The sequence below is a fragment of the Magallana gigas genome, chromosome 1 (genome assembly GCF_963853765.1).
Source record: "Magallana gigas chromosome 1, xbMagGiga1.1, whole genome shotgun sequence".
NCBI classification, from domain to species: Eukaryota; Metazoa; Mollusca; class Bivalvia; order Ostreida; family Ostreidae; genus Magallana; species Magallana gigas.
In genome coordinates this window covers 51,140,348-51,284,526 of record NC_088853.1, presented here as the reverse complement: position 1 = coordinate 51,284,526, position 144,179 = coordinate 51,140,348, and the positions used below count along the sequence as shown (strand labels likewise).

Here is a 144,179-nt window from a genome sequence, read left to right as displayed (position 1 = left end):
TTCTTTGTCAAGATTAAAATTTATATATCTGCTGATATATAACTTAAAATGACACTTTGAATTAGAGTTACAGTACCCGCAACATTATTTTTTACAAGATAAACGATAGGATAGAAATCAGGCACGATAGGATAGCATTAACGCACGAAAGAACAATATACACGCACGATAGAACAGTATACACGCACGATAGGATAGGATTGATACACGATAGGAAAGGATAAACGATGTTCATGATAAACGTATAATCGCTTTAAACGATTTACACGAATAATCTGTTAATGGCAGAATTTGAGAAAGAACACGCACGAATAAAGATTTACGTGGAAATTCTATTTAGTAACAATTGTCGAGTTGTTAATCATCGCTGCATTATTTATAGAATGTATAAAAATGACCAGTTAAATTTTTCACTAAAATTTTGAGCTTAAATAATCAATAAATCTTCTGAATTGTTATCATTGTTTTCAATACCGAACACCCTAGCCGATCGCCGCGAATATTTCAGGCCGAGATCAAATTACACGGAAAATTGCGGGTTCAATTATAAAAATCAAACTCTTGTTTAAGTAAATATAAAATCTGTCATAAATACATTTCTTTCTGTGTAAGAAAATGATGCATTAAAAACGAATTATATTACATACAAGTTAAATGAATATTTCCGGGGTTCACATTCTGCGTACGATTTGCTAACATTGTTTTCATTACCATACACCCCAGCCGATTGCCGAGAACATTTCAGCCCAAAATCAACTATCACACAGAAAATAACGGGTTCAACTCTGGTTTTAATTAAATATAAATTATATCATAAATACCGGTACTTTTGTTTCTGTAAAACATGTTGCATAAAACACACATTATATTGCATAAAAGTTAATGTTTACGCAAGTATACACTCGCGTACGATTTAATATATTCGATATACAAGTAAATATGTTACCCTGTTCCTAAGTTAAATAAGTTTTCATTTTTAATGCTTACAGATATGATTTACATGTACTATTGGTTAATTTTGATCTAACAAATTAAGAAATTAGTATCAAAATAAAATGCTGGTAAGGATTTTACAATTCTTGTTCAATAAATTTTCGTATACGGCGCACTGAGCGAATTGCAGCTTTAAATAAATATTTTTATTTACTTGCTTATGAAAAGGCACGAAACGATAAACACGATAGGATAAACGGAAAAACTGTTAAAATTGAACGATAAACCTGATGGGATTAACGCAAGATAGAATAGCATTAACGCACGATAGAACAGTATACACGCACGATAGGATAGGATTAACGCACGTTAGAACAGTATACACGCACGATACGATAGTATTGATACACGATACGATAGGATAGGATTGTAAAAAATAACGTTGCGGGTACTGTAATATAGCATTATAGAGCTTATAGAAAATGTAAAGTTGATAAAAATAAAATTGTAAAAGATTTATATTATGTTAACAGAATATTTTATTATTTACTTTTAAAATTTAACATTTTCATAAAACCGCCGATACCTTGGAAAAACGATCGGGCGCGGTAGTCGCTTTATTGTCAATCCTAGTAATAGCTGCTTATTTTTTCCGCTTATGATCAAAAATCATTAATTTGTGTGGGAAATACTGCGTAAAAAGTATTCAAATCAATGCAAGTTACGAATAATAATGTGTTCTTCCTAAATTTGAAAAATAATCTAAGTAAATGCCCACACTCATTAGATAAGACTTTCACACGGAGAGCATTTGGATGTGAGACATTTACACTTTACATATCACCAAATACACTGAACTGTAGGATTGATACGAAGGTTGGTCCAAAAGCGCTGTCACTGTTGCAATAATATCATGAAAACTCGTCGTAATGACAAAATTTTGAACTATAAAATATTTACATATATTTATTTAGATCTGAAAACTTGCACGCAAAACGATATTTACTTCTGAAGACAACATATATAGAGCGTCGAGAGCGCTAGTAATTATCTTCAAATTGATGTCTGAGCGCATTTAAGGCACCATTTTAATCTGCTTTACTACTTAAAACCTCACAAAATAGCATGCATTTCTTTACATAATAAATTAAAGAATGATTTGGTTTAAAGGGAAAAGTCGAGAACAATTTTAAAATTCTTAAATCGGAGCTAGTGATCAATGAAAAAAACATATTCCTATCTGTCAAATAATCTCTACATAATTCAAACTTGACGTTAAATAAGACTTTCACACGGATAGCATTTGAATGTGAGGCATTTACACTTTACAGATCACCAAACACACTAAACTGTAAGATTGATAGGAGAGTTGTTCCAAAAGCAATGTCACTGTTGCAAAAAAATCATGAAAACTCGGCGTAAAAACAAAATTTCGAACTATAAAATATTTACATAAATTTATTTAGATCTAAAAATTTGAATGCAAAACGATATTTACTTCTGACGACAATATATATAGAGAGAGCGTGAGTAAAGACAGTCGCCGCACACCTGCGATGTTATTTATGTATTTGTGGCGTTTTATTTTTCAATTCATACTTCTTTGCTTAATGCCCCAGTCACACATTCACGGATCAACTCCACGGTTCTACTACGGAATATTTTCCACGGTTGACACCGGAAAATCAAATAATCGTTAATGCCCCAGTCACACATTCACAGATCAACTCCTAGGTTCTACTACGGAATATTTTCCACGGTTGACACCGGAAAATCTAATATACGGAGTTAGTACGGATGCACTACGGAATGGAAACAAATTGATACATACGAATACCTACGGATTTATACGGAGATAAAACGGACTTCTACGTTCTAAAACGGTTTAGTAAGTTTTTCTAAGGAAATACTACGGTGGTTTCATCCGTAGTGGAATTTTGAACATGTTCAAAAATTGTCGCAGCTATACAAGTATTGCTACGTTTGGATACGATAACAGACGGAAAAGCCACGGGTCAATACATATCGCTACGAATGATTCCGGATTGCTTCCGCAGCTAATCCGGCATTTAATCCGTGAATGTGTGACTGGGGCATTACAAAGAAATAGTTGGGCTGCTATATTCACACTTTATTGTAATTGTTCCTATTAAATATCAATATTTTATCTGTTTTATTCCGGACGTCACCGGTAACAAACAAATTTCTGTGCTCTATTTTTTTGTATTTTTCAATAGAATTATCCAGGTTGTTTTTAAAATATTACACAGCATTGAAATGGTAAGTACTTAAAAAGTGCATTTCTTCTGTAGAGATATTTCAGATCTTATTGAGATGTTAATTTTCTACGTTTGTCTGCGCGAGATCTCAATAAAGTTAAGTGACTGAACAACCAATCATTGTTATAAAATATACCTTAACATGTAGATGTGCAGAATAGATACAGTGTATCAGTTATTACCCCATCACTTCAGTAGTTCCGGAAGTGAAACCAAAAATCGGCTTTTAAAAGTTTTTACTCTTTGATGAAAAATTCTATCTAAGGCACTTTTGCGATGGTTTCGAATGAAATACTTTTTCTTTCTTTGAGATATTTCAGATATCTCATTAATATGTTTCTTTTCTGATTTTGTTGTACTTTTTACTTTTATAATTTTTGACGTAAAGCAATCTTGTAAATTAGAGAGTTTTAAACTGTGATATTTTATATCTTTTATATTATGTATGTACTTGACGTGTATGTTTGCATGCATTTCGAGTTCAAATCTGTCTAATAGTTGATCCTTAACAAAAATATATTTGCGCTCGCTATGCATCAATATGATTTTTAATCGATTTTTTTTAATGTTTTATTTTCAAAAATGCCTTATAAATAAATGAAAGAGACCTGTAAATTTGAGATGGTTTAATATTCTGGCTAAGCGTTACTGGCCGCAGTGACTTGAGGTTACCAATGCAATGGGCTGCCTCATAACAAATCAAACGAATTGACAATACCATTGGCTTCATGTGCAATGGGTTAGCATGAATGCACAAGCATCATAAACATAAAATTCTGTACGGTGGGTAAGAATGAACGCAAAGGCATCACAAACATAACATTTTCCACAGTTGTTAAGTGCGAATGCACAGTCATGCAAAACAACATATCAAATATATGAATACTCTTGTGCAAAGAGTATGCACGTATGCAGCAGATGACAAATGAACATTAAATTTTGAGCAATGGGTAAGCGCGAATGCACATGAAAACAACATGTCAAATTCCTATACATTCTTGTGCATTGGGTATCCGCGAATGCACATGCATGGTGTTATTTGAGTGAGATATCAAGTATATAAACAGTTCAAAAGTGGATGGTATACTGATTTGAGTTGTTGCACCCTTCCATTGGAGTTGGGGTGCAACCATAGCGCCACTTGCAAGGGTCATAAACGCTCTTTATGACACTGCAACCGCTACATGTATCAGTGGAGTGCCCAAGAAACATTGGGAATGGCGGCAGGACTCCAACTTCAATGGTCACTGCGAATAGTAGTATTGTAGCAAACACCAGCCCAATCCAATAAATGTTCTAAGGCATCATGAATGTTGTCTAAAAGTGTATCATTACCATCCTCAGATTAATGATCTCCAATGGAATCAAACAAGTTGGGTGGTTTTCCGGAGAACTAGGGATGTTTTATGTAATAAACACCCTTATATGATAGGAATTTATTGCATCTCTATTCATTCTACCCCTAATGGTTTCCATTGTCTTAACATTGTTGGAAAAGCGCTATGTGAATCTATGCAAGGATGAAGACCAAATAACTTTGGTGGTAGGGAACAGGGCATAGATTTGAGACAATGTTGAAAAAAAGACCTTTAGCAACTTCTTAGCAGTAGTTTGGCCAACACTGTTCCCTCTACAATGAATGATTAATATAACTGAGGACGATGTTGTATTCTTAACAATATGGAATGTTTTTGGATTAAATCTTGCAGCTTCGTGCCACTGTATCCTTGCCATAAGATTGAAGTGTTATGGGGATTAAGGTTAAGTCCCCATGCCTAAGTACTGCACACGTGATTGCTTTTTTGATGATGAAAAATCCCACAATCCAAACTTTGGTTGTACCTAGAAGTGGTCTTGTTTATGGTTAGTTGCCTAAAATAAAAGCGACGTTAACGGATATATGTATGAAATGCATTAGAACGCCACCGTCCTGACCCTTGTATAGTGTCGCTATCAACGCCTTGCAGAGCAAACGTTGTGGCTGTCCCCATTCTAAATGAGTAAGAATTATAATTGGAGCTATCAACCGCCATAATATTAAGACTGAGCTTTAAAATTGTAAAAAAATTGATAACGAGTCAAGGGATGGCCTTCAACAGAATGAACAATGGACTAGCTTTAGCTGTGCGGATCTGTACATAATTGTGCAAAGCAGCAAAATTACACGTCACACAATTTGAAGCCTGTGTGTGTATTAATGCATGTTCCGACGCCCAATTTGTTCAGATTAAGAATGTCGGATTGATAGCTTAATTTCAGCTTGTTGCAGTGAAATGTCATAAAACTGTACTTGTTGCTATGTTGCCTTTAAACAGTGTGATTTCACCTATGCGCAACATGGCATGAAATGCTAAGATGAAGGCAGCAGTAAACAACTCTGCTTCAAATATAGTGTTGCATACTCTTTGCAATGTCGGGATAAATGTGTTTAGTAGCTCTGATGTAATAGGCAACCGTGAATTTTTATTAGCTAATGTTCTTTCCATATCCTGAAGGAGCTTCCTTGTGATAAATGATTAACATGATCAACGTTGTAGAATGCCTTGGTGTAAAAACTGATGGCTGCAATGTATGACTGAGCTGTGGAGTATTTGTAACCAGAGAGGGACAAATAAGTTATAAAGCTGGTAATAGCAGAAAACCTTGTTTACCAATGTTTTATTTTAAACAGAAATTCCGGTCAAAATAACAGAGTAATTGCATCCCCTTTGAACATTTTGTTTCCAAATATGTTTAATTTTAGCTATGCAGGACACAGTCGAAGGGCTTATTGTAAAAATCTAACAAGAAAAAGGAACCAATTTGACACCTTCATATAGTAAGAGTGAGTTTTATCCATATGCATAGACAATGTAAGTCTATCAGAACTGGAATCATTATGAATCCATTTTTACGATGAATGGGGGGGGGGGGGGGGCGAGTACTAAGTGAAAAAATAATGATTATATCAAGTAAATGGTGAAATGTTGTTCGTGAGAGAAAAGCAATTGTAACCATGTTTTTAATATTATCTTTGGTTGTAACGCTATTTCTCTTGTAGATATGCTGAGTGATTTTAAACTGAATATTATTTTTATCAAAGTAATGTCACTCTTAATATATACCGTTTTGTTTTTTATCAAAGGATCACCAAAAAGATTTAAGGATAAAATCGCACGTCTAAGAACATTGACAGAGGCATTGAAATGGCAATGTTTGAGCTAAAGATGAACCAAGACTATTCTCATCTCAATTCAGATAATTTTGATATGTTCTTATCTCCACATATGGGAAGGTTGAAAGATATTTTCAGTAAGTATAACTAATTTGAAATTTCTCGTCTGATGCGCGTTTTCTGCTTATGAGAAGTTTCTGTTTCTTTTTTAGACAAATATCTTGATGGACTGGATTTTAAAACAAAAGTCAGTCTTGTAGATTTCGGAGCAAATGACGGAAAAAATATATTTCCGTATCTAAAGATAATGATCGGTACGATACAAACTGTTACTGAGTAAATTATATGCATTTGAATTCTATCAAAATCAACACAATCCAATTCTTTTACTATAAGCATAACTTTTATTTATAGAACTCATTCGACAAAGATCAGCATCATGTGAAATATGTGTAACATTGAATGATCAACCCACAAATGATTTTACCGCTTTGGTTAAGAATGCAGAAGGTTAGTTATTAAGATTGAATTTAACTTTTACATAATATGATGTCATGATAAATGAAATTATTCATTTTATTTTACATTTTAATAAAGAGAAAGTTTATGCAAATGTTCAATAAGAGATTAGTTTGAATTTTAAGTTACTCTTTATAATATCTAAATAAAACACGTGCAATTGATTGGACAATATTAAACAAAAAACAATGAAAATTTCTTTGGTGGAGTTTTAGGAGGTTAGTTCTTTAATTATTCAGAAATTAACTGTTACCTTGCATTGCAATAAATGACACTTCTTTTATATCACAACCCTCAAACTTACGAATGTTTACCCCAGACTCAGACTAACCTATAACTGTATCTCAGCTATCATTTCTGGTTTGAATTGAATACAACAAATGATTTTCTATTAATTGACATTGGGCAATAGTGATTGCTTGGATTGGGTAAGTGATGACCGTGTTTGCGCTTTTTTAATTGTCGTTTAACTTTCTGACATCATGTTATATATATTCATTATACAAGGTTTAAGATAGAAAAAAACAGAAAAGCTAAGATTTTCTAATATATATATATATATATATATATATATATATATATATATATATATATATATATATATATATATATATTGAATTTAACTTGCATGATATTAGGTCATATCTGTATTTGAGAAAATGTGTTTGTTTTTCAATGTTGAATCTAAAATTATATCCATTTCTCATTAACTTAAGGTTTTCAATGTGTCTTTATTGAAAAAAAATGTGAATCATTTTAAATTAGTTAGACATGTTGTGGTAGATAACAATGAAAGTGAAATTAACCAAAGTCTCATAACTGATGACCTATAGAAGGCCGGTCATTTGCCATCTTATATATTTTTTAAGATTAATCTTCCTTTGATGAAAAAGAGAAAAATTTAATTTTGTCAAAATATCTGCGGTAAATGATCCATTTTATTTCATATTTTAATAAAGAGAAAGTTTATGCATATGTTCAGTAAGAGATTTGTTTGAATTTAAAGTTGCTTTTTACGATATCTTAATAAAACATGCGTTGCCCACAGACTTCAATGCGAAATTCCAGCTGCAATTGATTGGAAAATTATAAAATTATTTGAAAATTCCTTTGGTGGAGTATTTTTATTCAATTGTCAGTTTGCAATTGGACATTATCCGTAAGAGGTGTTGTTTGGAGTCACGTGGTGAGCAGTAGGTTGCGATTATAAGAACGTAGTTTAAAGTGCATTGTGCATTTGTGCATTCTACCTAAGTTGAGCACTGTTAACACGAACATGGCCAGTCATCGTGCTACCCCTAGACCTGATTTGTCGACCACACCATCCGCTACGGGCACAAAAGACAACAAAAAACCTTGTACAATTGAACATTAAATCTGCATCAACCGCACTTCAAAATGTATCTGACAAAAAATGATAAAAGCCACAAATAAATTCCCTGTCGGGTCTTAGACACCACAGGTGAGATAACAAGTGAAAATTATCTACATTCAATTCACAAAAGCCTTCAGGAAATAAAACAAAGAATGATAACAAAGAATGGAACAGCCCCTGAAACGTTCTACTTTCCCACTTGAACGGTGAGCGCACTCTGAGCGTACAGTGAGCGCACTCTGAGCGTACGGTGAGCGTACTCTGAGCAAACGGTGAGCGCACGCTAAAGGGAATTTGATGAACGCTAATGAACGCTAATGAAAGGTGAACGATGAGAGAACGCACAGCGCAAACGGAGCGCAAAGTGAACGGTGAACGCAAGGTAAACGATATGTGAACGCTATATGAACGCAAGATGAATGATTTATTCGGAGTGTCTTGGGAGTTATCCTTACATTATATTTCATCGGTAATCAGGATAAAAAATAACAAATAAACTACATGTACAGTGCTGCTATCGTGAAAGTTGACAAACTTATCCAGACCAATATTATGTATACTGCATCCTATCCTGCAAATAATCTCTATCCTATCCTATACCATACCATTTATATTTACATTGTATAGGAATAACAGTTAATTAAAACAAAATTTAAAGCATCAATAATTTTATCAACGAATATCGAAGAATGTAATAATGAAAATGTTTGACTAATTTATGCATAAAACCGATAATCTTTAGAAGGAGGTAACTTAATTACCTGTGCATCGGAAATATTAAATCGTACGCGGAGTGTACACAATTACATAAACAAATACATGTAGGTAAGCGATTACATTTTTGTTCTCATATTTATAAGTATTATAACAAATACATCAGGTTAGAACTTTTATTTATTGTTTAAACAAATATTAACATCTTTTTTTTTTCCTTATATAATAATCAAGTGAGTTTATCGGTAATCGGGTGATTCGTTCGACTAGAAATGTAAACATGTTTCGGCAAATTAAAATTACATAGTAAAAACATCGCATTTATTGATATATCATTTGGATTTGGATTTATTGATAATCTATAAACTCCCGCGCATTTATAGTTAGCTTTCGTTTCTTGATTTGATCTGTTCAGGGTTTTTTTTCAGGCATGGATACATTTGTGATCGGACATCGAAGGAATTATGTGAATCGTGAAACGCCCGTTTCTTATTTATAATTTTGTCTAATTATTTATGTGTTGAATTGTTCGTCGATTGCTCAAGAATGTGAACTTGTAATTCTACGGATTAAATTCTAATTTAAAAACTGATGTTTCTAATGTGAAATAGAAGCTTCTTTATACCTATTCGCACGCGATTTATCCGTTTATTTTCTTGTGACTAGCAAATGCCGATTCTTTCAGATTGGAGTTCCGAATGAAAATGAAGTAAAAGAGACTGAACGATAAGTGAACGCTGAACGAACGGTGAGAGCAAGGTGAACGCTTTTTGAACGCACGGTGAGCGCTTTGTGAACGGTGAGCGCGAACGGAGCGGAGAGCGCGAGTGAATACACGGTGAGCGCACTATGAGCGCACGGTGATCGCACTGTGAGCGTACGGTGAACGCACGAAAAAATGGAAAAGTAGAACGTTTCACGGACTGTATACGTAGTGTGGTGAAAAATATATTGTCGGAGTTAAAAGGCGACCTCGTTAAAGAAATCAAAAACGTAATCAAGGGTGAAATGAAAAACAATAATTAAAGATTGAAATAAAACTGACCTAAAATGTGAGATAGAAAAAAAAATACACACAGAAATATCGACGAAGAACTAAAGCAAACAAATATTCATAACAAAGCAGAATGTGATGCCCTTAATATGGACCTTACTGACATAAGGGAGAAAATCACAATAGAAAAGAAGAGTAATAGAAAATGAGTGATGAACTCAGAATAACAACAGAAAATGCCCGACAAGCCATTTCTATATGTATGGCAAACTTCATCCAACAATACTCACAAAAGTGCGACATCAAGTTACAGGGTTGGATAGAACAGTCGAAGGTAGACTTAAAACAGGAGGTCTGTGCTGTTATAAAACAAAAAGTCAAAGTCGATGTAAACCCTCAGGATATTCTCGAAATCCACAGAATCCCAGGAAATAGGAACAAAAAGTGCCCCGCAAATACTTTTGATCTTCTTTTTCAATTTTAAAAATTTTCTCGACTAAAATCCAACATTTCTAGAACAAAAGGAATCTTGATTGGCTTCAAAATTAAATCGAATACAATTTGCAGTGGTACAATGTACTAGTTTACCATGGACGACAGAACCTTTTAGAATTCTTGGAGGAACATATATCACTAACCTAAAAAAAAATACTGAACAGTAAAATTTTGACAATATGCTTAAACTAGTTCAGAAAAAACTAAATCACTGGTCAAAAAGAAATATTTCAGCACTGGGAAAATTACAGTATACTTTTTTCAAATTCACACATTAATTTTTCTTTTGGAACCTTGTTCTCAATGGATACAGCAGTTTGAAAAAACATGTATTTTTTATGACTGGAATGAAAGTGATAAAATATCTCAAAAAACATTGCGATAAAATTATGAAAAAGTTGGATGTAGAGTGAAAAATGTTGAAATATTTATAAAACGTGAAGAACTGCGAACGCTAACGCCCGTTTCCCGCCTACATTTTACATCCAAACATTTCGGAATTTCTGTCAGATATTCAAAAACTAAGTTTTCCACTAAAAGGTTTAATCAAATCCTAATTAATTTATATCAAAATAAAATTTGTAGTCAAATTAATAATCTTTAAACAAAAGTTTTGCTAACGCGGGGTCTTTAAAAAATTCATTGAAATCGGTCTTTATGAGTGAGGAAAATATTTTTTAGCGGCCAATATGTGCATAAAACTTTATTATAACATATTTACGATATATATTAAAGTAAAATTTCATTTTAATTCATATCTGTTTATTATTTTTCGAAAATTTACAAAGCAAATTTCTTTTTTTGGAATGTATTTCGGTCTGTAGACATATGCCCCCCCCCCCCCCCGTGAAACAACAAACCCTTTGGTACAAATATGCTAAATAACAATAATTAAATCCCCTTAAAAGGAATTTATGTTTCACGGGGGGGGGGGGGGAATGATGTTTCTGTTTTCCGTTATTTACTAATATGAAATGAGCTATTTTAACCCAAAATACAAAGTTATAACTCTTTATTTGACCAAATCATTTATATATAATGAAAATATACATAAATGTTTACATTATAATAAAAAAATAACTTTGATTAGACAACTTTCAAAAAATGACTTTTAGTTAGGCGGCTAGACAATGCTATCGTTCGCAGTCCTTAGGACACTTTTCACAACTAACTGAAGCTGAATAGGTATTTTTCTGAAATTACTCTGTGCCATACTAATAAACTAGCTTAATGTTATTTTGAACCTGATATAATATTCCAGACAAAGTACAGAAGCCACTTATAATAAAATTTGGAAAGAAACTGCATTATATTTATGTGATTTTTTGGAAACAATAATTTGTGCTTGGCCAAATGTTATCCCATGAGCTAAAAAATCAAGCCATGACAACCTAAATATATTAAAATACCTCGCATATGTAAAAAGGGAGCACGGAACATTTATGATCACTTAATGGCAAAATCAAAACATAGACCTATTTTCAAAACCAAATGGGCTTACGTTTTTTATTTATTTTTAGATTTAAACTGGAAACAGGTTCATTCAAACCCTAGATCTGCTACAAAAGATTCAGGATTGATATACATTAACTATAAAATTATTCACTGAATATTAGGTACTGAAAAAATACTACACATGTGTAAAATCAAAAGTCCCCCAATATCTTCATTATGTTCCTTAGAATGAGAAACAATCACTGATACATTTTTCTATTTTCAGTTTGTTTCTCAAAAATGGTTGTTAATGTCTGATTGGATTTTTAGAAAGTCTAGTGAAAGAATTGCATTCGATGCCAAAACTTTTATTTTTGGTTTTCTAGGAAAGAAACATGGCTATAAATTTGATAATCATGTTAGTTGAGACATATTTTAGCCAATCCAGAAAATGTGTTTATATTGTATTTGATGATTTTGTGAATTATTTACAAAATTATTATTCTTTAGAAAAATTGATGTTGGAAAAATAGATTTTACAAATAAAATTGGTCAAAATGGGCATCTCTCTTTGATGTGACTTAATTTCTAATAAGACTTCATTATGTATAATTAAGTACATGTATTTATTATTTCAACTTGTTTGTGAGTGGTGTTGTGTGAGTGAATGGTATACATGTATTTGTATTAAATATACATAAAAAAAAAAGATAAAAAGAAAAAAATGTTATGTTACAATCATAAGATTTACACGACAACTATTATCAAATTTTGACCGGTATGTATACATATTTTTAAGTTTGTCCCTACTTATATAAATTTGATGGCTATTATTTTCTTCCATTTTCAACATAAACATATGTTGATGGTTTTGAAATTCAAGTGCTAATATATACCACAATTCTAGATTTTAAGAATGAGATAAAGGACAACTTCCTAGCAGTACACCTTATTCCTGGAAGCGCATACCAACGCTGTTTACCTGACGAGACCATCGATATTGGAACCTGTTCATTGGTGTTGCAATGGCTTTCTGAGTAAGTCAACAAATTAGTAAAATTTAATGAAAATTCTCAACATCTTACCTCAGTATCAAAAATATTTTTATTTCTAAGCTCTTCAAACAAAAAATAACAGAGGAGATAATCTGATTTGTTTTCAGTAAAACAGTGAAAACCGAGTGTATGAGAGATTTTTAATCACGGTTTTTCGTGTAAACAATGCCACGACGATTTATAAATGCTTATTTGTAGGTATGTTGTACTTGAAAAAGCATTGTTTTACGTTCCTGGCATGATGGTTAGTGATGAAGAAAGAACAAAGATTAGAGGTTTAGCTGCAGAGGATTTGAAAAATTTCATACGGTCAAGATCTACTGAAATGAAAAGAGGTAATTTACTTGTATCTCAACATTAGATACCCCAAAACAATAAGTTTGTACACTAAGGCAGCTGATTTTAAAAACCCCTTTAATAAAAATGTCCTCCTTTTTTTATACACAAAACGTGATACACTATTATTGATGTTACCAAGAGAAGCAAGAGTAAATATTTTCGTTTTCCAATATATGAGATAATTCTCTGACTTGGGAAATATCATTAGTATATATATATTAACCCAGTCATGCGTGAAGTTGACAGAGCAATTGGCCGCCAGGCTACACCATCCCAAACACTGGAAAACAAAACTGTACAAAATGTAGTTGCTATTTCTTTTAAAATTAAAATGATTGGTAGGATTAGTTGTAGTGCTAGATATTGTTTTCCTTGTTTTTATTCTATGTAATTTATTTTAGTGTCCTGAGGAAGGGACTGTGTGTCCTTAAAAGTTTGACAATTTCAATTGTTCGTGCCGTTAGCCATCTTTAGTGCTGTATATATATATATAGATATATTTGTACCGTAGCTTGGCGTGTTTTCTATTGTTAAAAGTGTGGGTTATCTGTACACACCCAACACTTTTTTTTAACTCCGCCTACTATCTCAGGTAAAAACAACATCAACAAAGTTGTTTTCTAACACGTCCATAGTACTGTTCACAGTAAAAGATTCCTCCAGATCCAAATTGCTAAAATTGAACACGGATAACTGACGCAAACTAAGTTCTTCGAATAAATCTCATTTGTAGCTCAAGACAAAACAATATCGGCATTGGTTTTGTCAGAAAGACTCTATTTTAATATTCTACGCTCCTGAGTGTCATTATGGCCACGCCCATCGAGTATCTGCACGTAATCAACAATATTATATGGGGTAACTACTACTTAGTTTACTGGCTAAGCATTTATATATTAGATCCGACATTTTTAAGATGCATAGTGTTGTTAATTTTATTAAGTGATATATATATATATATATATATATATATATATATATATATATATATATATATATATATATATATATATATATATATATATATATATATTGAGGACTTTAATAGAAAAACTGAGATTTTTTACTTTGGCGTTTTTTAACTTAAATTTGAAAGAATAGTTCTTCTCAGGAGCTTTCTATAACCAAATAAAATTGGCTGACACGTTTTCTAATAAAAGTAAATTTTTTTAAAGTTAGCATTTAATTATTATGTTTTGCCCTCTCTGGTTCTATAGTTACTTTGATGAAAGAGAAGACGTCATATCTCTGATCAAGATCATTTTCATCTTTTTTGGCAATATTTCGTTAAAGCTTTTTTAGCATGCTATTAGTGGACATTTGACGCAATATATTTCCTGTTGTACATGTGCGGACATTAAGAATGAATATCATCACTTCTTGCTTAATTTAAAAAAATAGTCTGGTGGATAAGTAAGACATTTAAAAGTTCATAATAATGATTCCTCATAAGGCATCTTTAGAAAAGACAATCAAAGGGGAAGTTACTTTAGAATTTTTTATAGTGTAGATAATTGTGTCATTGTGAATTTGACTTGGACAAAGATTTTTAAGTGTAAATTGATATCAAAATTACAGGTGCAATTTTTTTCGTGAACTTTGTCACTGAACCTCTGGAATTAAATGAAATGTGTTCATCTACTTTTTATCAACTTTACCAAAGAAATGTCATATCAAAGGTACTGCTATACCGATATTTTTTTTAAGTTAATTGGTATTTTAATCAAATATATAAATTCATAAAGGCTTCTTTACATCTTTTAGAGATTGTAGTCATGGATTTTACAATGAGTGTTTAAAATGGTTGATGTATTCGTTTTAAAATTGAATTCAAATCATTGCATTTAGTTTAAAAATAATGGTGATAAAATAATGTTCATGTTTTGCTTTGAGTGCCATTAAATAAAATAATAAATTTTGTATTCAAATGTACTTAAAGTGTTGATATCATTATTACATATGTATTATTAATATTATCATTATTATTATCATTATTATAAATGAAGGAAGAATTGAGGAATACTTTTGTCCCTTTCTATAACGGGAGAACAGAGACTGACGTGAAAGCACCATTTGTGGAATTCGGGAAGGATAATGGTGTGGAACTTCTGCATTTTTCACATAGAATAGTCCAAACGTATAAGAATAGTGAGTAACTTTGGCTGTATACTAGATGTATTCACGAACTTCCAACTTTCAAAGTGAAAACTCTTTTGAGCAATTTCATTGACAGTTAATTCATTTGAAAAAAGTATAGAAAATTCACCTGCTCAAGAAGAGAAACTAAATCAACTGCGTAGCAAGTTAAAACTGGGAATTTAATGTAAAAAGTCATAATTCGAAATCAGATCAATTGTTATACAATGGACATAAGCTGCAGTATTTATGATATATTTTAAAATATCAACTCATACTTTCTAGAGGACCTTGTACCATGCCTGAGATCATGGATGATTCCTAGTTTGATGGCCGGACTATGTCAAACAAGAAGCAACAACGATGCTGCAGATGTTTGTGAATTGTTTTTTCATGATCTGAGAAATCGTCTCTCTAACATGAAATGGGCAAACTTTAAGTTTTATGAAGTGATTTTTCAGAAACTGTAACCACCTACAAAAAGAGCACAGACCAACTTTATTACTTAAGCAATTTAAGCATCAAATGATAAGGAGTAAATCTTTGAATATCAAGAATACATAAAGAATGATTCCTTATTTCTTAAATATTAGCTCAATTTAAATCTTCATTATATAGACATTACCCAAACTACGATGAACAATAACATCGATTTGTCGCTTGAATTGTGTGGTGATTTGGATTTGGTACCTAATTAGTCAGTGTCTTTGAAGATTTGTTATGAATTAAAAGGCACACGATCTAGATTGAAATTACGTACATGTATCATCAAACTTCACATGTATAAATCATTATTTTTGTTAGTTAAAAAGGAGTTTTTTATCATATAGGTAGAGGTTTTTTTCATATAGGTGGAGGTTTTTTTTTCATATAAGTATTTTAATTCATTTTAATAACAGTAATAGAACTTCAGTTCAGCACTAATAAATAAATACAATGTGTGTGGAAAGCTGTTGTCAATTCTTTTTTCATAATGTCATTTATAAATATTATAAATATTTTTTTTACAGAATTGGAATTTTTTAATGCTAACTTTACAGTCCTTGTAAAAATTTATTAAATAATCTTCGTGTGTCTAAATATGCAATGCGTACATATACGTTGGTAATATACAAACGTCTTCCTGCTGCGCCTGAAACTCTACAATTCTATCCACAAGGGTTGGTCAAGCCAACGTTTAGTAAATATTATACACCTATTTGGTTGACTGAATGACAGTATCATCGTTTTTAGTTCACCTGAGCTGAAAGCTCAAGTGAGCTTTTCTGATCACCCGTAGTCCGTCGTCCGTCTGTCTGTCCGTCCGTCTGTAAACTTTTTACATTTTGAACTTCTTCTCTAAAACCACCTGGCCAAATTCAACCAAATTTGGCACAAAGCATCCTTATAAGAAGGTAAATATAAATTGCAAAAATTTATAACTCGAAACTGTAAAAAAGGGGGGTGCATTTTTAAAATATCTTCTTCTCAAGAACTACTGATTTAATCTTAACGTAATTTAGCATAAATCATCCTTATGGAGAGAAAAATATAAATTGCAAAAATTAAGGGCTAATTATGTTCCAAATTTGAGCTAATTACGAAAGTACTAATAAAGCGGGTTCGTTATTCCATATTTCGTAGACTGGCTATTTCGTACGACATAGCTCTGACAGGCATTGTCAGTATATCGTACGATAGTATCGTATCGAAAACGAGGTTCTTTGTTTGAAGCAGGCTAGCCTTTGTGGATGCATGTTGTCAATTCTATAAAGATCAATATGTTTGTTGTGCAACAGTTCACGTGCAAATATAATCTATGAAACATGGAAGATATATTAACCAGTGCCGATAATTGTGAAGTAAATTGATGTTAAATATTTCAACGCGTTGTCATTTTCACTCGTGACGGTGGTTTTAGCTTGTTTCGATTTTCGTTTCATTTTGCCTTTAACCTTGGGGAACGATTGCTTGTATTTGGTATTCTGGTATTTGGAATTTTTACGTAACCAATCAAACATAGACTTCGGTAAAAAGGCAGTTGATTGTTTACCTGCGAAAGTGATAAAAGCCGATGCATTAACAACATACTAAAAGACATATCATTCAATTGGTATTTCGGTATGATCTCTGAGCAATCGTTGGGTTCGCAATGGTAATTAATTCAATGTGTTTTGTTAAAATGCCTAGCATTTTCTCGAGTCTATTTATTTTAAACAGATATTATTTTCGTTGATTCAGATTATGTAGGTATATATGATTTTCAAAAATAAAGTATGCTCATTTTGATTTAGTGCATTTTCTCTCTGTTTTTATTGAGTATCAACAAGAACAAGGGGCGACTTTCGTTGAAATAATTGATTTTTGATCGGTAACATCGCCGGAATTTCCTCCGAAAGAGAATTTGAAGTAGCCATGTATTCCGAGTTCATAATCGTGTAAATGAATTCCAAAGACAATAAAACGATGTTTATGCATGAAAAGACGTTTTCACAGCTTCAGGTACACCCTGTTGTGATTAATCACCCGCGACTGTCTTTAGAGATTTAGAGGTTATGGATACGGGTGATGCAAACACATACCGTGCATTGAAAATTACAACCGATATTTATTACATTTCGTGTTGATATTACAATTAACTGGTAACTTGTAATTAGTTAACAAACGCTGCAAAATTAATGCAAAATTGGTTGTTTACAGTTATCTTTAAAATTAAAAAGATCCTGTGATTTACCTAACTGTTGTAGTTGGGTCATAGGGTAGGTCTAATGCCTCCAAATTACACAGAAGTGCATAAACTGATTTTGTGTCACTTTGATTTACAAATTACAAAACATTTTATCTATAAAATGTATGAATACATTAAAAAAAATGAAATTAAACAAATTGGATAAGTTTTTAAAGTTGCTTATAATTCTACGACTGACGCTGAAACGTTTGTTGATCATTAGAATTGTCTTACTAAACATTAAACACTTGTGTACAGAAAAATCAAAAGGATGATATGCTATAACTACTTTGTGGGGTCCCTTCTCATTTGATGAATTATATGAAATCTGCAACAATTTGGTAGTTTTCAAACAAGTAATAAAAACGTCTTTTAAACAGTTCTGACACATTATAATTATGAGGATAAATGCATCATTTTTAAGAAAATATTGCAGCAGAAAATCATTTTGGTTTGTAGCCATTTGTTGTTTTTGAGGAAAGAAGAAAATAATTGATGGGCCTTAGTACAAAAATGATACCTGTATGTCTGACAATACATTGAATTATATAGCTTTTTAACATACCATGTCACAACATTTTCCAGTCGAATGTTTTCATCGATCAAGTGAGTAAGGTTATAAAACGTCACACAAATTACACCAGGTAAACAATTATCAAAGGGAAGACAAATTAAGCATTCGCGACTTTTGCCACAGAGTTCAAACACTGGGTATCGGTTTTCATACTATCTGACGATCCTCTGTCCGTCAATCTTTGTTAACTTTCACATATGAGATACGAGCTGTAAAAATAAATGTATCTCATCGGCATGGTATATTCATAAGGCTTAGCATCTTAAATAAACACAAAAAATTATTCACTTAGCTGTGGAAAATGAAAATTACACTAATATATTTACATTATCCAGTGTCTTTGTCTGTGATACACTACGTATCGATTTTGTACCATATAATTCATAATACAGTAAAACTCTGTTATAGCGAGGTCATAGGGACCGATGGATTTACTTCGTTATACCCGTAATTCGCTATATCCGTATAGCGAATTCGTAATAGTAACTATAGCAAATTCACTATATACCTGTATTCTTATACCAGACTATAAATTTTGCTATTTGAGGCTTAGAATAAAAATACATTACTTTGATACCTTTCATAATTTGATTGTAAGTCGAAAAAATTGTATGAAAATAGATCTTTCAAACTATTATGTTAAAGGGTAGTGCAAACTTTTTTAAACTGTAAAGAAATTCGTTATAAAAGTGTTAAATTTCGTTATAATTCAACTCTACAGGACTCAAAATTAGTTCGCTATATCCGTAAATTCGTTATATTCGAATTCGTTATATCCGTAAAAATTTGCAAAGATTTGTGAAGAATTTTACCGGGGAATCAAAAAGACTTCGCTATATCCGAGAATTCGCTATATTCGAGTTCGTACTAAACGAGTTTTACTGTACAAATGACGCCAAATTGAGGCGCCGGCGGGGTTTGCTTATTTATATTTCAAGATCTAATCGCACGGTGACCTAAAATTGTATAAATATAAGTAATAAGGAATCATACTTTGAATATAATGAGGTGATAATTTCGGTCGGGCGTGATCAAATCTATCATAAAGCCCTTCGGGCTTTATTGGATTTGATCACGCCCCGACCAAAATTATCACCTCATAATACTCAAAGAAGGATTCCTTATTCCTTATTTAAGTTCGATTTTTTTTTTTCATAAATACCAATAGACCAAACAAAAAATATTGAAGGTGAATGGTAACCACCTTTTCCAGTATTTTCATCATATAAAATAGATATGTATTGCATGACCTCTGAGACAAAATATTAATGAAATAAAATGTTGGAATCCTTTAATTGTGTAGATTCAACATGTCTAAATTATGATTACACACGATAAGATAGGCCCACAATGGGTGCTGATTTTTAATATACGTCTTAGGAAATGTATGAAATTTTTTATCTTTGAAGAGCTAATACTGTTCACATATGGGCAAAAACTGCAAGAAATAATATACCGGTGTTATATATAATTTCTATCGGAATATATTTTCACCCCCACCCCTTTATAAAATATTGAGTCTCACATCAGAAAATTATGGTACTTAACTTTGCTTAATATTAAATTTTATTGTTCTTAATTATTTAAAGTGTTTTAAGTCAAAGCAGTTCGCCATTGTTGCTCAGGTGAGCGATGTGGCCCATGGGCCTCTTGTTTGATAAGCGTGATCGGGGCGTTTTGTTTAAACATTAAGAAATATGTTTAAGAATTCCTTCATAATTTTGAAATATTTCTGCTGAATTAAAAGGTGTCTTTAAAAAACTACTGATCCGGTTACTGTTCATGTCAATATTTAATTAAGCTAATTACACATTTAAAACAGTATAAATCCCGTTCCTGTTAGTATATTAAATAGAGTACTAGATGAATCAAAACAAAACAGATCTGTGATCCAGCAAAGAAAACATGTCCTGATCAGGAGAGAACCAATACACTTGGATCGCCAATATTTAAACACTTTTATCAAAACGTACTTTACCACGAAACATTGAGATCGTAATAGATTATGTAATGTGTCCTGTATAAATGTTACTCGAACAGTGGTTGCACTAAAGAGTGGAAAGCCAGCGGTGTCTGCACTACATCATTGGATGACCTCTTAGTGGTTCTGGCCAATGATGACAGAAATCAAACAAGAGTTGTGCGTTACTTTGTCTCAAAAAAGAGACAGAGCATTCCATTCCACGACAGTGGAAAGCCTTTATATTCACCCAAATCTGCTTTCTAATTTAATGGCATTTAAATGGCAGAATAAAAGTTCAGTGCGAATTCATTCAAAAAGTTGTCTCACTAAACGGTTGTGTCTAAGAAAATTGGAAAGTTTCGTAAATGAACTTGAAATATGTATAAAGAGGAATTTTAAGAGAAGGGTGAACTCCCATAGCAGCACCATATACTGTAAACCAACTTTTATTTGCGTGGGAGAAATTTTCGCGAGAGTCTGTCATATGGTTGTCATAACAATATACGAGTCTGGGTCGCGAACATTAGTCTTTGAAAACCAGTTTATCGGAATAAAATCGCGAAATAAAGTCGCCGCGAATAAAACTTGGTTTACAGTACTGGTTTGAAGTATTGACCTTTACACCAAAAGTAAGTGTTTAAAGTATGCATTTGAGAGAACAAACATATAAGTTCAATGCTCACAGGTCGGGCTATGTTCGATAATGAATTATCTACAATGTATACTTTGTCATTAGAGACAAGGTTCTTCTACAACTGAACAAACCTGGAACATTATTTCTGATAAAAATTATATTTACCCGTAAAAAGAAAAAAATCAAAGTATTGTGTTAGAACAAGGAATTGTTGTATTGTTGTATTGACAGTTAGAGGGTGCATCAAAACCTTGAAAAAGTCAATTTTGTATGTGAGGTTTTGACATCATTGAGATTTTATAAAATCTAAATTTTTCTATTTTAGATATTCTGTTCTCAAACATGTTCGTTAATTTACTATGTGGTTTATGACACAAAGTTTTGAATATCAATATAATGATTGGAATCTAATTCTCTTATCATCATCGCAACTATCTTTAAAACCCTATATAACAGATTAATTTCATTAAAAGAGATTAATTTTAAATACTGTAACATGCAATTTGTTTAGATATTATTTAAAATTAACGAAAAACAAAAACCGGTCATTTTGTCAAAAGAAAATGAAAGATCTCACTAAAGTTTTATCAACAGTAACTTCTTTTTTACAACCATAAAAAATTAGATTTGATTATTCTTCTTATTATCTGCTTATTTATTTAATGTATATTTTTTCTGTTTGTTCTTGTTCCAAGTTTTATTTTAGCTGATTAACACAATTCAGCACATTGCAAGTAGAAATTATAGAAATGCTATGTATCCCACCCCCGTGCGTGAATCCACTCGATACTACAGTGTTACATTGTATATTTAGAACAATCCATACTAAAAACTGAAGATTTTAACCACTTTATATAATTAATAGATACATCTATTTAATCATTCTCAATTTTGAGCGATCAATTCTTTTATCGAACCGTGTTAAATACCGTAATTATAAACTTTAGACGTTTTTATCCCGGCCATAATCACTAATTTGGTTAAAAAAAAACCAAACACTTTTGTTTTTACGGTGTATTTCCCGTCCATTTAAATCTGTTTATTCTGAGGCTACAAGACATATACATAGGTGCTCAGTTTTCACACCTTGCCGCAGTCACCCTGTCGTGTATACTATATAGTCTGAGCGCTGTCTGTAAGTTCTGAGGGTTTTCTTGGTCCCAGACATACAAACGAAACTTTTCTGCGGCTGCAAGACATATACACAGGTGGCCAGTTTGCACACCTTGCCACGGCCACCGCATCGTTGGTATAGTCTGAGCGCTGTCTGTCAGTTCTGAGTATTTTCTTGATCCAAGACATACAAAAGAATTTTTTCTGCATTCTTTAATGTTTACAATCTGTTGCAATTGCGGTTGTGATGCTGTAATTGGACTTTATCGTGATTGTGCCTTGACGCCTCAAAATACCTTCTTGTAGATTATCTATGAGATATAGCTGCAGGTCTGTATCTCCCGGTCTGAAAAAAAATTCAGAAAGTTTTCAGAAACAATGTTCATAAGTTAAAAATAGCGCATTTTTTATGCCCCGAAAATTGCAGTTTTTTTACTGGGGGGGGGGGGGACTGTAGCTCCCAGGACGTCCATTCAAATTGTTTTCAGACCGGGAGCTACAGACCTGCAGCTACTATGAGAGAGAGAGAGAGAGAGAGAGAGAGAGAGAGAGAGAGAGAGAGAGAGAGAGAGAGAGAGAGAGAGAGAGAATTAAAGCATGATAAGCCGTAACACTTTTGCACTACATTGAGCTGGTATTATTTGTAGTCTAAGAAAAGTTTACACTCAAAATCTGTGTTTTAATGGCGGTTGTGATGATGATGAAACTTTATCGTACTAATGCCATTATGCCATTTTGACTCGAAAACTCAAATTTTATGACTAGATAATATATGTGAAAGAGAGAGAGAGAGAGCGGACTACATGTAGATCATGACGACATCACTTTGCCTTGCAACAGACGATATATTACACATGTATGAAAAGAGAAAGAAGGAAAGTTTTTTTTATGCCCCGAAAATTGCAGTTTTTTTACTAGGGGGGGGGGGGGGCACTGTAGTTCCCAGGTCGTCCATCCAAATTGTTTACAGACCGGGAGCTACAAACCTGCAGCTACTATGAGAGAGAGAGAGAGATTTTTAAAATAATGTAACTACATTTAGATCATGACGACATCACTTAGCCTTGCAACAGACGATATATTACACATGTATGAAAAGAGAAAGAAGGAAATGTCGTTTAATTTTTCTTTCTTACCTATTTTGATTTCAGCTAATGGTAAGAGAGAGAGAGAGAGAGATGAGAGAGAGAGAGAGAGAGAGGGAGAGAGAGAATGAATGAGAGAATAATAAATATTGTATCCCAACTAATTTGAATCATACGCAACTAAAATGATGAATATGAAAATCATTCTAATACGTTATTTATATTGTTGTCAATAAAATAATTTTCACTTTTATCAAATAATCATGGATACCTCTATACGGATATGTACAATAACAGTAAATATAAAAAGTAATCAGCAAAATATGGCACTGTCAGTACTCTTTAGAGCCAGTACTGATATGTATCAAGTTTGAACTCTAGCTCTAATTTCAAGGCTTGTACTAATAACAGTTATAAATTTGACGTCCATTTTTTAGAACATTTAGTTATTTGTCGGTAAATATTAGTCAGTATGCAATTTAGAAAATGTTAAATAGTCTTGGAAAAACATGAAAATTACCACAGATGCCGTAGAAACTGTAGCACAGAGCAACTTTATCATCATAAGCAACTTAAGCATCAAATGATAAGGAATAGTGATCTTAATATCAATAATGCCTAGGGGTGATTTCTTATTTCGCAAATATTAGCTCAATTTGAATCATAATAACAGGAAAGTACCAAAACTACGATGAACAATAACATTGATTTCTTGTTTGAATCGTGTGGTGATTTCGATTTGGTACTTTATTAATGACTGTCTGTGAAGTTTAGCTATAAATAAAAAAGGCAATTTCTGTTATTTTCCATTATATCATTTCTAAATATCATATAATAATTTTTTTTCACAAAATTGTAAATTTTCATTAAATAATTTTTGTGTGCTTAAATATGCACGACAAACATTTACGTTGGTAGTTAACAAACATCTACCTGCTGCGCGTGCAGCTCTATGTTTTCTATGTCTGTATTATAAGTCTTACCTCAAGGTTGTCTTATATAACTACTGATCCGGTAACTGTTATATTTCATGGAGCCAATTACACACGCAAAACAGTTTAAATCCCGCTCAGACCAGTCTATTGAATAGAGGTCTGCTTAGACACGATTATCAAAAGGAGCAATTTTATCATCCTAAGCAACCTAAGGATCAAATAATTAGAAGTAAATCTTTGAATATCCAGAATACATAAAGAAAGATTCCTTATTTTTTTTCAACATTAACTCAGTTTAAATCTTCATGAGACAGTACCCAAGCTACCATGAACAATAACATTGATTTACCGCTTGAATTGTGTGTTGATTTGGAACCTAATGTCTTTGAAGATTTGTTATGAAGTAAAAGGATGCGATCTAGATTAAATTTTACAATGTATAAATCATGATTTTCTTAATAAAAAGAGGTTTTCCATATAGGTAGAGTTTTTAGGGTTTTCCGTTTTTCAACGGAAAACCCTTCTGTTATTCTACTGTTTCTTATTATTATTTTTTTTTTTTTCCCGCAAATTTTGTGCACGAGATTTCTCGAACATTTTTTGTCTGATTGCTATGAAACTTTCAGGGTATGTAGATGATATTAATATCTCTAGACGTTTTTTTCAAATTTTTAAAATTCACTTCCGGTTATGAGTTATTGCCCTTTAATTGAAAATTGGGGGGTCTTTTGTCCAGAGTTGATCTCGGGAACTACAGATGATAGATGCATGAAATTTGGCGAAATTGTCGGTAACATTTTATAGTTTTGCTGGCATGAAAATTTTGGTAATTTCTTTGTTAGTTTTTGAGCTATTTGTCGCCAAAGTTTAAGATTTTTTCGGGGCTGAAATTTTGTTGCTTTTTGTATTATAACCTTTAAACTAAAAATATTTTGTTAATACATATAGAACAAAAGTTGTTTAGAATAACGAGAGCTTTCATTTAAAATTAAGAAAAAAAGGCTGGCCCCTATAATTAGGGGTCAGCAGCTCATACACGTATTTTTCTGATAGCAAAAATCGTTATCATTTTATGAAAAAAAATTAATTTAGTTATTGTTAATATATTAAATAATGTCATTTGGTATCAAATTAAACAAGTTCTGTCCTATATTTGTTTTCAAATTTCATAAAACAAATATGTGAGAATCGTACATGAACGAGTTAATATGTCTACATAGACACACAAGCTAACAAATGCCACTTTAAGGGCATTACGTTGTGTTGCGTCTTAGATAAATTGTTGTGATTCAATTTCATTTTTTTCATCTATATCATTTATGAATTCAATGAACACACATTATTTAAACGTTCTATGTGCAACTATTTGTCGGGGCGCCCCTGTATGTAACCCCCGCGCGCGCGCCGAATGTAAACAGTAACGAACGGCATTGTAGAAAAGAGAGAGCCGTAATGCAGAAGATAAGTTGTGTATTCTTTCGGTGTATACATGCATTTTCAATTTACTGTGAAACATATGAACATGCACAGGGAACAATACTACATATTTGTTTAAGGAGGATATTTTTCTCGTGTGAATCGTTTACGAGGAAATTCTGACAGCCACACTTCTGTCGACGATCAGCCGTTGATAAGCTACGAGTAATAAAGGAGAAAAGATGGACATTAAAGTGTGTGATTTATGTGGATGTTACTGAAGAAGGTGAGGCTTTTACTCCTTTTAAAGTTTCTTGTTAACTGGTTAAAATTTAGTATATAGTATAGATGTACATGTAAGTACGTGCATGCACACTGTTAGATGTTTTTGTTATGATGTGGGTGTTTGTTTACTAACGTGTAATTTTTACATGTTTCATGGATGGTTAGACTCGCTCGAGGTTCATGGGGGACTGGAAAGGGTAACTGAATTTATCTATTTAAAAAAATAACAGATTGTGAATTTTCAACTCAAAATTCAAAGCAGGGTCTAATTAGAAACATATCATATATTCTTGTGCAGAAGACTCCAAATGTAGTCATGAATACCCTGTAGACATAACTTCAAGTAAATAAAATTGTATACTTCAGACTTCAGAGTTAAAACATGACTTTAATATCTTTATGATGCCGATCATTGTATCATTAGAGAGGTTTAGCAGACTAACGGGTACCCGGTACATGTACTTCTACATGTAGGTTACAAGTTAGAACTATGCCTACCATTCTACCAGTTCACATAATTTTTCTTGTTTAGCAGTTATGATGTGTACTTAAATTGTCTTTGTTAATGTTTTAAATGTTATAGTAATTTTTTATTCTCTTTTTTTAATCTGACTACTGGCAGTACTGGCGTGCGAGCAGTTCTCGCCGAGGACCATTTCTTGCTGGTGCACTGTTACATCATATTTTCGTATGTAATTTTATGTGTTGATAAAATGACGTAACAATGCACTGGTGAGAAATGGTACTCGGCGAGAACTGATCGCACGCCAATATTGATTAATTACAGACAAAAACTGAAGGTTGCGAGTGTTATTTTTAATTGAACAACATTGTTTAAAATAATTCTTTATATATGTGACGATCAGACCGGTTTGAATACCAGTGCCAGATAGCTCAGTTGGTAGAGCACCTGACTAGAGATTCAGGGGGCCCAGGTTCAAATCCCGGTTTGTTCCTTCATTATTTCTACCATCCTGTTACAATATTGGTGTTGTGACCAACCCCTGGAACTAACAGGTTAACTCGATCCTGCCAGGGGTGATCTTCGAGGGTGAAGATCATTTAAGGGGGGAGGAATGTGACGGTCAGACTGGTTTGAATACCGGTGCCAGATACATGTAGCTCAGTTGGTAGAGCACTTGACTAGAGATTCAGAGGGCCAGGTTCGAATCCCAGTTTGTTCTATCGTTATTTCTCCCATCTTTTACATATACATGTATATCAGATATATGACAGATGATTAAGGGTCATCACATGTTTTGCAAGATGCAATAAGTGTTAAAAACCTTTACTTTACAACACAATACATTTAAGTGAATATTTATGTTTCTTGTTATTATTTGGTGTGGTTTTCTTGACAGTGTCGCATAAACAATTTACCCGCTCCTAAAACACAAACTTTCTTTTTGTGGATTCAGCTTACCGCTGATTGGCTGCTGTTGCAGCAGACAAATAAGATATGCACGCACAAAACACAATGAACTTCTCAGAGAATGAGTTGAGTTTATTTCAACTGTTGGAATTTGGGTATTTTTTTTTAAATGTATACTTGTGACAAAACATATATGTGGTACATACAGCTGTAGCTTTATGAAGAAAATTTTGGTTAGACCATATATACCTATCATGCAAGTAAATGATATTTACAAAAAACTTGCAATTTATGGCGAACGAAATATACGCTAGTTTTATAAAGATTGACATACATGTAATGTAACACATTCTGTGAAAAATAATCTATTAAAAATTCTTCATTAAGTTTACTCATACATGTTTTATGCTTATTACACATAGTATTGTTTTTAAAACATGTAATTTATAAGAAAATAAACAAAAACCCTCGCTAAATTTATTTGCCAAAAAAAACAAAACACAGTAGAATTGATAAAAAATGGTATACCAGAAGCTAATACCAGTACATGTACTTTGACGCTGTTCGGTGGGTAATATTCATTTGTAATTTACGAATTGAAATATTGACTGTTGCACTACAAGTACGGTACCGTAATAAACTCTCTCTCTCTCTCAAACTCTCTTTCTCTCTCAATTTGATAAGTGTTTATACCTATGAAAATTTTTTAATATTATATTATGACTTGATATGCAATTTTTTGATCTTGTACTGCCTAAATGTTATATCATGTATTGGGATATGTCATACTTATTACACTGCATGGTCAGTGTATTTTTTACAGAAATACTATGCATATGTTAATGTAAACACAGCTATTACTAGTACATGTATGTAAACACAGCTAATTATTTTTTTTTTTTTTATTTCAGCTCAAAACAGCCTCTTGTTACCACATGGCTTTTACAGGTACCTGTTGATTCTTGTGGGTCAGCTCCTGAGATTAACCTGTCACCTCTATCCACATGCATATTCCTTGTGTTCTACAGACTATTTACCGGTAATTCAAATTAAATCCAATAATGCATGAACAATAATGGAACTTGAAGAAAGCATCATACCATGTTGTGGTTTGTGTTTGATAAGAAATTATGAAAACAAAATTAAGGCTGTTTAAAGAAATTCATAATTGCTGTGAAAATTTGTTTTTCAATAAAAGTATGCAATTATGTTTCCTTTATTTTTTATTTCATAAAGATATTTAGATGTGTTTACATAATTGAAAAATCCCCCCCCCCCCCTCTATTTAATTGTCTGCATTAAGATTACATGTAGGATATGTAAATGTACATTTGACTTTGAAATAACATCTGCTATGATAATTACTTTTGAAATGAACAAGAAACAACCTATTTCTACCTTTCTAAGGTATATATGCAGAAAAAAAGTAGAAAAACATGTCAAATTTGAACATTTTTCATTGAAATCAACTCTGTCTTCAGCTACCTGGGTGTGTTTGAATTTAATTCTAATTTAAGGCAGATGTCTAACTTGTAGGTTGTAACTTACTGTTTTAGCATGGTTAGAAGGAGACTAGAAATCAGAATAGATTAGATATTCACTAAATATGATTGTTAGCTTACTTTTTTCATGAAAACAAGAAATCACAAGCAGGACAGCTGTCTATTTGTTAATTAAAATGGTACAAATCATACAATAAACAAATAAAGATCAAATTTTAGAATCATTGATGATTGTTTTCAAATATGTGTGAGAAATTACTCAAGGAAATTGCCACACGTTTCATAAAATTAGGTAAAACATTTCAAACCATGACTTTTTATGAAAATCAAAAGATTGGGGGGGGGGGTATACATGTAAGGGTATTTCTAAGTGATGTGAAGCTTTTATCATGATTATATCATGTAGGCATATGTTGTATTGTATAAGGTTTCTTTTTAAAGGTGGTTGAACAACAGTTGACCTCTAAAAGGTCAGGTAAAGATGTTTTACTATGGAGAACCCTGTAAATCTGTGTTTACTAAAGGAAATTGGAAATGGTGGGTTCACTTAAATGGCCATATTTTTATTAAACCTCAATGGAATTGGCAATATGTAGTATTCTTTTTCTCAGAATTGCTTTAGCTTTCTTATTCTAAGACAAACCGTCTTTTCATAAAAATGTTAGTGTACTAAGTTAAAGGTACAAGGAACAGTTTCGGATAAAGTATCGTCAATATTTTTGTAAAATTGAGAGTGACTGTACTTGAAGGTTTATCATTGTTGCGTAGATTCATGAAATGAATTTTAATGATTATCAATAGTTAGAGGGATGTCTCTTGTTGGAATTGGTAAGCAATATTAAGGCCCCTAAATTTAAGTACATGAGAAGCAGAAATAAATTGTGAAACTTGCGGCTATGACAGATGTGTTGACTTTACAGTGAAATTGAAGGTTACAAACGGGAGGTTATATAACATGAAATGTAGGTGGATGGGATATTATATGCCTATTTAGTATTTACTGGGTATGAGGACAATAGCAAGTTTATTGTCCCCCAAGACAGCAACTATTTAATGAGGCAAAGCCAAGGGAAATAGTTGCTGTGGAGTGGGACAATAAACTTGCTATTGTCCGAATAGTCAGTTAATTGGTATTTCATTATACAGAAGAAAACTTTATTTGTCAGCGATGCAGAATTTCTTGATGATAAACAAATTAGAGTTAAATCAAACTTTGTATTTAATGCTGCGATCTTAATAGGTCAGAGGTGTTCCGAGTTTAAGGTGATATGGGACACTTCCATGTTGTGACGTATTGTTTATCGAAATAAACAATAAAATAAAGTGTAATTATATAAGTACATGTAGTTTCTTTTCAAAAATGGTCACCTTACTCCTTAACGCAGTGGGTTAGAGGGTTTACTAGGAACCTGTAAGTCATGAGTTCGAATCCAGCTGGGGTTTTTACAATTTTTACCATTTCAAATATTTTTAAAAGCTATTTTTTGGTTAAATATTGTAAAATTTGAAAATTCTAAACCGGTGAAAATTTTTCAATTATATAGTACTTTAATCCACATTAATATCGACAGATGTCCCATACCACCTTAAAAAGGAGGGAAATCAAATTCTGCTGATGAATGGTTTTGATGACTATTCACCAAGGGCAGATAGCATGGATACTATTTTAAATTAGATAAAAAGGCATGTTTATGCGGGCGCCTTCTAGTGATCAATTTGTCCGTCTGTCCATCCGAGATTGCTTGACTGGAGCATAGCTTCTCTCCCCTTGGCCCAATCTGGCTCATACCTCATCCACAGGGTTCCTTTGGTTGAAGGATGCGCAGTGACCTTGAACCATGTTTTTAGGTATAAGGTTAAGGTCATAGCAGAATTATATATATATAAAATCCTTGTCTGGGGCATATCTTTTTTCCCTTTGGTCCAATCTGGCTAATACTCGCAGAGTGTCTCGATGGTTAAACGATGTGCAGTGACCTTGCATGAAATTTCTAGGTAACGGGTGAAGATCATATCGGATCATGCAAAAATCCTTTTTTGAGAGCATATATACTTTCTACTAACCCCTATTTGGCTCAGACTTCACATAAGCAGAGCTTTTGAGTAAAGGGTGTGTAGTGACCTTGAACCTATTTTCAGTGAAAAGAAACTGTGTTGGTCATAGCAGAATTATATTTTTAAAAATCCTTGTCCGGAGTATATCTTCTCTCCCTTTGCTCCATTCAGCCTCATACTTCACCCACATGATGCCTTTGATCAAAATATATGCAATGACCTCAAATGATATTTGTAGATGAAGAGTCAAGGTCATATCAGAACACACAAAAATCCATATTTTAAGAGCATAGATATACTCTCCTTTTAGCCCCTATTTGGCTAATATTTTACCTTTACAGAGTTTATTGGTTAATGGCGTGCAGTGACCTTGAACCAAGTCTGTCAATGTGAAGGTCATAGCAGATCTTTTTAAAATTAGTTTTAGACAGTAGATTATTTTCCAAATATGCTTAATCTTGGTCAGATTGAACAAAAATGCATGTATGTTAGGGGGAATGAAATTGAAATAAAAGTTCTATGCCAGCTGGAAAAATTTCAAGTTAAAGGTCAAGGTCAAAGCAAAATTCTCTGAAATAACATAAGCGGGGCCCTTTGAAATGTTCACCATTTCAATGTTGTCTGGTTCATAGTAATTTTACATAGAAAATATTCACAGAGGTACAGTAAAGTAAACTTTACATCGATAAGTTTCTGACAATTAATGACGCAACGAGCACACAGTACGAAAGGTCAACCCTTTGAAAAGCAGTGAAGAGGAAAAGTTGCTCAGAATTATGTTTTAAACAAAATTGATTTTTTACGTAAATTTTAATTTTTTTGCATTCTGGGTTAAGAAAAAAGATGTTAGTTCAAGGTAAAGTTAACTTGTACCTAAAATGAAGTCAAATTTGTTAAGTCGTACTTAAACACATTGTTTTTTTTGTTAAGTCGTTCTTGAAATGGTTAAGGGTTTTTGGTTAAGTCGTGCTTAAAACCATTCGGATTATGTTAAGTTGTACCAAAAATCATTCGTTTTTTTTTTTATCTTTTTGTACCTAGGTTTCTTTGTTACTAGATTAAGAACTCTGCTTCTTAGACGTACTTCTAGCGTTGCTTTCGACATTAGCGGAAAACCCACTCGTTGCTTTGCAACGAGCTTTGCTCTAGTTTATTTTTATTTTTTTTTTTCTTCATTTCAATAACAGTAATAGAATTTCAGTTTACACTAATCAGGAAATACATTGATGACAGCTGCTGTTAATTTTTTTTCATAATATTATTTATTAAAATCAAATTTTTTTTTTACAGAATTGAAAGTTTTTATTGCTAACTTTACAGTCCTTCTAGTTTTCATTAAATAATTTTTGTGTGTTTAAATATAAACAGCATACATATACGTTCGTAGTGTACAAAAATCTACCTGCTGCGCGTGAAGCTCTGCAATTCTATTCACAGGGGGTTGGTTATACTATTAAGTCAACATTTACTAAATATTATACACCTTTTTGATCGATAAAAAGACAAAGTTTAATCGGTTGTTGAACAAGAGGCCCAAGGGGCCACATCGCTCACCTGAGCAACAATGGGCGTTCAAAAGATATTGTGCCATATGGCCCTCGGTAGAATAACAAAAAATAAATAAATATTGTAAAGTATTCGAATTTTACACTTATTTTTGCATACACGTAATCTTTGACATTGTACCTTCATGAAATACTGTTTTTACACAGAATAAGAAAATCCTACGCAAGATATAGAACTAAATATTTGGTAGGAATACACTGTTATATAACTTCTAATTCCCTGTATTTTCGTTCTGTCCCCCTCCCCCGCTTAATAAAGCGATCAAAATATATGAGAGCATATAGGTACATTTTCTTCCTCAACTACTTACTAGTTATTGTATTTTTTTTAAATATAAAAGTTACTGTATTTTATAAAAAAAAATCCTACATGTATATATGTGAAGAAGAAAATTGCACCTCAATGCGCTCAATTTCTCAAAATAAATATATTCAACACTTAATTTGTCTTCTCCATTAAAATTAAATGACTCTTGTTTACTTCGCGTAAACTTGTGACTTTTATAACTTTACTCACACTTGATTGGTGAATACACTGGAATGAAAAATGTTGTCACGTGACATGTTAAAGAGCTATAAAAATCAGTGTTACCATATTGACAGGCACATCACTCTAATTTACTATGGCCCACCCATTATTTTCATTTTTATTCAAAAATAACAATTGGCTACAAACCAGGATAATTTTCCGCTGTAATATTTTCTTAGGAATAGCGATAATTCTTTTATCCCCGCAACAAAAATGTGTCAGAATTATGGAAACTGTTTTAACGATGTCTTTTTTTTTTACTCACATTTCACATTATTCATTGTTTAAAGAGGGGGCCCCAGAGAGTAGTTATATACAGCATATCATTCTTTATTTTTTTGTGTACAAGTATTTAACATACTCTTATTCATATAGAATTTCTAATGATCAACCAAAATTTCAGCGTCAATTGTAGAATTATAAGCAAGATGAGCTCAAAATTTTGCTAGGTTTGAATCATATTTTGTTCACATGAATTTATTACATTCATGCAGCTTAAGATTTTTAACTTGGTATTTCTTATTCGGCATTTATAATGGAAAAAAAATAAATGGCCTCAGATCTGTGTACAAACATAGAATTGAGAGTAAATCTCTGTTTCTTGCTTATAATTCGAAGCTCAACACTCAAATATGTTAAGTAAATAGAAATTGTAAATGATTAAACACAAGAAACATGCACTATAACAATTTATTTTTCAAAATGAATCATATACATGTATATACCAACATATTTCCGTCAGTGATATTAAACTCTATCTAAACTGAATAAACTCGAGAAAATGCCGTGCATCTCAACAAAACATATTGCATTATTCTACCATTACGCAAATGATGATACCGAATTACCGATAGCCTGAATGAATTGCATTTTAGTTCTTTCTTAATACATCAGATGTTGCTTAATTTGCTCAGGTTAATAGTAAACTGTTTGATTTACCGAAGTCTCTGTTTGATTTGATACGTAAAAATCAGGAAATACAAGCGACAGTTCCCAGGTTAACGCAAAGCATAAATGAAAACGAAACGAAAATCACAAGCTTAAACCACCGTCATATGTGAAAACTGTCAACGCATTGAAATATTTAGCCTCAATTTACTTCACAAAATCGGCACCAATGAATTTTGCATGTTTCAAGGATTCCCTTCGTACACGAACTGTTGCACAACAAACAAATTCATCATTGTCAGATCAACCCGTTTATCATATAGTGTCATGGCTGCTTTAAACAAAGAACCTCGTTTTAGAATTATGGAATACGAGTCTTGGTAAAATGGGTATGCAAACCCGGGCCGTGGCAAAATAAAAGCCGGGGCAGATCGGCAATCGGCAATTCCAAATACGCATTATTTTGCAGCAATATTTACAGCGAATACAATTATACTGGTCCATCAAATGTCCTGAAATTTTAATGAGATTAGCAGATTAATAACTGCCAATCTTTTGGTTTGCCCAGGCCAAGTCTTGCCTACCCATTTTCCGGATGCCGAGCCCGAAGCTATTAAACTGATTGAAACACGCCTTTCCTTTATTATTATTTTCGTAATAACTCAGACTTGAAACAGAATTAATACTTAATTTTTGCAATTTATATTTTCCTTCCCATAAGAATTATTCATGCTAAATTAAGTTAAATTTGCCTCAGTAGTTCTTGAGAAGAAGATTTTTTAAAATGCACCCCCTTTTTTTTTTACAGTTTTGAGGTTTCTCCGCTTTCAATGAAAATTTTTCTTTCATTTCTGCAATTTATTTTCATCTTTCCATATGAATGCTTTGAGCCAAATTTGGTTGAATTTGGTTAAGTGGTTTTAGAGAAGAAGTTCAAAATGTGCAAAATTAACAGACGGACAGACAGACAGACAGACAGACAGACGGACAGACGGACGACGGACAAAATGTGATAAGAATAGCTCACTTGAGCTTTCATCTCAGGTGAGCTAAAAACTAGATCGGAGCATTGGAGTTCAACGTCGAGATATATGTTTTAAACTTGTCTGCATTAATTGTTTTGAAATACCATGTGTCTTATATCAAGGTTGTCTTATGTAACAATTTAAATCCCGCTCAGGCCAGTCTATTGCGTAGAGATCTGCATAGACCCGACCATCAGAGCATCAAAACAGAATTTACGTACAAAACAAACCCGTAACGACACACAGCAAACCTCTCCTGATCATGAGAGAACCGATACCTGGATCGCCATAGATTTAGAGGTTTGTGATTTCTTGTCTTTCTGTATGGATACATTTATACTAAAACATTATTATCTCGAGCTTCGGACTAAATACCAATGATTAATTATAAGATAACTATGTATAAAATAATTTTATTGTGGTATATATTCTTCTTATTTATCAAACATAATGTTTGGTAATCGTTTTTATTTGGGTGAAAAATTTAAACAATGTATATGGATTTCTTCATTGATTTTTAAACAATATATGAATAGAGTGGATTACAATGGATCCAGCTTGCTGTGGACAGGACATCCTACGATGTTACCTATGTGATAAACCTGTTCCCTCTATGTACTGTGACATCTGTCACAAACAGATGTGTAAAGCATGTGTTGGGGAACATATATCAGATGATTTCACAAACCACACAATTGTGTCATTTAAAAAGCGAGGATCTACTCCAAAATGCCCAAAACATTCAAGAAAAATATGTGACCTTTACTGTAAACAATGTAAGAGTCCAATATGTGCGCTGTGTATTTCCTCTGGTGAACATGAACAGCACAAAAAAGTTGATTTATTAAGCCGAGTTGAGAGCAAACAGGCAGATCTTCGAAGTAATTTACTTGAACTAGAAGAATGCATTTTGCCAAAATACGTAGAGATAGCATCTAATATCTCAATGCAGAAAAATTGCCTCAAGCAAAACTTTCAAAAAGTGGAAAATGAAATCGACAAAAGAGGAAAAGAATGGCATAGAGAAATAGATACTGTTATAAAAAAGCTGAAATCTAACAACGCCGAAAAGAACAAAGAACAAATGTCTGCTATACATAAAAATGAATCTGATATTGAACGCAGAATTTCCAAAATAGAACAAATGATTCAAGTTCAAAAAAAGATATTGGACTCAAGCGATGTTTGCCTTATTTCTGCATACAAATCCCGAAATGCTGAATTCAAAAGGTTTCCTCCGTGTTTCACACTTTCCTTACCAACTTTTATTTCCCATCAAATCGACAAAGAACAGATTTCCCAACAATTTGGTTTCCTTACAGCTACATCTACTGCAAAGGACGATAAAACAACTTTTAAAAAAGCATTCATGGATACGCCACGTATCACATTAGATATTGCCACCGAATATGGAGATCCTAATAGATTATGGAATGTGTCCTGTCTAAATGATGACACAATATGGACAAGTGGCTATGATAGAATCATGAGACTCTATAATCTAAAGGGAGAACTTCTTAAGGCAGTTCAAACCAGATCAGGTAGTTATCCTCTTGGCATAGCTGTGGCAAGGTGTGGTGATCTGATATATGCTGATTATTTAGAGGGATCTCTGAATATAGTGAACAATGCAGATACTCAGAGAGTGATTCCAATACAGGGCTGGAAAGCCTGCGGTGTCTGTACTTCGTCATTGGATGACATTTTAGTAGTTGTGGCCAATGATGACGGTAAGCTAGTAAAAGTTGTGCGTTACTCTGGCTCTATGGAGAAACAGAGCATTCAATTCCACGACAGTGGAAAGCCTTTATATTCACCTATCTGTGCTTTTAACTTTAAAGGCATCTCTGAAAATAAAAACTTAGATATTTGTGTGGCAGATAGTGACGCAGGTGCACTGGTCGTAGTTGATCATGCCGGGAAACTCATATTTCGGTATACAGGGTTTCATTTATTCAGACCGTACGGAATAACAACCGACAGTCAATGTCGAATACTTACATCTGATTTCAACAACCTGAATATTCAGATTCTTGAAGAAGACGGGAGTTTCCTTCGCAACATTGACTATAGTACCAATGGCAATTTATGGGGTCTATGTGTGGACAACAGGGACAATCTCGTTGTGGCTGAGATAGGTACTGGAAAAATTAAGAAAATTCAATATTACGTGTAGATCAATTGTCAATAATCAGACCTTAAGCAACGAAAACGCACATGTTAAAATTTTAATGAATCATCAATGACATTTTAAATATTTCTTTATTTAAATCATTCATTTGAATGAAATGTCGTATTGATATTTTTTAATCAAAAATTGTTTTTTGTGATTAAAACATTTTTTTCATATTACGTCCTTCTGTTTTTCTTGAGGACTAAATCTCTGTCGTTGGACGAAATTGGACATATCATGGATATATAAATTTATCTCAGACACACTTTTTACTCAAAATGGCTTTCAAAGCAGATCTAAGACTAATAGAATGATTAATTATTACGAGTGTGAGATAGTGTAATTCCACCGAGGGGGAAAGATTCACGGTCTAAGACAAGGGTATCCCACATTAGTATATAATGAATGATATTTTTGGTCGCATTATTTTACTTTAAAAATGATGTCTGACAACTTTCTGTTATAAAGTTCAAGAGATTGCCTTCGGTTTATCCCTCCGCCTGTTTCAAATAGTGCAAGTCATAATGAGAGCATATGACACCTTTTTTTAAATACGATAGATTATAAATAATTAAGCAAAACAATTACTTTATTAATAATCTCAATCTATTATTTTGCTTTTCCCTACAGTAGATAACGTATGTTTACGTTTAAAGCGGCTTAGTAATACAAAGCATGAGACAAAAATCTCACACTGCTGTCTCTCATTGAACAAACCGATCTCACATCAGTGATAATGCGATAATAAGATATCTGATATATTCCCCTTTAATTATCCGTTTAAAACTGGTCGGTTATGTACACTTTGTATATGTGTATATAGTAATTAGAAAGTGTTGGAATGTATGACGTAGGAATGAAAATTTAGTACAAATGTCTTCAAAAGTCTCTCTCAATAAACGGAATTGATTAAGAAAATAGGAAATAGGAAAATGTCGTATATGAACTTGAAATATGTATAAAAAGGAATTTCAAGAGAAGAGTAAACTCTCATCGCAGCACCAAATACTGGTTTGACGTTTTAACCTTTACACCAAAAGTATGCATTTGAGAGAATTAAAAATGACAATAACTATCAACCATCTCAAAAATCCATAAAACGAAATACAAATTCATAGCAGAGCAACACGCACCTCAAAAAAAATAGAAGTAGGATCAAGTGCCTAGGAGGAGTAAGCAGGACTGCTGACCGGTCACACGCGCCGTTTGCTCTTTGTCGTAATCGGGGGGAAAGAACGGAAAAGTCCGTAGACAAGTAGGCGATTAAATATGGCTTACAATTAGTATGAAAAACGTCAGTCAGCATGCGACCCAGTGGAAGATTGTATTTGCTGACAAGGTCGTTGTATCGACCATAGAACTTACGAAAAGATGACTTCAAATGAGACTGTTCATAAGTCTTGTTTTATCAACTTGTTTGTCAGTAGCTTGCCTCGCCTTAGAAACTGCTCATACGAAGAGCATGCCATTGCGTATCGAATTAACTAAGGGACAAAAGCACCATATGCAGGTGATGAAGGTATATTGCTACAAAATGTACATAAGTAAGAAAAGTTGACAAGAAAATTTGAAGTAATCGCGTTTATCATAAAGTTTTGTTGTTAGGTTACCATCAATGTCCATTTCCAGTAAAATATCCAAATATGAAACAGATGAGGCAGACGCTGTGGTATCTTTTATTTCAAGTTCACTAGGATGTATAGATCTGCTAACAATGGGGCACAATTGGTACCCATGGGAGTTATAACAGATTGTTGGAAGACTTGATTTCCAAAAAAATACATAGATGTTGTCTATCAGAAACTTAAGCATCTTTTTAATGTCAACTTCAGAGTACTTGTGTGTGCAATTCGAATGGTTTTTAACGAAACAATTTTTTGATTTCCAATGACGACTTCCATTTTTATTGAAGAAACAACTGTAGAAAAGCGTAACATTATTTCTGATAAGAATTATTTTTACCCGTGAACTGAGACAAGGTGCTTCTCAAAGTTTGCAAAATTGTACCATAATAAGAATTGTATTTACTGGTAAAAGGAATGTCCATTTTTGAAGACAATTTAAAGCATCATTAGCAGTGCAAGGAAGTGAACACAACAGTGCATAGAATTTTCAGTTGATATAACACGTGGAGAAATGATTGGTAGATTGCGAAGGCTGTATTGACATTTAGAAGAAGCATCAAAAACCTGAAATTGTCAATTTTGCATATTTAAGGAGCAAACGCAAATAACACAATATGAAGATTTGACATTACTGAGATATTATAAAATTTAAATATTTCTTTTTAAGTTTATATTTCTGAAACATGTCCGTTTATTTAAATTTGTGACAAAATGTTTTGAATATCTTCTTCACATTAGCGTCAACAGATTAATGCTTATAAGAAACAAAAAATACTAGTACAACTTTGATAAATTAAATACCTTAATTTCTGATTCAGATTGGCATAAATTAATTATGGAAGCTACTGATGTTAATCATACAGTTAAAAGTTTTACTTCAACTTTTTTAGGACACGTCAGTGAGTGCATACCTGAGGAAAGTATTGTTATTAGGCCAAGTGATAAGCCATGGTTTGATTCGATTTTACGTAGAGAAATTCGAATTCGAAATCGTTTATGGAGAAAGCACATAAATCAAATAAATTAAGCGATTTCCTGAAATTTCGAAAAGCAAGAAATACAGTTAACAACATGAAAAAGTAAGCGATAAACAATTACTATAACAACATTGAATTAAATCTTGCTGATGCTAGTAAAAATAATACCAAACTTTTTTGAAAACTTTTAAAGGATGTATTCAGTGTAAAAAAAAAACCACAGTTATTCCCCCATTAGTATATTCTTCTAATAATGGATATCAGTCGATTGCCTTCTCTAATGATGATAAAGTATATGTCCTCAATTATTATTTCTCTCCGATTTCATGTGTTGATAATTATGGAGTTAAATTACCAGATATGTTTTCTTTATGTGATAGTGATGTAGATGACATTGTCATTAGAGAGCAAGATATTATAGATATAATTACAATTTTACCTTCAAACAAAGCCATTGGACCAGATACCATTAGTCACAAGGTGTTGAAAAGCACAATATATACAATTGTTAAACCCTTATGCTTACTTTTCAAAAGATCATTGAACGACTGTATATTTTCTCGCTCATCGAAAATAATATAACAAATGCACTTCCTTTATTTAAGAAAGATTACCCGTCTGAACAGTCAAATTATAGACCTGTTTCGCTTTTGAGTTGTGTTGGTAAAATAATGGAACGCATTGTATTTGAGCATTTTACAATTTTTTCATGAAAAAATCTATTTTACAAATACCAGGCGGGTTTCTTACCGGGTCATTCAACAGTATATCAACTTATTGCGTGGACCCTGAGGTCCACGCAGAAAATATATAAGCGAGGTTAAACCGGATGCAATAGGGAAAATTCAGCCTGCGCATGAGCTAGCCTGGTTCCTGTGCGTAATGGGTAGCTCAGGGAACCAGGCTAGCACACGGATCGGGATTCCGTGCCATATGCACACATAAGTTCAAAGGCGCTGTAATTGTAAAGTTGTCGGTAAACAGTACAGAAACAAAGTATTCCTTTTAAAAAATGATTGGCATGTGATATGAACTATCAGTATCATGAAATTAGTTAATGTTATGCCGAAACTACAACATGCAACAAATAGCATAATTTGCAATTTTTTGTTGTTTTCCGAATACACAAGTAACTTAACTTTACTTTTATAGTATGCGAGGCTAAAGAACTTCCCGATTAAATTTTTTAAGCATTTAAGTACGATTGAATAATTATATCACTGTATAAAAGTTTAAATCTCAAGAAAAATGCATCATATGAAATTTTTAATTTACACAACACTGTCAGTGCATAGTTAACAAAGTAGTGCGAATCGTAATGTGTGCGCAAATAGTAGAATTCACCGAATGCCTGATACTGTACATGCAAACTTCATTCATAGATAGATCATCATTATTTTAGAAGTATGAATCCTTTAAATTCTGAGATAAAAAGTCAGGGCTATACATACATGTATACGTAATACACGTACACATTTAGTGGTTAAAAGCAGAGGGCTAGAGTCGGTGAAATCTCTGATAATCTTTAAGGCTTTCACTTTTTCGTTGGAAACACATACAAATGGTCCACGTATTGTAGTCCTTTTTTAAAGGACAGCAACTTGTTGAAACTTATGATTGTATTTTAAAAGCCATTGATGAAGGCAAAACAACTTGTGTAGTTTTTTGTGACGTGTCCAAAGCCTTCGATCGAGTATGACACAAGGGTTTGTTATTTAAGCTTCAAACGTATGGAATCGAGGGTAATTTGTTGAGAAGGTTTCAGAGCTAGTTAATAGGACACAGAGAGTTGTGTACCGTAATTCATATTTGTCTGTAAATACATTATATGCAGGGGTTCCTCAGGGATCTGTATTAGGACCTCTTTTGTTTTTTAATATGTGAATAATTTAGCTAATTATATGCTGACTTTTTGAAGACTATTTGCTAATGATAATAGTTTACAAGATTATTCGGATAAATTCAAAATTATAGAAAATAACATTCATGTAAATCAGGATCTTTTAACATTAGATAATTGGTCTAAAAAGTGGCTTCTTAAATTTAATCAATCAAAAACAAAAGTTATGTATTTTAACACAAAAAAATCTTTTTAAATATCCATCTCCATATGGACAGCATATATGGATAACATAAAAGCAAAGGCACACAAAAAATTAAATCTAATGAGAAAACTAAAATAAATCGTAAATCTTTATCGCTTATGTACACATCCTTCATTAGGCCACATTTGGAATATGCTTCAGGAGTTTAGGGAGTATGTTCTCTTGCAGACACAGAAAAGCTTAAACAAGTACAACTAACTGCAGCTAGAATTGTTTCTGGTTTATCAATTTTTGCTTCCAGAGACTCGCTCTACTAAGAAACAGGTTGGAATTTTTTAAGTGCAAGACGTAAAATAGCTAGACTAAAACAATGTTCAAGGTAGATAAAAATATAATTCCTTCTAACATTACGGAATGTTTTCCAGACAAGCGGTGTAATTTGTCTATTTTATACGATGAGAAATTCTCAGAACTATTCGTTACCAAAATGTCGCTTGCAAGTGTACAAATCTCCTTTAATTCCAACATGCAGTCATTGGGGAATGGAACTCCTTACCTCTGCATATCAGGGAGGTTAATTCATTATCAACCTTCATCAATTCGATATTTTAAAATGTAAATAAATCTCAGCCATCATACTTCTCTTTTGGAGATAGATCCTACAATATAATCCATACTAAACTACGTTATAATTGCATGCTAAATTATGACTTATTTCGATATAATATCATTGATAGTCCTTTATGTACATGTGGAAAAGACAATTATCATTATTTTTTCTCTTCTACTAAGTATGCACGTACCAAAGACGAGCTAAATAATGTTTTTTATATTCGAAATTTGAATATAGTCACCACATATGTGTTGCTCTGGGGCGATGTTACAATTAGTTATAGTGTAAATGAAACTTTGTTCTCTATGGTTCACCTTTTCAAAAAAAAATCTGAATGTTTTTCGCAATGTACAACACTTTATGTATTTATATCTATTTAATAGTGCCGTTAGCACCTCTAGTAAGGTATGTGATATATATTGAATCTGTTTTAATTATGTGACCTTTTACGATGCTTTATATTACGTTTGTTAATAATTTTGTAGGGCGAGGGCTTAATAAGTTCTGAAACTTGTGCCCAATTGTGTAAGTATACAATAAAATATGTTCAAACCAAACCAATTGTAAGAAAAGGCACCTATTCAAGCAAAAACCATTTCAACCATATGACGATACAGTTCATTCGTTTAAACCCTGTGTATGTACTGATCAATAACAAGCGCTTTAAATATTCATTTTCTTTACTTACCAACGCTTAAAAACCTGAACGAAACTCAGACTTGAAATCGCCATGTTGGATTGTAGAGGTAGTAGCTTATTTTTCCTTAAAATTGAGTTTATAAAAATACGTTACATTTTCTTATCTTTAATTAAACTTATCATCAATGTTCTAAATCTCATGTTTAAAAATTTACATGAATAGTCAATCACTTAACGTGAAAGTTAGCACTTTTGTTAGTGCATATAATTTGGCATTCTTTCAAGATTAAGCCTCTGACCTAAAATGGCTTTTTTTTTTATCGTAAAACATGAAGAAAAATTAAACTTCTTGTTATTTCAGAATATTTCACTAGAATGGAAAACGGTGTATGAAAATGGACCCAAATCGCAGTGGACAAGACGTCTTACGATGTCATCTGTGTGAGACACCTATTCCTTCTATGTACTGTGATATTTGTAACATACAGCTCTGTAAAGCATGTGTTGGGGAACATGTATCGGATGATTTCCAAAAACACTCAGTGGTGCTATTCAAAAAGCGCGGATCTACTCCAAAATGCCCAAAGCATGCCTCAAAAATATGTGAACTTCACTGTGCAGAGTGTAATAATTCAATATGTGCGATTTGTGTTTCCTCTGGTGAACATGAACAGCACAAAAAAGTTAACATATTAGAATATTTTGAAAATAAAAAAGGAGAAATTCAAAACGATCTTGAAGAACTGGAGGAAGCAATTTTTTCTCAATATCAAAAGATTGCAAGCAACATTCTAAGTCAAAAATCTGATCTTCTGAAAAACTCTCAAAAGTTAAAAGCAACAATTGACAAAAATGGAGAAGAATGGCATAAAGCAATCGATAACCTTATTAAGAATTTAAAAATCATCATCGATGAAATGGACTCCAGGCACAATGCTGTTCTAAATAAACAAGAAGCAGATACTGAACGAAGAATTTCAGAAATCAAGCAGGTCATATATGAACAGAAAAAACTTATGGAGTCGTACGATGTTGGCCTTGTATTTGCATACAAATCCAAGAATAATGAATTCAGAGAATTGCCTCCAAAAATAACAGTTTCCTTACCAACATTTACACCACATCAGATCAACACGGAAAAGATGTATGAACAGTTTGGGTTTCTAACAGCATTATCAATAAAAGATGACGAAAATGACTGTACTACTCCTGTAGATGATGCCATACCTCCATCTGCTAGACCATTGATTGATAAAGCACAGATTCTTACAGCAGTAACCACTGATTATGTTGTCCATGATTCGTTTGTGAGCGTCTGTTGTCTTCGCGATGATGAAGTTTGGACAAGTAGCCATAACAACATTTTAAAACTGTACAATCTAAATGGAAAATTATTAAAGTCAATCAAAACAAGACCGTGGTTCATTCCATGTGGTATAGCGTTGACAGGTTGCAGTAATGTTGTTTTTGGCGATTCCTTTAATGGATCGTTGAACATTGTGAAGGACACACAAATATGGGAAGTAATAAGACTACAGGGATGGACACCACATGGTGTCTGTAGTACGTCCTCTGATGACTTACTCGTTATCATGGTCACTAATGATCGACAAGAAAAAGTCGTGCGTTACTCTGGATTCGCTGAAAAACAAAGCATTCAGTTTGATGACAAAAATCAACCGCTCTATTCAGGTAGCAGAATCAATTATTTCCCTAAATGTATCACTGAGAACAGGAACTTGGATATTTGTGTAGCTGATTGTGAAGCCGGTGCAGTAGTGGTGGTTAACCAAGCCGGTAAACTCCGATTCCGTTACACTGGTCCCAAATCTTATGTTTTGGACGTATTTCGACCATTTGGAATCACTTCTGACAGCCAAAGTCGGATCCTGATATCTGATTACTATAACCACAATATTCACGTCGTTGACAAGGACGGACACTTCCTTCGCTACATAAACAACTGCGAATTGAGGAGTCCAAGGGGTTTATGTGTAGACAGCAACGATAATCTCATTGTGGTGGAATATGATACAGGAAAAATCAAGAAAATCAAATATAACGATTAAAACGGATTGATTTTGCCCATTACTTTTGTGTAAAATGAATGTGTTGTTTAAAACAATAAATCAATTTAATATCATTTACTTAACATCTGGGCATTTTATTAACCTTTTTGCAATAGTGAATAGCCTGTTTTAAAAAAAAATAATAATAACGCGTCTATGAATAAAAGAAGCATGGTCACAATTTTGGTCAAAACTTATTTTTCCGATTTTAATGTATACACAACTATAAAATTTTCAATAGGCAACTAAAATTTGAATGTTTCATTCGTTGAGTTATAAGCGAGATGCAGAACTTTTTTCTTTTTTATTGAACCCAGGTAAACAAAAACATGGCATGCGTCTTGTTTACATGACAGAGAATTGTGAGCCCTGTGTCTTGCTTATAACTCTACGACTAATCCTCAAATTTGATGCTCCATCATAATGGCTATTAACTGAGGATCATAGATATACAATGGATCATGTTAAAGAAGTGTGTGAACAAGTACATATAGCTTTAGTTTTAGACAATAAAAAAATTAGAATGAAAACCAATAATTATCTAAACACAATTTTCAAAACAAATATACAAGAATAATCTAGAAAACAAAAACAAATCAATCAGAAAATGTAATTTAAAAATACATAAAACCTACGTGATTAAAATTAATCAGGATGAAACCTTTAATTAAGCCAAAATCGTATTCATCAACTACCTAGCCTGACGGAAATTGAATCACAGATACCGTACACTAGTAAAACTTTTTAGTGTATTAGATATCATATTCAATATTATTTTATGTTTGTGTTTAGTGCTTTGCATCCGGTTCTCTCTCTCTCTCTCTCTCTCTTCTTCTCTCTCTCCTTCTCCCTCTCTCTTTCCCTATCTCTCCTCTCTCTCTTTCTCTCTCTCTCATTTAATTAATATAAATTAGGATTAACCATTTTACAATTATCAATATATCTCATGAATTTGAATCATTCAATCACATTTTTATCAATTGAAATTGGAACAGACTTTTACATATCTTGTTATTGGTGATCTTACACTAGTAGCAACATAAAAAAGTGTAAATACAAGTGCTCGCCATCTCATAACGCACGGGTACCTTTAAATATTGAATGATGTTTGTGGGGATTTTCTTTACAAATATCAATATACCTCTTTTTCAAATTGATTAATTCACTTTACCTTTTTCATCGATTGATATTGGACCAGCTAGACATTTAAATTCATTTATGTCGATGATTTCACACTGGTAGCTACAATAAGTGTAAATACAAGAGACTGCAATGTTAAAACATACAGGTACGTTTAAAAAGCACTGAATCGTTTATTTTTTAGTTTTGGTGTGTAATATTATACAGTTTATCATACTTTCAGTCTTATCAAGAGTTTCCTTTATCTTATTTAATTATCCTTTATGCCCATGGTTAAATTCATGTGTATATGTAGTTTGTTGTTAACGTTTCATACATTGATCGTTTACTATGTAATCTATGATAATGTATGATCTATGATGATGAATGATCAACAACTGAACTCAATAACTTAATTTTAATGAGTCGTCGTCCGTAACCACTACCCTAGCAACTGTTTCGGATGCCTTACCATGGACATTATTTATTCATTCATGCTCAAGTTTTCTAGGCATACATTATGAACCTTTCAAACGGGTCCCTACAAAATGAATATTCCATGAATTGACTCCCTTAGATTATGGAAATGTCTCTGACTTTTTTTAATGATTAGTAAAATTCCCGTAAGTATTCTTTTGCGTCTGATTGAATCTATTTGAACATCTCTTTTCACTTGCATGTTATTGTCAATCGAATTTATCTTAATTCTAATAACATGCCATCAAGAAATATATGTATGTGCGCTCGCAGAATGAGGTCGGACAATATCTAATAAAACGTTGTAGCGCATTCAGTTACCATTTTGTAAGCTTACATCATAGTAATCAATAAATCGAGTTTTTTCTACAGAAACACAATTCAGTGACAACACAAAATTAATAAATTAAAAATGTTTTTTTCCTTTACTTAAAATTTACAAAACCACATATAATCATCATATCCAATTACTTCACCTTGGTTGAATATACCATCAAAATATTTGAATCAAATACAGAAAACGTCATACGTTATAGGTCATTGTTATTTTTTTATTCTGAATACAACAGCAGACATGTTACATTAAAAAGTACAACTGCATTAACAGACATTTTCCATGTGCAGTTTGGACATGGTCTATACCTAAAATTAAAAATATACTGTGTTTTAGTATGTGTCACATTTCTCAAACGAAACGCATTTATGATATATATGTGTTGATTTTGTAAACTTAATTTAAATGCATTAACTCACAGAAAGTGGAGTGGTCAGGACGTGTTTCGGTGTGATCTCTGTGAGAACCCTGGTCCCTCTATGTACTGTGAGGTTTGTCACATAAATCTATGTAAAGCATGCGTGGGTGAACATCTCTCTGATGAATCCATAGAACACAGAGTGGTGCCATTTAGAAAGCGAGGATCCACTCTTACTTGTTTAAAGCATTCCCCCAAAATATGTGAACTTCACTGTCCGGCATGTGAGCGTCCGATCTGTTCACTTTGTGTTTCATCTGGTGACCATGAACAACACAAGAAAACTGACATTTTAAAACGCTTTGAAAGCAAGAAACTAGAAATAAAAATAGATTTACAAGAGCTAGAATATCACATTTATCCTAAATACCAAAAGTTTGCATCAAAGATCCCAGTTCAAAAAGACAACGTGAAAGAAAACTCACAAAAATTGAAATCAAAAATTAGCAAACAGCGTGAAATTTTACATAGAGAAATAGATATTTTTATAGATAAACAAAATTCTCGAGTTGATGAAATAGATTCCAAACTTCTTGCTGTCTTGAATGAAAAGGAAGTTGAATACACAGTTAGGACTGCTGAAATCAAACAAAGCATAGCGAATTTAAAAATATTACAAGACTCCAACGATATAAGTTGTTTCCACATACCAAACAACAAATGATATATTTAGAATATTACCAACTAAAATGACGGTGCCATTGCCAATTTGGGTCCATGTTGGGAAAAACGGGATACATCGACAATTTGGTTTGGTTTCATGGTAATCTATAGAAACAGAGGAACAAGGATATATACTGAAACCGATAAGTAGTATGTCTTTTCCCGAAGACAGAACTCTCATTAATGTACCACGAATCATCGCAAACACCGACATTCAGCATGGGTTATCATTGCGCAAAGTGTCTTGTGTAGATATGGGACAATTTTGGACTTGCGGCATTGATAAATTCATGAGACTCTATAACTATTATGGAGAACTGGTAAAGACAATCCAAACAGAGTCAGGAATTATGCCAAGGTGGCTAAGAATGGTGATCTAATTTATACTGATCCCAAAAATTCTACTGTGAACATAGTGAAGAATACATTTAAGTATGTTGTTATCAGACTAAAGGAATGGATCCCCTCTTTTATCTGCTGTTCATCATCGGGAGATTTTCTGGTTGTAATGGATAATTTTGATAAAGAACATACAAAAATTGTGCGTTACTCTGGGTCCAAAGAGAAACAAACTATTCAGTTCGATGCCCAGGGAAACTGTCTTTATATAACCGCCGTTAATTGTAACTTCGATACTACTAAATACACCGTTGAAAACAAAAACTTAGACATTTGTGTGGCCGACGTCCACGATAATGCAATCATTGTTGTCAATTGTGCCGGTGAACTCAGATTTCGGTACAAAGGTATCTATAAACCGTTTAGCATCGCTACAGACAGCCAGGGGCGGATCCTGGCAGTCGAAACCGCAGCGAGTCGTATCCAAATCCTGGATCAGGACGGACAGTTCCTACGCTACATTGACAACTGTGGCTTAATGACCCCGTGGAGTTTAAGTGTGGACATTGATGATAGACTAGTAGTGATGATGAGAGACAGTGGTAATGTAAAGAAGATTCAATACTGTCTGTGAATAAACTGAATATAATTGGTATTTCAATTCCCTTCATCAGAAGAACAGATACTTTACTTTTTTAGGAAACATAATTATTGAAATAACAGATTTATTTAATACTAACTTCCTAGAACATATTTCTTAGCATTCTGAAAACATTAAATTAAACTTGACTTAGAATTAATTTTTGTACTTTATAGTTGTATCTCTCTCAGTGCTTATCCGCCAAAAAATTTATTTCTCCAAATGTTTTTTCATGCATTGCATGACAAATTGTAGTATGAAATATATTTATGTTTTAAAAAGAAAAGAATTACAGCATTAAACCCTCCCCTGCAAACGCATATAACCTCAGACCCACCAAACGTGTTGTGAACAATTTGAGCAAAAACAGGCATAGAATACTTAATATTATGTGGATTATATGTGACAGAAAAAATACAAATACATGTATATAAAATTCTGAGCATATACTGTAAATATTTGTCAATATAAGATCTGAGGTAGAGATGAGCCTGTTTGAAGTGACATCAGGTAGGAATTGCATAGTGTAAATAATACAGGTAAAAGAAGAATAGTAGGAATTAAACAAAGAACACAATGTTTATCACATTACACACAACAAAGAATCTAAATCTGGAATCAGCGGATAACATTTGATTGTCACGTGGTACGTAAACAATAATGTTCTTTTGATACAGCTGTACTTAATTCTTGGAAAAGGGTTTAATAGAGAGATAAAGTAATGATCGAAATATTCATTACAATTATTATATTTTTTCTCATGAACATGTAAAATGTCATATCTATAAGAATGCATTGTACAGTTTTAAAACAACACTAATAAACCAAAGTTAACCAGGAAATAAGACAAAGAAATAGTGTAATACTTTAACTACCTAATTCTTTTTGAGATTTAAAAATCTTTAAAAGTCTGTTGGTTTTTTAAATATTTAATATATTTAATCCGAATGAACTGAGTACAAAAATACTATAAGAGAAGCCTGAATCAAATAAATTTAAAGAAAAATATTTTTTTATATACAAAAAAAGTATTTAAATTGATTATGAAAACAATGAAATATGTTTGACATTGGTTGTATTGTATAAAAACAAAAAACATTTACTCGTATTTGACATAAAAAAATATGTCATGTTTAAGGGTGTTGTTTACTCAGGGTTTGAGTTCTCAAATTCGGATTGTTATAAAGTTTAATGTAATGAGTAAAATTTGTTCTAAACAAAAAAAAGTATTAATAAAATGAATTATTATTAACAAAACATTTGATATTTTTACTTTATTACGGAATTAGGCTCAAACAAAAAATAGGCTTTTAGCCAAACAGAGGAAATTCGGACTAAATTTTGCAGATTTTGTCTTCTGCTAAAACATTTTTGGCAGTACTCTAATATTGAAAGATAAGATTTAATATTTTAGTCTATATAATTTTTCATATTTTCTGCTGGTTTTACCTCACTTATTCGTTAAAATAATTGTATGGCACGAATTGCGAAAATATTAAAAAATGCTTAAAAACGATAAAAGACACCATATCTCAAAATTTTGATCATTGACATCATATAAATTTTATGCCAACAGAATAAGGTCAATATAAGTAGTTCAATGCTATAAATGTTTTTGTATTATCATCATTCAATTTTTTGTAAACTAGGATCAAAAATGGGTAGGAATTTGAAAACTGATAGAGGAAATTCGAACTGGAATATTTTTTCAAATTGTAGCTGAAATCTTAATGTTTTGTACCTATTTAGTACCACTGCCATCCATAAAATATATTACATTTTTTAAAGTGTTCTATTATTTGAAATATATTTACAATTAAGAAAATTTCAATTGTAGTGTAAAATTTTATTGGATTTTTCTTGATTTTTCAAAAATATTCAATGGCCATTTACTCAAAAAGTAGGTCACTGACCTACTTTTTTGAAAGTGAAAAATAATACTACAATCAAAGGTCTATAACATACAATAAATGGGGTTTCGTTATCATCAGTGGAATTTTTTTTTATTCTGAGTAAACGTCATCCTTAATACACTCAGAATATCAGGACAATAAAGAACATTTCGAACATCTATTCATGGGGATTCTCCAACACGTTGTCTGTTAGTAACATCTAATATGTACTGTATTAAATGCTAACCTTTCTCGGTAAAATATGAAAATCATCACAGATAACGTAGCTTGCTTATTAATTAAAGTATTGGCGGCCATGTATTTAGTTTTCATATTTGATATTCTTGTTTGGTCTTGTATTCAGTTCACCCTGTTTTCTTCATAATCAATATCAACTAACATAAACCTTTTATACAAATATCAATATACTGGCTGAAGTTAGACCAGACATTTAAATTCACTTTGTGATCGTATGTTTGTTGCTACACAGCGAAGTGTAAATAACTTAACCTCCAATGTCATATCGGAGAGGTATGTATGCGTACAAATTAGGTAAAACGTCTATTTTTAGCGAATACCATGTAGTATTATTAGCCTTTTATTTTAAATAAGATTACTCTTATTCTCAAAGCATTATTTATTATGTCCATTATTAAATAAACATGTATGGAGTACTTTGTTTATACCTCGTACTTGGATTATTTTCCATATACTCAACAATAATGTCTGACCTACAACTGAACTCAATATCTTAATGTAATTGCGTCATCGTCCGTAACTGCAACTGTTTCGGTTGTCTTACAATGGACGTTATTTATTCATTTATGTTCAGGTTTGCTAGGCGTACATTGTGAAGCCTTCAAATGGGACACTACATAAAAAAAGGTCCATGAATTGACTCCCTTACATATCAATGGAATATCTCTGGGGGTTTTTTATTGATTTGTAAAAAAAAAACGTAAACATTTTGTTGCGTTTGCTTGAATTCATTTGAACATCTCTTTTTATTTGCATTTTATTGTCAATCGAATTTATCTAAATTCTAATAATATGCCTTCAAGAACTATATGTATGTGCGCTGGCACAATGAGGTCAGACTATATCTAATAAAACGTTTTGTTGTATATACTGTGTTCTAGTATGTGTCACAATTTTCACACGAAACGCATTTATGATATATGTGTTGAATTTGTAAACTTAATTTAAGTGCATAAACTCAGAGGAAAAATGATAACGAAAAACAATGTTTTATATTTTTCTAGAATGAGTTTTTGTAACTTTTAAACGTGCCTAACCATGGACCCTCGTCGCAGTGGTCAGGACGTGTTACGGTGTGATCTCTGTGATAACCCTGGTCCCTCTATGTACTGTGATGTTTGTCACACAAATCTATGTAAAGCTTGCGTGGGTGAACACCTCTCTGATGAGTTGATAGAACACAGGGTGGTGCCATTTAGAAAGAGAGGATCCACTCTTACTTGTTTAAAGCATTCCCCAAAAATTTGTGAACTTTACTGTGAGCAATGTAATGGCCCAATCTGCTCCCTTTGTGTTTCATCTGGTGACCATGAACAACACAAGAAAATTGACATTTTTAAACATTTTGAAAACAAGAAAGCAGAAATTAAAGAAGATTTACAAGAGCTAGAGTAAAATATTTATCCAACATACCAAAAAATTGCAACAACGATCCCAGTTCGAAGAGACAACTTGAAAGAAAACTCACAAAAATTGAAATCAGACATCAGCAAACATAGTGAAATTTTGCATAGGAAAATAGATGATCTGATAGAAAAAGGAAGAAAGCGGGTTGATAGAATTGACCATATTATTCTTGTTGCCTTAGATGAACAAGAAAGTGAATACACAAACTGCATTTCTGAAATCAGTGAAAATATAGTATGTTTGAGAACATTACTGGAATCCAATGACATATGTCTTGTCTCGTCATACCGACCCAGAGTTGATAGGTTTAGAACACTACCAGCTAAACCTTTGTTGACAAAATCAATTTTTTCGCCTAAAAAGGTTAACGAAGAAATACATTTTGAACCCTTGCATTACGTGTCAGGATCATTACTCAGAAAAGAGGAACAAGGATATATATTGAAACTTCCGGATCCATTGTCTTCTCACAAACACAGAACACTCACTGATGTACCCCAGATCATCTCAAACACTGATATTCAGTATGGAAATCCTGGTAAATTCCGCAGTATATCCTGTTTAAATGATAAAGAATTCTGGACTTGTGGTGAAGATAATATTATGAGACTGTTCAATTTTTATGGAGAACTTATGAGGTCAATCCAAACCAAGTCCGGAGAATGGCCAAAGGACATTGCAGTGACTAAAAATGGAGATATAGTTTATACTGATCCGTGGAATTTTACTCTGAACATAGTGAAAAATACACAAATATATGATGTAGTTAGACTACAGGAATGGAAACCCAATTTTGTATGTTGTTCAGCCACTGGTGACTTTCTCGTTGTTATGTTCAAAGATAATGACGAGGATGCAAAAGTTGTGCGCTACGCTGGTTCCACAGAAAAACAAACTATTCAGTTCGATGCGGAAGGCCAGTCTCTTTTTCGTGCTCCTGATTATCAGTGTGGCCTCGATTGCACTACATACATAGCTGAAAATAGGAATCTAGATATTTGTGTGGCTGACGTTCATAACCAAGCAATAATTGTTGTTAATCGTGCCGGGGAGCTTAGATTTCGGTACACTGGTATCATGAAACCTATCGGCATCACTACAGACAGCCGGGGTCGGATCTTGGCAGCAGACAGTCATAACAATCGCATCCACATCCTTGATCAAGACGGGCAGTTCCTTCGCTTCATTGATAATTGTGGCTTAGATACTCCATGGACTTTAAGTGTGGACAATGACGATAAACTAGTGGTGTTGATGAAAGACATTGGTAATGTGAAGAAGATCCAATACTGTCTGTAAACAAACTGATTGATTGGCTTTAAGCCTTGCATCTTAACAAACCGCGAAGTTGCTTAATTATATGTTGCATGTAATTTTATCGTTGAGAGACTCAAGATGTATGTTATTTTTGCTTTATTAAAAAATTAATGGTATATTTGTTGGTATATATTATTGGTATATTTAAGAAATAAAGTACGAGTTTTGGTGAATGTTGCAGAATAACCTCCGAGGTCGAGAAATGTTGTTTTGAAATATAAAAGCCGAGGCGTTAGCCGAGGCTTTTATAATTCAAACAACATTTCGAGACCGAGGAGGTTATCCTGCAACGTTCACGATAACAAGAACTTTATTTCTATTCTACTAACAGCCCGTATTTCTACAGATCGTTTCTCCTATAGAGAGACGATCTATGTCATTTTGACGGCTGTTCCGTGTAACCCCAATGGTTTTGTTAAGAATGTTTACAAGTGTATAGATCAAAGGAATCACATGCATACGACAGAATTTTTATTTGGATTTTTAATACTCTTTACTTATTTATAAAATACATGTATCTTTAAATCATGTTCCTAATATTTTAAGGGCAATTTAATACGATTATTACTACTACACGTTATATATTTTATGTAAAAACACGCAGTGAAAATGTGCTCGGGAGGTGCTAGGAACAGCCGCATTGATCTCTTAAAAATAAACATTTGAGGCAATACACATCGTTTTGACTGGAACTAACACGTGAAATTGACATAGTTTTTAAACTTTTTACGGTTTGAAGTTGTACTTTCATGGTCAGTGCGAGACAAATAGGTATTTCTGATCTGATAATTTACTAATGACGTTCGTGGTATATTGGAGAATAATGTCCGCGGCATCTCTTTGATCTCGGCAATAACTGTAGTAGAATAGTTGGTATATTACTTATCAGACTTTTAAATGCCTTATCACTTTCACTGTTACAATAATCATTGTTTGATACATCAAATCATTAGAATAACTGTTTCTTTATTCTTATTTTTAAAAAAATTATGGATATAAAACAAAAATATGTGATCAAAACTTTACTCGAACATATATCTTAGCATTTTTAAAACATTATATAAACTAGTCTAATTATAAGTTTCATTGTATCAGGTAGTGCCAGATTTTGTAACCGTGTTTGTGACAGTTATTGCCCAAATTTGTCAACAAAACTTAATTTTTCATGAAATTTATTTTAAAACAATATTTATATATACTTAACAATAATTTTCTTGACAATAAAAAAACAATAGCTTAGGAAATATGCAAGAGCTAATAGATTATTTCATATACTAGTATTCATTTCAAATAAATAAATGGAATGATTCTAAAATTAAACTTATAACTGTAAGAATTTTAAACTGCTCTCTCTCTCTCTCTCTCTCTTTTCTCTCTCTCTCTCTCTCTCTCTCTCCAATAGACGTTTTCTACATACATTGCACGACAAATTCCAGTATAAAATAGACAGTTCCGTTTGAAAACAATTACAGCATTATACTTTAAATAACATTTAAATTTCTTTTAATTAATTCTTTTCTTTTTCTGATCGAAAAACCCGTGCTATTACTTCCTTCTCTACGTAGAAATTCAATTTTACCCTGAAAATACCTGTAAATATTTACAATACGTATCAAAATATTAGAACATCGACATAAATTTTCAAGTGAAAATTTTGAAACAATCACTTAAACCATTTCATTCAATCATAAATAAAAATTCACAACATGTAAAAATTTCCCCAATAAAAATTTACGAGGATTTTCTGTTTTTCAAAATGAATTTTCTTTGAAAAAGTTCAAGAGAAATTCATGTGAGGCACAATTGTTTGACTGTGTGTACAAAAAATATCACAGAAAAAACTGTTTATAAGGCTATATTTTCGCTTAGTGTTATTTTTGCCCTTCTTCACTTGCCAAGGCGAAAAGTGTGAAAATAAAACGGGGGCGAATATTTCCCCGTTTACAGTATTCTAGTGCTTTTAACATTGAGCAAATACAACAATACAGCTATTTTAGTTATCTAGCATTTCTGTACAAACAAATTGAGTACAATCTGAGCAAATATAGCAATCATAATATGCTTTATATTATGAGGAAAATACGTGAAAGAAAAATTTAACAAATGTAAAATTATGAGCAAAAATATGACAGTAAAACACGGTTATATCAAACATGCTTACAATGAATTGATGCTTACAGCCAAGTGATTTTCATTCCCCAAGACTTTATTACATGCTGTAAACTTGACGGATATAACAAATTACGCTCATAACAATGTAAAATTGCCCGTCCCCGGCACTTATACGTTATAAGTGTGTTAAATGTACAATTAATATTTTTCAATACATGTATAAGAAATAAGGTACAGCTAAGGAGGTCAATAAATGAACAATGAGATTTGTTTTAAAAAACTTAACCATTAACTTTAATTTTAATCCAATATGCGCTATTTTTTAGTAAAAAAGTAAAAAAAAAATTCTAATATATAATTGAAAATTTGTATATTTTCCCATATCTTTAACAAAACTCTCATTTTTAAGGAGAAAAATAATGTTTAAGAATGGCCATGACTACAGAGTCCTCTTATGCCTGTTTGAAGTAACATCAGTTTAAAAATTGCACAGTGTAAATAACAAAGGGAAAAGAACAGTAAAAAAAAATTTTAAAAGCCAGTATCACATCACATACTTCAAATAATACATTACTGAAATCAGCAAATAACCTTTGATTGTCCAATTGATGATCATGATATATTTTACAAAACTGCCCTTTTCGATACTTTATAATTGGAAAAAAAGGTTCAGTATAGAGATAAAATAGTAATTAAAATATCAATTACAATTATCACATATATTCATGAGCTGTTAAATGACATCTCTATCAAAATGTCAGAAAATCAAGTACAATGTACTGTGGTTTCATCAATATTCGTTGAATACCAATTTTCATGGATTTCGTTGTTAAGTTGATCCATGAAATTAAATGTTCATTGAAGTGCAATTTCTATTAACATTTTGCATTGATAGGGTCACTGGCCACGAACTTCCGTATCCTCGAAACAATGATTTTCCCTATAACCACGAAAATTGATACCCTTGAATATTAAGGAAACCACAGTACTTGACAAAACTAATAGACCAAAATTAACAGGAAATAAGACAATCAAATACTGTAAAACCCAAAATTCTATTTCAGATTATGAAATCCTCAATGGTCTCCTGATCTTAATATTTAATTTAAATTTATTCTGAATGACATTAGATAAAAAATATTTATAAAGTAAGTCTGAACCAAGAATATTTAAAGAAAAATCATTCTTATACATACATGTATAAATAATTAATTAAATTGATTGTAAAAACAAATAAGATATATTTGACATTTGATTGTATTTTGACATTAAAACAAATAACATTTGATAAAAACAAATAAGATACATTTGACAACAAAACAACAACAAATATAATGCACTTAGAATATCATTAAAAAATTTCATCTGACATATATTAAATCTTGTCAATGTATATTTTGGGTAAATAGATAATTATAAAGTAATACATGTATAGTTGCCTTTTCATCTAATACAAAAGTATAGTTACAATAACATATTACATATATATATATATATATATATATATATATATATATATATATATATAAACAAACAAGATTTGTTTGGGAATACATGTATTTGAGATCTTAATGTAACAACAGCGAAAGTAAACATGCACGCACTAACAGGAAATCAAATAAAGTTGCCTCTCACAGCATTAAAATATGTAAATGAGGGTACATTTGGATTGACTATACCTGAGGATATTTTTGGATTAACAATACCTGAGGGCCCATTAGGATTAACTATAACTGAGGATACTTTTGGATTAACAATACCTGAGGGTCCATTGGGATTAACTATACCAATACATACTTTTGGATTAACTATTCCTCAGGATAATTTTGGGACTACTTTACCTCTGGGGTACCTCATATGAGAGTTGACTTCTGGATAATCATAACAGTACAAGAGTTGACTTGATGGTTTTCCATAAAAGAGTTGAATTTGGGGTTTACAAATCATGAGTTGATTTGTGGATTTTCCATACATTAGTTGACTTTGGAGTGATTCATACCTGAGTTTTGACTTGGGGGTTTTCTGTAACCAGATTGACTCTGAAGTTTTCTTGTGTTTGGGTTTTTTTATACATAAGTTGACTTTGGGGTATTCCATACATGAGTTAACTTGGAGTGGCAAGACATTACTTTGGGATTACTGTATCCAGTGTCATTTTTGCCTGGTGTAATTTTTGCCCTTCTTTACTTTCAAACGGTTTCACCCTGTTTTGAATTCGCCCAGACACAGTATGTTTAAAGAGAAATAATTAAAATCATTGAAATTTGCTCAGTCTTAAATTTGCCCACAGACAACAAGGGCAAATGGGGCAAAAATAAAACGAAGATGAATATTTCCCTGTATATAGTAATTATACATGATGGTATTGATATATTGGTGACTTTTAGGTTTATCATACATGTACATGAGATTATATTGGCCCACAGATATATCGACCATAGCAATACACAAATGCCTCTAGATTTTCTATTATCATGCTATTTATACAGGGTTTTTTACACCTCAAGTAATTTTTGCCTTTCTTCACTTGCAAACATATTTTACATGTCTTGAATTTGCCTAGACACAGCTGTAATTAAAAAGACTTCAGATATAAGGAGAAATTGGAATTCACCCAGTCTTAAATGTGTCCGATGAAAACGAGAGCGAAAGGGGTGAAAAAATAAATGTGGGCAAATATTTCAGTATACAGTATATTCTCCAAGCACATTAAACCTGAGGTAGTATGATGAAAGCCTTTTCTAAAAATTTAACAGAAATTTACACAAAAAATTTCAATTTAAACAGACTTATAGCACCCATGGTCAAAACAAAGGCAGAAAACCATAGCAGGTGACTGATATTACAAGCCATCAGTATATCATCAGCCCAGAGTCATTCATTCATCAAATAGGAACTGTAACAACTCGGGCAAGTGCTGAATGATGAACCTGTCCTGGCAGATCTTTTTGTAGACCATCAGGAACTCCTCGTTCAGGCCGCGGAGCTTGATGAAGACGTCCATGATCCTGGCCAGGTGCCGTCCGCTCTCGCCCTGGTATCTCACCCTCAGCATGTTCTGTAGGACCCCCAGCAGACATGTTTGGATTTTTTCCACACTTTTCGGGTCCTCTAATGGACATCGATCTGAAATAAGGATGTGAATACCACACAAGATATTTACATGCATTAATACTGCGTTCAACAACATTGTGATCTCTAACAATAAAAAAAATTGAGAATTCCAGAATGAAGATTTTTTTTAAATACTATGTAAAAGAGGTTAATTTTCAAAATTTGAAAAATATGAATATCTTAAACACCCTTTCTTGATAAACTATCATCAATTTTACATGCAAAACATGGTTAATTTATTGAATCATACACAAAAAAATTCAAACCTGTGAACGTCAGACATATTCCCAGCATGGCGGCATGTTCTTTGGGCTGAAGTTGGAGGTGACGAATGTGTCGCGTCACTTCCAACCATGACGTAGACATGTCGCCGGGGGCGTAAGCACAGAACTGCCTGATGGGAAGTACGTGTCCCGTATACGATACCATCATTCCTGTCTCTGGGTCGAGGGAGCGGTACCCGAGCAAGAGGAAAAATTCCAATCTGGCTGCTGTAAGAGTCATTACAAAAACATAAAAAATATCACAAAAATGACCCACAATAATGAATTCTAATGATTTCTCAGTAGGTCTTGACAACATGAGGTTTTGATGCTGTATGACAGGTTGTTTCAAATTTTGTTTCAAATAGGCTTGTTGAGTGATTATTTTTCTAATGCTACATTCTAAACTCTAGAATAGAAATTCTTAAAATTCTAATCTTGCTGCTACTGAATAGTATAAAAAAGTATCTATACATATATAAAGTTTGTCAACAATTTTTTAGGCCTTATGTGGCTCATTTGTTTCTCTACAAAATAATTATCATTACAAAAAGTATCAAATAACTGAATGTTCCTAAAATGGTTTAAACCACATGCATTCATCATTTAATATCTTTCTTGGTTTAAATTTTCAAAAGTAGGAAAAACCTTTAAAAAAAATTAAAGGATTTAATTGTACCTTTCAGTAAAGACGCTTGATCTTTGGACGGCAGATTTTGAAAAGCGGGAATGCCGTGCGTGAATCTCACATATTCGTGAATCACTGTCACCAGCTCCTGTCGGATAAGGTCAAAGATTTTCATCCGCCCATCAATGTCCATGTTGGTGATATTGAAGATTTCGTTGTAAACATTGGCAGGTAGAGGGTCCATGCTCCCAAACAGGTTCACCTTTTGACTGTACTTTTGCTGCAAGATTTGTGTATTCAATTTTAGAAAGAGTTGTCTCACTTATCTAAGGGGTAAATGTACCTTAAATTTATAAAATTTAAGTTCTTTAGTCTTTACTAAGATATTAGTTTATCATTAAATATATGTACTTTCTGACTGTACATTTGCTACCAGGCAACATTTAGTGATTATTAAATATAAGTAAGAGTTATCTCTCTTATTTAAAGGGTAAATGTACCTTAAATTTTATCTCCTAAGATATCAGAGTATCATTGAACAGATTTAACTTTTGCTACATAACTTGTTTTATACCACCATAATGCATGCCATGTGTAAGGCTAACATGCTAACATAATAATTTTAAAGCTAATTAGTCAGCTCCATTCCCTAAGACATATAAATTATTAACTCATTAGGAGTTATCTCTCTTATCTGAGGGGTGATTTAACCTTAAGTTAAATAAATAAGTTAAGTGATTGTACCTTAAGTTTTTATAAACTTCCCCCTGAAATATCATTTTGCTATTGGAGATAGAATTCAGCAACAGTCATCATTTTCTATTTGAATTTCAAAATCCTTTGTTGAAAATGTATTGAAAATCATATCTATTACCTTTTGAGATAAGATTCTATCCATCTCCCTCCCCTCTGGAGAGAGAGAGAGAGAGAGAGAGAGAGAGAGAGAGAGAGAGAGAACAGAAGCAATCAAGTACAGTCAATATCATAGCAGTACAATATCATATCCCTACTGAGTACACTTCTGTTTGCTATAGTTGAATTTCATTCTCCATGTATAATATACATGGAGAATGAAATTCATGACACCTTCAGTGTGAACATGTATATATATACTGGAGGTGTCTTGAATTCAAAAAACTTTTTCCTACAGAAATTGAAATGCAGCTCTGTGTACTTACAAATCCATCACAGAGCAATGCCTGGATTTCCTCGTCTGACAAGTTCTTGGTGAAAGGTTTTAACTCCTTATACCCATCCATTAATTTCTCTATGGTTGACAGCATACTAGACTGCTCTTCCGAATCTTGAGTGATATTTTCTGTCGTCAAAGGGAATAGGGGCTGACTGACTGTGGAATTCTGGGAATGCTTCTCTGAGGTAGAAGTTGAAGATGATGAATCGTAGCAGGAGATATGCTGCTGAATTTTGATTGTAGAGCTGCCTAGTTCGGACGGAATCTTTGAATACTCCGATTTGATATTTTTCAAGATTTGTGGATCAGGTTTGTTGGATTTAATTACAGATGATCCCAATGAGGAAGAAATTGATGATGTTGATGAAGTTGATGAAGGAGGAGAAATTGATGATGCAGATGTTAATGATGAATTTTGAGAGCATGAAAATGATGAAACAGAGTCAGACTGCATGTCTGATGGTGATAAGCTTGGATGGTTAAAGGGAGATGACTGCATTGCATTCTCCAAATAGTGGTTACAGTTGTCTTCTCTTGATTCTGTGCTGCATCTCTCCGTCTGCCGCTTTTTCATTTCTATGATAGCATTAGTTCTCTCCTGAAGAGTGTACCTGCCTTGACGAATTCCTGAAACATGAAACATATTCCTAGGTTTATCATCCATCTTCTCTTGAATTTAAATATGCTAAATCAAAACACTATAATATTGGTACATGTAATAAACTTTTTCTTAAATTCATGTACCATTGTGTTTGTATGGAAAAAAACACAGGTTTTTTTTTTTTGGATTTAACTAACAATGACTAAATGATAATGATGGTTCTTTGATTTTTATTTACTAATAACTACATACAGGAATTGGAGCATTTTTCTATTCCTGGTTTTGAAATGCAATACACTTTTTTAAATGATTACTATTAAACAGGTATATATCAAATTATAGCAATATTTGTATACAAATGAAATTATCAAATATCAAAATAAATATCAAATAACGGTAGATTCCTTAATTTATGCTTAATTCCACAAGTCTATCGTTGTGCGTCAAATATAAGATCCAGAACACATATTTCCTAATAGTTTACATCTGTCCAAAAAACAAAAAGGTCAAGATTTTAAAATCCGCGAGATGTGCTTCTCGCGATTTCACTTGTTTATTTAGGAATTTACAGTATTATGCTATCTAAAAGATTTCAATAGGTCTATTGCTCCTTACCTTCTTTAGACATTCCTAGACTGAAACACTTCTGTAGGCGACACCCTGAACACATAGATCCCGCCAACGACTGATCTATGACACAGTGGCCTCCCTTTGTGCAATGAAATGGCTCCTTCCTCTTAAGATAGCGGCGGAAAAATCCCTAGAAAATACATGTATTCAATGATGTTTTAATATGATGGGGTTTTTTTTGTGTGAATCAGTAATTTATATATGTATATGTAATTAATGTAATCTGGAGTATATGATCCCTTTCATATATATCCCTTTCTACTCCCTCCTCTGTCTACATGTATCTAGTATCAATCAAATCTCTCTCTCTCTCTCTCTCTCTCTCTCTCTCTCTCTCTCTCTCTCTCTCTCTCTCTCTCTCTCTTTATTATTACTTATTAATTTTGTTACTGACTGTGTACAGAAATTTGTGGGGTCGGTAAAGTCCACAGAAGGCGAGGTGGAGCAAAACCTATCAGTAACAAAACCTATCCCATTTAACAAGAGGAAATAGATAATCTAATAAAAAAAAAAACATATTTTACTGGGATTGAACAGAGTTTCTCAAGGCTCCCATGATAGTATGTGAAGTTAACATGGCAGATGTACAAGTTGCCTATCCCGTTACACCCCTGGTTAAATGTAATATAAAGTTGCAGAAAGTGTAAACATAGTTACATATGTCCATATACATGCAATTGGTACTGTAGGTACTGGAGATTCCTTATTTTTCGTGAGTATTTAATTCTGTGATTCAACACTTTTGCCTTATATCGTGAGAATATAAAATTGCAAACACCACATTTTTATCATAGTTTCATTTCGTTTACATCTGTCAGAAAAACTATAGCGAGAATTTAAAATCTGCAAGATGTACCTTTCGCAATTTTAAGCAGGTATTAATTCCTCGCGTTTTAAACTTATTTGAATACCTTACAAGCCTCGCAGGAATTCACCCCATAATGAATACCAGAGGCGAGCTTTCCACAGATACGACAGGGGGGCAACACAAGTGGAACAGCGTGAGGCAAATATTTCTCTCGCTTTCTTCTCTGCTGTTTCTTGGGTTTCTGATCGGTTAGATCTAACTCCAATTTCAACTCCATTTTCTTCCCAGATGATTCATTTTCTAGAGATGCCCTTCTGCGCAAATTGGCCTCTGTTTTTCCTGAAATATGTCCTCTTTTCTCTTGATGCACTTCTTCAGAGTTCATTGTTGAGTCATGATTGTTTTCTTTGGCAATATATTCGAGTTTTGTTTTGCAAGGTAGTCTTGTTGCCATCTTGTTGCCAGACATTTCCCCTGATCTGACGTTGACATATTTTCCTTCACCTATATGAACAAAATATACTGTAATATAATTATTATTGATCAGCATACAAAAGTATCACCTTAATTAAATACATTCCTATTAATTTCTTGCCATTATAATGGAACCCAATATTGGTTTTTAATTTATACCTAAAAGGGAAAGAGTAAAAATATTCTTGATTCAGGAACTACTTACATTTCACTAAATCTTAATTTAAAGTATCCACCACTCACAAATTCTATGTTATATATTTTTCTTCTTTTTTTTAGGGAAGGGGGGGGGGGTGTTAATTCTAACGTTTATCATATTTTGTATGTGGTTTTCATGCATGCAAGCATCTTTTAAAGAGATGTAACGACACACTGAACAACTTTTCTGTCATGAAATTCATCTTACGTTTTACATGTCATAGTTTCCACTGCAGCATTCGCACCTGGCACCTGTCAACATGGTCAACACCTTGTTATCATACGGGCGTTTTCGTGTAACATTTTAAAAAAAACCATTATCGTTTTCAACAATCCGGTCTAGAAACATAATCACGTTTCAAAATCTGAAATTTAGTTATTTTCTCAAACATTTATCATACAGTTGTAAACATGGTAAAAGGATTTTGGTAAGACGTGAAGAATTTATAACATAATCTTGATTTTTTTAATGTTATAAGCGGTATTTTTTTCTTCAATGATATATGGAGCACCTTATCAACGACATAAACCTTCGATGTTGTAAAACACAATCGGATTAATCTCGAATTAAAATCTCCGAAGTGAAAGAAAATTGTTCACAGCATGAGTGAAAACCAGATCATGGTAGGTCTAATTCTTTAAACCTTTTTATTTTAGATGCTGGTGAAAATTTGTTCTAAGAAATCAGTGGACAACAGTGTGATCAAAATATTAAAATTAATTTAAATGTCTTGTTCTCCCGCGCTTTCAATTATTTAGAAATTCCAATTCTGAACAATTCCCCAATATATTAATGCATTTCGTGCTGAGAAAAAACCATTATAATGAAATAACAGTGTTCCCTTTTTTAACATGCACATTAATTAAATTATATTTATTTGATAATTTGACAGATCTTTATATTTATATATACCCTTATTCCATGACTGTTATGGAATGACAGAAAAATTTGGGCCCGATCAGGAATTCATTGTTCAACCCTTACTGCATTATAAGTGTTTAGTATGTTAGCAAGTGAGCCGGGCAATGGCAATCGGACTGGTCTGACCCACAGTTCCTTCCCTTTCTGTATAAGGGGTTGTTCATGACACCAAATGTAACATGGAAGAAACAAGGACAGGATATTTGAACCAGTGTCATCATCTTCACACCATTAGGAGGGCTCATCCCACTGGTCAACAAACCCTGTAGTCGATCAGTCTTAAAAAAAATTCACTCAAATTTAAGTCAAGGGTCCTACACAACATGTTGTGCCTAATACTGCCCCCTCCCTCCCTTAAATCTCTGTGTAATGTTTGTTGTACAGTGGACCGAATTGTTTCACAAATCTGCTTTGTTTCATTTTTAATAAGGTGAAGAGTCAAGATTCATGTGCAATTTAGAATGCTGAACACATAATGCAGCCAATTTAAATTAGATAGGGACTGTTTTACAAATCTTTTTGGATGTCATTTTGATTAAATATGAATGATTATTAAGTTGATCACACAACAAATGTGATGAGGTTTATGTTAAGTTTACCATTGCTAATACATAATTTTTTGGCCCTTTGTTAAATCTTTTATGTATTGTCAATCTATTGACAATTATTCATGCTATTTAATTGTCACTTGGAGTTTGATCTTCACAAGAAAGAAACTTTTTATACTTAACTTGTTGATCTGAATGGTCATTGACAAGATGAATGAACAAAGGTTAAGGTCATTTACCAAGTAAGATTGGAGACTTTTCCCAATATGCTCTGTGGTCATGGCCATTTTTAAACTATTTTAATCTCCATGTGCAAAGGAGATCTTTATTAAAAAGATATAGACTGTAGATTGCTAGTTAAAGGCGAGCAATTAATATCTGCGTAAAATCGCAAGAAGCATCCGTTGCGGATTATGAATTCTTAATTGCCATTATTTTCTGAGAGTTGAAAACTATAAGATATAAGGAGAAAAGTTCCACGTTCACGATTTTATATTCTTGCGATTTCATACAAACCAACATGATCGCGGAATTAAGTACTTGCGTAATATAAGGAATTTAGTACAGTACTGCAATCTTAATGCTTAGATATTTAGATGTTTTCTATACTAAATGATAATTAATAGCAGCTATATTAGCTCTGACATATATCAAAACAAATTTAGGTACATGTAGATCTGATGGGTAATTTGTTGACCGCTCAGCCTCCTTAAGGGGGTTGGATGGTTATGGCAATTGTACGACTACTGTAAATTAATTCCTAATTTTATGCGAGTACCTAATTCCGCGATTACACTGCTTTGTATCAAATTGCGAGTATAGAAAATTGCAATCACTATTTTTTTGGTTCATTTTCTATACTTCAAAACTGTCTGAAAAATTAAAGCGAGACTTTAAAATCCGCAATGGTTGCTTCTCATGATTTTATGCGAAAATTAATTCCTTGTTTTAAATTAGGAATCTACAGTATATAAATTTCCTTAAGAAGAAGAGCTTTGTATAAAAAATTTGGAAAAAACAGTTAAAACTTAAAAGTTAACATTTATGGAGTTTCTCTTTACTAAAATACAAGATCATTTTTTAAAATTTAAAGGGGATCTGATGATTACTGTTAGTAGATTTCTTATTTTATGCGAGTACTTAATTTTGCGATTCATAGGTTTCATATCAAAATCGCAACCACATAAAATCACGAAAGCCAAATTTTTATCATAACTGCAAATAGTTTACATCTGTCAAAAAAATAAAAGCAGCCAAGATTTAAAAATCTGGAAGTTGAACGTTCTTCTCGCAAATTTGCGCTGATATTAGTTCTTCGTGTTTAATGAGGTTAATCTGGTTGACCACCCAGCCTCCTTAAGGTGGAATTGCGTCGGAAGTGGGTTTTGATAAAGAAAATTAAATTTTGATGTTTTAAATTGATCTTTAATAACCAGTATATAATAAGAATTTTTGAAATTGTTGCACAAAACACTTGGGTTTATTTAAAGGGTTAAGAAACCTAAGAAATGGATGCTTAAAAAAATTATAACTACATGTTTTATCCCTAAAATAAGCTCTCTACTTCCAAAAAGAATATCAAAAACAAGTTTGTTTAATATAATGATGAAAATTTGAAATAAATATTTTTTTGGGGGGGTGGCTTTCATTTTGAAAAAAATGCCTTGAATTTAAATTGCCTTTTAAGGTTATTTTCAGAATGTCCTACACCATTCATGAAATTTATTTTTAGTGTAAAAAATCATTTTATACGTATAAATGGCTGCAAATGTGATTAACAGCAGAGAAAATGAATGAAACTCGGTGGAATTCACCGAGGGGAGGACTTTTATTGTCCCGCGGAATTTAACGACGCTGGGATTGAATGTGACAGAGGCACTCGGCTAGGAATTCTGGGGGTCTCGGCAATGCATTAGTTTGATTAGCTGTCCTGATTTCTGAATCCAATCAAAACATCGCTGACTGGTCACTGGTTTAAAACAAACAAAAAAAATAAGGATTGATGTAACTTTTTTTGTTTCATTCTCCCCCTCCTCCTCCGACGATGACATTGTCATACCTACCGTTTCTTCTGAGTCAGGGAGACTTTGGATTTCAACATGCTTTTGAGTGACGGGTTGGAACTCATGCCGTAAAAAAAAAAGGCAGATAACGGAAACTAATGGTTGCGCCTATTAAACCAGTGAATTTCATTAAGGAATTTTTTATTAACTGATGAGTTTTGTGTACTTTAGATTTTCGGTGCATATTTTTTAAAGTGATTAACGCTGTTGTGGTGTAGAGTTTTTTCGGTTTCAAAATGACAGATAACAAAAACTATCACGGTATTAGGATTGTACCTAAAATCAGTTAATTTCAGGGATCGACTTTTATTAATTTTGTGTACTTCTGATTTGGGGATTTTTGGTGCATTACTTTTCAATTAAGTGATTACGGTTGTGGGCTCTATATTGTGAGGGATGGAGCAATTTGTAAACTCATTAGGTGGTGATGTAACTGTTTGTTGGAGTTAAGGATGAATGTTAACTTCAAGGGGTTCAATTTTGTGATAACTGAATGAATCACAATGTAAAAAAATATATAGATTAATCATACTTTGCCATCGGAGCTGATTAACTCTTGGAATTCAAAGTGAGGTTCACGAAGTCATGAAGAATTTTGTGCTATTCTGATGCTGCATAGAATCTGTACTTTTATTGCAGAGAATGAAGATGGTGAAATATTAAATGATATCTTTCTTGATGAATTGTGTCACCAGATTTATGGGCTTTATTGGCTTGAAATGATTTGATTTCTTGTTGTGTACCTTTGAATATTCCATTTTGCTTTGTTGAGTTGGATTTTGATAGTGTTGAAATCTTCATTGTAAATTACGAGGATATAAACATCATTTGATCAACACCAACAAAACATTGGAATTTAATTAACAAAAAAATGATGTGATTGATTCACAACAAAAGAGAATAAATATTGGAATTAAAAAGTGATGTGATCATTTCAAAGAAAAATAAGTGCAAATCACACACAAAAATAACAACTATTAGTTGGAACTCCATCAATATATACCACCAAAACCCAGCCCCCCTCCCAAAATTAATCCTTGCATGGCTCGGAGCAAGAGGATGAAGGGATTATCTACAGAGGATCTGATCCCGGGATATCCCACCAAGGGATATATCCTTCACGGTAAGGACGTTGTTTCATTAGCTATATTTGGAAACAGTTTTCTATTTTTAAACTTAAGGTCTTGATGAGCGGTTCTTGAAATGATGTTGTTTTGTTATGTATTTTTAGTGTCAGAGTCTGTTTTGCTCATGGACTTTTATGTCATTAGACTTATTAGCTTGTCTGCTGTGTTAGGTACAGTGAGTGGACATTTAATGTGTGTGTGCAGTCACAGAGAGAGAGAGAGAGAGAGAGAGAGAGAGAGAGAGAGAGAGAGAGAGAGAGAGAGAGAGAGAGAGAGAGAGAGAGAGGAGAGAGAGAAGGGGAGGAGAAAGAGAGAAAGAGGAGTAAATTATGAATAAATGCAGTTTTAGTTCTCATAGAGAGCATTGGAATATAGAAAGAAATGGGAGGAGGGATTGAATGATTGATTCCGTAATGAATCATAGATTTCATGTCAAGAATGTCATAGATTTAGTTGTTTTAGGTTCACTAAGTGGCCATTGATATGATTAAGGTACCTCACTACACCGTGAAATATTTTCTCAAATCAGCAGAAAATTACTTGATTATGATAGATATCATAATGCATAAGAAGTATTTCAGTCCAAAAGGCAAAAAATGTGCAATTTTGGATGAAAAATTACATTTTCAAAAATTTAATTCAGTAAACATGAACAAAAGCTCCAGGCGGATTCAAACTCATGATCTGCGGCTCAGAAGCCCAATACTTTAACCACTGAGCTACGTCAATATACAACCAAATGGAACAATATAAACAGCTGAACAATATATTCAAATCGCCATCTTGTGATGTTGTGTCTTAAAAAGTGAGGTACCTTAAACCCTATTGTCATTCTGCTCATAATTTTATTTCATATCAATTAATTATAAGTCACCAGCACAATGAACAGATGAAATCAAATTTTCCATTGTGTCCAAATAAGGATAATTGCTATTCTTTTATGTGATTAGTAACTCCCTTGACAGTGCAAAACTAGTCACTCAGACCTGAGTATGCAATAATGCTTCCAATTTTTTTATGTATATTTTTCACATACCCCAAATGTTCATTAACCTTAATTTCCATCAAATTAAACTAACAGTTCAGTTATCAGAGATATAAAGATTGAATATCATAGGGATCTTTTTGTTAGTCTGACCCTTAATGGGAGAAACATCAGCAATTTGAGAATTGGTGATACACTATAGCATTAATGCCTCATCATATATTTGGGTTACAATGCCCTAATTTGTTAATATTGATTGGGAAAAAAAAAACATACTACAAAGATCGAGACTCCGGAAAACTCAGTCTCTTTGTGATAACAATTGTTACAGCTCCAATGATTTATAATTTATGTATAAAATAATGGTACATGTATTCATTAAGAATCTAGATCAGATTCGTGTCAGAGGCAGAGGGTTAAGGTCAGACAACACGTTCCTCAATTTCATATAGGGCTGGGACGATACTGTACTGAGCTGATTCGGTACATATCACGATACATGAGATGCGATACGATACATATCACAATACATTGCAATTAAATGAAAACATGAATAGAAGTTTAAAATTTATTCAATTTGCCGATGTATTTCCGCATGTCCAAAGTTATTTTGTTATATTTAAAGTGAGCGTTGCACAATTTACAAATTACTTTAGTCACGTGTACACTAGTTTTTCATAAACAAGTACTCCAAAAGTTTTCCGCCATCTTTGAACTTTCATATTAGGCGCGCGGACTAAAAATAGCCGATATATGAAGCTCGGATATTTTTGAAAAATAAAAAAAGTTCGGTAAGGTATTGTTGTATTAATGGTAAATATATCGATCCAAATATCGTCAAAATAAATACCGCGATGCACCGGTGCATCGGTGGATGGTCCCATCCCTAATTTCATATAACTTTTTCCATTTTTACTGCGACTTTTTACATCATGTTTTTAACAAATTACAAATTTTTCCCAAATGGTAGAAGAGCACAGAAAGGGATGAAAGGTTGGATTATTTACATTGAAACTCTTCATTTCGTGGAGATACAAAAGAGATGCTTGAGGAAAGTGTTGTCTGACCTTAAAAATTTAGGTTTTTGTTTGCAGTGGTTTTACAATTTCACCCCACTCTCCTCTTACATCGTATGAAAAAGAGAGATATATAACTATTGTTGCAGAAGACCGCAATTTGTTGTCAAAATATTAATCCCTAGCTAACAAGGTATTGTGCAGCTTGTGTACTTTTAAATAAACATCACTTAGGTTTCATGTGTTTTTACCTGAATGGATTCATTTAATTTCCTAGTGAGTTACGTGAATGGGTTAGGCCAGCTGTATCAATGGAGTTCAATGCATGGTATGCACAATAAGTGGTAAAAGTTTGACTTATGGGTGTCTGATCACGATAGCTTGTTTTTGTGTACCGGGTACTCAGCATTTGCAATTAGGAGAAAACTATTGGGCACTCACAAAAATGAACTCAAAAGAGACAACATTTGGTATGTATATATATGGGTGGAGATATATTTTTTAAAAATTTTCTTGCAGCCTTTTTTTTAACTACTGCATGTTGAACATGAAGGGGTTTTCTCTCGCAAGGCTTTGTTAAAGCAATGGTGTTTTATGTTCATGACAACTTTAATCCAATTAAACTGGATTATATTTATCGGTAGTATGTTAAACAGTCTGTTTGATTTTGGATTTCTTTTAAAGAAAGGGGGTGGTTTGTTTCACAGAAAGCTGTAAAAAGGAAATTAGATAACCATTATTAGATTGAAATGAATTGTTAGGATCTGCTTATTTTTTTTTTTTTAATCAAAATGATTATAACATTTTTTATGACCTAAATGTATATTGTAATTAGTTTCAATAAGTCTAAGAATCATTATTTTATCAATATCAGTGCACCCAAAAATTTGTATGATGGAAAAGTCAATGCATTTATACATGTTCTATGATGAATGACATTATAATGATGACAGAGTTTACATGATATTATAATGGTTTTTATTCTTGGTTGAATTGCAAACCCCAGAACTTTTTACACTATCTCTAAAAATTGATGCATATCTACCTTCAGATTTTGATACTGTAGATTCCTTATTTTACGCAGTATTTAATTCCGCGATTCAACGGTTTTCCATCAAATCGCGAGAACTTAAAATTGCGAAAGTCAAAATTTTAACATAGTTTCATGTAGTTTACATATGTTTGAAAATTAAAAGCAAGAATTTAAAATTCGTGAGATGGGCTTCTTGCGATTTTACGCGGATGATAATTCCTCGCGTTTAATTAGGAATTTACAGAATCTAAGGTACATTGTAAAGGACAGGGATACAATTGCTATTTCTCATTAAGTAAATGATGTTGTTTTAAAGTCACAACTCAATTGACAGAGTCCTATATTCCTTTTCATTAACAGTTTTCTCTTGGTTGAGGTTTTTAACTCTTTCCAAGCTGCTAATTTTAAACTTCATTGTCAATAATTACTGTAACAGTAGATTCGTAATCAAATGCAAGAAATAAATATCCGCTTAAAATCGTGAGAAGCACAACTTGCGAATTTTGAAATCTCGCTATTATTTTTCGGACACATGTAAACTACATGAAACGATAATGACAATTCAGCATTCGCAATTTTATGTTCTCACAATTTTGATGGAAAACGGATGAATCATGGAATTAAGTACTCATGAAAAATATGGAATCTATAGTACTTGGTATGATTACCTTTATATTGATTTATAATGTTTGATTGAATATATGGATTAGGCTCTGCAGATTGATAGGAAATGATAGCCATATCCTAATCTGGGGGGGGGGGGTTTGTGGGGAGCATCTACCCTGTAATTAAGATAATTAGCTGCTTGTTTGAAGGAGAATTATTTTGTTTTCTCTGATCAGCCCAAAAAATCTCCATGGTACAATTAACTCTAGCTTGGTTGAAATACATTGACTGTGGTCCCCCTGTGGTCTTCAAAGAGAGGCCCACAATTGGGGATGGCATGACTCGGCATCATTGTACAAGCTGAAAATTTACATCTGTTACAATGGAGACCTTTAAGGCTAGAATTTGTCCTCTCCCACTCAGTGTGTTGCCAGTACTAAAAGGGGGGTGGGGTTGGGGGTTGGTACAAGTACCTTAAGTTTGCATTTCTGCATTATGCTAATAAACCAAAATTTAATTCCCTATCCCATGTAATATGCACTTCTCTCACTTTTACACATTCTCATAAAAAAACATAATCTTTAAAACATGTTTCAATGTTGCTTATTATTTTGGACTTGTCAATTTGTAATATTTGATTTTGTGTTCATTATCTGGTAATTTCTGCGATGATCTAATTTTTGCTTCTTTTGCCATCTCTTTCAAATCGCAAAATATTGAATGCGCAGAAATTATATTCTGCATTACTTTCTATACGAAACATTTAAAGTCGTTAAATTTGACTGACACAAATTAAAAATGCTACATATTTTCCCCATTTGCGATAATTTGGTGACATGCAAAAAGAACTTGAAATATGGTATGAATTGAATTTAAAAGGTATAAGAATAAAAATGATCTTGCATTGTTAATTGGATGCTGCTATTTTCATACATATGCACTGGACATGTTGAATTGACTATTGTTTATGTATAATACCCATAAATTAACTATTAATATGAGGTTTGTAATGAAATAATATAAGATTTTTGAAAAGAACTTCGTTAAAGAGTGTTTCCCATTTTCTTAATTACAAGGCTTGATTTGGATGGAGAACAAACAAGTAACTTGTTGAATATAAAGTAATACACCCATTACTAATCATGGAAGTTTCTATAATGCACACTTTTAATTACGACCATTCATTGACTGTTACTTGGATACAAATGCAGCAGGCCTTTGGCTGGCTCAGCTAGGATTATTGAGTTAAATGACAGTATGGGTGCCATTATAGAAGTCTTCCAGTGCAGAAGTTCCTTGATTTAAAAGTACATTTTTTACCAAATCTCAGAGCTTTCCTTTGGAGCACTTTTGGGATTCTGGAACTAATTTTAGAGAAAATAGCAGAGCCAATGTTACAGTAGTTTATTCAGAATCCACTTTAATAGGATATAGGAAAGTTGTCATCTTAATTATAATGCAGGATGCATGGACTGAATTCAGCTAGCTGGTGTCTTTCTAAGTCAGGAAAAGAATTCTCTAAACAAATATTCAGATTTATTGCATTAAATCTGAATCATGCATGAAAAAGAATGAAAAACGGAATAAAATCGAAGAAAATCTTTTTTAGATTTTTTACAAATTTGCAAAGCATTAATATTTAGTTAATATTTAGTTAAACTTGATACATATATAAGAATATATTCAGTTAAAGTTAGTAAACTTGGTGGTATATTTGTGAACAATGGTTGAAACTATTGTCAGTTGTTTGAATTTTTGACCCATTTTTTTTATTAAGCATGGTCAATTTAAACTTTATTAAATTTGTGACCTACTTCATATGAGCATGCTCATTGGTCAATAAAGAGTTGGACACTGTCTGAAACAAGTCTGGCCTGGTATAGGAAGGTACTCTCACTGACAAGTGCCCCATCCAATTATTGGCGGATCATTGGTCCCAGAGGATGGGGGAGAAATCCATCACTAATTAGACACTGGCAGAGGGAGACTGGTCTTTATTAGCTGTAAATCGAGCAGATCTATTCGAGTAAATTGATTTGCAAGGAAGTTTACCCACTCTTCAGTCATGGAGGAGTAAAAGCATGTTGAAGCATTCGGTTTCTTGCGTAGAGCTAGGTTGTCACATTGGTGAAGGAGGAGGCAGAAAATCTGATGTAAGGAAAGACTTTCATCTGTCAAGTAGAGAAAAAAGGTTCATCAAAGGTATGTTAAGCATATATTTTTAATTCAATATGTATACAGTTACTGTACACTGATATTTTTGAAGGAAACAACATTTCACTTACCTAGTGAAGCTGAGGTTGATATTACTGTGGAATCATTTAAATTCGTGGGGGCCAATTTTCGTGGATTGTTGGTTTTTTGCTTATTTGTGGGGATGTATTTTCATGGATTAATTAGTTAGTTTTCAGTTTTATAAACTCTTTCAAAACTTTTTTTCGTGGAGGACGTAAATTCGTGGCGGAGGACTACCCACGAAAACCACAAAAATTGGGCCACCATGAATTCTGACTAATGATTCCACAGTAATTAAGCCTCTTCCAGTAGTTGAGAGCTAGGTCATTAATCTCTTAAACTTAAAATGTCATGAGGGTTTAGAATTTGATGCAGATGTACAATAGTTTGTAATAATCATTCATCTCAAAAGAAGTTCTCATATCTGGCAAATTTTTTTCTGAACTTTAAGTGGTTATACTGTGTATCCAGTAATTTACGCAATGATCTAATTTTCCCAATTTTCACAACCTCTTTTTAATTGCAAATAATTAAATATGCAGAAGTTATATCCTGTATCATTTTCTATATGAAACTTTTTAAATCACGAAAAATGACTGACGCAAATGAAAAATGATACAGATTTTCCCCATTTTCGCAAATTTTATGACACGCAAAAAAAAAAAAAAACGGATATTCAGTATTTAATTTAAGGACACATAATGTTAAGACTGAAATTTTTTATGACTGCAGAGTTATACAAGTTTGGTACAGATGCACTGATTCTTGTGTTTCAGGTCCTACAAGGGACAACTCCTGTCACAGTGAAAATTGTGCAGATCACACTCGCTGGTCAATAGGATCGTCTTTCTCCAGGGAGTTACCTCAGAACTTGTCCACTGTGTCCTCAGTGGTTAGTTCTGACATTGATCGCTGGCTGTCCTCAGAAGTCCTCGCTCCTCTTGCCTCCAGAGAAGATTCCAAATTGACTGAAGAAATAAGGCGCAGCAGAAGCTTTTGCTTTGGGGAATTCCAAAATTCGTCTTTTGAAAGTGAAAGTAGACCTGTTTCATGTGAGTTTGTGATTGGGCAAGATACAAGAGAAGAAGATTCTTTGAATAGTGAAGAAAGTGAAAGTAGACCTGTTTCATGTGAGTTTTCATTTGGACAAGATACAAGAGAAGAAGATTCTTTGAATAGTGAAGGTCTCCTTGGTGTTAGCAAAGAAGGGGTTACAGAATTTTCTGACAATAAAAGTACAATTGAACAAGATTCTGAGGAATTCTCTGAAGAAGTTTTCAACTCTGAGAGGGAACAGAGAGAGCATAAAAATCAACCTGCTCCTCGTGAAGAAACACAGATTGATGAAATATCACAATCCTTTGAATCTCAAATTCAAGAAAACTCACAAGTAGATCTTCAGGACAAGTTATCTGACCTTATTGATAAGAATGAGCCAGCTGCTAAACTAGAACCAGATGAAAAACAAAAATCGAACACTATAGAGCCAGATGAAAAGCATGAACCAGAAAATCAAGAAGCAGATAAAGAAATAGAGCCTGAAATCAAAGAAGCAGACAAAACCCAAGACCCAGACAGGCTAAAACAAGATGAAAATCATGAACCAAGCAAGCTAGAAGAACTAGACCCAGACCAGCTAGAATCAAAGAAAACACTAGAACCAGAAAAATCAGGGTCTTTAAAAAATCAAGAGCAATCCAAGGAAAAGTTTGAAATAGAAAAACCAGAATCTTATGAAGAGCTAGAACCAAACATATTCGAACCAGAGAAAAAACAAAATGTAAACAAATCAAACTCAGTTGATAATCAGGAACTAGGCAAGACAGAGCCAAACAAGCTAGAACAAGGTAAGCAGGAACCAGGGGATAATCAAAAGCTCCATACATCTGTATCAGAAGAAAAATTAAATCAAGAACAAAATAGTGAAGAAGCAGACAATCTTATACCAAAGGAAAGACAAGAATTCAAAAAATTAGAAGCAGATGGAACACAATATCATTATCAGATAGAACTATACAAGCTAGAACCAGAGGAAAAGCAAGAACGAGATAATTTGCAAAAATTGGACAAGTTGGAACCAGAGCAAATACAAGGATCATGTAACTTAGAACCAGATGAAAAGGAAGAACAAAAGGAAAAGCAAAAACACAGAAATGTACATTCAGATGAGCTAGAACAAAATGGAAAGCAGGACTCTGAAAAGTTAGAGGTTGTCAGGTATAAACAAGAAAGAAAGCAAGAACCAAACAAGTTGAAACCAGGTGAAGATCAAGAAACCAACTTTCCTCATTCAAATAAAAATGTACAACATTACACCAAAGAATCCATTTACCCTGAAAAACTTGATTCAAGAAACTGTACGCAGAATTCTGAATCCTTAGAATATCTATTATTCCAACATCAAGCCAAGAGGGAAGCAAGTAATGGAGATGGAGTTTCTGTAAACACTGAAACTGAAGGAGAAGAGATTGCTCTTAATAGTGAACAAAGCACCAATACATGTACTGCTGACAAAAATCTAAAAGACAATGATAGCTTAGAAAAAGAGAAAGAAAGTGTCTTTTGCAAAGATAAAAGGAAAGAAAATAGCAAAGATAAACTGGAAGAAGACAATGTTTTCATAGATAAAAGAGTAGAAAAAAGCAATAGCATAGACATAAAGGAAGAAGAAAGTTTTAGCAAAGATAAAGTCGTAAAAGATGTTTTTGGCATAGATAAAGGTGAAGAGGAAAATAAAAAGATTTATAGAGAAGAAAATGAAAATGCTAAGGTAGACACAGAGAAAGAAATTCTTGATAACATAGATGAATGGGAAGAGAAAGTAAGCATACATAAGGTGGAAGAGGAAGATGAAAGTGATAAAGATAATGAAAGTTTAGAAAAATTAGAGGAGACTGAAATTCCAGATAGTGTTTGTCCTCGGCATGAAATTGATTTAAACTGTGATCCTAATTATCTTGAAGAGGGCTCAACTAAATGTAGTTTTAGGAATGAGGAGTTGACATCAACATTAAATGAGGAGAAGGAGTGTCTTCCTCCAATAAGACCTATATATTCTCAGACAGATCAGTCAAACCAAGGAACTCAAAATATAGATCTGGGCTCCTTTCCTAGTGATTTTTTTCATGTGAATCAAAGGAGTCAGCAGGAGTTTTCTCTACCAAGTGAAAAACAAATTGATTCAGCAACAGTACTGAAAGGATCAGAATCCAAACAAACATTTGGAGTCAGTGCACAAGACCACAGACCCAAAATTGTTCCTATGAAAGAAGAAGAGGAGCAAATTTGTGTGAGTAAAAGGAATTTAAATAATGAAACTACTGATGTTGAATCAAAGTCCAATTCTGAAGAAAACAATCTGAAGGAAGGCTTAGAAGCCCAAAAATATTCTGTCATGGAAGACAACATTAACTACAGTCTTCCAACTGAAGCAATTCATAAAAGCAAGGAAGGATTTGTGAAAGAACAGAACACTGTCCATTCTAATTCTTCCTTTCTTTTACAAAATGAACAGAAATCTGTTGCACAGAATAAAAACAAGAATGTGGATTTTTTGGCTGATAGCAACATTGCAAGTCCAAAACGTGGTGACATGGAAGAGAGTGAAAATGCTCCCATTTCAAAAAAGCGACATATGATTCAGCATTCATCAAATTTCAATGTAGGAAATGAAGAAGTAAAAGGTATGGAAAATCTACCAGTAAAGGAAACAGGCAGCAGTGAGAGAAATGAAATTAAAAAACAACAATCCTTGGATGATGGACTCAAAATGAAAAGCAGGTCAAGAAAACAGAGTTTACCAGATTCAATGATTAGAAGTCAAGGGAAGAAGTCCAAACAGTTTAAAAGAATGAACTCTGATTCTGCAGTGATGTATGAAAAGTCGAGATATTCCTTGGGAATTTTACTGGAAGAGATTAACGACTTAGTGAGAAGGACATCCAGTTTTGAGTGCAGTGATCTGGACATCAGATACAAACCTACTGCAGATAAAAGTAGCCATAGAATGATACAGCAAAGTAAGGGGAATGGTAATCCTGGTGGAAAGGCAGACCCAGCCTTTGGGGATGATAATTTGCTTCAACTTGTGGAAATGTATGGTGATAAGCAAGGAAAGAAGCCTGTTGATGGCAGTGGTGGTGCTGCAGCTGTTAGTAAGGTAGAATATACAGCTAACAGTCCTGATGGAGTTTTTTATGATAATGAGAACAGTAAGCCAAAAGAAGCAGAGGCACAGAAAAGCATCATTGATAATTTGGATAATGTGATTGGTGTGTCGGATAATTTAAATGAATTTGCAAAACACACTGATGAGAAAAATAACAGTGAAATGAAAAGGAAAGCTTTTTGCAAAAAGAAATCCGTAGGTGAAAACAGCATCCAGAGGTATGATGATAAAAAAGGGAAAATTTCAGTGAACGAAGCTGTTTCAGACAATACACATAGGCCTTCAGATGGTAGTAGTAGTAACCGTGTAGCAGTTAGTCAACTTATTCCGCTTAAAGATGAGTCTTCAGACAGCAGCAAGGTTCTTGACATGAAGCCACCCAGTGTAGCTTCCAAAAAAGAACAGAGGAGAAGGTTTCCACTGAGGATGCTAAGAAGGAAGTCCAGCGTGACAAGCTTGTCCATGTTAGATGTGGATGAGATGGCAGATTCCTCAACCACTGGAACAGATGTGGTGCCTGCAAGTACAATGACACAGGACAGTCAGAGAAGAAGGAAGTGTAGTGTTGTTGGATATAATGACATGGGACAAGGTGCAGGACTTCTGTTTCAAGGAGGAGAGAGGGGAACTGAAAGGGCAGCATTTAGAGGTGATGTAACATACCGAAAATCTTTAGGGACAAGTTTTGGTAGAAATGGAGATGGATGCACTGCGGCTCAGAGCAGGAGGAAATCCCACCAGAGAAATTTATCTGGGAATTTTCCATCTTTTGATACTAGTAGTGCCCCCAAAACAAGTGGAACTTTCTCAGACCTAAAAGGGTCATCTTTAACAGATAGAAACCCTTCCCTTGACAACAGATGCCTAAAGGTGGATTCAATTTCACATTTGGACAGAAGAGCATCATCCCAGTTTGAACCATCCAATTTCAAACAGTTCACTCAAAGAGAAACATCTGACACCAGGAAAAGCGTTTCTGCCAAAGATTATCATAGAAATGATGGTGATGGGAGCAGGGAAGCAAGTTTGAGTAACAGACATGGCAGAAACTCGCAAGACAGGAGATCCTCAACATATTCACAGGAGCATTCAAAAGTAATTGATGGTGAGAAAAAGCAATTTCCACTTATGAAGAAGAATGCATCATCATCATCATCATCATACTGTCTGGAGCTTTCAAGTGCAACTGATGGTGGTAGAAAAGGAGAGTTTCCACATAGCAAGACAATATCAGCTGAGGGATATTCAGCTTTTAACAAGGTGGGGGCTAGAGGGGAAATGGGCAATGAAAAGAACAGGCTAACACAATACAACCAGAAACTGAAAGGTATTGCTGCAGTTTTTTGATGCATGCTAAATAGAATCTTCATGTTTTCTAAATATTGTATTTTCTTAATCACTTTTCGTTTTTTCTTTCATTTGTTCTAGAGGTTTACTCTCTGTCTCTCTCTCTCTCTCTCTCTCTCTCTCTCTCTACCGGTACTGTAGATTCTAAATTAAACATGAGGAATTAATATCCGCGTAAAATTGCAAGTATCACATCTAACGGATTCTAAAATCTCACTTTTATTTTTCAGACAGATATAAACTGTATGAAACTATGATACAAATCTGGCGTTTGCGATTTTATATTCTGGTGATTTGATGCAAAAACGTTGAATCGCGGAATTAAGTACTCGCATTTAATAAGGAATCTACAGTATTCTTGACTTTAGCTTTTGCCATGTCTTAAAATATGAATTATTGAAGATAAAAAATGAAAGGTCTCAGGTGAATGTCATTGCATGATCAGATACAGATAGATATGTTTATGCATGGTCATCTACTGACATGTGTTTCTTATGGTCTGGGAAAAAAATATTTTCTTGTCACAATTAGTCTAGTACATAGCCTTAATTAACAACAGTGATTCTTTTTTGCTGTAAATTCCTTATTTTACATGAGTATTTAACTCCGCGATTCCACTGTTCTGTATCAAATCGCGAGAATATACAATCGCGATAACCAATGTTCTGCAATAATTTACTATAGTTCAAAACTGTCTGAAAAATAAAAGTGAGATTCTAAAATCCGCGAGGGTTGCCTCTCACAATTTTACGCAGAAATTAATTCCTCGCGTTTAAAAAGGAATCTACAGTATTTCATCACTACTGTTTAGAATGTCTAATGATTCTGTTGTGCTGTAGATTCCTTATTAAATGATTGGAATTCATATCTATGTTTAATTGATTTTATGTTAACCAAATGAAACTATGATAAAATTAAATTCCTATGTGGAATTAAGTACTCGCGTAAAATAAGGAATCTACTGTATTTAAGAGAGAGAGAGAGATTAAAGATACATATAAATTAGTTGAAACTTGAGACACAACACACTAGTTTGGATACACAAAGTAAAAAGTAGGTTCATATATATAAAACTAAAAAAAAAAGCAAATTTGGTATATGTAATACCTTTGATTTTTTTGTTAGATATCCTAGTATTAAATGTATTGTTTACAATTATTTATGATAACCTTGTAATATTTGATATTTAAATATTATCACTGTACATATATATTATAACGTTATCACCTAATGAACATCCTTGACATTATTTAAAGGGCTGATTCTCCGAACGCCTACTGCCCAATTATCATTATTCAATTATACTGGGCAATTATGGGGCCTTCTAAAGGGGCACGGGTAGACTTTACCTGTGTCTCCTTGAATGAAAAATAATATAATAGTTTGTCATTTTTGTTGAATTTTGAATGTCTTTATAATATGATTAAAATTGTTGCATAAATATAAAAATAAAATATTGAATCAATTTTAATATATTTATTTAATTTATTAGCACTATTTAAAACAATAAAATAATGTTTTAAAATTGCATAACATTTTATATACAATTTTCTTTTTATTTTGACACATAGCATTGTTTTATAACAAACTCATAAATACATGGTTGTCTCTGATTTTTAATTTATACCTTATAATATAATGTTTTATTTTTATTTTGTTAAGATTTAAATGTAAAAATGAAGAAAGATATTTAATTTTTATTATTTTTTGATAATATTTAATGACTATTTTATTTCACCGAAACATTTAGGTTATTAAAAAAATATGGTATTTTTGATATAATGTCAGGTACATGCAGCCATTAGCACTATTTATTGCATCTTTAAATTAAAAATAAGACAATGTTGTCTAACTGTGTCCCAAAGTATATACAGGTTAAGTGTACCTGTGTCACAAAGTATATACAGGTAAAGTCTACCTGTGTCCCCTTAGAGGGCCCCATAATTGCCTTGACCAATTACTATTTTTAATTGAGGAGTAGGCGTTCGGAGAACACACCATTTAAAGAATGTAAGGCAACCATTGCATGTGTTCTTTATATAAAACAATCCCCCAGGCACATAATGCTTTTAAAAAAACCTACCATTTTTGTAGTGTTTTTTTTTATATCAATACCAACAGTATTTAAAAAGGCCATTGACTTAAAAAGTTGTCATGGCAACAAGGGAAAAAAGGACTAAAGATGCAAAAAAAAAAAAACCTACTCCATTTTTTTTTTTTTGATAAGACTGACAGAATTGGGGCATAATGGACCATTAATTGAATTGAGGGGGATATTTACCGATGTTTAATGGATGCTTGTTTCGATAACTACCAAATACAGTTCCGTAATCAAGAACGATTGGACGGAGTTTTGTTTTTTTTCTCCTGTCGTGTTTGTGAAGCTCTTCAATGAGGAGGAATTTCTTATAAGAATGGTAATGAATTCCTGCTACTGTAGTTTCTGCATACATTTGTGGAGGGGAGAGGACCAAAAGTTATTATTTTTTTGTTTCTACAGGGAAATAGTTTTTGCTAAATGGATTCTTGATTGAGTGATGTTGTCCTGTTTTTAGATTAACTAGTGCTTTAAGGTGACATCCAATGGATACACCACTTAACATTCCATCTTGAGCTTTGATCTCTTTGAATGAACTTGGTTCCTAGTGCTAATATTCGCAGATTTGGAATTGATATTTGTGTATGGATTTCTTTAGTTTATTGTAAAACAATGCTGTCACACAAGAAACTATAATTAAGGAATTAATTAACGTTTGTTTCTGTGAAACCTGATATCAGAGTCAAACATTTGATGGATCTTGATCGTGGTGCGTGAATTTCCTCAGTTTGTTGTAAATCATGCTGTCTCGTGAGAAATTGCGATTAGATGGACTCAGATTTAGAGGTGAGGTCAAGAAGGGCATTATTGATTAAGGTACAACAGTCTCTCTGACAAGGGAAGTAACTTTAGCTCAGATGAATTGCATTTAAAACCTCCATTACAGAACAGGGTTCAACACTAACCTTAGTCCGTTAGTCACAGATTTTAATTTGGACTAACAAAATTTCTCTCGAGTCAGTTCGGACGGACTAATAAAAATTTCTGCTTAAAAAATTGTGTTAAATTATCAATAATCGATTGTAGACATTTTACTTGAAAACCCTGACTTTATTTTTAGTATCAGACATGATGCTATAGTAACCAAAGGAAAACAATAGAAGTATGCAGAATGTTATAGGTGACTTGATTATTTCCTTGCCCTACAGGGAAGTCCGGGAAAATTAGGGTGTATATTACGCACCCTTTTCTTACCAATTAAAAAGTGCATAATTTATTAGGCAATCTGTTTTTGATGGGCAAGTAAAATTTTCTGCAGACTAGTTGGAGTAAAAAGGCACAAGTCAGGCTGGTCTAATTGCATAAAAAAGTTAGACAGTGTCGCACCCTGTAGAATTATGAAGATAAAATGTTTAAATTTTAAGATTGTTATAATATTATCACTGTGTTTCAAAATTGTGTATATTTCAAATGAACGTATAATTTACGTTTTCTTCCAAAAGTTATCAAAGATTTAAGACTTAAGGTAACCGTATTCGATCCATAATAGCCCCAGATTCATTGAATCTGGGACTTAATACTTAGTATACTTGGACATAATTTTCATATTTAATTATCAATACATAACAGTGGAATATGTCCTAATTAATGACCTTTCCCTTTTTTGAAGAATTGTCCCCCTTTGCTTTTATTCTATAAAGATTAATTCTAGGAAAATCTATTCGGTATAAAAATTATTTTCATTAAGTTTTGTATTCCTAATGATAAAATGCATCTTTCCACCAAAGCATTTATTGATATTCCTAGTATTAATATTTTTATTTGGAAAATGTGTTTGTTCCCATAGACCATAATGCAATCTTAATTAATTAATTACTGCTTACTTAATAATATTTTTGAAAATTTCTCTCGGTAAATCTTTTTCTACTCTAAAATGCTTTTAATTAATATCAAAGTATTAAATACCTGATTGATATTCAAGGTTGGAAATTTATATCCTATTATGGATCGGATACCTTAATGAACAAAGGGTGTGGTATCTATAAAAAGAATTTTTTGTCTAATTCAACTTCAGAATCTGTTGTTGATTATGCTACAGAAAAAAAGAGCAAGTATGAATAATACATTGAGCGCTCACTTGGGACTTCATTCAGTAGAGGAATCAGATGAGAGCATAATTTATTTGATTTATAGTAAAGATGGAGTTGAAAACAAATAGAACAGTGCATTGTGGGGGGGGGGGGGGGGGATAAGAAAAAATTAAAAGAAAAAATTATACAATTTTAACTGTTAATCATTTATTTACTTAGTAATTAGTGATGTATGCATGATAGTTTAGAGTAATAGTTTGGAATCTACAGTATATATAAGAGTTCATACAAGATATTACGAAGTACTTCTACTCAAATTAGTCCACAACAAAATCAATGACCCCCCCTCCCAAAAAAAGAAGGGGGCAAGGTGGAATGGCCTTTAAACATTCAGAAGAAAAAAAAAGAGTGAAGACATTCCACCGCAAAAATCTCCTTATAATATGTTCTATGAATGATGTTGTAGATTGAGTTGATAGACTGCTGCACTTTTGATATAATCATTATTGATTACTCCATAGTAAGCGTAGGCAACAGCTATCAATTATAAGTTTGTGTCCTTTGATGTCATTGAGTGGAGCATCAGAGTAACTCTGGCCGAAGTCATAAGGGAGTCAATAAACTTGTCACCGAATACTCTAATCAAATTATTGTTTAATGGATAAATATTGTGCTTGTTAGATTACAGCCCTTGTGAAGGCATTGTATTAAATTCATATATATCAGATTCATCAGACATTTCACCAGTTCATTATAAACTTGCCGAGCTCGGAGACAAAAAATTTGGGTCAGTGTGTAACATTCGACTAATTAAACGGGGGCCGGGTTGTGGCGACGTAATTTTTTTTAGTTGTTGACTACGCGTCACCATGACAAGAAACAGTGACATAGTGCCATTTAGGCGTGATGTATGGGCATATCATGTGACATGTGACCGGAATTTCCTCTGATGTATCGCATGTCCGCGACGTCCCGACTCTAAAACTCTTGGGAGACCCTGTCTAGTGCATGGTCGCCTTGACTCCGGAAACTGTCGTCTTTATTAGCGTTATCCGTCAACCCCGACCCGAGACCTTTATCCCGAAATGTTTTTATCCAGCAATCAACTTTTGGGGCCCTGTTTTCCCATAGCATTACACCAGTGTAAGAGAGAATAATGAATTATGATGAGTATAGCAGAGAGAGAAAGAAGGAGAGAGAGAGAGGAAATCCCATTGGAATTTGTATATGTATTGTAATTTCTGCAGGGCATGCAATATTACATGACTTTTGTTGATAAAGAGCTCAGAGTCTATTGTTTCGGATAAATCATCCGATGTACTGGATGGGTTTTTTTGTATTTTATCTCTCTCTTCACAATATATAATGGAGTGATGGATGAAATTACTGCCTTTGTTCTGTGTAATATTATTGTCATTAGGCTGATGGGGAGACCTTTCCGTGCCCACATTATTTTTTTTTGGAGTAGGCAGAAGAGTGACACAAATATGAAGAAAAACTCTGCATGGCCATGAATCTGAAGAATCCGTTGTGTATCTTCATTCCATTGTTGTAAATCCTGGAGAATTTCGGATGTAAAGCTCAAAAATAGGAGACTGATAATTCTGGATGATCCTTGCAGCAATTGTAAAAAAAATTCTGGGTTTTTTTTTGGAAGACATATATTTTCAGAAAATCGTCTCTGATACTGCTAAATGTTTTTGTTTCTAATAAGAAACTCTGGATGATTTTGAAGAACAAATTCAATAACATGGATAATTTTGGATGACAAATGTTGTGTTGTGGAAAACCATGGATTTATAAAGAGTACGAGCCTCCTGTTTCAAAATTACGAAATCTGATGAATGCTGGACAGTAATTTGTAGCTATACTGTAATTTGCTTTGGATAATTGGGGGAAAAAAGGATTCTCAGCATCCAGCTAATCTATCTGCATTGCACCCAAAAAATAACAATGTCTGGAGAAAGCAATTAGCAACCTCGTTTTAAGACTGGTAATGTGACCAAGAGGGAAGTTCAGGTGCCATCAGCTGAGCATTATTGACGTGTAAATTCAAGGCGAGGGAGTCTGATTATTTAGCCTTCATATCTAATTACAATAACTTTAGTACATAAGAGAGAAGGAAGGAAGAAGATTTATGCAACTGTCTTAATTGTTTGTAAAAATTTGAGAGTATCAGGATACATCATACCTATTGCCAACTTTTAATGTGTCTCAAATAATTTTTCTTTAATAATTGATAAAGGTATAGATTTCAGTACTTATTAAATTTTGCATATTTTTATGGGGAAAAAAAAGTTTAAAAGACTTGTTCATTAACTATTTAGTGAAAAAAATTTTTGTGGTTAGCTATTTTTGGACAGGATATTATGCATTGAAGAAATATTGGAAAAATTGAAAAACTCAATTTGGTTTAATGTTACCAATTTTAAAGGACTGACTCATTCTCAGAGTAGAATACAATGAAACTTAATACGGTACAGTGTGCTGAATAATAACAGGAAGATTTATTGAAAAATAATCAAGAGACAGACCAGCTCCCTGTGGAACGCCAGTAATTAGCTGTTATGTGAAAGGAGAGCATTTAACACAATGAAAAATTTATGAACAATTTGTACAATCATCGCTTATCCCTCCACTGGGAATGTCAGATCTTCAATATTTCATCAGGATTTCGGGGCTTTGGCTTTAGTTATTATAGAATATCAATGTGCGGATCTGCAAAACGGTGAAAGAATCTTGCAGGGTTTTTTGGAAGGTGATCACTTTTTTATCATAATCATTATTTCATCTAAATTAGAATAACAGTCTCTTGTGTGTTTTGGGCTTCAACAAAGCAAGTATATTATTGCCAGACATTGTTATTTCGATATTTATTTAATATAGAACTGTGGACGAATTGCATAATGAGCTTTTAGAAAACTGAATTTGCTAAACACTCGAAATTCTCTGGAATTATTTCGCTCAGAGTTGGGAGTCTGAGAGACTAGCTGAGAGTTTGAAAACTCTTGTGACTATCTTGTGCATGGTGTGTTGAAAAATTGGTGCCTGCGGATGGAATCAAATCTCGGTATGGAGAAAATTATTATTTGCCATTCGTATCAGGAAGTCAGTGTAACATTAAGCCGTTAAATATTTACTGCAAAATATCACAGCCAAGAAAAAGGAAAACTGTTGAAGACTTCTGTTTTATCACTTTGCAGTGTTTCAGAATCTAGATATTGTGGCACCTTCTCATCAGTTAGAGATCTGTTATAGACTAAAACTAAAGGAAAATTTTTTCTAGAACTTCTGTGCTGTCATTCTACCATATGTCTTGACTTCATAGCATTGTGAACTGCTGCTGCATCATTTCGTTACCTAGTGATCAGCAGACCTAGTTTTATACAGAGGTGATAGAGGGAAACCTTTAAGAACTTCTAGTTTCTTGTCATAATCTAGTGACCAAGAGAACTTACCTGATTGTCTAAAAAAAAAAAACAGAAAAGAAAGAATAGAATGAAGGAAACCACCAACCACAGTATGAATGACCTTGACTTTGGAGATGCCTTGAACCTTGAACTCCAGAAGCTGCAGAAACAGAGAAGGTCGTCGTCTCTGGAGGATCGAAGGTCGTCGTACTCGCGGAGAACCACCTCTACAATTACGTCGTTCGACGCAGGGAAATCCTCGTCAGTCCTCGCTCTGTCTGACCAGAAGACACTGAAAATTCCGCTCACACTGTCACACTGGGACTCGGTTGATCAAACATGCAAATTAGGTAAGGTCAGGAGGGGTCACTAGGGTCAGGCTAATGTCAAAGATCTATATTTTTGAGTGATTAAGAGATTTCAAATTGAATTATGGATATTATTGAGTTATTAAAAAGTGTTTTGGTGTGTCAGTGAGATGAATGTTATGGACGATGTCTAATGATTATGCAAATGAAGAGAGTTCATAGGGTTGATTAAAACTGAGGATACTATGCATATTAGGTGAGGTCAACAAGATTGTTGGGGTCATGAAGGTCACGAAGGTCAGATAATTATGGTTATGCTAGATTTATGACTGACTGTCATTAAGGAGAAAAAAAATTGATAATCAGCAAATAATGATTTCTGTCAGATATATAAAAGAATCAATAAATTATCAAACATTCCTGTTTGAATAGTGGATATTTCAATAAATATGTTAATTGAATAATTGCAGTGAAAATTATTATCCAATGAATATGTTATTATTGAATAATTGCAGCAAAAATTATTATCCAAATTATCCAATGAATATGTTATTATTGAATAATTATTTGTAGGTTAAAAGTGAATTAAACAAGCCCTTTATTTCTTGCTCATCCTTTTTTTATTTTCCCAGCCTTGTTGAAATTGCAATAAGAGTTATACAAACACACCAAGTATTCTTGACTGATAATAAATATATTAAACTGTAGAAATAAAACACTCACTGAGAATTTATTTTCATATTTTTATAATCATTAAATATTTACAAGTCTGATTTTATCACAAACATCATGCGAGTCATACAGGTTTGTAAAGAGACATTTAAATTCTTTATCTGGTTAGGATAAGTAAAAGGGGGGAATCCAACATTCATATGTAGACATTTAAATCTCAAAGTGACTTGCGGGACAATTTAACACTAGTCTAAAGGAAATATTTACTAACAGGATCCTGCACGAGTAAATATTTATCTATATACCCATAGAGATATTGGTTCAATATGGGAATTCCAACGATGCAATCTCAAGCATAGCGGAATCGACGGAAAGCCAAAAAAAAATTCTTTTGAAGTGATGGATTCATTGTAGTAGTGAATTCCGTACTCGGAGAAATGGCGTTTCCGGGTTTTTTGTTGTCTGCGGAGTTGTTTTTGTTCAGTGTTTTCCAGTAATGTAGATCTGTGGGTCTATTTGTGGCACTGTATTTATTTGTCGATCTGTGTGTGTGTATTCCGCCCCCAAACACATGTATAGAGAGAGTCGATTGAAAAGTCAGACGGATTCCGCTGTTCCCTCAAGTAAGTTTTTTTTTTAAAAAGATGGAGGATTTGATTAAATCAATTTCTTATTTATTATTAAATATATGAACAAGACTGTTTAAATCAATGGGCCCTTTACATCAGTGACTGTGTGTTTTTTGCTAGGTTAACTTATGGATTTGTTAGCTTTAAAATTCATAGATTGGATGTTTGACTATATATGTACATTGTGTTAAAGTGAATATTAAATTTTGAATGAGGCCTCATATTTGTATGGATAAATTATTATAAATGATAACAGATCTACTGATCTATTGGTTGTTTTTTGTTTTGTTTTGTTAGCTGTTTCAAGTGGAGGGGGTGACTGACTTAAAATTAATTTTTTTTTTTTTTTCAATAATATCTTGGCAATGTTTGGTATTTTATAGGCATTGCCAAATTTTACTAACTCTGAAACAAAATCATTCAAACGTTTCAGAGTGAATATCAATTCTTAATCTTATATTGTCTGAATTAAAAGCTATTAATTAAGGTAAAAAGCTCTCAAAGCGGAATGTTTTAAATCTTTTCATTGGATACATTCGTAATGCATACATATTGGAAATATTCTCATTCTCTCTCTCTCTCTCTCTCTCTCTCTCTCTCTCTCTCTCTCTCTCAATTCTACACTCATACCAATATATGCTGTAAACCATTTGGATGTCATGATTTAGAATAAAGCTGCACCTTTTAATTTAAAAAAAAAAATGTGTATGCAGGTGCTTATACTTAGTTGTGGCTGATAGAGCTCCTATCTAGAGTTGAAGGGGTCCAAAAATTGATTCCCTAGTCCAGTTGTATATTTTCATTGAAAATATATGCACGTTCCTCTCTTCCTACAACCCTAAAGACCCTCTTACCATCCAAACCCCTTTAACCACCCCCCCTCCCCCCCCCCCAAAAAAAAACCTTGACCACCCCTCAATCCATCAGATTGGGCCGGGATCCACTTCCGAATCAGGGGTCTTCTCCTGCAACTTGGCCTGTTTCATACTTACTCTCAAATTCCCTTGATACAGTGTCTGCAGAGTTGTTAAATTTCTCTGCATGTAGATTTAAGTAATCAGGTGCCTTGACCGAGGACAATAAAAAAAACCTAGACCCAGCTTACTTCTGTTTGATAATAAAGAAGCTATTCCACCATTGCTAATTCATCCCCACCTGGGACCCAATGCACAGTATTTTATTTCTTTCATTAAATTTCTTTTTTCCCATTTAATCCATCAAACATATTAGTACATGTAATCGATATTTGAACACAACAACCCCCACCCCCCTTTAATGAGTAAACATCCCAGAGGTAATTAATCTAAATGCATTATTATACCTGCTAATTATTTCAGGATCTTCAGGGTATGTATTTTTTTTTTTATAAAAGATGTTTGAGTGAGTGAAGCTTTATATTTTAAAAATCAGTCTACTCTTAGGAGTGAATGTTCTGATAACACAGAAACTAAGGAACATTTATAACTGTCTAGATATATACAATTTTAAAACTTAGGCCACTCCAATATAATTTCTTGTTCGTCGAACATCCATTAAAAAAAATATACGAGTAGGTGAGCGATTAAATAATAAAATTGTTTTTTTATTTTTAAGGTAAAAATTTTTTGGCTGTAATCATAAATAAAAAACTTTTGGCGGACAGTTATATTTTTTTTTTACTTGTTTTTTATTTAAATATCAGAACTGTTTGTAAAACTATTTGAAATACATAAAAATAGAGTTGAAATAGGATAGAAAACAGCACAGAATTTACTGGATGCCTGAAATTAATAATATTAATATTATTTGTACAGTTTATAATACAAGCGTGTGTTGTCCGACGAACAAGAAATTATATTGGTGTGGCCTTACAATGAACATGATGAAATTTTAAAGATCAGAATTACCTCATCCCCTGCGAACACAATAGTAAAAGTCAATATCTAGATGTTACATGGTTGCATCATTGTCATTTTTATAATAAATGCAGTATATTATTATATATTTAAAGTTTGAATTGATTGGGTTTTGGGGGGTTTTTTTCTGAAAAATAATGATTTGTTGATTTCAGAAATAGATCATGATTGAGTGAACTTAACAAAACTTTTCATCATAGTCAATCATTCAAGTTTCAATCTTGAAAAATTATACCTGTATTTGTTAATCTCTTACTGAACAAAGATACCATGTTTTAGAATCAAATGGAGATCTAACTAATTAAAAGTATCTTTTCGGCCTGAAATGGAAAACAGAAGTTTGAATTACGTGTTTAAGTATTACACAGTTTGTAATGCGAGGACTTTATCTATGGAATAAAAGTGGATTCCAATTCCATTTCCTTTGCTTGTCAAAAGGAGATTTGTCATGGTGTGTAATTTTGAGTAACATGTTTTAGAGTTAACTCATGCCAGATGACAATTAATAAGCAAGGGTCGATCAGTCTGCTCTCCTAATTATCCCCAATTAGTCAATGTAATTGTTCTGAGTAATTATCATGAGTACTGTGCCTCGCTTTCATTAATTATCTTTTAGAATAAAAATACAGTTAGAAATTTATTCAATTCAGTCAGAAACTTTTGGCCGCTACCTCATGTTGCTTATGTCTTTATACTGACTATCTAGTTGACTGTCCACCAGTCTGTCAGTAAGACTAAGCAACATTGAGCTAAATTTTCTGACCCATTTGGCCTTTTAAGAAATAATTGTTATCCTGTTCTATTTTGACTTTATTTGATTATTGTTAATATTTTATAAGTAATTAAAATCACTTGATCAATAAATTGTGAAACCTGCCTTCGAGTTATAGCTCCATGCATATTCGACTTAGAGGTCAATTTAAGCCTATTGACTAGGCTGAACCCCTGTCTCTTGGGTTGGGCCTATACAAGTTAATTCCCCTTATTCTATAGTGCCCTTTCCCCTGGGTGACAGATTCACTGACAGAAAAAAAGAAAGCCATAAATTTTTTTACTAAACTTTTCAAGGTTAGAATAAAAACTTTAAAAATTTGAAATTTTTAAAATGATTTTTTGTGTTTGCAGATGGCCCCTTAAGTCTGCATGAATCCACCATTATGATGAATTCAGACTCGGGGCAGTCCCCGGACAAGTCGAGGAGTCAGTCCACGGAGGACACTTCCCAGAATCCCACAGAACAAATGAACGGCCAGATCAACTACGACGAACTCTGCAACGTCAAGAACCTTAAGGTAAGCAAGCTGTTTTAAAAACCTCTACAATATATTGAATAAAAATTTTAATTTGCTCTAGATGAATGCAACATTTGATACACAACATTTAATTCCAGTTCTTACATGAATGATTTTCTTTTGCTTCCTTCAGAAAAAAAGTTCTACACATTCCGCTCTTATTACATTACAGAAATTCTCATTATCATCTATTTATAAAATATAATTACACTTAATCTATCTATCTAATAGTTTTTACTTTGAATCAGAACTTGTGTTTTATAAGCCTCATAAAAAACAATACTAAACAATGAAAAGCTGTCTCTTAAGTCTCAGAAAGTAATGCTAGCCAATTAAAACTTGTCTTTAAAAGTCTCATGGTAAACAATGCAAGTGGCCAATCAAAACATGTCTCTTATAAATCTCATGGCAAATAATGCTCTCTGTTTACACTATTAGAATGATGAGGTGCTATCCAGGGTCAGCGAACTTGTGCAAGCTCTGCGGGGATTGGACGAATATGACCGTGGAGAAACCATGAAAATCCTAAAGAGTATCGGCGACACATACTGGAGTTATCGAGGCTTTTGGGTCAAAATCGGCGACACCTTGGCCGACGAAGGATTCGCTGGTATGTATGTTGAATTGTCAATGGTTTCTTGAACTTAACTCTAAAATTCAGGCGTATTGTGTATAAAAACAAGCTTTTGGATAAATGATATACTAGTAACTGTAGTTCAGTACCCGGTTTATAAATACATGAGTTTTTTTAAAGATCTACTTTTTACTATTCTTAATCTGCTTTTGTAAAAAGTAATATCTGCTGGTTTTCATATAAAAATAACAATTTTATCAGTGGATCTTTAAATTCTTTCCCCAGAGATAACGATGAAGATCCTAAAGACGTTGAACGGGAAGGGCATCTTTAAGAACGACTCCATCTGGTTCCCGGTCTACTACTGTTTTAATACTCTGTGGAACTATTCCGATGCATCGCTCAAACTGGCCAAGGTAGATAGTTACAATTAAATTTCCATATCTCAGACTTTGCTGAACTGAGAAAAAACTTCTTCTTCGAAGATGTCCAGGTATCAAAGTTGAGGAGAAACGTTTACGATATGAGTTAAGGAAAACTTTTTGGATAGATATCAAAGATGAGATTAAACTTTTTAAATATCCAGATATCAAATTTTAATTGAAATTTCTAAGATATCCAGATATCAAAGTTGAGGAGAACCTTTTAGAATATGAGTGAAGGAAAAACTTTTGGATAGATATCAAAGATGAGGTATAACTTTTAAGATATTGAGATATCAAATTTGAGGGGAAATTTCAAAGGTATCTAGATATCTAAGTTTAGGGAAAACTTAATAGATATCCAGATATTAACTTAAAGGTTGATTTAGCATCATGATGTAATATATGAAATGTAAATGCAGCATGCCGATTTCTCCTCTCATAAGATGCTTCAATATGTTTTCGAAACATAAAGAATTAAGTTATTTTGAATTGTTATATGGAATTGAAAATACTTTTTTATTGAAAATTTTGATATCCGAATGTAGCGCGTTTACATCAATTACCTTTGATGATATTTTTTAATGTGTATTTTCCATAGTCCATTGCTGAGAATGACGGAGTGAGATTTTTTACAATAAACTGTGATCACGCACCTTACATCAAAAACCTGCATTCTAAGGTAAGGTTATCTTTAAGGCCACATAAAATTAATCATTAGTGTCTCAGAAATGAAGGAAATTTTAGAGTGAAATCTAACTTTTTATTCAGGCCAATTAACAGCATAATATAATTTGTGTCTTTGTATTTCTGTAGGTAACTGTTTCTCTATAGTTGTCACTTAGTAATTTAAAGTAATGAAAGGTGAATTTAATTTGGCTTTTATTTAATGTTTTTTTTGTTTTTGTTTTTGTTTTTTTTTTTTTGGGGGGGGGGGTCAATCCCCTTCATCACTGGTGAATAGTAATTAGATGTTTAATTTAGAAATGGCAGAATTATCTACTTTTTAAATGACTATTACCATCTTGGGTATTTTAGGAGATGGGGAAGGGGGTTGAATTGTTGCAATGTTTATTTTCTACTTTTCAAATTCTTTGTTGTAGAATGTGTATTATGTAGTGAAAGCCTCCATGAGTATTTTACACAACATTTCTCGAACCACCGATATACATCACTATTTCAAAGACAACGGGACAACGGAGGTAAGCTACATGTTCCAGTCATTACTAGTGTATGGAGGTCAATCTTATGACGATACAAGATTTCCAATGAAAAATTGAGTCTGTGTTTTTTTTAAACTGTTGTGGCTTTCCAATGAACTAATTTTATAATTATAAAGTATTTCAGAAAATTTGCAAAACATCAATTTGTAAATAGTGAACTCAAAAATTGTTGTTCATAGTTTGTAACAAATTGGTTTCTGCAAACTTTTACTGTTAGTAATAGATTGCAGATGATTTGCAATGAAAACTTTTAAATAAATTTACCACTGAAATAAAAGAAAAGTTTGACATATTACAAGGAACTAGGAAAAAGTCAAATAAAACTACAGAAACATCTTTTCAGGTACTATCATGCTGTGAAAGATTATGCCAAAAACTGGCAGTTTCCTTTGCAACTGATAAATGAAACGAATTCAGTCAAGCATGATGCTAAGGATCGAGTATAGAATACAGCAGAATTAACTACAGTACATTCTTTGATATCTTCTAACCTCTGATGGTTTTTTTTTTCAGGTGATGCTAAAGTTTGCTACCTCGAAGGATTTGACGTATGAGATGTTGAAGGTCATGTCCCTTCTGACCTTGGCCCATATAGTGGAGGAGGAGGACAACGACAAGCTTATAGATGAAACAGGTACGGCGAGACAGATCTTATGTATGGGGGGAGGAGAAGGATGAAGGATGGGGGGGGGGGGTTAAAGGGTCGAGGGGTTACTGTTGGCAGAAAACTCCATTTGTTTCAAAATATTTTGATTGTTTGCTGTCTTATTATAGCTGAGATTCTTTCACTGATTCATAACCTATAGATCTACAGCTCTTCTGAATTTTTTTTTTGGGGGGGGGGGGGGGAGTGGAAAGAGGGGGGGGGGGGGGGGTTATGTAGGCAAAAAGCTCTCTGATTCAAACATGTTGATTATTTGCTGTCTAATGTCTATTATTACATAATCGACATATCTACAGCTCTTTTGTAAAATGCAGCCAAAGGCTATACAGTGTGTCTTTTTTCCGTTCAGGTGCTATCGACTGTTGTGTGAGGTATATTCTTAAAGCTCTGAGTTCAGAGAAGAGGCGACACCTTGGGTTCACTCCGCACGAATTGATGGATGGGATGAGTAAACTAGCCGTCAATGATAAAAACAAGAAAAAGGTAAATAAATGCAGATTTTAGGGCTAGAGCACAGATTATATGTGTGGAAAAAAATTAATTTCACAGTTTGAATCATTAACATTTAAGGTGAAGAACTTGTGAGTTATCCTTTATTTTTGAACTATTTCAATATACCGCATATCTGGTAATTTTTGCGATTATCTAATTTCGCTTTTTTTTTTAGATCTCTTTCAAATCTCAAAATATTGAATACACGGAAATTGTATCCTGTATATATACAGTAGACACTTTTAAATATGCATAAAATGACTGTTGAAAATTAAAAATGCTACATATATTCCCCATTTTCGCAACTTTTGCGACACAAAAAAAAAAACGGATATACGATATCAAATTCAACATTCTTTCCCTGGTGACCCTCATTCACCTCCCCACCCCACCCCATCAGATACTGTAAACCAATTTTTATTCGCGGCGACTTTATTGTGCGATTAACTGCAGATAAACTGGATCGCAACGACTATTGTTCGCGACCAAGCCTTATCCAGACCGTTATTGTTATAAAAACTATAGACAAAGGATTGATTAGCAGCAAGAAATATTCGCGACAACAAGGCTCTCGCTAACCTCGCGAAAATCTCTCGCACGTGAATAAAAGTTGGTTTACAGTAATTGATTCAACATATTAAGAAAGAATGCATGAACAAAGGTATTAATTACATTTTTCTTTGTTTATCTTGTTTACAGATAGTTGATGCGGGCGCCCTGCCCGTTTTCCTGACTATGCTCAAGGGCAGTCACAAAGAAGAGCAGGCAAACGCAGCCCGCGCGATATGGACGCTGTCCTTTGACAAAGAGGTTTGTCAACAGATCGTGGAGTTTCCAGAGATGATGGAAACGTTGGAATCGCTCAAGACAAGCCAGGACAAGGAGGTCGTCAAAAACGTCAACGGAGCTCTCTTTGTGTTGAAGGGAGAAAACGATGTATCTAAACGTAAGGGGGGAAAGATTTTGAAAAATTTGGTCTGAAATTTTTTCTAGATTTATAGATTGTATATTTCAATTTTAAAGCTGTTCAGGATAACAATTAGAGCCTCTTTGGTCTTGATTTTTTTATTTAAAAGACACATACGGGGGAAATTTTTTTTAAAAATTAGCCACGGGATTCCCTATATATAGGAAATTTCTCACTTTTAGTGCATTACTTTGCATTGAAAAAAAAAACGGTTATAGCATTCTTCTGCTAACATTGCAGAACTTAATGCAATTTTATATAATTTTTAGCTCACCTGAGCTGAAAGCTCAAGTGAGCTATTCTGATCACATTTTGTCTGTCGTCCGTCTGTCTGTCTGTCCGTAAACTTTTAACATTTTCAACATCTTCTCAAGAACTACTGGGCCAATTTCAACTAAACTTAGCACAAATCATCCTTAGGCAAAGGGGATTCAAAGTTGTGAAAATTAAGGGCCACACTCGTTTTCAAGGGGAGATAATTAGAAATTAATGAAAAATTTCGAGAAATTTTCAAAAATCTTCTTCTCAAGAACCAGAAAGCCAGGAAAGCTGAATCTTGTGTGGAAGCATCCTCAGGTAGTGTAGATTCAAAGTTGTGAAATTCATGACCCCCGGGGGTAGGGTGGGGCCACAATGGGGGGTCGAAGTTTTACATAGGAATATAAAGAGTAAATCTTTAAAAATCTTCTTCTCAGAAACTAATCAGCCAGGAAAGCTGAAACTTGTGTGGAAGCATCCTCAGGTAGTGTAGATTCAAAGTTGTGAAACTCATGACCCCCAGGGGTAGGGCGGGGCACAATGGGGGGTCGAAGTTTTACATAGGAATATAAAGAGTAAATCTTTAAAATTCTTCTTCTCAGAAACTAATCAGCCAGGAAAGCTGAAACTTGTGTGGAAGCATCCTCAGGTAGTGTAGATTCAAAGTTGTGAAATTCATGACCCCTGGATGTAGGGTGGGGCCACAATGGGGGGTCGAAGTTTTACATAGGAATATATAGAGTAAATCTTTAAAATTCTTCTTCTCAGAAACTAATCAGCCAGGAAAGCTGAAACTTGTGTGGAAGCATCCTCAGGTAGTGTAGATTCAAAGTTGTGAAAATCATGACCCCTGGATGTAGGGTGGGTTCACAATGGGGGGTCAAAGTTTTACATAGGAATATATAGAGTAAATCTTTGAAAATCTTCTTCTCAGAAACTAATCAGCCAGGAAAGCTGAAACTCGTGTGGAAGCATCCTCAGGCAGTTTAGATTCAAAGTTGTGAAATTCATGATCCCTGGGGGTAGGGCGGGGCACAATGGGGGGTCGAAGTTTTACATAGGAATATATAGAGTAAATCTTTAAAAATCTTCTTCTCAGAAACTAAACAGCCAGGAAGCTGAAACTTGTGTGGAAGCATCCTCAGGTAGTGTAGATTCAAAGTTGTGAAATTCATGACCCCCGGGGGTAGGGTGGGGCCACAATGGGGGGGTCGAAGTTATACATAGGAATATAAAGAGTAAATCTTTAAAATTCTTCTTCTCAGAAACTAATCAGCCAGGAAAGCTGAAACTTGTGTGGAAGCATCCTCAGGTAGTGTAGATTCAAAGTTGTGAAACTCATGACCCCTGGGGGTAGGGTGGGGCACAATGGAGGGTCGAAGTTTTACATAGGAATATATAGAGTAAATCTTTAAAATTCTTCTTCTCAGAAACTAATCAGCCAGGAAAGCTGAAACTTGTGTGGAAGCATCCTCAGGCAGTGTAGATTCAAAGTTGTGAAAATCATGACCCCTGGATGTAGGGTGGGTTCACAATGGGGGGTCAAAGTTTTACATAGGAATATATAGAGTAAATCTTTGAAAATCTTCTTCTCAGAAACTAATCAGCCAGGAAAGCTGAAACTCGTGTGGAAGCATCCTCAGGCAGTGTAGATTCAAAGTTGTGAAATTCATGATCCCTGGGGGTAGGGTGAGGCACAATTGGGGGTTGAAGTTGTACATAGGAATATATATAGTAAATCTTTAAAAATCTTCTTCTCAGAAACTAAACAGCCAGGAAAGCTTAAACTTTTGTTGAAGTATCCTCAGGTAGTGTAGATTCAAAGTTGTGAAAACATGATCCCTTGGGGTAGGGTGAGGCCACATTTGGGGGGGGGGGGTGTTAAAGTTTTACAAAGGAATATATAGAGTAAATCTTTTAAAATCTTCTTCTCAGAAACTAATCAACCAGATGATTCTTTATAATTGTTAAGACTTTGGCTCCAGGACAATTCTTCGGCCTCACAAGAAGGTTCAGAGTTTGATGTAGCTTAATATCCCATATATAAACAATTGTAAAGGATCTTTTTGAGGACTGCAATACTCAACATGTGATATGACTATAAAATCATCCTGTTAGAAAAGGGACTAATGATTATAAACATAAGAATATCCAGGGGGAAAAATGGATTTTATTTTTACAGGATCTACATGTATTATTGTACATTGTCCAGATTGTTTGTATTATGACTTCATTAAGCTGATTTTATCATACCCATTGTTCCTCAGGTGAGCGATGTGGCCCATGGGCCTCTTGTTTTATAATAATTTGCCATTTACTACTACATTAATACCATAAAATATGCCATAAAAACAAAAATGTTATATGTAATTAAAAATTTTTATGAATGACATATAAACATAATAAGTTTTCATGCATTCAACCTAAATATCTTTCAGGTCCAAAATCTGCCAAGAAAAACAAGGGCCATGTGTTTATTAGTTACTCTTGGAATGAGAAGGAAGTTATCATGAAACTGAGAGAGAGGTTAAAAGTGAGTAGCCAGGATTTCCTCTGTCCATTGTCTTTATTAATAAGTTGAATTACCGTACTATTTAAAACCATCTTTATTTGTATTTTCATAATAAATCAAGTTACACTCACTAATATGCAAAATAAGTTTATCTTCAAAAGTTCAAATTGATATAACTTTGTCAATTACAGGTTTTTGTAGAGAGCGAAAGCTCGATCTGCCAGTGTTTTTCATTTCTTTATTGCATTGACTCCTCTCAGCATGATTTTAGTTCATAGGCTTCAATTTATCCAATTTCAAGACATCATCCGCAAAATAGAATCGAAACACTAGACAAAATGAGATTTTGCTCTGAAACAAAAATTTAAATGATCCTATATTCCATATATTATTTGAATTACTTTTATAGATAATAGAAATAATTTTAAACTTGTAATGAATTTAACAGTTTTTCATAAAAAAAATTAAATATTTTGACAGAAAGAAGGGGTAGAAGTGTGGATAGATGTGGAGAGGATGGGTGGATCCACATTATCCGCGATGGCTGAGGCAGTGGAGAATGCAGCTGTCGTATTGATCTGTATGTCGGAGAAATACAAGCAGAGCCCCAACTGTCGACTTGGTGAGTGCTGGTCATAACATATAGGGAGTGACTTATTAGCTATCTGTAAATTCCTTATTTTATGTGTGTATTTAATTTCACAATTTCACTGTTTTATGTATCAAATTGTGAGAATATAAAATCATAAGCATCATTTTTTTTGCTCTAATTTTAAATACTGTAGAAGCAGAAATATTCGTTGAGGATTTAATTTCGTTATTATCGTTGGCAGTAGAAATCAACGAAATTAAATCCATGACGAATTTTTAACCAAAGTAATTATGAATACAAAGATATTATGACGTGACGAAATTAAATGCCAACGAATTTTATTTTGTTCAAAAACAACGAAATTTTAACCCAACGAAAATATGTGCTTCTACAGTAGTTTAAATCTGTTTGAAAAATAAAAGCAAGATTTTAAAATCCACGAGGCTTGCTTCTCGTGATTTTAAGCGAATATTAGTCCCTCGTGTTAAATTAGGAATCATCAGTATCCAAACCATTGGATTCTTTTGGGGAATGGCTATAATAACGTATATCCTTTTTTTTTTTGCTTGTCACAAAATTTGCAAAAATTGGGAAAATTTGTAACATTTTTAATTTGCATCAGTCATTTCTTACGATTTTTAAAAAAGTTTCTTGTAGAAAATGATACAGGATATGATTTCTGCGTATTCAATTATTTGTGATTTAAAAGAGGTTGCAGAAAAAGCGAAATTTAGATCATTGCGAAAATTACCGGATATACGTTACAACTTTATAAGCTGTAGATTTAGGAAGAGGTGGAGTACATAATAAAGGAAGGATGTTTAATGTAGCTAGCCTGAGCCATTTGATTCCTTTGGGGATGCATGGCCATAGAATGAGTAAATAAATGTTTTCAAAGCCCAAACTATTTACTGCTTAAATAAGAATCAATACACTGTCAAATGTGTGAGTGCTGGGCATGTTGGAGGGTTGTTTGCAAACTTGAGCTGTAGGGTTCACTAGGCTTTAAATTCTTCGGATAAATTATTACTCAGAGCCTTGATCGCTAAATAAGTAATGAGTGGGGAATGCCGCTGATTTGATGTGGTGAGACATTTTTATCTCACCTGAACCAAAGGTTCAAATGAGCTTTTCTGATCACCTGTTTTCCGTCGTTCGTCAATCAGTCTCTAAACTTTTCACATTTTTGACTGGTTCAAAGTTTAAAATAGAAATAGCATATACATGTACTACCAAATAGAATGTTGTTTTATAAAGTGAAGCATGTCTTCAGTCATATATCTGTATCCTTTTTTATTAAAATGAAGACATTGAGGAGCCAATTTTTGATTTAAGAGATAGGAAAAGGATATTTAAAAGATCATATATTGATGAAAGAACCCTCGACATAGACTTATACAAACGTCAGTCTGCAGTGATAGGGTGAGAACTTAGTAAGGTGTTTAATTGAATTTTAAAAATTCTAGATGAACCAGGGTTCATGGACCAATGTTGAACAGGTTCATAATTAAAAAGGTTTCAGATTCCAAAGCTTTTATTGAAAATGATAAAGCTTCATTTCATTGCACTTAACATGCAATACATCAAAGGAATTTCAGGACCCATGTCACATGATATGTCCATACATCATGCCTGATGACACTTTACGTGACTGGTTTTTATCATGGTGTATGTTTACTTGTAGAGGCGGAATACACATTCCAGATGCGTAAAGAATACATTCCACTCATGGTTCAGAAGCGGTATCGCCCGGACGGATGGCTGGGAATGATCCTTGGAGCCAAGCTGTACTTTGACTTCAGTGGGAAATATCCGTTTGAGAAACCTTGGAACGGACTGATGAAAGAACTGAAGGGAATGGGGAGGCTGTCTGTGTTGGAGAACAATGCATTAGGTCAGTATATGTCAACAGGTGTAAATGTTTACAGGTGTACATGTTTACAGGTGTAAATGTTTACAGGTGTACACGAATATGAGTGTCAGTTTGTTAGGTGTCAAAAGATGAAAATGGCTATCTGTTCTCTACTGAAGATTTTTTTTGTTTTCTTTTTGATGTGAAATCATTAGTCAGCCAGTCAGAAACAGTGTAATGTTTCACCTAATTGTTACTCTTTTATAATGACAGCAGTTATGTTCATCAACCAGCCAATCAAAAAGATTGTTACATTTTACTTAATGCATGTATTACTCTTTTAGACAGGATAAATCCGTCAGATTAGTCTTTTTCTGGTGTCGTATTCAGTAGCAAACCCATTCAAAAGATTTTACATTTTACCATGATTATCTTAATATAGATTATGCAGATAAATGCACCCCTCTTCTGCCATGTTATGTAGCCAGCCAATCAGGAAGATTTTTACATTTTTTATCATGTTATGTTGCCAGCCAATCAGGAAGATTATTTCATTTTACCATTTAATGAAGCCAACCAATCACAAAGATTGTTCTATTTTACTATCACCCAGATAAGACAGATGCCCCTGTTGCTTCTTCCTCTCCTGCCATGTTTAGTAGCCAGCCAATAAGACAGAGCTCAGTGTCTTCCAAGCTGTATCAAATGAACACAGAGGATGTCTCTAACTGGCTGTGTTCTCTAAAACTTGATGGGTGAGTTTCCATGATTAAATCTAGATTTAACAAGAATTGTCTGATTTTGATTAGGCTATTTTAAAACCTTCTTGCAGATGAAAACAATATTCAAAACATAAAATTTCTGAATTAAGCCAATTGTTTAACATATTAACATATCTGCATGGCATAAGTAATGTACTTATTTTGACAGAAGCTGCTTTCAATAAAAAATTTTGAATAAACAGCCAAATATTTATGAAATTTTCATTTTTCTTTCTTTTTTCTCTCTCCCTTCAGCTGTGTTCCATCCTTTGCACAGTTTGATGGTAAACTTCTGGCTCAGCTGAAATCTATGAAGAACGAAGCAGCAGAGTTCTACTATCACTGTCTGGAAAAGAACTTGAACATGAACCTAGTAGAAATCCTAACGTTCACTGAGGGACTTGAAAAACTTTGAACACAAGTTCAGAAAAAAAAAATATCATAAAAATCTTGAATATTTTTTCATGGAAAAGGTTTAAGCATTCTTTTAGAGAGGATGTGAATAATTGTTCATAAACTGAACCTAGTTCATCAATCACTGTCTGGAAAAGAACTTGAATATGAACCTGCTGGAAATTCGGTTGTTCACAGAGGGACTGGAAAAACCATGAACATGAGATTTGGGAAAAATAATTCTAGAAGTTCTAAATATTTTAAAAAGTAAAACTGGGGGCAATTTTTAAGATAGTGTAAGAACACATTGTTCAATAATTGAACAACTTTTTTCTCTTAATACTATGGGGAACAGGTGTTCAAAATCAGAAAAAAATGTTGAATCAGTTTGTGAACAAGTAAATGGAATTCCTCAAAATGCAGTAAAATTTTGGAAATTTTGAACCAGCAAGAAGTATAAGAATATCAACAAAGTTCATTTAATTAAAAGAAATCCTTTAGGTATATAAAATGTGTATGCTATCAGATAACTAGCACCTTTTTGTATGTTTAAAATGTGCTATTTATGGCCATGGTGATTATTTAAAGTATACCTTGCACTTTATCAATGGATGTCAACTTAGTATGCTCTAATTATATCAGGCTATGGAAATTAACCAGAGAAATCGTAGTAGGACTTGGTAAAAACCAAGCCTTTCATCACATATGTCATTAGTTAGTCTAGCTATAGAAGTTATCAAGTTACTCAGGTTTCAGGTTAGGCAGGTCAGATTATTGTCCTTATAGACTGGTTATATACCGTAAGAAAGAAATTTTGAAAACAATGGATAAGGAATATTTTTGTACAGAGTAGAGATAATATGACTCTCAGGACCTCAATTATCTTCCTTTTTAAATCAAAATGGATTTGTGTTATTGTAAATAACACAGTCATGTACATGTTCAGATAACACTAAATCATTGACCAAATGAAAGGTTCATGATCATATAAAGGGATTTGCATTTGTTATGATATTCTTCCAAAATTGCCCCCCCCCCCTTATACATGTATTAGTGGAATTTACAAGAAAGATCAATGGTAATGTTTATATGTGTTGTGACATATATTAACAAGTTGTTTGGGCTTTCATGATTTTGATTGTTTTAATGGTTTACATTTTAACGGTTTTAATGTACTTAATTTCATTTTTATTTGCATTTTGCAGTGAATATACCTGTGATTAAATTTTACTCCAAAAGGGATGGGATTGTTGGGGATTATTGGTAATTAATTACCTTTTTTGCTATTTTTGTTTTGTTTATTTTCTTTGCTAAAAAAGTTGTTATTTCCTTGGTACATTCCATCTCTCTCTCTCTCTCTCTCTCTCTCTCTCTCTCTCTCTCTCTCTCTCTCTCTCTCTCTTCATTCCCACAGAGCTTTCTGTATGAGCACATTTTTTACATTATCCTTTATTATTCCATGGGAGACAAGTTGATCTCAGAATCTGCATTTATTTTACCTTTAGGGCATTTATATGGCCAAAATGTCTGTTTATATATTTATATGTCCATGGTTTTAAATATATTTTGGTATGCCATTTTTGTTTTATTGTTTATGATTTTATCCGTTTGCATTTCTTTGTTGCTTGATTCTTATGATTTTTCTATGCAATAAAAGCACTGTTCAAACAGGTCGTGCACTTCTTTTGGGGTTTTTAGTCTTTTTTTTTTTTTCATTTTCATTTGCAACTTCAACTGGTTCAGTATAAAATACATGTATTAAAAAATAAAATAAAATCACTTAACAGTTGAATGTAAAATATTTGTATTTGTGTAGGTCACTTTTGATCTGTTAAGAAAGGCAAATAGATTTAAAATTGAAGTTGTTGTACAGCGACTACTAGTATCAGAATTTCGAAGCATAACAAAGATCTGGCTTTAATCAGATTGTAAAAAAAAAAAAGGTAACTCTAAATTGCCACAATATTATGTAATTATTTTATTTACCACAACTCTCCCTTTTGATGCAATTTCAAAGTCTATATCGCAAGAAGCTTGAAGGTATTTAGAAATATTGTTCGAAATAACCATTTATCATATTAAGGTACTTTGATTCTCTGTAAAGACCAATTACTTATTAGCAAAATTATCAATTCATAGCAATATTTTGTCATACCAATGTTATACAAATGCATTTTGTGTCATTTTATAAATACGATTTAAATTTCCCTTTAAAAAATGATGCACCATAGAAATAAAACCTTTGGCCTGAAGTGAGACGCGTCGGTGAACACTTATTGAGGGGAAATGAAAACGTCGCCCAATAGCTTGTGATATTTCGTATTTTCATTTCACAAGCTTAACATTTTGGGCCTTAGAGGATGGTACAAAATTTGGTTTTATCATAGGAACTACTAGTACTTTTCTTGTCTTTAATAGATGAATGTGTGATACCTTATAATAGTTAACTGCAAAAAAAATTTTTGCTTCTCAACGATACAACAGTAGGTCTTAAATCGTTTCCAGTGCTTTTATTTTCATTTCAATACAGAAGTTCATTAAAGTGCTGTTATGTATCTTGAAATTGGACTGATTTCCCTGTTTATTAAAAATTTCCCTTTTTACTATTGTCGATGGAAATCATCGGGCATGAAGGAATAACATACAAACATGTCCATCATTAGTTTGCTTTAAATGTTTATCTTCCATTTGAATCTCCCTCTTTTTCCGTTTTTTTTTTTTTTTTGTTTTTTTTGTTTTTTTTTGTTATGCTTTTTTTTTGGGGGGGGGGGGGGGGTTGCAGCCCGGTAGCTGTATAAATGTTTATTACTGTCATATTTTTTTTCCATTTTGTTTTTTTTTAGGGGGGGGGCGAAATCAAAGGTTTTGTTTATCATCAACATTTTAACTTCCTCGTTATATCGACGGAATTAATGTCAACACTAATAGTGAAGGTCAAGGTTATAGATATATGACCTTGGTTTGAAGTTTCAGGCCATTTAACATATTCAATGTCAAATTTAAATCATTGTGGTTAAATATGGTGATTTGTTAAATGTGAGTGCTCGGAGATGTATATACAGTATAACGTATATATATATTTAAAAGATTTTGTTCGTTTTTAAAACGAATTGTCATGTTGTAAATTTTGAATTTTTGAGTGGGTGTAAATACAAGACATGACAAGTGTTGTCATGTTGTGTTGTCATGTTGTAATGTAAATTGCATTTACACCTACCCAGTATATTCAAACTTACAATGTGACAGAATTCTGACCCCGTGATTTTTACCCTGTAGACTCATGATCTGTGCTTACAATGGTAATCGATGTCAGTTACACACTGAATTCCTCTGTATACTTTTCGAATCACGTCATATTACATGTCTTTATGTTTATAATATAAGAAAATTAAATAATTATGCGAGTCGCAATTCAAATGCCACTAAAGATTCCCCTCAGTTAGAAATTGTATTTTATACCAACGAAAATTGCATTATAGGACACTTACAATTGGATTTTAGCTCGACAAACTTAGATTCTATGGGGTTTTATTCATTTCCAGACTTATGGCATTTCAGTTGATAAGAAATACATGTACATTGTATGTATATTACATGGTATAATGCCATTAGATATTGTATATTTTTCATTTTGAAAATAATATTTTATATAACTCATATCATATTTCTGTTGATATGTATAACTGTGATTTTTTTTTCTCTGCACTTAATTTGAGTGTACTCAATTATTTCAATGCCCCGTCTCCTACTCGACCATTTTGTGTGATGAAAACGAGGATAATGATCAAGGGACGACAACTTTAATTTAATAGAGTTCACACTAAGTGTTTTTAAAATATAATGGTACTTAAGATAGTTATTTGTGATACGTTTTACATGGTTTAAATTTTTAAATACATTGTTATTGGTATTTTTAAAGCTTTCTTCGGTGTTTTCGATCGCTGTAGTTCACACAATTTTTGTTGTTGGAATACTGGATTTGATTGATTTCATTATTTCATTATTGGGTATTATCAGATGATTTAATCGATGTTTAAATGTGTAATAATTGATATTATGTTTATGGAAAAATAAAAGCAATTTTATAAACAACTTTTTTAGGACACCGTTCTTTATGTTGATATACATGTATAAAATAGTTCGATCAGTAATTAATGAAAAGTTAGTCAAAACATGCATGCTCACTACTAAGTTGGACCAATGAAATTGTGTGTTACATATTATGGCTTTCAACCAATCAAGTTCCGATTAAGAAAGCTTGCCCAAGGCCGGTTTTGGCCAATGAAATCTCGTGATACATGTAAAATCGATTTTTTTTCTGTTTGAAAAGGAATGCCAAAAGCCCTCTGATTGCATGTTTAATTATGGAAAGTTAGCACCTTTTGACCACGAGCTCTTATTGCTATTAATTAAAGAAAATGACCAAATTCTGGAGATAATTGAACACTACCCATTAGTACCATGTGTTAAAAATAAAATCACTTTTATGTGGTATGGGACACCTCCATGTTGTGACGTAGTGTTTATCGAAATAAACAATTAATTTACATGAGTAGTTTCTTTCCCAATATTTTCACCTAACAGCGTATAGCGCATTGGGTTAGAGGGTTTACTTCGAATCTGTAAGTCATGAGTTACCCCGCTGGGGATCTTCTCCAAATATTTTTAAAAGCTGTTTTGGCGCTAAAAATTGTAAGATTTGAAAACTTTAAACCGGTGAAAGTATTTCTAATTATAATGTACTTTAATCCACATTAATATCGACAGATGCCCCATACCACCTTAAGAGCAGACGTGATCTGCACGTCGACTCGCATTTTAAAGTAATGTACAGTATCAACTTATCAGTTGCAAGCCATACACTTTATCACCATGCCAGTACTCCTTCTTTACTAGTAGTTATATATGTATAAATTTACATTTTGTATTTAAGAGAATAATCTATAATTGTTGGTATCAAGCCAGTGAAATTATCGCAAAGAGTTCATGAATCGTCACTCTACGGACTAAGACTGACCTCAGACTTCTAAGTATCTTTAGTTACCATGGTAACCTTCAGGTATAAATTTGATGATCGATAGTAATGATAATTTATAGACTTTTACTCACTTTTTATGAGTGTTTGAAGGAAGATTCAAAGGTAGATGTGTAAATATCAACTCTAAAATGCTTTTGCTTTCTTTAATGGTGTTTTATTTGGGTCATGAAAGTAGCGACCATTGCGTAGAACAAAATTATATACTGTAGGCCGCTTAAATAAGCTGGTTGTGTATTGTTTCTGCAATAATGCTCACTACTTTCGGTCGGTCGTGATCAAATCCAATAAAGCCCAAAGGGCTTTATGACTAGATTTGATCCGGCCCGACCCTAATTGATCACCTCATAATATTCAAACTAAAAATGATTCCTAATCACTTACATTCATATCATTTTCAGCAAATGCCAAATGATCAATTAAAATCTAAATATTGACATATTTCGTATCATTATGTAAACCCCGCATGCGCATGAAAATTATGAGATCTTAATCGTTTTCCATTGGGCCATCTGGTTTATTTTTTGCGAAAATGAAAACGATCTCAAAATGTTGTTTGAACTGTAAAAGCCTTGGCTAACGCCTCTGCTTTTTATTTCTTAAAACCTCGAAGGTTATTCTGCAACACTCACTAAAAATCGTACTTTATTTCTTGAATATACATGTATTGGCTTGGATTCTGTTCTATGACAGTAAGACCATAAAGTCGCTGTGCCCGTACATTTTCTAATTTATGGTAACAATAAAAGAGTGTTATAGAGGGTTTTTTTAAACAGATAGATGATTTAATGAGCTTACCCTTACTTGTATTTGATTTTAAAAGATTTTGTACATATATACTAGTTTTAGATCAACGCTATGTAAGATGTCAAAATTCGGTGGTCACGCGTAGTCACGGGTATATTATGAATACTTTACAGTTTGATATACTTTGAAGAGTTAAAAAAGCCTGACAACATTTATTTGTTGCTATGCGGTTCTGTGCGCTGCCATGGTAATATAGGGTAAAGATGTCAAAATGGTATTTTAATGCTTATTTGAGAACACATTGTGAGTAATGTCAACAATTAGGGGTATCCAGGGTAAAATATATTTTTTTTAAAATTGCCATTTTTCAGAGAAAGAAAATTACACACAAATGACGGAGAAAGGATAAGTTTTAAAGTGTTTCCATGGTAACTAAACAGAATTTTAAAATATATATGATTTCTTCGTTTAATTTTAAATTAAAATGCTAATCTTGATTTTTTTTTTTTTTTACTGAGTATATTGAGTATTATGATTTTGCATTACAGATTTTGAAAGTTGGGACCGTTGCAATGGTAACTGAAAAAATAAAAAAGTTCTTATATTTTGAGGCATTATTTATTATTTAGGGAATGAATTTAATAATTATTTGTTTTATACGATATTAAATGTTTTGAGGCAGTTTACGCTTTATTAACTGCGAAGAAATCGCGCTACAACCAGAATTAATTTTTTTTTAGTATAAAATAGTTTATTATTATTGAAAATTAATTATGTCCTCAACTTTTGAGCAACTTGAAAAAAATCTTTTTTTTTCTTCCAAAAATATTTGCCGTTGCTATGAACTTTTTAAAAAGTAAGAATTTCTGTGTGATTTTCTATGTTACTTTAATTTTCATATTAGCAACACTTCAGTGTTACATAACAAAGCTTTTTGTAGTATATGATGAAAATTTAAGTAGATCAATATACCAATTTAAAGGTTTTGTTTCGGCATGTTTTTGATTGTTAATATTAGTGGGCAAAACCTTTTGATAAAACTTCAATGTAGGTGAGATCATAGACATATAACGAAGGGACCGCTGACTCATTCGGGAGTTCTCTAGTCTTTACATATTGCATAACGAAAACAGTGTTCCGGATGAAAAATGATCTTCCGATTCTAGCAGCGCCCTCACCGGGAGGCATAGAAACCAGGTAAACAATATGGCAATTCATTAGAATGGGTGGCAAACATTGTTGTGTCGTGGGTTGTCATAATTCCAATGCAAAAACAAAATCACTTGAATCGGAAAGAAAGCGGATCAGCTACTTTTCTTTCCCCAAGGACAAAGAATGGAGAGCTAAATTAATTTTAGCAGTGAATAGGGCAGATGCATCATTCAATCCAGACACTGCTCATATTTGTTCGGTGCATTTTGAGGACAAACATTTATTGTTTCACGGTAAATAAGTTAAGAAGTTCAACACATGTATGAATTACCAGTTCTGTTTGATGTTATAATTTATCAGAAAGTTGTATTTTCCAGATTGCTGCGCGTTGCACTGTCTTCTATGGTTTTTTATGCATGATATTTCTTTGTGGTTACTGATATAAGTACTGAATATGACTTGTATTTTTATTCAAGCAATTCAGTTACTGTGTCATTTACTGCATTTTTAAAACTTCAATCCAGACCATTTGCCAGCACTCCTGAAAACTTCGATCAGCTGCGGAATAACTCATACGGTGCACCGTATCCTTTTTGATAAATCAAATATGCCAATTTCAATAAAGAACTTATAGAAGTAAATTTGCCAAACACTTATCCATTAGAATTTTTTCAAACTATTTCAAATTTTGAAAATATTTAAAAAAAATAAAACATATTCTTTGATATGTACACTACATGACTGTATACTTATTCAGTTTAAAATTTAATCTCATAAATTCACAGGCAATGGATACAAGCTCATCACAGGAAGCTTACCAACTTTAAACCTGCCAAAAAAGAGCATAGAGACACCTTGTGCTCCAGCAAGACCAGACCCAGTAAAATTGATTAACATCATTATCTACATATTTTTTCTATTTTATCTCTACAAACACAAAATGTTCACAGAGCCAGTTGCAAAAATATTTGAAAATTATTGCAGAAATCAGAAGATTTTTAAATAGCATTTAATTTTACAAAATTAATATACAACAGTCGCATAAAACATGGATACTGATACTATTTCAGACCTCTCGCCCAACCCCCATTGTCCCTGAGAGAGTTGTTTACTACTCCCTTGCAGAGGTTCGAAAAGATTTTGAAAAAAATCATAATGGAGATTGGGTAAAGGTTAGAGATGATGCTTTGGTGCTAGGAAAGTATAACCAATCCGCAGGAACCATGGAAAAACTGGTGACAATTACTGATGACCTGGAGGTCACTGTCCGTTTTGGTGGTATTGTTATTGTCAAGTCATCCTTATAATAAAAAGCAAATTATACAGTACATGTATTTATTGTAAATAACACCACTGGGTTTTACAAAAGAACTTACGACAAAGTCATAGATATTTTCAGTCTGATGAAATATCTTTAAAAAAAAAATTATGAAAAACAATTAAAGGCCCCAAAACAATTGTTTGTTGGATTTGCCTCCCATCTCATTCAAATGCCCCTTACTGATAAATTTACTACCAAAAAATAAAGATTTTTTTTTTAATACATGTATATGGAGATTTTTATTTTTTTATCGATTTTTAATTAGTTAAACTTTAGATTTAGAAAATTAATCTATTTTTCTATTCCTCCATTCTTCTATCTAGAAACTTCCAGGTGGCAATTCCAAGCAAACTTTTTTTTAAGGATGGCCTAATATTTACAATTATTTTGATTTCCATAAAAATCATATTTTGTAAAAAAATTATTAGTTCCTGATTAATAAGCATTCATTAATGTGGCCATAAGTTGCAATCCTTTAGTTAAACGCAGCCAAGGACTGGTTTCAAGTTAACAATTTTTTCCAAAAACAGAGGTGGTGGTCCAAGGATTCGAGAACTCAGTGGAGAAAATGCGTGTCAACAAATTTTTGGAGGCTGTAGACAAAATAACTAAATGCGCTGGGATTAAAGACAGCCCAGATGTCACTATCAAAAGTTCGCAGGGATACCGCTTTTTTTCCACCCACGTCATTAATGGAAAACCATCCAACAAAAGTGTGATTCGTGCCAATGGTTGCTTAGGAGGAGTTCAGGGCAACGCATTATGTGGTCCTTGTTCTAAGCTTGAATCCTCACTGAATGCACAGGAAAATGCTTCTCCCAATATGCTTCATCCTAAAACCCCTTTGAAACATGTCCCACAAACAACTCTCATCAAACATTTCAAAGTCATCCGAGAAGAGAACAGAAAGCTTCAGAGTCTTGTAGAATCTTTGAGTAGAGGTAAAATAATGTCTGCAATGAAATAAACAACCAGCAATTCAATACATTATATTTACATTCTACATATTTTTTGCTTGTAAAGTGTGTTGAAAGCTACGGCAGTTATAACACTGTAATGCACACAGGGTACTCAAAGGTTAAAATGACGATTTTTATCATGACTTCACAAACGTTGAACTCTGTTAACTGCAACGTCACAAGCGAAGTCAAAGTTCACGCTTGCGGCTGTTACTGTAGCTCTTCCATTAATATGAACTAACCCTTAGGATAAGATAGGAATTTTAAGGTATAAATCACATTCGCAGACAAGGCATGAAGTTAGAAAAATGTAAATATAAGCATTGAATCATGAATTTTTTGAAGAATACAATCTCATAAGTGCAGCGATGTGTGCACACAAATTTTCATAACGCGCGTTACTTAATTTGTATGCACACACCGCTGCAGTTATGAGCCTGTATACTTGAAAGAATCATGACTCAATGCTATAATGGACCACAAAAAAATAAACATCATTTTTGCATACACCATAAACATATACATTCATAAAGAAACCGTAAATAAATTTATGTTCAGGCATGGAATAATCTTAATAGAGTAATCATAATCAATTGTAATGATTACTCTTCCTCAAGTAATCAACAATAATCTGTAATTATGAAAGTTGAAGGTGCAAGATCAAGATTTCACTCAGACTCATAATTGCTCAAATTTTACATTTGAACATGCATATTAAAGTTGTAGAAATTATAAAATGTTATCTTATCAAGATTGAAATATGAAGTCTTAGATTTCCATAATAAAAATACCTTGTTAACTCATAATCCTAATGAACTTGGAAGGGTTTTTACAATATATTCAGAAGAAGAATCATTTACATTATAGTGGGGGAAAATTGAAGTGATCATTTATTAATCGATAACATGTCATATAGTAATTGATTACACAAAATTCCTCTATGTAATCAATTATTAATCGATTACATTTTAAGTTATAATGCATATGCCTGTTTCAATCAAGTTAATTTGCATAAATTTATTACTTTAAAGGTGAGACAGCTTCTGTTGCTGATGATGTTGGAGAGGGCCTTTTTGCAACTCTTCAAAGTTGTAAATCTGGCAACGCTCTCATGGACCTTTTCTGGGAAGAACAAAAGAAAGCATTTACAACTAGTCCAAAAGGTTTACAATAGCTAGATCATTTTCCGCAATACACATGTTTTTGTAGGAAAGATAATTATAATATTGTTAGAGTTAACAATTTTGGTATACTTAATCTATTACCGTTAATCATTATTAGGAATGAGATGGCATCCGATGATGATCCGTTTTGCCATTTATCTCCGTTGCCAAAGTCCCAGAGCATATGAGTCATTGAGAGAAAGTGGAGTCCTTCGACTACCAAATCAAGCTACTCTTCGCGACTACACTAATTTCATCCAGCCTAAATCTGGTTTTCAGGCTGAGGCTTTTCAGGTGAATATCATTCTCAGATTAATATGATGTACTGGCTTACATAAAATTGTTTTTGTTTTAGTAAAATAAATATTTCTAAATGGCCTAGAAAAGATGTTCAGTGTAATTTAGATTGATCTTTTAATAAACTATTTGGATAAAGGAATTAAAAAAAGTTGCCAAGGACTTGCCATCAGAGAAGAAGTATGTGTGTCTCCTACATGATGAAATGAAGGTCAAGTCGGATCTTGTATATGACAGGAGAAGTGAGCAAGTTATAGGATTCACCAACCCAGAGACCTGGACATTTGATGAGGTTTATACACTTAAAAAGTTTTGAAACATAATGTTAATAAAATCATGATGGCATGTATAACTTTTCCTCTGTTCATATCCTTCTTTGATCTTCTTATTTTCACTTTAACTGCTTAATTCCATTTCCAAACAAGTGAAAAGCTGTCAATGTGACAGCAAACCGGGTTTTCTTTTATGTAAACTGTATCCATAATCCATGTCAACCCTTATCCAGTGAAATGGAGTACCCTACATGTTTATGCAACATTTTTCCAAAAAATGACTAAGTTCAAAAGCTAGTATTTTTTTCATAAATTATCGGAAATCAAAATCCTAGCAATATGCACACCTCTGATATATGTACAATTGATCTGCAAAAGAACAACTTCCTATCTTGAGAACTGTAAGAGGAGTCATCCGTACAATGAGGGTACCTATATGCAATATTATGCAAAAAAATGACTAAGTTCAAAAGCTGGTATTTTTTCGATAAATTATCGGAAATCAAAATCCTAGCAATATGCACACCTCTGATATATGTACAATTGATCTGCAAAAGAACAACTTCCTATCTTGAGAACTGTAGGAGGAGTTATCCGTACAATGAGGGTACCCTATATGCAACATTTTGCCAAAAAATGACTAAGTTCAAAAGCTGGTATTTTTTCGATAAATTATCGGAAATCAAAATCCTAGCAATATGCACACCTCTGATATATGTACAATTGATCTGCAAAAGAACAACTTCCTATCTTGAGAACTGTAGGAGGAGTTATCCGTACAATGAGGGTACCCTATATGCAATATTTTGCCAAAAAATGACTAAGTTCAAAAGCTGGTATTTTTTCGATAAATTATCGGAAATCAAAATCCTAGCAATATGCACACCTCTGATATATGTACAATTGATCTGCAAAAGAACAACTTCCTATCTTGAGAACTGTAAGAGGAGTCATCCGTACAATGAGGGTACCTATATGCAATATTATGCAAAAAAATGACTAAGTTCAAAAGCTGGTATTTTTTCGATAAATTATCGGAAATCAAAATCCTAGCAATATGCACACCTCTGATATATGTACAATTGATCTGCAAAAGAACAACTTCCTATCTTGAGAACTGTAGGAGGAGTTATCCGTACAATGAGGGTACCCTATATGCAATATTTTGCCAAAAAATGACTAAGTTCAAAAGCTGGTATTTTTTCGATAAATTATCGGAAATCAAAATCCTAGCAATATGCACACCTCTGATATATGTACAATTGATCTGCAAAAGAACAACTTCCTATCTTGAGAACTGTAGGAGGAGTTATCCGTACAATGAGGGTACCCTATATGCAACATTTTACCAAAAAATGACTAAGTTCAAAAGCTGGTATTTTTTCGATAAATTATCAGAAATCAAAATCCTAGCAATATGCACACCTCTGATATATGTACAATTGATCTGCAAAAGAACAACTTCCTATCTTGAAAACTGTAGGAGGAGTTATCCGTACAATGAGGGTACCCTTTTGGCAGCCGCCCGCCCGCCCGCCATCCGCCCGCCCGCCCGCCCGCCATTTTCACCATTTTAATAACCGGATTTTTCCGTTGGAAAACCCGGTTAAAAACCTTATATGTAGGATGAAACAAAACGAATTGCCACCCATGTCTTGGTTTTCATGGTGATTGGGATTAATTCCAACATCAAAATGAGCATTGGGCATTTCCCGACAAGATCTTCAACTGCTGATGAGTTGTTCCCCCTTCTTTGGAAAGCTGTGGCCTACCTCGAGATAACTTGTGGATTGAAGGTTCAATTTCTAAAAAGATCAAGATTAAACAGCTTGCAAATGATTTATCAAATTTCCCTAAAAAGAATACTCAAGTTTCTATAAACAGTATCACACTATCACTTAAATCAGCTTGAAACCATACTTTTGATGTGTGAAATAAACTGGTATATTTACATTTAGGTGATCTCATCCACCAGCGACAAAGCGTCTCCGAATCAGAGGCTTTACAGGCTGCACAGAACAGGGAATGAAGATGTGGTGTTCTTTGCTGACAATCCTTTTTCCGAAGAAAAAAGAAATATCTATTTCTTTTCTGATGTTCCACACCTCATTAAAACCATAAGAAACAATGTCCACAAGTCTCGTCCAGGTGGCACCAAATATCTGTGGGTGAGCAATTGAAATAAATGTGTACAGTCCAATAATAAAAAATTCACAATTATGCAACTATCACCTTCCTATGGTTATTCATTCTTCTAATACAAACTATTTTAGAATACCAACTCAAACATTTTATGGTCGCATGTTGAGACAGTTTATAACGATGACATGCAAGGACAGTTGTACAGGACCAAGCTTAAGTATGACCATGTTTATCTCACTCCTTCATCGACCATGAATGTCCGTCTGGCAGCACAGGTACACATTTCCCAACATGCTCTAGCAGCAGCTAAAAAAGAAAATAATAAATTAATCATTGTCTTCATTTCAAACACTGAAAAATGACTTTTAATAAATACAATAAATTTTATATTAAACCTCTAGGTGTTAAGCAGGTCTGTTGGTAGAATAATGTCTGCCTATTATGGCCCAGAGATGGCAGAGACCTCCAAATTCTTCCAACTGGTGGACAGGTTTTTTGATTGTTTGAATGGGCGGTCACTACATGAGGCCATACGTACACGGAAACCTGACCTTGCTCCATACAAGCAGGCTGATGATCCCAGGTTTGAGGTATTAATAAAGACAAAGAGTCACTCTAACACTATGAGTATGATAAGTACACATAGACTGTATAGTCTGTCCAATATATTTATACTGCACAATTTCTTCAATATTTATAAATACCTCTGGGTTCAAACAATGTTCATTTAATAGTATGAAAATATTATCATATATTATTATGATGATTTTTTTCAAATTTTGGCCGAGAAGGAATATTTCATGGTACACAAACCATAATTTTGTTATTTCTTCTAGTTTTTGAGAGGCGAATTCCTGGACTATTTCAGTAACTGGCAGGCCTCAGTCACAGCAAGGCCAGGATTTACAAAGCAGGAGAGAAACAAGGTGGTCCTTTCACATCAGACAATTGAAGGAATCATCATGACAGGTAAGTCAATTTACAGATAATAAATTAGTGGATTATTCTTACATCAAAACAATAATACATACATATTTGTATATACTATATATTCTAAGGAGAAATGAATCTCCTGGTGTGAATATTTTATAACCAAGCAAAATTCATAAATAAATTTTTACCTTGCAGTCAATGCCTTTGTCGAAAGTACAAAATATCTTTTGAGGCAAGGTGTGCCATACATCTTGAGCCAGGTGTTTTGTCAAGACCCTCTTGAGGAACATTTCGGGAGACACAGGGGACTGGGGGCTCGACATGATAACCCCACTGTTCACCAGTTCAGGTGAGTGAATTCCCCTAAATATCCAATATTTACATTTGCAAATATGTTTCCTAAAATGAACATTATATGAACCTAAAGAGTAGCGAAAGTTTTCAACTTTGTGTGAACTTTTTCATGATGTCACAATGATCACAGAACATGCTTATCAGTTGGATTATTGTAAACATAAAATCTCCATTATTTTAACAATTCTAAAGGTTTGCCTTCTTCAAATATAAATAATAACAGCATTGTTAAAAAGTTTACCGGGATATGAACTTTGTTGGTACATGGTCAAATCTTCTGAGAAGCCCTTTGGGCTTCACAGGATTTGATCACTTGACCAACCATGTTCATATCCTGGTGAACTTTTTAACATTGTCATTTATTTCTTAATTGTCAAGAGGAATGAAAGTTTAATCTATAGTGTGTGTTCAATGATGATAAAAATCAACATCAAAATTTCGATTTTTCTACACCTACCAGTTACTAAAACTAACAGGAATTAGAGGTTTTTAAATTTTTTTTATTGAAATGTCATAGCCACAAAGTTAAATACCATTTATCATAAATTCAGCAAACTAACTCGTTTGTTTTAACAATATTTCAGCTACCATGAAAAATACCATTTATAATCATAAATTCAGCAAACTAACTCTAGTTTGTTTTAACAATATTTCAGCTACCAAGAAAACCAGCTGAGACTACAAAGGTCCCTTGCCATGACTATAATTCCAAAGGGCAACACAGCAGGGAGGACAGGGGAGAAGAGGCAGCCAACTGTTTCAAACAGTCCCATTAAAAAAATCAAGAGACATTAAAAATCTAATAAATTCAATGAACTGGTCAAAAGCTTTTGTTATTAATCAACATTGTAGATATTTTTTTGTTAAATTATAACAAAAGGTAAGCCTTTCTAATACAATAGTCTATAATCTAATGCTGATTGGTTAAAAAAAAACCTGGGGGTAACATTTGGAATTTCTTTTTAAGAATTTCATCACAAAATGTGGGGTTTAAAATCATATAATTCATAATAATGTAATATAAAGTGGGTAACTGACAAATACTGATATAAAAAGTGTACGATTTTTATGAAAACATATTTTTCATAGAGGCACCACTCTTTTTCAATTGATTCTGTCCAAAACATTTAAAACATTGTATGGTAGCTAAAAAAGCAAGAACCAAAAATGTCATTTTCTAATACTTTAATTCTAAGACAACTTTCAAGAAATAAATATCAATCAATAGACTTACGAAGAGCTTTTTGCTTGCTTACCATTTTTGTTTTCATGTAAAAATTTTCCATAATTTGCCTGCATTTTGCATGACACCTGACTTTATGAAAAAGGGACAATATTGTTAAAAACAACTGTTCTTGCACATCAGTTTTTGACTCTGTGTGATAAGTACAATTATAAAATATTGAAACAGCATCATTTTCCAGACATATGGAATCAGTAAATTGTTGAAGTGTAGGAACAGACATTGAAGTACACAACTTTCTGAACACTAACTCCAAGATCACAAAAAAATCTATAATATCTGATGATGGCTGCGTCAGAGCACCTCTAGATTTAACAGATACTAATTTGGTTGAACCATCTTTATCGGTTAATCTATCTATGCATTGTTCAGCGTCATGTTGTGAACAAAACTTTTTTTTGCACCGAAATAGCACAAAGCCTGCAATGTAAGCTACAATATCTCTTTCATCAGATTTCAAAACCTTGCTACCTGCAGTATTACATTTTGCTGTTGCTTTACATTGTGGTTTGCTTATGATTTTCTCAGCCGTTTTAAGTGAAATAAAAGCAGAAAGCTGGCGATTTTTGATAATTTTGAAAACTTCATCAATAAGTGAAGGCTGTTGAATCTGGTAGTTATGCCAGGCCTTTTCTTTGGCGGAAGACGAGAAGATTTCTGATTTAATAATGTTGTCTAGGGACTTTAAAGCTGGAACCAACTGGACAGCTGTAATTGTTATTGTATAAATCATTTATAATATATTTAAAATATTTATAATATATTTAAAATATTTAAATGAAATTGTTTAACCTCATCCTTTAATAAACAATTAATGAATTCAAGCATAACTTTCATATAGCTTATAGTTTTTATTATATATTATCAGTTCAATTGACAGCATCTTTGTCAAAAATTATTGATAGTATTTTAAAGTTTATATATAATAATTAAGTGACAATTATTGAGTTTCTCTTTGTTTAGTTATTGTATTAACAATGAAACAATGAAAATGAAGATGCAAATTGCAACATGTATAAACTCTTTTGTAACTTCAATGAATTAAAACTGACATGAATTCATAATAGCATTAGGTCACCATATTAGTTTCGATTGCTCCTCTACTGCCATTGAGGTATATATACTATTCAAGAAAGTTACTGTCAATTGAAAACTAAATGATAGTAAATCCAAGAAAGTAACAATGTAACATCGTTTCCACGGTTTCTACAAAAATGTTCCATTTCTATAATCTATGTGATCATTGACATTGCTCGATCTGCAACAGTGCAAGGTTTTCACATGTGCATGTTTGGTGCTCTTGGACACATATAGGGGGTGTGAAGCGATGAACTGAACAATATAAATCGACAACTTATATGGTGGTGGTCAGGAAATAATGCATATCTATTATGTAATGTCAGCTTTAACAATCAATATGTAACTTTTAAAAAGGATAAAGATTTTTTTTTTACTGTTCTAAAACAAACTTTGAAGATTGATTGGAAATTTTTGCCTTCACTTCTTGATGAAATAGAATTTAGTCCATTATTTAAATACAAAACTGACTATCAAATTAAAGCCAAGCTCTGTACTTTTATCAGCTTTCACAGAAAAATAATTATAAAATGCATTAAGGCAAGCCATCAAAGAAAACAACAATAACAGCATAATGTAATATATCAACAACATTGCTTCAACTGGCTCTTTAGAAAATACATTACCATGCACGGACACGAGCATTTGTTTAATGTGCTCTGGCAACATCTCGTCACATTTTAGGTCATAAATGACACCCTCAATCACGGGCCCTGGAAGTTATTGTAAATATATTGCATGTGCATGTATAAAAAAGTAAGGGTAGGACACTCTTTTTGGGGCGAAATCGGGTTTGACGAAGTCTGGGCGTTCCTCAAACGAAATTTCGCGATAAATCGTTCAAGTATACTTTACTTACGACATACAGTACAGCTCACGAGTATCCCGACAAAAACACCGACCACCGTGTTTGAAAGTCCACGCTGAGCGTGGAAGTGTCGGTACCTTTGATCTATTGTTCTCTGTTACGGCCACGAAACGAGAAAAAACACGGTGCGACACGGTGTAACGCGATGCAACACGGACAGTAACACGGTGTAACACTCGGTATTTACCTGTGAAAAAGGAGGATTTAGGAATAAAACTTATAAAGAATAAAATATTTATTGATGCACGTAAGAGAATTAAAGAAAAAGACAAAGAAAAAATAGAAATAAATAAATAAAATTTTTAGGCACGCAATTTTCAGACGTATGCAATTGTTACGGTTGATTTTTGTTGATATTAAGAACAAAAAAAACCGATATCGCCCACATAAAGGTTTGATCAATTAAAACACTAACACTTTCTTTTCCTTTTTAAAATTCAAATACACGGTTCCATAAGTTTTTGTTTCAGTCCGTTTTTAAGCGTAGTAGTAATCGTAGTTACTGTAGTTTGGCAGTTTCAATAGTGCATAGAATCATAACTGTGATCTTCTCTCACTCACACTCTATTCAACGATAACAAATATAACGGGTTGTTGAAAACAACTGTACTTTTTCTAAATATATAATTATACGGCTTTATATTTCATACATTTTCAAATTTTCTTTCTTTTAGACATGTGTGATGTACTTGTCCATGTAGTACCGCACAGTACATATTCATAGCGCTTAGAGTCCGTGGATCGGTACTTGATAATTTTTTTTATTTCATCTTTATAAGCAACTTGGGTTTAGAAATTACTTGTGTTCCAAGAAACTACTCAGTATTGCAATAATTACTGTTTGATTGTTTAATGATCGTCATATAAGAGAGAGAGAGAGAGAGAGAGAGAGAGAGAGAGAGAGAGAGAGAGGGGGAATACCGGTATGAGTTTAATTTTAAGTGCATTTTACTTGTAATTTAGTTTAATAAGTTAGATTTATAGTTTCCATTATATTGAACCCTTTTCCCTAAAATTGCGATAGAATCTACGCAGGCAGATTTCACGTGCTATCCCTGTCAATCAAATCAGCCCGCGAGATAGACCACGTGCTCCTTCCATGATAAGGAAAAAATGTCGTTCTATTGTTTTTTTTTTAAGTCCGCAAAATAGAAAAATGTTTAGCAATGAAGTATTTAGTGTTTGAAATGTTTAGTTTCTTCCTTCTTATATTGCATGTATGGAGTTGGAATATAGCGTTGTAGAATCTCTCTCTCTCTCTCTCTCTCTCTCTCTCTCACTCTCTCTCTCTCTCTCTCTCTCAGTGTGTACTTTTGTGCAATCATTTTTGAATTATAAGAGTTCTATTTGTATAAATTTAATTCATTTATTTTAGATCCACAATTTTAATAACGATTTTAACACAATGACTAAAAGTTTGTAAAGTACACGATGTAATAAGATTTTTCGTTAAAATTTCGACGCTATTTCACATCACACACATTAGATTGGTTATAAAGTAAATAAAGTTGTGTTAACTGTTTAAAATGCTTGCAAAAAATTACCGGTATTATCTCATTCATCTTTTTAATCAAGTTTTTTCGTACATACATGTATGTGTACCCGGTAAATAATTTCTTATCGCAAGTTAATACTTTGTGAAATTCCCGCATTTATAGAGTTGCTGAATTGTTCTCCGGATCCACGCGCCGATAATCTTACGTGTAGTTGTTTGTGTACATATCTACAGACAATTTTTTTGTTTGTTAGAGATTAGAAAAAATCATGGAACTAACAAAGTAGAAGAAAGATATATTCAGACCATATACACGACGGATTGTGATGAGTTACCAAACAGGTGTCCGTGGAAAGGTGTGAATAACGGCATCTCGAGTACACCTGTTCAGACGTCCAAATATACACACAGTTAGTTGTAAATTACAATGACACCTAACAAGACAGACAATAACACCTGTTGTGCATAGAACCCAAGATGAAAGACAATGTTGTGTATCTGATCAGCTTCCGTACAGGTGTATCGCACGAGTGATTTTTCATGTGAAATCACGAGGCCATTACCCGCTATACGGAAATAAAGTTGAAAGTTATTTTATGAAATGCAGGTATATTTTTAGTACCTGTACAATGCTTGAATATAATTTAACAAGAGTTTGTACAGGTATTTAACTATAAACTATAATATAAAAGTGATTTTTTGTTTATTTATTGCTACATAAATAGCTGAAGTCCAAATTATTCGAGTCACCGGTAATATGGGGTTGTTATTTACTACAGCACATCAACGTGTTTTTAAAAAAAACATGATCTGAAATGTTTTCATTTTTCATTTTTGATTGGTTTATATTAAGACTGTAAATTAATTAATAAATCAGAAAGTTTTCAGATAACAGAAAATAAGACGTTTAAGCTCCCGACATTTCAATCGGATCGTCCGTTACAACATCACGTGTGTTTAGAAAAAAAACACGATTAAATTGATTTGAATTTTGATTATATATCAACTGATTATTAAATATATTTGGTGGATTTATTTCAATTTATTTAAGAACAAATGAATTAAAAGGGACCCATTTACGTCGAGTTTTCAGATCACAAAAAATTAACTTCACGTTGACAGCCCCGACAATTTTCTAGGCCCATGCAACGTAAGTCGATATTTTTTTTTTAAATATGGAAAAGATCTATATGTTTCAAACCTTGTTTAGCCATAATTTATTTATTTCTAAAAATACGCTATTTCTATCAAAGTCTCAGGTAACGATATCCACGGAGTAACACAGTGGCCACGGAGTTACACAGGCGGCCACGGTGTGACACGGTGCTTTTTCTTGAATTTTCCAATACACATACACGGTGTCACACCGTGTACACGGTGCGACACAGACCGTTTTCCACCGTGTTTTTTACACGGTGGGTGTCGGGATACTCGTGAGCTGTACTGTATGTATACATTCGTTCCGCTCCAATGCTGTTACGTCGAAGAAAAAGGTGTTTTTATACATCCAAGTGCCTATGCAATATATTTACAATAACTTCCAGGGCCCGTGCCCTCAATCAATGCCTCAGTAACGCTCTCCTCTGATTGATTTGTATTAACAACAGATAGCTGTTCAGGTGGACCTTCGGCATCAAAATCCTTATCGCCAATTAAAAAACTTAGTTTTCAAAATACAAACCTGACACAATTTGAACAAGTACAATAACCTGTGTTTTCGATTGAAATAATCAATTAAAAAGGGTAATGGTAAAAAAATCGTGGCTAAACGCGAAACAGTTATGGTCGATATAGCAGATTGATATGAAGTACTTACCTCAGCTTCGAACACCGCGCTCAAATCATGCAGATCTTCACTCTCTATGATGCTCGCCATGCTCTTTCCGATAACTGGAAGTTCGATGTATGCCTCCCGGTGAGGGCGCTGCGAAAACTAGAAGATAATTTGGCGCGAACGTGAGTCAGCGGTCCCTTCGTTACGTTATATGTCTATGGTGAGATTTACCATGCCAACGGTTATCCATATAGCAACAAATTTTTAGTGTTTTACTCATACATTTATTGCATGATTGTGTGGGAAATATGAAGATTAATTTTATTCCCCCCAAGAAAAATCATATTTCCCGAGGCCAACGCCCGAGGAAATATGATTTTTCTTGGGGAATACATCTTCATATTTCCGGAACGTTCATGCAATAAATTTTTTATTATACCGAACGACATGCGATAATTTAGAATTCATTAATATCAGTTTTTCATCGTTTTTCCATTAGTAAAGCACTACCGTGGTTAGTGTTTACCAGTTTCTTTCTAGAACAGTTTCTGAAATAGAAAGGATCTAAAACGATTTTTAAATAGAATTAATCATTTAATTGCATCGTATGCTCATCCTAGGGATTTTCTATAAGCATGGAATGAAAATTCGAGGGGGTGAAATATAATCGAAGAATATGAAATCAAAGTTTTATTGCCCTATAGCTGGCACGTGATTGTCTAGAACCAGTCAGATGTCGCGTTATGTTGAATAATCATATTGAGGTATAATAATAATGTGTATCCATGTATGAAATATTAAGATAATCGGTTAATTACTACGCGTTGTCAGATCCGTATATCTGTAAATCAATCTTTGATTCCTAGATCAGTTATTGCCTGACGTCATACAAGTTGGGTCAACTCATTCTTTTACGTAAAAGCTATCGATGGAAAAGTTTTAAATTGTAAAATAGTCATATAATCATGCAGCGCTTTGATGTTTTAATAGGACTTTATAGGCCTACATGTAGGTCAATCATGAATGATTATTGCGCAATCGGCAAGGAACACTTTTCATGAAACTGTCATAGGCCTACAAGGAAGATACCTACAACTTTTTTGGTGCCCATTTATGTTCATTGCTTCGTAGACATGCAGCCCAGTTCTAAAAATGAGCTGTGTTTACCTGTATAATTTAAATGCCTCGAATATTCGTGCTAGTCAGTGGCACGTTTGTTGTGCGTCGAAACAGAACATGCACGGGTTAATAGGAAAAACAAACGTATTTATCTGGGTCAAGGTCATCTGGTTGTTTCGTCAATACACACACTAAACTAACCAACGTCAACACATAGGTCTAGTTTTGCCCAGATTATCAACGAGGAAGGTACGCTAAATATACGGCTGAAAACTTTACAAGAAAAAAAGAATTTTGTAAAAGTGTTATTTTATTTTTAGACGAATTTATTGGAAAAACTATCCATCTTTCTTAGAAACGACAATTTGTGAATGATGGAAATTTCCGATACAGGAGGAATGGAGAAAATGATGTACACCGACCCTAAAACGATCGTTCCCCCTAAAAACTTGGACGAGTTAATAGAAGAACTGCACAAAGTGTTTGACAGTGACCATGTGAACGTTGAATATGTGACGGAGTTGATGGCCTCGTACAAAAGTAACCCAAAAGATTGGAAGAAATTCGCCATCTTCGACCTCCATAGGTAAACACATTTTTTTTTGGGGGGGGGGGGGGTGGTCATGTTTCAAGTAAAAATTCTTTACATCTTTTCAAAATATGAACTTAAATATTATAAACTGAACATATTATAATTTTAAAAAAAATAACACATTCATTTTATTATGAGGAAACATTTTAAATGCATTTTGATAAATTATGTATAATTAAGTGGCAGTGGGTGCCACTTTTATGAAAAGCAGACTGGTTTTAATGACAGTCTAGGGTTTGTGGGACAATTAAAAATAAAATATAAATATGTTATGTAATTTGTAAATGGCTTACATGTGTCATAAGACTGTACCAGAATGGAAGGTCATAATAAACCTGTCTCTCTTTTAATATCGCATTTATTTAACATTTAAATTTGGATAAAGCATGAGGACAAAAAAAAATATGTAAATTCTTATTGCTTCGGCTTGTATTTCAAAAAAAGGAAACGAATAGCAGTCAAACTATGCAGATTAAAAAAAAATCGTCTTTGAGACATGAGGTGGACAGTCCAATATCCAAGGTCATAAATAGAATTGATTATGAAATTTGTGTAATATTTTGCAGATATACGAGGAACTTGGTGGACGCAGGGAACGGAAAGTTCAATCTGATGGTGTTGTGTTGGAACACATCACAGGGGTCAGCCATCCACGACCACGCAAACGCTCACTGTTTCATGAAAGTGCTGGACGGCCACTCGCAAGAGGAACTGTTCGAATGGCCGCCGGGGAGCGAGGATGACGGGGAAATGAAGTCAAAGGGGAAAAAGTTGTATGAGAAGGATCAAGTAGCCTATATCAGTGGTGAGTAGGAAAATTTTGATGATCTGTGTGAAATAATGGTTGCATTTATTAATGCACTGTGACAATGTACCAGTGTCTGCTTTTAGACAGTAAATATATATGAGAAGGGAGGGTTTGTTAATTCCAGATGTAACCACAAAAAAAAAATGTTTGATTTTGGCATACAGTGAATAGTCTAGAAATGCTCTGACATCCATTTCATAAACCTCTATTTTTACAAGCTGATTTTCTTTTTTTCTTTTTTGTGCAGATACTATTGGTCTTCATCGAGTGGAAAACCCCAGCCACTCTGATACATCGGTCACACTTCATCTGTACTCTCCGCCCTTCAGCGAGTGCCAAAGCTTCGACGAGAGAACGGGAAATGCTCGCAAGGTTCAAGTCACGTTCTGGAGCCAGTTTGGAAAGCGAACACCATGTGTAAGTGTCTATGTAGAAAAATAATCAGGTTACATTTAGTTTCAATTTGGGAGAGACAGACAGAGAGAGAGAGAGATTATCAGATACAAAGTCTGGAGAGAGAGAGAGAGGGAGTTGAACATTTTCAGAGATACAGTTGGGAGGAAAAAGACTTGTAGGTTTTCAAATTCATTGAATAGAGGGGGGAATAGGGGACAGAATAGCAGATTTTTAGAAAGACGAGAAAGAGAGAGAGAGAGAGGAGGTGAGGGGATTAGAACAAGGAAGTGAAAGAGAGAAGCAATGGAGGAAATGTTAATAGGAGAATCAATTTTTTAGACACTGAATTGTTTTGATTGGAAAACTACTTAGGAAATCCTGAGTATAGCTGTGGTTAAATTAATGAGACATCATACATCCACTATAAAGTATATTGTAAATTTCTAGAAATTTTGTGGTGTTAGTGACAAACCATTTTAAAAAACGCATTTTTTTTGGCTCTCTTTCAAAACAAAATACAAGTATTGGATTAAAAGCAAATGTAATATTATAAGTCATTTTTAAACAAGGATAATCATTTCTGGCGGAGACTAAACATAATAAAAATTCCTTAAAAGGAACTGTTGTAAAGGGATTTTGAAGTATAGATTATAAGAATATATAATCAAATCATCCACTTAGCACTTTTTGGAATAATGAATAACTCGTATAAATTTTCTTTTTCTTTTTTAAGGGGGGTAAGGGGGGGGGGGCAGGGTGGTTTGTATTAGATAGGTTGATACACAAAGCTGCAAAGATTTTGATTTTATAGGGTTGTTGATGTTACACACTTGAAAATGTTACACACTTTTAAGTTGAACATGCTCCAAGTCTTAAGTTTTGAGAATTAGTTGAGAGAGCTCATTATTAAGGCATTACCTATTATCCTTACTACTTTGTTACATTTTTTTATAATATTGGTGACAGAACTCTGTATTTCATAATTTGAGTAGCTTTGCAGCAGTTTTAGATTTACTAATTTAGTAAATTATGAATTCAGTGTTTTTAAGCTACACTAAACTACACAGTACCAGAATAATGTTGATTGAATGAACCCATTTTATTTTTCATCAACAGGCAAAGTTACCAAGTTCCTGTGTTCCTGAGAACAATTAAACCTTCTACCATTGAAGAGTTACACAAAAGGTGAACAACTCCTGAGTAATCACCTGTGTGTTACTTTGAACATTGTGCAAGGAAACCAAAAGAAATGAAGAGCAGATACATTGCGACTTGTGTCAGAACAAAATATTGCAAACCTTTGTATAAACTCGTGTTAAAATTAGGAATTTAAAAAGAAAAGGGATGCTTTAAAATGTTTTCAGTTGCAATGTTATATTTGCTTTAAGAAGCTACAAATATGCATAGCAATGAATTTTTTGTTGCATTATTTTTTATTTGATTCTGTGTTGAATCTAAAAGTAGATTTGTTTTTGAAGATGTATGTAATCAGAGTGTATACAACATTTAAAAATGTGGTCACTAAACTTGAAGGCTTTAACATCATATCTATCTATTAATATGCTTGCAAATGTATATATAACTCCAAGAGTATTATTACATGTATTCCGGGACTTTTGTTGTTAAGATTTGTTAGCTATTTTTACTCTAAACCTGTTTTTTTTTTTTTGTGTACAAGGGTAAATGAACTTCATTAATCTTTATGAAAGCTTTGTATAAATGTACAACAAATTTATTTTTTTTCATTTCTATTTTTCTTTTATTTTACACTAAGTGGGTATATTTCAAATTTTCTAAAAGAACTTTGATTTCCTTTCTCTGTCTCTGTCTCTGTCTCTCTCTCTTTCAGTTCTGTAACAGTTTGGTTTTAAAATTAGAATAAGGTAGAAGTAGGCGTAATATGTGGCTTAGATGTGGTGCACAATTTTCAGTAGATATTTGCATTAATTGGTGTCATCTTTAAGTTTGACTGCAACTTTAACCTGACTATTTGGGTACATGCACTTGGTATTAAAATATAACCAATTGAAAGACGGATCCAAGAGAGGCCCCTTAAAGGGGGATTTTTTGGCGCGAACTCCCAAATGTCCTTTGACATTGGTACTCAAGAGTGATATTTCACTCAGTGACTCTTCTTGAATATGTTCCTTAAGAATGATGAATTTCATGTTAACTTTCATATTGACAATATATATGCTATATAAAGCTAATTTCAGTTTAATATGTATGTTCTTTATCTACCTTTTTAATGACACAGGTATTTTTGTTGGCATTTTGATTTGCTCAAACTTTTATATGAATGTTAAATTAAAGAAATATAAAAACACTATGTATAAGTCATGTTTTTCAAATCAATTCTTGTAGTAACTGATAAATATGCGATCTGTACTCTTATTATGATACATACGGTATACAAATTCTTATTATGATACATACGGTGTACAAACTCTTATTATGATACATACGGTATACAAACTCTTATTATGATACATACGGTATACAAACTCTTATTATGATACATACGGTATATACAAACTCTAATTCTGATGAATACGACTTCTGTGCTCATTATTATTAATACTGTATCAATTCTAAAGGCAGCTGCAACAACAACAAAATGGAATACTCTCTGTTGTTTAAACAATTAAGCTCCTAAGCTCCCCCCCTTCCCCCCCCCGTTGCTACGTACCTGAAATAAGATTCGTCCAACTTATGCACCGAATGAATGATGTGGGAAGATTTCATTTCATTTTATACTTCATTGTTCTATCTGTAAGTTTTCAAAACATACTGTCGATTCCTTATTTTATGCGAGTACTTAATTCCATGATACAACGGTTTTCCATCAAAGTGCCAGAACATAAAATCGCGAAGGCTGAAATTTTATCATTGTTTTCATGTAGTTTACATATGTCCAAAAATTAAAAGCGAGGTTTTAAAATTCGCGAGACGGGCTTCTCGCGATTTTACGCGGAATATAATTTCCTCGTGTTTAATTAGGAATTTACTGTATGTGTTTCATGATTTAACAAGATATCATTGGTTTACTGTCGGTCATTATTCAACACGAGTCGACAGTATCTTCTTTTTCTCAGTTCACCTTCACTTTATTCAAATTTGGAAATTAAAAATCAAATTTAGATGTCAGAATAAGTTACACTTTTATTTTATTTTTTTTACCTCTGTGTCTCTGAAACAGTTTCACATGTACCTGATATTCCAAAAAACACAAACATGAATTGACTTTTTCATTCCACAAGCTTACCGGTGTTGAAATTTTCAATTTTTAATTATTTAAATACTGTGGTTTCATCAATATTCGTTGAATACCAATTTTCATGGTTTTCGTTAAGTTGATCCACGGAATTAAATGTTCATTGAAGAGCAATTTTTATTAACATTTTGTATTGATAGGGTCATCGGCCACGAATTTACGTATTCTTGAAACTGTGATTTTCACTTTATCCACGAAAATTGATGCCCTTGAAAATTAATGAAACCACAGTAGCTGGTGAAATCCCTGTCTCCCATTGTTTATTATTTTTTTAGGGTTTCATTACACTGTTTTTTAACAATTGATCAAACCGTTTTTGTTGGAAAAAAAATATTCTTTTGTATGTATTAAAAATGTTAAACGAAAAATTGATGCTACAGCTTTCTCATGTTAAATTCAAAAAATTCTTACGATGTAACATTAAAAAAAATTGTTGTTTTTCTTCACGTGTCATATGATACATGCAGGATATAATATAGTTATGCGCTGAATGAAAAGTTTCATTGTTCTTTGTTTAATTGACGTTTTATAATAATGATTCAGAAAATGAAGTACGCATGAATTATGACCCACTTGAAGCATGAAAAGACACTCATATATTAATTGGCAAATGTTCAAATCTTTCTTTGTACAAAACTAGGAGTACATGTAGTTGGAGAAAGAATAATATCCCTTGGATGATTTTCATCAAAGATTTAATAACTCGATCAAATTCTGATGAGGGTTTAATAATTCCATCACTCCAACCAAGCACAGGAGTTACAAAGGTTTCTGACCCTTGTTTCTACATAATTATATGTCTCTTCTATTTCTAAAACTGGGTTATAAGTGCAGGAAACCTGTGTCTGTTCTGAAACAAAGTTACAGTACCAATCAGACCCAACGCAACACCAGAGTAAACCCCAGGTTTACTTTACGGGTTTACTCCAAGTTTACTTTTTGAAAATTTGGGTACACTTGGGGTTTACTTGGGGTTTACTTTGAATTTACTTTTAAAAAGAATTGTTTTTGTGGTGAACAGTACACACTGAAGCGTGAAGTAGACCTGTATTTTATCTTACCATCTTACTGCCTGTAATTCATTCCCCTTGTATATTCCAAATATACATGTAGTGTCTGCTTTCAGGGGTATACTTTTGATCGGGGTTTACTCTCTGTGTCCACTCTGGGTTTACTTTAGGTTTACTCTGGGTCCACTCTAGTAAACCCAGGGTTTACGTTCTGTTAGGTTGGGTATGATCGGTACTGCATATGGACAGAACCTTGTCCATGCTTCTACCAATGTCTGTTCTCTGTAACTACTGGTATATTCCAGAAGAAATATTAGTAGTGGTTAAATGGTCTGTAACCCTCATTACCCTTTTTCGAAAGAGATATAAAGCTGGTAACCTCCGTAATCTTTGTAACCCTGCTTCAGAAGAGATAGAGTTGGTCATTTGTAACCCCTGTAACCCTGTTTCAGAAGAGATAGGGCTAGGAACATTTGTAACCCTTGTAACCCTGTTTCAGAAGAAATATGGTTGGTAACATTCATAAACCCTTGTAGCCCTGTCTCAGAAGAGATATGGTTGGTAATATTTGTAACCCATGTAACCCTGTTTCAGAAGAGATAGCCCTGGTTACATTTGTAACCCTTGTATCCCTCTTTCAGAAGAGATAGAGCTGGTAACATTCGTAACCCTTGTAGCCCTGTTTCAGAAGAAATAGGGCTGGTAACATTCGTAACCCTTGTAACCTTGTTTCAGAAAAGATAGCCCTGGGTACATTTGTAACCCTTGTATCCCTGTTTCAGAAGAGATAGCCCTGGTTACATTTGTAACCCTTGTATCCCTCTTTCAGAAGAGATAGAGCTGGTAACATTCGTAACCCTTGTAGCCCTGTTTCAGAAGAAATAGGGCTGGTAACATTCGTAACCCTTGTAACCTTGTTTCAGAAAAGATAGCCCTGGGTACATTTGTAACCCTTGTATCCCTGTTTCAGAAGAGATAGCCCTGGTAACATTCGTAACCCTTGTAGCCCTGTTTCAGAAGAGATAGGGCTGGTAACATTCGTAACCCTTGTAGCCCTGTTTCAGAAGATAGGGTTGGTAAGATGTGTAACCCTCGTAACCTTGTTTTATAAGAGATATGGTTGGTAACATTCGTAACCCTTGAAACAATATTTCAATTTAGTGATAGGTGAACCATTAAATCTGGTTTACAAAATTGCAACACAGAGAAACTATTCTGTTTTCTTATTGCATTATAGGTGCTCATTATGATTTCATAAAATTCTTGCATGCCGGACAAAATTAAAGTAAGATTTGCAATTTGTGAGAAGTGTTTTTTGTGTACTATCAGTCCATTGTGCTTTTATATTATCTCCATCGATATGATTAGGATTCTACAATGTATTAATAGTAGCTGGTACATCTAGTGTCTAATTTTCTCAGACATTCAATTCAGTGTGAGCTTCCATTCAAACACATTTTTTCAGGTGAAACTTGTTTGAAAAAGATAAAAAGCAATGCTTAAATATTGTAAACATTTATTAAAAGTTAATTTGTTCTCAAAGTACAACATATACATGTAATTTCACTTCCCATTCATAGCAACATTAAGTTTTCATCATATGCTGCATCCAAAAATTTCTTAACCCCCCCCCCCTTTTTTTTTTAATTTGAACAAACTAGTAATGCAGCATGTGTATAACTGCTACATTATATAAACAAATGACATAAATTGTAGTTTTATTCCCCCATCCCCTTAAAAAAAATTTAAATATCTTTTCCCTCATGTATTAATGGAATTGGTCAAAGATCTTGTATGGGTTTACAAATGTACATATGACAACCATGCATACACGTGAAACACAATTAATGATGACAATATTATTTTGTTTTTCAAAACAAATGGAGTTAGCTCTTTAGAATGTTGGGAAGGTCCGGCAGTTTCATGTCCTTGATTTTCTGGGGTAGGTTCATGTCTTTGACGGCGGAAACGGCTCGAGCTGGGGCCGCTATGATTCCAGCCTAAAAATAGAAATGATGTATTTGAAATTTTTGACACAAAAACGAATTTGAGTTGCGTCATTTATAATACAGATTTGGAGCAACATAGAGGTATCATTTGTACAGAATTGAAGCTACTTAGAGGTAGGATATTGACAGAATCAATAAGAGATGTCCAGTACTCGTAGTACCAGGTATACATTGTGTGTATATATATATATATATATATATATATATATATATATATATATATATATATATATATATATATATATATATATTTATATATATACTGTAAATTCCTTATTAAACGCAAGGAATTAATATCTGCGTGAAATCTTCCTTGCGGATTTTAAAAACTCGCTTTTAATTTTCAGACAGTTTTGAGCTACATGAAATTATATATAACCAAAAAATGGTATTCGCGATTCTATATTCTCGCGATTTGATGCAAAACAGTGGAACCGTTGAATTAAGTACTCGCGTAAAATAAGGAATTTACAGTACCTAAATAATTGATCCTACTTTAAGGTAGTATACACATGTATTTAGAATCTATCCTATTTAGAAGCAGAACATAGATAAACAGACTAAAATCTATCTATGGTAGCAAAGTTGAATCATTAATCAAAACATGTGAATTTTTATGGTAACCCTGAACTTATAACTTGATTAATACATGTATTGTGTACCCTACTCATTATAACATGTACACGTTATTCATCAACTCCCTTTGTCAATTGTTTATCGTCAAATTACATGTGATTGTCTTATTATTTTAAAACAAAAGCAAAAACATCAAAGCAAAACTTTTAGTCAACTCACATAAATCAAAAAGGATTTATTGTTTTAACAAATCCAGTATAATTCTGATTAATTCAGTATATGTATATTGATTCTTGGGAAAATATATTTGAATCTGTTTTTAATTTAATGCAAGATAGACCCAACTAATTACTGGTACATGTAATTGTAAAATTATTTCCAGGATAATATAGAAAATCAAAACATCTTGTGAATCTACCTCATATTTTATTTCTATTGAAATATTTGGACCACACAAACACAAACTTGTTAGTTTAGATTAAATCAAGTACATAGTATATTTTTACGATGGAGGGTTTTCCTTCAATTTTATTTTTATATAATTAGAACCATTTTAACAAGAGCTTGGACTTTGGGTAGTTGTGTCAAACAGCAACGTGATGTAGGCCTGTCTATTTCATTGCTATCCACTTAGCTATGGCTCTTTGAAATCAACAAGGTTTATCTGGCATTTTAGCTAAGACGACACAATGCGTGCATATTTCGCTTGAAACCAGAGTCATTTTTAACTTGTCTTGAAACAAGAAGCAGTTAGTTACGTCAAACTGAAAGTCCAAGGTCTTTTTAAAATGGTTCTAACAGTGTACTGTTGGTTTGAAGCCTAGCTGATTTCTATACAGTTATAACATTGTTTTTTAACATTAGTTTTCGCATGTTTCTACTGTAAATTCCTTATATTAAGTACCTAATTCCGTGATCCCGCTGGTTTGTATCAAATCGCGAGAATATAAAATCGCGAACGTTGAACTTTTCTCTGTATTTCTAATAGTTTTCAACTCTCAGAAAATAATGGCGAGATTTTAAAATCCGCGAAGGATGCTTCTCGCAATTTTACGCGGATATAAATTCCTCGCGTTTAATTAGGAATTTACAGTATTTATCCTAACCAAGATTTTTTTGTTGATCGTTGTAATTTAACGTTTAAGTTTTTATGCTATCTCCTCATGCTTCACACCGAATCATTGGTGAAAAAAAAACCCTACCAGTTATTTTTTCTAAGAATTACGGTAATATTTTTGCTTTTTTCACCACTTTTTTATATTGCACTTTCTATAATAGGTAAAAATTTATACCTGGTGTTGTTTGATACTAGAAACTTTTTTAGCCGCCAAAAAAAAAGAGAGCAACAAATGAAATATGTTACAGATATCCGGTTCTTCATTTTCACTAAAACTGTAACCCACGAAAGAAACAAATATTTGGCAAAAATGTATCTCATTGATCAAAGAAATCTTGACTAACGCTCTGAACATCTAAACATGATAGTTGAATTACCGGTATAGACTGTTGATATTATAGATCTTATATCACGAAAAACAGCACTGCAGGTAAGCAGAAAGTTCACACATTTGATAATCTTTAGAAAAATGTAATTTAGTTAAAGCAATATGAGCTGTATTTTTTAGAATTTTATTTTGCTGCAAAAATCTGCTAGTATAAGTCTGCCTGTAACTTAAACTTTTATGTTAAATAAGGTTTGGTAAAATCATTAATTTTTGTCAGGAGAAAGATTTCACTTATAACTAAGGAATATATAGCAGATCAATTTTTGTACAGGACGACAATAATTCAATTTTGCTCTAATTAAGGCTTCTTAATGGCTTTTCCCACAAAAACAGAGCTAACAGAAATTTAAAAACCATGATATTTTTTGTCATTGTAGTAGAAAATAACATTTTCTTTATAAAAAATTTCAACTTGAAAATTGCAGCTCATATTGCTTTAAAAACCTATTTTGGTAACAATTCTAAAAGAAATTACTTGTTAGATATAGATGTATGTATGATAAGTTTTTGATCTGTGCCATGGTGGTTAATAAAAATATTATAAGACTTTAAGTTTACTTAGTTTTTAAAAAATGTTAAAAGAAAAATAATGTGATATATATCTATCAGTGGCAAACACACAGCAAAAAAGGTCAGGTTAAATTCATCACAGCGTTAAAAGCCGCCCATTATCTGCAATTTTTTTTTCGTTTAGATTTTAAGTCAAGCGATTAAGTGCAGAGATCCAAAAATTACTTCACAATTATCCTTTTGACTTTAGATTCCAGGGTCCAAATCCCTTAATTAAAGAAAATATGAACCCATCTTAATCAATCTTATCAAAATTAGAACTTCCATCGGTTTTGATCCGTCACGTGGAAGATCTCTGCGCATCAAAAACCAGGAAGCAAATGAAAGTTTTAATTTTAATTAGATTGCATCTTAATGAAATTGTTTGTTTGTCCTCTCCTAAATGGATGTTCAAACACTATAAATAGTGGTTCAATGATAAGGGATATCATTTCTTTTTTCTCAGGGAACTACATTTGATATGGCCAAATATTTGCATGGCCCCTCCCCCTCCATTTTTACCAACTATACATAGAATTTATATTTATTTACAAAAGGTTTGTTATAAGCTGTCATTCTCCAACAAATATTCATATTTTGCCTTCAATAGCATAAATAGCAGGTCTGAATATGGTATATTGTACCATTTTCATGGCATGTTTTTGTTCATATACCAAATGGTACTTGAGCAAGCATGTGCTCGACCTTTACTGGTCCAAACCTTCGGAAAACACCCATTTTCTGCTCCAAAACACTGATTTATAAACATCAAATGATATTTATGATGGCATTTCTACATTGTGACATCATAAGCTTTAAATCTACCGGAATTTTAACCTTTATAAAACTTTTATTTTGGGGGGGAAAATACATAATATTGCAAGTAGTCCTTTGCCCAAGAATTGAATTTTAAAACATTATGCTTTATAGACTGTTGATAAAAATATTTGAGTTGGGTACTTTTTTCGCCAATCAAACAAGAGAAGGTAAACAAACAGTTTTTTTGGAAAGGTGATTTAATATGATTTATTTACATTAAGCTTCTTATTTACAAGCATTTTGATGGTCGTTAGATGTTATGATCAATAAGTGAAAATAATGCTTGAACTTTAATTTAATGAATGGCCTTGACCCCTTACTTTTATCAAGACTTTTGACCTTGGCTTTAAAAAGAGCTTACCTCTGATTTTTCTAGCTTGCTCTGTTCCTCAATTCTGGTGAGAATTTCTGACATATTGGTCTCTAAAACCATTCCTCCCATCACTAACTCCGATAGAATATTATGGACCTGTGGTTAAAAAAGGCAAGCAAACATAAAAACATGGACAAAAACATTTATTGTCGTATTCAATTTGAATAGACAGCAAAAATTCTATATCTGTGATAGGTTGAGTTTCATATTCTCTCTCTGTCTCTCTCTCTCTCTCGCTGTCTCTCTGTCTCTGTCTCTCTCTCTCTCTCTCTCTCTCAACTTTACCTTGTCCACATGAAAAATGAGATCCAACTCACAAACATTCTCAAAGCATTTGTCCAGCGTTTCAACAAACACCTGAAATAAAAACATGCTGTGGTTATTTTTTGCATATTCAGATTGTACATTATTTGGCAGATATTGATTTTTCAACAAATAAGCATGGATTTGAATATATGCATTAAATTTTTTTTACAAAAAGACACCTATCCTTATACATGCATGCATGATAGCAGAAGCAGCTTTCTGCCAAAAATACTAATAAGATTCACAGTTAAATGTTAATTAACAGTACTAAGAAATATCAGATTGCTAAGTTCGCCCAAAGAATAAATAATGTAAAATCAATTACAGTCCTTGAAACTTTGTACTTTCCCACTAAAACGGTGAGTGAACGGTAAGCGCACGCTGAGCAAACGACATTTAAACATTCGAAAGAACTGAGGCATGTTCAACAGAGGAATCACTCACGAGTTGCAGGTAAAAGTAATTTTGCAAAGCGCTCGCAAGTGCTTGCTCTGTTGAACATGCCTCGGTTTAGGTTTGCTTTAAAAGATGTGTATAAGCATAGAAGAGTTTCAAGCTTAAATTAAATATCCATCGACATTTTTAAAATCAAAAGATGGGGTACTGTATTTTATGCTTTAATTAATTCTCAATATACATGGAAATACTTCCGAAGGCAAAGAGACGTTTTTGTCTTATAAATTTTCTTAATTAATAGATCAAAGCTTTAAAATATATATCTGCCATAAAAAGGGAAGTTAATCTTAATTGCTAACAAATTACACTTAAAGCAAATGTACCAAGGTTTCACACAAAATCATAAACAACACTTCTATAAACCAGTAACAAAATTGTGTGAAAAATCGCAATTCTATATCATTAACATGATATTAAAATCATAACTGAAATTTTAAGAACCCTTTCCATCTAAATATGTTGAACAACGTTTAGAACCATTTTAACAAGAGCTTGGACTTTGGGCAGTGCGTGACAAACTCTGATTTGACAAAAGCGGGGTCTACTCATGGTTAACTGTCCAGTCATTGGCTAATAGATATGAATATATTGAACGCAATGACACTCACCCGACTTCACCCAGAGATGTATATTTCCCTGAAACAACGTCAATTTCACACAGCAGAGCAGATCTTGACAAACAACTTTCCAGTTTTGACAGTCAATGAATATTAATGAAGCTTCTCGTAGCAAATTAGAAGAAAGCAGGTCAATATTTGACAGCTTGTTTTGATGAGCAAACTAGATAGAAACATCCCACAGAAAGTCCAAACTTTTGTTAAAACGGTTCTATTCAGAAGCAGAAACATTTTTCCATAATCTCGACCACATTGTCATGCAACAAATCAGTCTTTCCTTTTGGCATACATCATTCACTTAAAATTATGATTATTCTATTTTGTTTCAAATAATTTGCTATCAACTGCAAGTTTCCAAAGAAATTAAATGAACTTTTCATTTTTGTGTTTGTGAATACCAACCTGTATTAAATCAAGAATTCCGAGTTCACTCTCGGAAGAATCCACACAGAACACAAAGAACAGAGTAGCATAATGGCGGTAGATGATTTTATAATCGGAACCTCCTATTAACCTACAAAAAATACAATGATAAATTGATCTTAAATTTTCAAAATGTCAAATAAACTAAGTTGTATCAGTAATTCAGTATCATTTACATATACAGGTATCAGACTTTGGTCAACATTGACTAGTTATAAGTATGATTTCAAAATGAATCAATTCCAACATATCTTTAGAGCACTGCATTAAATCTTTACAATTTTATCTAAATGGGTATGGGCATGATTTTGGTCAATTTTTAATTTTTGTATTTTTGTTGTTTACAATGCCTTAGTAAGGTATTTCTAATGATCAATTAAAATTTGTGTGTCAGTTGTAGACTTTAGTGCTCACAGTTCTTTGCTAAGTAAGTAACAGAGACACTTATTGCCTCTGCTGGGGTTTGAACCCAGATCCCCTGGCATGCAAATCCAGCACTCTACCGATTGAGCTAAAGGGTTAACCCACTCGCCAGAGCTAGTAGGAATGCCATTTACCTGAATCTACCACATGTAAACAAGGCTCGTGTCATGCTTTTATTTACATTAGTTCAATATGCCGTAAAAAGTTCCTTTACAAGCTGATCGATTTTTCTATCTGCTGATTAGTTTCGAACATAAATATACAGTTCCTAGCATATTCATTTTAGGTCTAAGACTGGAAAATTCAAAATGTAAATAAAAACAAAACCTGAGCTTTGTTTACATAGCAAAGAATTGCAAGCTCTGTATCTCACTTTGTTCTGGACTAATGACACTCAAATATTGATTGTGTATTACTTACTACATGTACTACAGCATTTCGAACATTGAAAACAGGCCCCAGGTCCATAAAAGTTAGACGGGCTCAGTTTTGATCTCAGTCTCACTTTTCCACTATATATTCCTTTTGTTAAAGTGAGACTGAGATCAAAAGTGAGCTCATCTAAGTTTAATGGTCCTGGGGCCAGAAAAATAAGTTTTGACCCGAATCGTGACCATGCCCCTTTAAGAACTTGCCAATCAAGTATTCAATATACATGTATAATCTGACTTTCTGATTGAATAATCACCTTAAAAACTTTATTTTAGTAGCACTCAAACTACCTGTCACAAAAAATAACTATTTACCAGTAAATTAATCTAAATGCATTGTGAGCAACAGATACAAATCCTGAAGCATGCTACTACACAACTTGCTTACTACACTTGTGCTATGCACTCACCAAAACAGTTAACATGAAACACTATACTCTGTCCCGAGTTTTTGCTTCCACCACTTTTTGCTTGATATTTCAATAATAATACCGGTAAATACCTTTGTGCTCAAACCACGTTCATCCACTAATATGAAAAATGTCCAGATTATCTGTTTTAAAGAGCCCCCTCTACCGCTTCAGGTTTTTAATACACATCCCGAAATTGAAAGTCTACGGAGATTTTGCATTGCATCAGCCATTAATAAGCCCGGATGATAACGTTAAAAAATTGCGCAAGGTATCCCGAGTACTTTCCAATGGAGAAAAGATGTAAACATTTCCCATTATAATCTCCGTAAGAAAATTGTTTTCGTTCCTGTGAAATTTTATGAGTGAAAAGGGATAATTTTTCAATGAAGATATCTTGGATATATTCCCTTTCATCGATTTCAATTGTATTTCTTTCAAAGGCATGTGTATTTTTATTAAAAATCATCAAAAATTGATGGAAGCAATAACTTGGGACAGACTATAATAAATTCTGGTATTGTGTAGTACAGCTTCAGGATCTGTAATCTTTTTTTAACATTAACACCTACGTTCCACCTTCCAGGAAATTGCACACATTGTCATCCCGTTTGGATACCAGATGAAAAGTCTCTCTAATGATTTGTTGCTGGAGATCTTCTGGCTGTGCACAAAAAACCAAAACCATTAATCTTATTTATAAGCTTTCATAGTCAATGTCTACTCTGTATATTCAATCAGAATTTATCAAGGTGATAAATTTAAACTGTTGTGTACAACCTCCAAACAAATTTAAAAGTTCTGTATTCGAAATTGTTACTTTTATTTTAGTATAAAACTTCCCCACCACCTGACCTCTCAATATTGACAACAGCACATGATGACACTGTCACTTACGAAATATTGGTAGAACTTTGAAAGCCTAGGCTTCCCGTGGTTGTTAAAAACAAGAATAGCCTTAATCATGATCGTTGTGTCTTTCTCATCTCATTTTTGTTGATAAATACACACATACACAGATATTACAGAGCAAACTGGGGCCCTTGAGGGGGGAGTTGACGTTGAGACCGGAAGTGTATCTAAATAACATCGATCGGTCTTCATCGGACAAACTCTTCTTTTTGGTAGATTCGTCCCTCAAACAAAAGAGCTGAACGTTTTTTCGCCCCAAACAGCAGAGACATAAATAAATGTTATTTATGTCTCTGCCAAACAGCAAACATTAAAGTAAAATGTTTTGTATCCGCCGGTTGCCACAGGTTAAAAACATTAAACATTATGGCATTTTTTAAGATCTAATTTGAAAACAGATAACAAGAAAGATATCAATTTCACTTGAACTCTTATCGTGCTAAACATTTTTTAATGGTAAAAAAAAAAATCAATAATTTATCTATGATATCATAATACGAAGGAAATAAACTGAAAAAAGTAAGTTTATTTCCCTAATACTTTATATTTCACCAGAATTAATCAATATATTTTTGGATGTAAATTTCGATATGATCCATGATTTAAAATGTATGTACCGCGTAGTAGAATATGTATTTGTAGTCTTGATCGAATTGAACTCTGAGAGCATGGAGAGCGGATTCATTTAAAGATCTCCGAAAGCTCTCTAGCCGTTTACTGGTGTTGTTGGAACTTGAATTGGGGGTTTTCTATATTATTTTCTATATATAGCTGTAAATTTAGTTCAGAGCTACAGTTTTGTAATACATGCACCCCAACCCCTTTCCCTAAAAAAAATGCATTCCCAAGAGCATATGTCAGTTTTTAGACGATACATTAAAATTTCAGTACGTACTGCATATCTGTCCTCCCGTTTTTGTTGGGTTTTTTTAATTTAATTTTTTTTTTGTCAGAGACAAATGTTATTTATGTCTCTGGTTCTGTTTTTGTTTTGTTTTGGTTTTTTTTTTGGGGTTGGGGGGGGGGGGGGGTTAAAATTTCAACTGATTAAATTCGAGCTTAACAGCTTTAATGATCAGCTTAAAATTTTGTGTGGTTGATTTCTTGAATCAAAATCTTGAAAACATAAAATTTGCATCTGCTACAGATATTACTGAACAATGATCTTTAAATGTTATTTTCATTACTTTGAAAAACTTAAAGTAGTCATGTTGTATATTTTATTTGATATATCGGAAAGGACAATGCTTTAACCGATTTAGAATTTTCAAATTTTACAATATTTAGCCAAAAAATAGCTTTAAGAAATATTTGATGAGGCAAAAATATTGTAAAACCTAGCTCCAGCGGAATTCGAACTCATGACTAACAGATTTGTAGTAAGCCCTACTTATACAAGTACACTTGGTTTTATTGTTTATTTCGATAAACAATACGTCACAGCATGGAAGTGTCCCATACACCTTAAAGGGGCATGATCACGATTTTGGTCAAAAAAAAAATTTCCGAGTTTGATATTTACAATGCTTCAGAAAGGCATTTTTGATAGGCAACCGTAATTTGAGTGTCATTTGTTGAGTTATAAGCAAGTTACAGAGCTTGAAATTCTTCGCTATGTAAACAAAGCGTTTGTTTACATTTTGAACGTTGAAGTAAAAATTTCGGTTTTAAACCTAAAACGAATGTGTTAAACGTTAGAAACTTAAAATGAATAAAAAGATGGATAAATAAGATGGAATTTTTTTTATCTGGTATATTGAACCTATGTAAACAAAATCAGGGCACGAGCCTTGTTTACATGTGAAAGAATTGTGAGCCCTGTATCTTGCTTATAACTCTTCGAATGACTCTCAAATTTAATTTGATCATTAGAAATGCATTTCTAAAGCATTGTAAATAATAAAAACGTAAAAATAAAATTTGACCAAAATCGTGACCATGCCCCTTTAAGGTGGGTCCCCACTCGAGTGACGTCATCGGTGATAGTTCTGTATTGAAAATATGTAATAATCATTTCTGATTAAGCACAGAGTTATTGTATGTGTATCGAGTTAAAAGTTATATTCAGTAGCAAAATAATGTGTAATTCTTCTGCATGTAATATAGAAGGTTTTGATGTTTTAGTACTATACGTTAATCTATTGAACTTGTACATGCAGGTAGTATATATGTAACGTACTTTTCACCAAGTCCCTACAAAAATAACTATAATCTTATCAAGGTCTATCTCTTAAGAATAAAGAGTAGAGATATACTTTGAAAAAAAAAATTAAAGTTATTCACTTAGAAAATATTGGAAGACAATGCAATTTGTGAATGACATTTTCCTAAGGTCGGGGGGGGGGGGAGTATACTTTCAACTTCAATTCCACTGTTTATTTCATTATTTTCAATTCAATTTTTTACATGGTCCCATATAAGTGGGGGGGGGGGGGGGGGCAACTCCATGTTAATTCAATTTTTGTATGTAAATTTTAAGAAAAATTTTTGTTGTGCAAAAAAGTGGGAGGCTGCCCCCCCCCCCTTATGCCCGACCGTATTTGATCTCCTTATAATATTTAAAGAATTATTCTACATAACTTATAGTCATATAATTTTCAACATTTATACGATTGAATAGTAAAATAAATATTGACGTACTGTATTGGACTATACATTACAAAATCGATTCGTGGTGTTATCACAAACAAAACACTCGAAAATGTAAAAATAAAGTAATACATTTCATGCGCGAATAGAGAGGGGAAGGGATGTCGGATGGGGGTCCGGTGCCTCCCCTGGAAAATTTAAAATTCTTAAATTAAAACACTAGATTGACCCGAAGATACCTCGGACCCCCTCCCCCCCCCCCCCCAGGCAGACTAAGATATCCCTCGCTCAGGCACCCCTCTGGAAACATTTTCTGTATCCGCCTATGCATTTTATTCACGACAATTTAATAATTTCAATTCATAACATCGTGAAGTTTCTTACAACATGTTAGAAGGTACATTAATAATCAAATATACTAGTAAAGCTAAGTTCTTTGTAGGATAGCGCATCAACGTGTTGTGTTATATAACCCCTCTCTCTCTCTTTTAATTCCTGCATGGTATATTTATTAATTTTAAAAGATGAAGAGTATATGTACAATTTTTTGGGTACA

The 144,179-nt window shown here is 33.1% G+C and overlaps 7 protein-coding genes, 2 long non-coding RNA genes and 1 other non-coding gene across 22 annotated transcripts in view; 6 read left to right on the top strand and 4 right to left on the bottom strand.

Annotated features, from left to right (window-relative positions):
• Positions 1-17,685, top strand: part of LOC136269693 (uncharacterized) — a 20,913-nt gene extending 3,228 nt beyond the window's left edge. Inside the window, exons 2-9 of one of the 3 annotated variants that reach the window (XM_066070259.1) lie at positions 6,337-6,503; positions 6,579-6,680; positions 6,781-6,876; positions 12,805-12,934; positions 13,151-13,287; positions 14,870-14,970; positions 15,298-15,439; positions 15,713-17,685. In XM_066070259.1, coding sequence (XP_065926331.1) covers positions 6,398-6,503; positions 6,579-6,680; positions 6,781-6,876; positions 12,805-12,934; positions 13,151-13,287; positions 14,870-14,970; positions 15,298-15,439; positions 15,713-15,897 — 999 coding nt within the window. In that variant the 5' untranslated portion in view covers positions 6,337-6,397 and the 3' untranslated portion in view covers positions 15,898-17,685. Of the gene's footprint in view, positions 1-3,510; positions 6,504-6,578; positions 6,681-6,780; positions 6,877-12,804; positions 12,935-13,150; positions 13,288-14,869; positions 14,971-15,297; positions 15,440-15,712 lie in introns of those variants that run through there. The other 2 variants (XM_066070262.1, XM_066070264.1) reach the window with 2 other exon arrangements.
• A 17,563-nt stretch (positions 17,686-35,248) lies between these two features.
• LOC117687943 (uncharacterized) lies at positions 35,249-37,424 on the top strand. The gene is made up of 2 exons (XR_010708887.1): positions 35,249-35,375; positions 35,612-37,424. It is a non-coding gene; the product is annotated as an uncharacterized protein (transcript).
• Positions 37,425-43,002: 5,578 nt separating this feature from the next.
• On the top strand, positions 43,003-45,302 carry LOC105348404 (protein wech). Its single transcript, XM_066070253.1, has 2 exons — positions 43,003-43,254; positions 43,509-45,302. The coding sequence occupies exon 2, from the start codon at positions 43,537-43,539 to the stop codon at positions 45,214-45,216; it is 1,680 nt and encodes a 559-aa protein (XP_065926325.1). The 5' UTR covers positions 43,003-43,254; positions 43,509-43,536; the 3' UTR covers positions 45,217-45,302.
• A 12,936-nt stretch (positions 45,303-58,238) lies between these two features.
• Positions 58,239-64,670, bottom strand: LOC105330870 (nuclear receptor ROR-beta). The gene is made up of 7 exons (XM_011432803.4): positions 64,309-64,670; positions 63,532-63,932; positions 62,606-62,750; positions 61,376-62,016; positions 60,249-60,477; positions 59,573-59,797; positions 58,239-59,318 (listed from the first exon to the last, which is right to left on the bottom strand). The coding sequence occupies exons 2-7, from the start codon at positions 63,895-63,897 to the stop codon at positions 59,071-59,073; spliced, it is 1,854 nt and encodes a 617-aa protein (XP_011431105.3). The 5' UTR covers positions 63,898-63,932; positions 64,309-64,670; the 3' UTR covers positions 58,239-59,070.
• A 3,989-nt stretch (positions 64,671-68,659) lies between these two features.
• LOC105330873 (uncharacterized) lies at positions 68,660-104,878 on the top strand. 3 transcript variants are annotated; one of them, XM_066070241.1, is made up of 14 exons: positions 68,660-68,756; positions 92,318-92,484; positions 92,923-93,094; positions 93,344-93,474; positions 94,082-94,162; positions 94,584-94,682; positions 95,217-95,337; positions 95,717-95,850; positions 96,559-96,805; positions 99,523-99,617; positions 100,077-100,218; positions 101,873-102,082; positions 102,654-102,795; positions 103,057-104,878. In XM_066070241.1, exons 1-14 carry the CDS (start codon positions 68,675-68,677, stop codon positions 103,214-103,216), a joined length of 1,983 nt encoding a protein of 660 aa, XP_065926313.1. In that variant the 5' UTR covers positions 68,660-68,674; the 3' UTR covers positions 103,217-104,878. The 3 variants fall into 3 exon arrangements, with proteins under 3 accessions (XP_065926313.1, XP_034322576.2, XP_065926305.1); XM_034466685.2 differs by lacking the exon at positions 68,660-68,756 and adding an exon at positions 78,190-80,130; XM_066070233.1 differs by lacking the exon at positions 68,660-68,756 and adding an exon at positions 87,073-88,038.
• LOC136273560 (glutamic acid-rich protein-like) lies at positions 74,243-78,064 on the top strand. Its single transcript, XM_066078180.1, has 3 exons — positions 74,243-74,602; positions 75,412-77,924; positions 78,053-78,064. Exons 1-3 carry the CDS (start codon positions 74,482-74,484, stop codon positions 78,062-78,064), a joined length of 2,646 nt encoding a protein of 881 aa, XP_065934252.1. The 5' UTR covers positions 74,243-74,481.
• Positions 104,879-111,988: 7,110 nt separating the features above from the next.
• LOC136271071 (uncharacterized) lies at positions 111,989-114,303 on the bottom strand. Its single transcript, XR_010708872.1, has 3 exons — positions 113,674-114,303; positions 113,433-113,530; positions 111,989-112,402 (listed from the first exon to the last, which is right to left on the bottom strand). It is a non-coding gene; the product is annotated as an uncharacterized lncRNA (long non-coding RNA).
• A 1,444-nt stretch (positions 114,304-115,747) lies between these two features.
• LOC105319786 (uncharacterized) lies at positions 115,748-124,187 on the bottom strand. Of its 8 annotated transcripts, none has more exons than XR_010708868.1 (5): positions 120,516-120,594; positions 117,404-117,578; positions 116,678-116,852; positions 116,093-116,588; positions 115,748-115,945 (listed from the first exon to the last, which is right to left on the bottom strand). It is a non-coding gene; the product is annotated as an uncharacterized lncRNA (long non-coding RNA). The 8 variants fall into 8 exon arrangements; XR_010708866.1 differs by lacking the exon at positions 120,516-120,594 and adding an exon at positions 124,069-124,187 and having other exon boundaries at positions 115,749-115,945; XR_010708865.1 differs by lacking the exon at positions 120,516-120,594 and having other exon boundaries at positions 115,751-115,945; positions 117,404-118,227.
• Positions 124,188-125,334: 1,147 nt separating this feature from the next.
• LOC105330874 (cysteine dioxygenase type 1) lies at positions 125,335-128,709 on the top strand. Its single transcript, XM_011432807.4, has 4 exons — positions 125,335-125,731; positions 126,304-126,542; positions 126,793-126,962; positions 128,058-128,709. The coding sequence occupies exons 1-4, from the start codon at positions 125,517-125,519 to the stop codon at positions 128,094-128,096; spliced, it is 663 nt and encodes a 220-aa protein (XP_011431109.3). The 5' UTR covers positions 125,335-125,516; the 3' UTR covers positions 128,097-128,709.
• A 4,015-nt stretch (positions 128,710-132,724) lies between these two features.
• On the bottom strand, positions 132,725-141,216 carry LOC105335186 (AP-3 complex subunit sigma-1). 2 transcript variants are annotated; one of them, XM_034465397.2, is made up of 7 exons: positions 141,020-141,216; positions 140,695-140,786; positions 138,838-138,949; positions 137,342-137,413; positions 137,045-137,152; positions 136,051-136,093; positions 132,725-133,225 (listed from the first exon to the last, which is right to left on the bottom strand). In XM_034465397.2, exons 1-6 carry the CDS (start codon positions 141,086-141,088, stop codon positions 136,058-136,060), a joined length of 489 nt encoding a protein of 162 aa, XP_034321288.1. In that variant the 5' UTR covers positions 141,089-141,216; the 3' UTR covers positions 132,725-133,225; positions 136,051-136,057. The 2 variants fall into 2 exon arrangements, with proteins under 2 accessions (XP_034321288.1, XP_034321287.1); XM_034465396.2 differs by lacking the exon at positions 136,051-136,093 and having other exon boundaries at positions 141,020-141,214.
• Positions 141,217-144,179: the final 2,963 nt, after the last annotated feature.

Excerpts from the sequence above, each read along its gene's own strand:
- LOC105348404 (XM_066070253.1), top strand. The coding sequence starts at position 43,537 with ATGAAAATGGACCCAAATCGCAGTGGACAAGACGTCTTACGATGTCAT.
- LOC105330870 (XM_011432803.4), bottom strand. The coding sequence starts at position 63,897 with ATGTCTGGCAACAAGATGGCAACAAGACTACCTTGCAAAACAAAACTC. Across the intron at positions 62,751-63,531 it reads ATTCCTGCGAGGCTTGTAAG|GGATTTTTCCGCCGCTATCT; the intron begins GTATTCAAATAA and ends TGTATTTTCTAG. Across the intron at positions 62,017-62,605 it reads TCTAGGAATGTCTAAAGAAG|GAATTCGTCAAGGCAGGTAC; the intron begins GTAAGGAGCAAT and ends TTCATGTTTCAG.
- LOC136273560 (XM_066078180.1), top strand. The coding sequence starts at position 74,482 with ATGTTGAAGCATTCGGTTTCTTGCGTAGAGCTAGGTTGTCACATTGGT. Across the intron at positions 74,603-75,411 it reads AGAAAAAAGGTTCATCAAAG|GTCCTACAAGGGACAACTCC; the intron begins GTATGTTAAGCA and ends CTTGTGTTTCAG.
- LOC105330873 (XM_034466685.2), top strand. The coding sequence starts at position 78,228 with ATGGAAGAGAGTGAAAATGCTCCCATTTCAAAAAAGCGACATATGATT. Across the intron at positions 102,083-102,653 it reads GTTGGAGAACAATGCATTAG|ATAAGACAGATGCCCCTGTT; the intron begins GTCAGTATATGT and ends ACTATCACCCAG. Across the intron at positions 102,796-103,056 it reads TGTTCTCTAAAACTTGATGG|CTGTGTTCCATCCTTTGCAC; the intron begins GTGAGTTTCCAT and ends CTCTCCCTTCAG.
- LOC105330874 (XM_011432807.4), top strand. The coding sequence starts at position 125,517 with ATGATGGAAATTTCCGATACAGGAGGAATGGAGAAAATGATGTACACC. Across the intron at positions 125,732-126,303 it reads GCCATCTTCGACCTCCATAG|ATATACGAGGAACTTGGTGG; the intron begins GTAAACACATTT and ends AATATTTTGCAG. Across the intron at positions 126,543-126,792 it reads TCAAGTAGCCTATATCAGTG|ATACTATTGGTCTTCATCGA; the intron begins GTGAGTAGGAAA and ends TTTTTTGTGCAG.
- LOC105335186 (XM_034465396.2), bottom strand. The coding sequence starts at position 141,088 with ATGATTAAGGCTATTCTTGTTTTTAACAACCACGGGAAGCCTAGGCTT. Across the intron at positions 138,950-140,694 it reads AATTTCCTGGAAGGTGGAAC|GTTAATAGGAGGTTCCGATT; the intron begins GTAGGTGTTAAT and ends TATTTTTTGTAG. Across the intron at positions 137,414-138,837 it reads GAATTCTTGATTTAATACAG|GTGTTTGTTGAAACGCTGGA; the intron begins GTTGGTATTCAC and ends TTTTTATTTCAG.